Genomic DNA, 119,562 nt, shown 5'->3' with positions numbered 1-119,562 from the left:
TAGCTATCAAAAATAAATTATGTCAATGAATATGAATTGTCATTACAAGAGAAGAATTAAATGTAGACCTTTATAGCAAAAATTAAGAATGGTGTGATAAAGAAGTTGTTAATTTTAAAAGTTTGAAAATATATTGGCTCATTAAAAGTTCTGTTGCATTTGCATGGTCAGGAATATGATGTGCCTTTAGTGATGAAATCCATAATACAGGCATTATCAGCACTTGTTCAGGATTATATATATATATATATATATATATATATATATATATATATATATATATAATCACAATACTTGATGATCGACAATATATATTTAAATGCATTTTATCTGTTAAAGGTATGAGAAAATAGTTGTTTTTTTTTTTTTAAATAAAACAGTAAACAAGCTTTTTATAAGCAGCAGTTGTCTTATTTATGAACAATTATTGCAATGAAATAAAACTTTGAGTAGGGTGTGTGGATTTTGGTGAAGGAAATGATTTTATACTAGAGTTACTCTTGGTTGACAGGTGGCAGTAATCAAGACCAGTATATTGAAATTTAAAGGTAGTGATAGTATGATATACGCAGGTCACATTTTATTTTTATTCCAAGACAACAGTCCAATATTTTCCAGAATTTGAAGGGAAAAAAATAAAATTTAGAATTTTTTTTTTTTTTTTTTTTTTTTTTTTTTTTTTGTTTTTGTTTTTTTGTTTTTGTTTTTGTTTTTTTTTTTTTTTGCTTTGTTTTTTTTTTTTTTTGTTTTGTTTTGTTTTTTGTTTGTTTGATTGTTTGATTGTTTGTTTCTTTGTTTTTTTGTTTTTTTTGGGGGGGGGTCTTTTTGTTTTGTTTTGTTTTTTGTTTGTTTGATTGTTTGTTTGTTTGTTTGTTTGTTTTTTGGGGGTTTTTTTTTGGGGGGGTCTTTTTTTGTGTGTGTTTTTTTTTTTGTTGTTTTTTTTTGTTGTTTTTTTTTGGGGGGGGGGGGTGTTTGTTTTGGGTTTTTTTGTAACTCGCCATAAAAAGTTAACCTTATCTTTTTCATCTTTTGTTATATCCTATAATCATAAAAATGAAAACCTTACTTGTATTTAACACCTTTGGGGGGTCGTTATAAATTCTAATTTTAATGTGTGTCTTTATTTTATTTTTTTTTTATTTATCTATCTACCGACTCCATTTTTAGGTAAAAAGTCTTTAAAAACTAATTTAAAAAGAAAGAAAGGTGGCCCGAGTTAATTGTAGGGCATGTATGCCATATATAAAAAGGTTGCCAAGAAAGTTCTGCGCTTTTCTCAGATCCAGGTTAGTTCAGTCTTGAGATATATCAGTCCTATTAAATTTGGTTCTATTATCAATTATAAATAACATATAGAAGTATAAGTTAAAACGAAAATATAAAAGAAAAATACACAGTGAAAGAGAATGGAAAGAATTATGGGACTTTTCTACATGCACATGCACGTATTTGTTGCAATCTAATTAAAATTAGATGATCTAAATCTGAATTTGCTTAGCCGATTCAGAACATCTAATTTTAATTAGATTGTATATATTGAAGATTAAAATTCATTCTCCCATATACATCTTTATCAAAAGTTTCATGTAATGACGACACCCCCCCCCCTCCCCCTCCCCCGATCTCAAAATTATCAAAATTTGGTATGATTAGATTTAAATAATTATACATTTCAAAATATTTTTTGAATAAAACACATCACAGAAAATGTCGCTTATGAAAAATGAGATGAACTGATTAATTGGGAAAGGGGTGGGGTGGGGGATTATGAACTTAAAAAACCCGATAAATTTATTATATTATTTACATGCTAAAATGTAAGAAATCTGAGGAAACTTCAATATCTAAATCTAATGTAATCAATGAATGAAGGAGTATAATTAAGAAGAAATGCACCTTTTTCAGCACATACAGTCAATTGAAATAAAAATACATTACAAATGTGTCAAAACAGCACAATATATACAGGTTTAATTTATACTTTCAGCGCTGTCCACTCGATTAAGAAATTTTAAATACTTGGGATTTAATTTAAAAAGGTTGTCTCTGTCCAACCCCCCCCCCCCTATAGGCTCCTTTTAATTTTTTAAATAAATAAATGAATCAATCAATAAAAAATAAATCAAATAAATGATTAGATTAATGAATGGATGAATAAATGGATAAACCCTTCTCACGTCTTCTAAACCTAGAGAAATAATCTGAGTAATTATCAGCAATACTCAGTACCAACAGTATATCTCAGCAAATATCAGTTATTATCAGAACCTACAGTTAAAACGACAGTAAATATCAGTAATTATTAGAACCAACAGCAATTATCAGTAACAACAGTAAAAATATCAGCAAATATCAGTTATTATCAGAACCCACAGTTAAAAAGACAGTAAATATCAGTAATTATTAGAGCCAACAGCAATTATCAATAAGAATAGTAAAAATATCAGCAAATATCAGAAAATATCAGCACCAACAGTATAAGTAAATATCAGAATTTATCCGTAAAAAGTGACACTATCTGTAATTTTTTAGGCCAGTAGTTAGGGGACATATCAGAAAGCCTGTGGCAGCGATGTTATGGAGACGTAGCGTAACGTTCTACTGAGCTGTTTGGAGCTTGATGAGCATGGGAGTTGTTCTTAGGAAATAAACAGCAATATTAAAAAAAATCACTGGGAAATGAACTTCGTCGGTCACGTGATCAAATCCTGTGAAGCCCCTTCTTATATTTACATTTGAGACGAAAATATTACGCAAATGGCCCACCGTTTCACTATATTGTGACAGGCCGTGACGTAGAAGTTGTTTGGCCTTGAAAGTTCGCCTAGCTTCAACATTTGAATATTTACATGGATGATTGATTGTTTGTATATTGTTTTACGTCCTATTCGAGAATTGTTCACTCATATAGAGACGTCACCATATACCGCTGAAGGGCTTCAAATTTAGACCTTTACTCGGCACTCAGGGCCATTGCGCAGTGAGGGTTCTTTATCGTGCCAACTTCTACCGTGACACGAGGGCCTCGGTTTTTAAGGTCTCATCCGAAGGACCCGCAACTTTCACTTCAAAGTGCTGAGTGCTTGGCGAAGGAACAGTTGCTACCAATTTTTTATCGACTTAAGTCAGTCAAGGCCGTGATTCGAACACACGACCTTTCGATCATGGAGCAATCGCTCTGCCGACTGAGCTACAGTGACGGCATTTGCATGCTAGTTTAGGAAATCTCTGTTTATAATGATTGAACGATGTTTGGTACTCAGAATAGTTCTACCATTTAATGAGTCCAATTGCCGTTATTATGACCTTATTAGCAAATATAACCTACCACTGGGACGTATTTTGCTGACTTGTTTCATACTTAATGTACGGCCTTTGTTTTTGTAATAAATTTGACCAGGGAATCTTCCGTCAGTGTATAGGGTTAGGGGCAGGTGTGACCGATCAGAAAAGACGCTCACTCCTCCTAAGCACCTGATGCCACCTCTAGAATTTCCGGTGTCCTTTTTTATGCCCTGTAAACACAGTTGTATTGTTTGTAGTTTTATGAGATCGATCGCTGTCCGTTATGTTCACATGTTCTATTCTTCATATATGTGAAGCGGTGGTATCATCTGTTTCAGTTTACCTTCCTTCAAAGAAAATTCGAGTTAAAACGTAAGTGCGATTTTAGGCTTATATTATTATTCAAAGCATTCTTCACACCGAAGGAAGATTGAATTGACATCAGGTGATTGAAAAAAATCTTTATGTTTCAATTATTTTATCTTTTTCATCGCTTTCAAGTTAGAAGTTCCGAAAGCAGTTTCAGTGTGACAGGGTTATCTCAGTCACTTTGTGACTATGACCTCTGACCCCTAATAAGTTCATACAGAATTGAACATAATTTCGCTTCAGTAGGTTCATCTAAGAAACATTGTAAATACAGACTTGGAATGAACCGTATTCTTTCATGCATATAAATAACTTTTCTTACCAAGTTACAAGGAAACCATGTTTTTCTTCATATATACGATTCTTACATGATGTGGGTTGGGATTAGTCCATTTTCATTTTTGTTTACTTGATTATTTTCATTTAAAACTTCAGAAAATATTGTTGGAAAAAAGAGACGGCATCCAACCCCTTTAGTTCTGTTATATATAACAACCATTTCTTAGAGTTTAAAAGTTATATGTATAATTTACATTACGCACTGTGAAGAGTACGATTTCCTCAAACAAATCGAGGAAAGCAATGAATTTAAGATAGACCATATAGCAAATTCAGCTCTTGTCCCTCATCAATTACAAATACTACATATCAATACACTACTGTCATTACAGTTGTATAATCAATTTGTTTATCTCAAAGTAAGAACTGTTAATATACCAAAGGAATGATAGGAATAGAATACAGTTATTATAATCAATTTGTTAACCTCTAAGGAAGATCAGTAAATATACCACAGTATTAATAGGAATATACTGCAGTTAGTATAATCAATTCGCTAACCTCAAAGTAAGATCAGTTAATATTCCACATTAAGGATATCTATATACTGCAGTTATAATAAGCATAATAAAATGTACTAATGTACTATATGTACAATCACAATAATACTATATTTACATATAATAGGCAATAATAACATTCAAGGTACTATAATAATTAGAATCAATCTACATGTGTATTAAAGTGATAATACTCCAATATATTGACGTAATTTTACATAATCATAATTCACAACAGTTATCATTGTTAATCTGCTACATACAACCATTGTTACAAAGAAACTATAGATAATATGCTAGTATATTAATTACAGTCTTTATAAAGGTAAATTCTATGGTCTTCATTTCCAAAATCTGCCGATATCTTTTGTTTTCTGATTTTTTTTTCAGTACTACAAAACATTGAATAGTCGGCACTGTAAGTTCAGATGTTTGGTCTGTAAATTATCATATATCATAAAGATCAGCAGGTTTGTAATTGAAGACTTGTTGAATTTTAGATTTTTTTGTTGCGTGTACGAAAAAAAAGTGCAATATACACATTGTCTACTTTTTTTCAGGCGATAAGCTGATACCATCTTTATCTCCATTACAAACATTCGTAAAAACAGTGTTTGCGCTAAAGTAAGTCAAATAACAATATAATGTTTCAATAAAATGACAACAGACTGCTGTAAGCTAGATGAATAGTCATTTAGTGCATTAATTTATTAAATCATTTTGTATTAATTTACAAAATTAATATCCCTAGAAAAAGAAAGAAAAAAAAATTAAAAATGTAACAAATATTTTTTTTATTGTAATTTCTATACACAAAGGGATTGCACAAAACCTCTGAAAATTAATTACGCCATGTCCTTACATGTAAATTACAAAAATTAAATTAAATAAGGTCACAGTTAAAATGTACATTCAAAATATTCAATATTTACAAAATTTACGAGTCAATGCATTCAATATAATACAATTCTGTAAATACATGCATATTATAGATTTATTGCATGATCGTGAGGGAAATATGAAGAGTTATTCAGCCAAGAAAAATCATATTCCCCGAGGGCTTCGATATTTCTTGGCTGAAGGAATCTTCATGTTTCCCGAACATTCATGCAATAAATTGTTTATTATACCGAAACAAGCAAACACTTCAAAAATAAACATAAACTTTCAAATTTGACACCACTCTTAAATTCACTTTCAGTTTTAACGTAGTGTTACTGAAATCCATCAGCAATTTTATGACGTGAACCAGGCTATTGTGACATCTACTACTCTCGGGAGTTTTCCTTCAAAGAACGATAACTATTGCGGGAAAATGCACTAGGTCTCCGGAGAGGTCGAATTTGATTAAAAGCATGATGACGACAGGGAAATCTTGAATGAAGTTTTATTGCCCTGTCACGTGATTATATAGAACCAATCAGATAACGTGTTGTATAGAATAATTATAATGAGGTATAATAAATAGATAAATATTAATACTAATACTAACATGTGAATGTTTAAAAAATGTTTGAACTATAGAGAAAAGACGTTCATTCTCCACAGCAATCTATGAATCAACAACCCCTTTATAAGACATGTATATCTAAAATGTGAAATATTTCAAACAATAGGAATTTGTCCAAAAAAAATTTTCTGGCTTCTATATACTTTGGACATATAAGAAAAATAATGATACGTATCCTCCCTTTTATCTCATGAGCATAAAAGGGCTTGAGATTAAACTGCATCTGTAAAGGTCATTATTCAATGCACAATTATGTCGAAGGCTGGTATGGAGAACATTCAGTCGCCTGTTACCATATGAAAAATATGATGGTTGGACAATTTTTTAATACTTATTTTTGATTTAAAATGCGACATTTTCAAGTGGTGATGGGTTCCATTCATTAACTACAGTAGGAATAAATGATGATTTATAAGTCTGTAATCTACATTTTAGAAAAGTAGTTGTTAAACCTGTGACAGGTTGTTAAACCTGTGACAATTCTTGCAGCATAGAGTTGCCGTTTTTATAGCTTATCATTATCATTGTGTTGACATCAGCCCCATATCACAGAAGCATATTCAAGTTGTTGTCTTATATATGACGTGTATTTGCGATCGATTTATTTTAAATTTATTCTTTTTTAAGAGAGCCAATTTTTTTGTAGGCACTAGCCAGTAAATTTTAAATATGTGGTGACCAACATGCATCATGTGAAAATAATACTCCAAGGTGTTTGTGCTCAGAGCCAAAGTTCGATTGACATTGTTGAAAAAAAAAAGTTTTGGATATACAATGTTTTTCTTTGTACCGAAAATTATTGCTTTAGTTTTAGAGAGATTGAATTTCATTGACCATTTTTTGAGTTTCAGTGCATTATGATCTCTTTCAATTATTTTCATATTTTGTGATGAATGCTGCAAAGAATTATCATCTGCAAATAGTATACAAGAAGCATTCATATTGTCAGCAACATCATTCACATAGATTAAAACAAAAGTGACCCTAAAACTAATCCCTGATGAACACCAGCATACAAAGGTTTAGTCGATGATAACAAATTACTATATAAAATTCTTTAATACCTACATTCTAAATAGGTTTCCATCCATTTATACAAATTTCCATTTATCCCATATGTTTTAGGTTTAAACAAGATACCTTAATGCCAAGCACGATCAAATGCTTTTGAAAGGCCACAAAATATTGTAAAACAGAATTTTTCACCATCAATAGATTTAACAATACCGTCATATGTTTAAATTAACTGATGTACTGTTGAGTGACCAGGTGATGAAAACCTACCTGGTATTTGTAAAAGAGATTATTATCATGAATATTATAGTAAATGTACTTAAAACAACTCGTTCCATGATTTTCCCTACACAACTCAGCAACAAAACGAATCTATAGTTTGACATCAAAGAAAGCTTTTTTTTAAAGAGGATGTACAACAGCTACATGTAGTTTCCATTCTGAGGGGAAAATACTTTCGTTCAAAGATCGATTAAACAGAAAACAAAGCGGTTTGGCATTAGAAAACTCTGCAGATTTTAACATCTTGTGACTAATATTGTCAGGACCAATGGCCTTGTTTGTTTGAAGAATGGATTTAATATCAATAATTTTTTGTTCACTAAAAAATACATACATTACTAATTTCATTATTAAAAACATAATATATATCCAATAAAGTTTCGATTTGTTTTTACTAGCGTCTGTAAGGTGTAATTCTATATTATTACGGTAGTTTTCAATTGTCTTTTTTTCAACATTGTTGAATTTATTTCTTACAATGTTTAAAATTTGCCCAATCAGAGTCTTTTTCGCTTTTATAAGCTTTTCGTCTGAATCTTACTTTAATACGATGAGTCTAACGTAATGCAGAATCAAACCAGGGTTTATCTTTTGGCCTTATAATAACAGACTTTTCTTGTATGCATTGTCTATGTTCATAAATATCGAAACAAAAAATTCCGTAGCCTGATTAACATTTTGCGCATTAAAAATGAGATCTTCCCAATCAGTATTTTCAATGAGGGAGTTGTAAGTTTATCCATATCAGCAATTTTATACACCCATACTTTTCGTTCCTAAGATTTGTTTTGGGTAACACTTGATTTAAGAAAAATATATGTCCCTTTACGATCACTTATGTGCTGTCTATGTCTAAAACGTTCAAGTGTTCGTGATTCGAGTGGCTTCATGGATAGTATTTGTGATATTGTGTTGTTGGAGAATTTCAATAACATTGTGTGTTCTAGGAACATTAACGAAGTCAACATTGAGGTCTCTAACAAAACTATTTATTGGAAATATCAGAATCCTTCTCTATAGTCAACATAAGGTCATTCAGAAAGGATTTATCACTGTTTGGTGGGCGATATACACAGCACAGTAAAAAGTAACAGGTAAGTTCGCACACTTCTAACCAGACACAATCTATTATAGTCTGTTCAAGGTCAGCGTGTCTAATGGCTGGAAAAAATTTCAGAAATATAAACAAGAATTCCCCCTCCATAAGATTTCCTGTCTCTCCGAAAAATTGTTTTAAAACCCCCGATTGAAATATCGCAATAATTTATACTAGCGTCTAAATGTGTTTCTGAGAAGGCTTCAAGCATAAAATATCAAAGTCGGTAACAAACGTTGTCAAACTTTCAATTTTGTTTCTAACACTCCTAATGTAAAGGTGAAAAATGTCTAAACTATGTAAAGGAACATCACCTGGATTAGTTTCGGTGTCGCAAGACAATAAAAGTAGTATATGAATGACTTGCATGCAGAAATGTACATGACCAAAGCTTTTCATGCCCGTTATAAGTATACATTTAAACATTTTCAAAATGTTTGTGCACAATGTATAAAAACGAAAGTTAATTATGTAGATCAAAAATACAGAAAATCATTGATTTAATTATGCAACTGTTTTTGAAATAATAGATTCCTATTGCGACTCGATATTGCAACACTGTATTACCTGTGATTAGCTTTAAAAATTGTAAGTTTCAGACAATTAAAAGACTAAAATTGAAGGTGCCGCTTGTAATGACAACTTTTGAAATGGTTGAAATGCATGTTAGATAAATTGTGACCAATTGAAAAAATGAGTAATAAAACAGAAACAAAGAACAAACAAAATCTTCATATATGTTAAGATAACAGACTAATAAATTTGAACAATAATGAAGGAAACAAAATGAAAACAACCAGAAGTCTCTGATGAGACTGTAGCTCTACTGGTCTGTACGTATAACAAAGGAAAAGTAGCACTTGGTTTTGAAACTTTGCATCATGCAACAATAAATAGAATTATGTATCTTAATGAAGTCTACTTCTGAGCCAAGTTATATTGAAATCAAACAAAAACTGTAGGAGGGGTAGCATTTTGAAAGTATTTCATAGAAATTTCTATTTTTATGTAACCATGAAAACACCATTCACTGAAATCAAAAACCGAAATACATATCATGTATTGAAGTGTATTCTAATCGTGTCCAAATTTGATTGAAATCAGACCGAAACTGTAGGAGGAGTAATATTTTAAAGGAATTTCACAGAAATTTCTATTTTTAGTAACCATGGCAACACTGTTCATTGAAATCAAAAACTGATGCATTAAATTATGTATCTCAGTATAGTCTTTTTGTCTGCCAAATTATATTAAAAGCAAACTAAAACTGTAGCAGGAGTATTTTTAGTAACCATGACAACACCGTTCATCGAAATCAAAAACCGATGCACTATATTATGTATCTAAGTGCAGTCTATTTGTTTTCCAAGTTATACTTGTGTGCTAAGTTATATTGAAATAAGACCAAAACTGTAGGAGGAGTAGCATTTTGAAAAATTGTTTACAGACAGACGGAAGGACGGACGACGGACACCTTACTATCGCATAAGCTCTTCTGGTCTCTGACCAGTAGAGCTAAAAATTGTGAACAAGTATACAAAAAAGATGACACCTCTGTGTCGCTAGGACAACAAGGCGCATAGTGACAGAAGCGTTGTAAATAAGCAATGTAAAGAAATGTATTATGTACACGATTTTCCAAGAAACATACTGTAATTGTAATAGGAGAGTTTAAAGGAAAATCAAAAGTAGTTTCAATATAAATTATAGTGATATGAAATAATAGTCTGCTAAGAATATAGCTTAGTTTGTTTATTCCTTTATAATTTAAAGTCTGATAATCAATTGAGGAAACTCCATATTGAAATCTTTGTTGGGTTTTCCAATGGGATGTAACTAAAAAATATCCTCCTCTTTGAGCTCTATAGATAGGTATTGATTGTGCCTTGATCAGGAACCGGGCAATTATGAAATCTTAAGGAGGTTCTCCTTCCCTATTGTTCCAAGTCGTCTACTGTATCTTCTAGATTCCAGATTTGATTTTGTAGTTCAGTTTTTTGTTCTTTTTAATTTTTCAACCGCCCTGAGAGATCTTCAGATTGCTTATTTTGTTTAGAAATAATCTCAGCTTGATTCTGAATTGCTTTGGTTAATGAGCTGAATACAAACTGGACTGCTATCTCGATAGAAGGTTTGATAGCTTCTGCTAGCACTGGTATTAACTGCCAGGAAAGCTTGGCTATTCAAAGAATTGAATATCAGCTCAAGAAGACTAAAAGTTTGGCCTTGAGTTTGGATAAAGGAGGTTACTTAGCCGTACCTGAAACCCCATTATTGTTTTCAATTTCAGAATGATCCCTATTAACAGATGAACTTTGAGTAGTATGAGAAAACTGTTCAGGGACAGAGGTGACTGTGTCTTTCACATCCATTTTTACAAGTTCAGTTTGTACTACTGATTGATCGCAAAGTTTATTTAAATCAGGTAATGATGAAGATCTGAATCTTCTACGTGAAGTTTTAGATACACTATCAGAAGAACTATTGTGTGTTTGGCACCCACCGATTTTGATTTTGACTTCCATGACATAAGTAGTTCTCACATATGTTTACATAAGACAGGTACGTAAAGGATTCACATAAAAAAAAACAACAAAAAACAGATCAATGTTTTTCTTCAAAAGTGTGTTTTCAGTTGGAGATGCATCTAATATTTCCATCGCTTATCGATTAAAATAAATGAAAATTCTTCAACTAGCCAAAATACAGTTAGTTACATCAAACCTAAATATATTATACTGCTTTTAAAGAAATTCGAATTTATATTCATAGCGGGTAAAACAAAACAATACGATGTCAGATTTCATCGGATACTGAATACCCAGTCTGTCTCATTGGAATCGCGGCTACAATAAATCGCATAGTCATCATGAGGATATCCCTTCCTTCAAGTCTTTTCTCTAAAAATGTTCGCTGTAATCAAGCTTATTTTTTATCAAATTCCTATATCCAGTCAGTTATATTTCACTTATTCTTCTCTTCAAAACGCCAGCACTAAGTCTGAGTATGGCCTGAAAATTAAAAAAATAGTTTGTATATATACCGAAAATATTACATTAATTTCGTTTACATAGAATGTAATAAAGAAAATATATTCATCAAACATAAAGATACATTGTACAATCCGATTTTTTTTCTTGATATTTCTATTGTATAAGATGTCTCTCAGGTATTTTTAAAGAGATACATTACTTGTTTTTAAAATTTCAATGTATTGCTAGATACGACTTTGAACTTCTTTTTGTGTTCCTACCTTTCTCAATATTACTCTAGAAAAAAAAAGTTAACGACCGAGAAATGAATACATCACTTAATCGATCCCCAGTGGTACTCTATAAAAAGTTGGGGGTTTTTTTTAATTACAGCTGTAAATTGGCTGCAAACTACACCACCTGGGCATGCTTTTTTTTAATATGACTAGTCTTTTTTTTTGTTTTTTTGTTTGTTTTTTTTTTTTTTTTTTTTTTTTTTTTTTTTTTTTTGTTTTTGAGAAATATTTCTAAAAGATTTTTCCTATTTATTCTCCCGTGTATGTTCAACTTTGATCCCCTAGTGTGGCCCCACTCCACCCTGAAGGGGGGCATCAACTGAACAAAGTTTAACGTACAATGCCAGGGCCAATCATGGTTTTGTTGTTCTCGAGAAGTAGATTTTTAAAAGATTTATTGATATAAATTCCTATGTACATCTTTGATCCCATGTTGTGGCCGAACCCTATCCTCGGGGTCATCATTTGAACAAACTTCAATCTACATTACCTGAGGATGCTTCTTCATTAATACATGTATGACTAATTATGGCTCTGATGTTCTTTGAAAGATTTTTCCGATACATTCCTATGTTAAATTTTGATCCCCTCTTGTGAATTCGCCCTATCCCCAGGGTTAATGATCTGATCAAAGTTGAATCTACTGTATGTAATGAAGCTTTAAAAACTTGTAGTTTCACTTTTCCTTGTCCATTGCAAATTGTGTCATTAAACTTTTTCCCACAAGTGGAAAGCAAAATTATCTTCAACTTGTATATTGCTTAAACTTACCTTAGAAAGGTCCACCCAGATTATGTTGAAAACATCATCATTTATTACGAGATTACTTCCAGGGTGGAAGTATTTATTTCTATACAAACGGATTCTTTCCAAGTCATCACTCTCTGCGATGTGAACTATTTTGGGTTCCTTTCCCCATCCACTCCCAGGAGGAGAAATGTCAGAGTAATTCCTCAATAATTTATACATGATGGTTATGTCCATAGATAGAGATGATACACAAGTGTTGGATCCACCTTCAAAAAATGTTTTGAACATTAATAAAGCTTCATATTCTTAAAAAAAGTTAAATATTAATAATCATCCAAAAGTAATGTTACTCTGTAAATTTTGTGAAGCATGAAAGCCCTAGCACCAACTGTTCAATGGTTATGACCATGGTTAAAATTAGGTAACTTTTTGCAAAAGGGGGTCAAGCTCCAAGGTCAAATATGTTGGTACCCAAAGAAATGTCTTGTCAGGAGTATACATGTGAAGTATGAAAGCCATAGCTCTAACCACTCAAAAATTATGGACAGGGTGAAAGTTTAAAAACAGAAAACGGATAGAGCATAAACTTTCTATCATGTTCAAATTTCTATCTTTCTGCAACCATCCTTATTAGTCTATACAACTTTAAGCCACTTTAAATCCTATTTTTGTGAAACCTTTAGTGAACAATGAAAATCTATGCGGTTAAAGTTATTCATTTTACTCCTTTGAACATGACTTAAGTAGTTATTTTCAAGATTTTTTTGACAAAAGTTTGTATCATCTGTCCTCAAGTTTTACTACCTACAAGTAAGAATGCTTGCAAATTAATGTTCCTCTATACACTTCAGAAATAAATTGCGCCACCATAGCATGATACATGTACGTCCGTCAAATATTGTTTAATTATCATAAACAGTTTAGAAAGCAAGAAAATCATGTCAACTTAAATACAAAGATTATAATGATTACTAGTATTCGATTCCTTATAATGATCGATAAACTTACATCTCCTGTGGTGTAGATATTAATCATAAAAATAATACATCGTTTATTTCTCAACTGTTTGTGTAAGAGCTAAACAAATACCCGTCTGCAACCTATCTTTATAAATTGTATATTAACTATATTGATGAACAATGTTATAATTACAGCCTAATAAAACATCAAAATAATGTTTATTTTAAGACTACAAAAAAAGTTCATCTTAGTGAGGCAAGACATATGGCACGCCGATTGCTTCAAAATTATTTTCTGCACGACCTTAAACAAAAATTACACGAGTAAGTAAAAACTTACACAAAGTGAGGAAAATATACACGAAGTTATTGAAATTTACACAAACTAAAGAAAAACTGCACAATCAACAAAATATTTACACGATATAGTGAGAAAATTACACAAACGTAAAAACGAAAACTGCACGAGTGAGAATACAACATCTATATAGCAATTTCTTTTGAAAGTTTAAAACAATGAAATATAGGCCTAAATTAAAATAAATAAAAACAACATGTACGTGATATAATACAGGAGAGTTAACAACAAATCAAACTCTTCTCCTCCACCACCCACTGAGTGTACTTTTGGTAATAATCAAGGATATGCATGCGTGACCTTTTCATACAGAGATCCCTCCCTGCTGATTCTGGAACGAAAGACACCTGTACGCTAATCGATTTATAGCTATTTCACACACCAATAATACCTTTTGATTAAAGATTACTGGCAATTCATACAAAGATTTTGAAGCAATGTTGCGATCACCTGGGTTGTGGAATTTGACCGAAAACTTTTTGGAAGTCAACAGTAAAGAAAATCGAGCAAATAATTGCGCAACTGAAATTTTAATATTGAAACGCATATCTCACTTTCTGATATATGTATGTAACAAAGTAGTACATGTAGTCTTAACTTTTCAGCAACGTGTGGTGATTTCATAAAACTCCATGAAACTGTAGAAAAATTATACAGTCGTTTTACTTCTGTGAAATAAAGCTTAATTTTATGTTGTTTTTAATGTACCGGCGGTAGTCTATTTTGAATAGTTAAAATGCATATAAAGGAGTGAAGAAAATTTAAAATTATAAAATACAGGCACGTAGTATCGTTTTTGAAAGGGGGGGGGGCAGCCAGATTTTTTTTTTTGTACAACCTACCTGAAAAAAACCTTGACAAGCAACAAAAAAGGTAAAGTGTCCAAACTGGAAAATCCTATTTCGGGGGGGGGGGGGGGGGGTTCCACCTTCCACTTTCTTTTCGAAACACATTATAATACCAAATTACTTTGATTTAAACTATCCTACAACAAAGGGGGGGGGGGGGCAACCTGCTTTTCAGTGGACATTTACAATAGAAGTAGGTTATGTTTGGGAAAAAGGGAGGCAGGTCCCTACTGATGCTACGTGCCTGAAATATTTTCTAAGAATTTAAGGGTACATATAATAGTCTATATATCGAAATCAGGATTGCAGTTTAACTGATTTGTAACGATATTGTAAGACCAAATTCAAGAAGATGTACAAGATGAACTTAATTAGCTGGGACTTGGCTACACATGCATATTTATTTTCAATGCAGATTTTGATAATAATAAATTTGCACACGGTAATAAAACAAAACTTTCTTGAAGTTTATATTCATCATATGTTTTCTTATATTTATTCGTCGTCATGCTCGAAGTAAAAACAAAACATGGTTGATGCCATTGATACACTTGTACAATATTGCTATAAAGCAAACGTTTTAATTACTTGTACATATGTACGTCCAAAATTCATATTGCATAGATTAGGCTTTTTAACTCATAATCTGAATTTTCAAAAATGTTAGATATGCACATGAATAATCTTTTAAAAAGTGGAGCTTGTATGAAAAATGTTCCTTGATTGTTATTGAAGATTATTTTCATTTTATAATTATACAGTCATGTTCTTTTTATAATGACTATATCTTTGGGTAAAAAAAGTGTTATTACAAAAAAACAAGTGTTCGGATAATAATTAAAATTTTTTACGCATACAAATTCGAAATGAAAAGAAAATTTGTTTTCTTGGAAAATCTTTGTCAAACCTCGAGCTCCATAAAGAACATGATTTATTTGCATTTTTCAAGAGCGATAAAACGCGTTCTATGTTCTTTCTATTTATTATAATATCCATTCCCATTTTCTTATTTGTAACATTGTACGTAGATGTATTTAGTAATTCACTATGTTTTAAAATTTCTGTCGTGTCATTATGGTCCAACGATTTGAAACTTTAATAAATACATAGATTCAGATGTTGCGACTCAATCAATCCACGAACCAGATCCGCCACTAATGTCATTAGTTTAACCGGTGCCAGGATCATTTGAGTAGAGTTTTGTTATTTCATTTGGACAAATTTTAAGTAACAAAACACAAAACCGCATGTATATAAAGCACATAGAGTATATATTTCTCCTTTATCTGGTCCTTTTTATTAAAATGAAAACATTTATCAAGTAATCACCATTACGAATGAGGGTAACGCTTTCCCTTAGGAATGTCTTGTTTTTTTTATTGAGCAGTTTTTGAAGGAATTCATAACAGTGTAGGCTACAGATATCTAACCAAAATTGATATCCTCATATTTTATAAGTAAAGATACATGTATAATTAGAAATATTTTTTTTATGTTTGACTTTAAAAACATACTGTGTATATCTAAGGTCAGGTAATCCCCACTTTTTAATCTTTTTGAAAATAAAAAAAAATATATCCAGCTAACTCCCAAATGAAAAAAAAATCTGCTCAGATGAAATCATAATTAGTACAAATGAGAAGTACCGAAATAAATTCTTTATTAATCGTTTTATTATGCATGTGTTAATTTATTTTATACAAGTAATTTCCGTTAAAGTTGTATCTATAAGTTAGATAATTTTAAAAGGGTATAGAGCGTATATTTAAAAAAATAAATTAATAATTCTATCATTTTTTAAAGCAAGATCTGTTTATCGTTAGGAATTTAGAGTCTGCTGTGTTACTTTTAGTTCAGAGTCGTGTGCATCATATGCAATGGTACTTTTTCCCCCGCATTATAACACAAACATGCGATTTCTTTCTTGTCACAATTTATGTCCGGCATCATATAATACCTCCATATTTTGGCTAGGATCTCGGTCAATATAAGAAAAATATAATATCTCCGAACAACTTTTAATTTTTTTCACACAGTTCACAAAAAACACTTCATTCGTGTGATTGGCATTAGCTAGAAATCGGATCGAGTTTTAGCAAAGAAATAAAGAAGCAAACAAACATGCATATCATCGTCAACGCCATTTTCTCTCGATTACATCCAGCATTCAAGAAGAGATAAAGAGTACAGAAAACCAAGAACACAATGAATATTCTATGTGCATAATAATGATATGCGCAGCTGTATGCGCAGTAAAATTGTTTGTGTAATTTTTAGTTTTCTCTGCTCGTGCAGTTTTTGATTTTACGTTTGTGCATTTTATACCCATTAATCGTGTAAAAAATTTCGGATTCGTGTATTTTTCGTTATGTTTGTGTTAAAATCTTTCAAACTATGTGCAATTTTTACCGATACGTGCATTTTTATTTTACTTGTGTATATTTTTCATCAAGCTCGTGTATAAAATCGCGATCGTTGTGCAGAAAATAATTTTGAAGCAATTGGCGTGCCATAAAGACACTCTGCTATTTGTTGTAAAGATATAACAATTAAAATTAAAAAAAATAAAATACAATATCAAATTATTTTATATTATATTATACAATATCAAACTAGTTTTAACTATTTTACACCAAATTTATTTTGAAAGATAGGCTAGTCAACAAAAACTATTTAATCCAACACAATCAATTTCCTTTGCCCAATTGCCAAGGGATATAGATAACATCTGCTTGATCAGAGATGCTCTACCAGTTATCTCCATCACACTAAACTCATTAATTTATCTCAAATTTGACATGCAATTTTCTGTAATAAAAAAATTCTCCTTGACCAGTGCTTGATATTTACACCTATAGGAGACATGAAATTTCTCGTATTACATTTGTTATAGATTGCTTTAATGTATATAATGAAAAAAGTTTTTTTTTTTTAATTTTATCTGTTTTTATAAGGATTTACAATACATTTAAATCGTTTGGAATAGTGCAATTTAGAAGTAAAAACATTTGTTTTTAATTCACTTAAATGAAAAGTCACAGTGACCTCTAAGTAGGGTGCGACTCACATTCTACCTAAGATGCATTAATTGGCGAAGCTTAATGATTCTAGGTCTAATAGTTCCCAAGTTAGTTCTCAAGTTATGAAGCAAACAGGATATTTGGCCACAGCATCTTAATTAAAGGTCACAGCGACCTACTTTTACATGTAATGTGCGACACACTTTCTACCCAAAATGTTTCAGCTGACAAAGTTTGATATTTCTGAGCTAATAACATTAAAGTTATGAGCTGGACACAATAAAGCAGACAGACAGACGGACGGACATGAATGCCATACATGTAACCTAATAAGTCCCGTCTTAAGACGGGCAAATAAAAACGGTTTTTTTTTCGATAATGAGAAAATTATAGTGTGTTAAGATGTAGATATCAAACTTTTATATTACGTTTTCATCATAGAGTACCTTGCAATTACCCAACCCCTTCAGAAAAATGATCAAAGACAACAAAGTACTTTTGCACAGAAATCACTGTTCTTTACTTAAGTGGGTAAAATCCCTGCAAATGAAGTGTTCAATATATCCGTCTTGCCATAATAAAATGTCATGAATGCTAGATTTAATCACAAATTTAGAAATAAACTTTACATTTCACTTTACTTTATTTAAGATGAAGGGGTAGATTACTCTATATGCGTTTGTATAAAAATAACACAGAATCAGAACTCTTTAGTATGCAGGATATAGAGGGCTCTTTTTAAAACTAATAAATGTCCTACTGTTCTTGAAAAAAATCTCTAAATTTTCATGTAAAATCAAACCCAGAAATTTGCTCCACCAGACAAGAGGGTTGCCATATTGTCGAATTTGAACTTCTTTTTTACATATTAAATTTAAATCAAATGTTTCCTGGCCCCTTGGCTCTTATAAATAAAAATTAAAATGAAATAATCCTTTATTATTGCCTTCTTTTGATATTTACCCTTGTCCCCTTAAATGAACAAACATAATTCTCCTTCTGCCAAAAATACCTTGTGCTAACTTGAATTAAAACTAACCCAGTAGTTCTCCGGAAGAAATGTGAAAAATGTACGACAACAACTACAGTATTGTGCCGTATGACAACGGTGAAACTTCAATGGGTAAAAAAAAGCACCTGGATCCGGTTGCACGAACGTTAGTTAAATTAACGTCCAATTAGTGTCGTAACTAGCTGTTAAAATTTTAACGACGTTACGTAACTGTCAGTTAAAAAAATGTTGTTCGAAAGTCTATTAAAAATGAATTAGCTAACTCACATTTAATTGATGTCTTATAGTTAACTCTCTGTCAAAATCGTTCTACACGCGCATTTCCCTTACCTATGGTGAAATATTTCTGACGTCATAATCAAAATGCCGTCAATTCATAAATGTTTTGCTAAGGTTATTTACTATAAATATGAATTTTAAATTGGTCAAATATATTAAATGTATTACTAAAGATAGTTACTTCAAATATGAATGTTTACATTGAAAGATAATCATTTTACATGCAGTATAAACAATGCAATTACAAAGTATGTATTCAGTATCAAAAGTTCTAACACGAGGCGTTGATTTTTGGGAGGGGAAATTGAAAATAATAAAAATAACAACAACAACCCCCAACCCCCCGCCCTGTTTTACGTGCCTTAAGTTTGAATTGAACGATTAACCTACTTTTCGATTAATTGTCTGACGTTAAAATATTTTTAAAATGATGATCATTTCCATAAAATATAATGACATTTATTGCATGCATAATCGGATAAAAAAAAAGTACCCATATCTCCACTCATATGGAATGATTTCGTTTTGTTGTTCTTTGCAGAGAATATCGCAACATATATCCGCAGTATATACATGTATAATACAATCTTGCCTAAATCGAAATCGGGATTAAATTTGCATGTTGCTCAAATCAGACATTTCTAATATCTCTGTATAAGTTCTTCCTTCCATTTTAACAAGTTTTGAAATGATAACAAGCCTGCGATTTTGATTTTTATTTTTTAATTAAATATTTAATGTACCTAGGTAGCCTCAGTTAAATCTTTCAGTTAAATCAGAAAATTAATTTAGCTTTAACTTGTAGTTAACTTTTGTGCAACTGGTTTAACGCGCCGTTAAATTTAACGTCGAGTTAACGCAAAGTTAACGGCCAGTTAAATTTAACTAAAGTTCGTGCAACCGGATCCTGAACTTATAGTTTTACAAAAGTTATATATCAAGCACAAATAACTGTGAATAATAGATAAAAGAAGGTAACATTCATCATCAAAGGAAAAATATCCATTAAGTACCTCGAGGAGGGAAAAGAATCTCTAATTGAGGTGGCTTGAATAGGTACTGTCCTCTTCTCATGTCTGTTTCATTATCTTTCAGAGTCTTTTCTAGATTCTCTTTGGGGAAGAATTTATCAAAGCAGATTCTAACTGCATCAGTTCCAACTTGCAATAACTTCAGAATCTTTGCAAAATTATCTAAATCAGAAAAAAAGTGTTTGAAGATATGGAATGTATTGTTAGAGATACATATACTTAAAGGGCTTTTATCACGTATTTAAATTTCTTAAAAATGAAACACTATTTTATTCTTGAAACATATAATTATCGTTTAATTATGAAATAATGTTGAAAACAGCCGTAATTAAACGATAAAACGCCCGTAAGATAGGGTCCTCGAAGTAAAAATCTCCACTAATTAGATAGGGGTCACGTGGTACTGAAACGTCATAGGTGTCAATGGTCAATAGAACTAGTAAAGCTTATCGTAAGAAAAAATATATGGAATAGATTTTTACGCTAAATAAATAGAATACACAGTATGGCCGGTTGAAATTTTGACATAGACTATATTCTTTTGGTTATCTACGGTCAATCTTTTAGGTATGAACGTCTAGCAGAGAGAAATAACCCGAAAATATGCCGAAGCCGTTGACAACTCGGAACTTCAACTAAATAGAACGAATTACTAAAGTTTAACTTCGTAAACATTTATAAATATGGGAATTTTAAATTCTCCTTCATTATTATTTAAATTAATTATAGATAGATAAAACCTGTATATCTTCTATCTGTTCTAGCAGTGAATATCATGTACTAGAAATGACACTTCTTCAATGGCGCCGTACGCCATTACGAAGCTCACAACATTCCTACTAGATTCTGTGCGACTCTTAAAAAATGCGTGTTTGTCATTTATTATTTTTTATAAAAGTGTCTTTCCTTAAAATATTTTATAGGACAGAAAAAAAAAATCGTGATCGATCGGGCATAAACGACTGTTCTGAATGGATATAACCGCCATCGCATTTGCAGAGAAAACCCCCCCCCCTTTTCATCTCTCGACCAAGTCCAGAAAATGTGGGGAAAAATTCTTCCTAAAACCTTTCTTGTGCATATTTGTGCACCATAAAGCCATAAATTATACCTTACAAGTTGTCAATTATTCAATTATCACTTAATTATTTTCTAACAGGTTTAATAGACACAACAGATGAGCCCTTTTTATACAAAATAAGTACTTCGCTAGACCAGGATTGACATCTATGACGTCAGAGCAATGGCGCGTAACATCGGCGATCAAAATATGCATATTGAGAAATTCAAACTTTGAATCGCTGAAACATCAAAAATATTAATTTTCTAACAATGATTTTTAAATATATGATTTTAATAGCATGTAAACTTTGTCAAATCAAAAAAAAAAATTGAAACGTGATAAAAACCCTTTAAACGACAATTTAAGAAATCATTAAATTATTCTTTTTTCAAATATATCCAATGAAAAGATGTAAAAGTGTAAGCAGAGGAGATTCACTTCTGTATAGATACATAAGAAATCGGCACTGTTCAATGCACTGCAAGTAAATAGAGAGGTTTAGATACACATAATGCAACAAACTTGTATTGATGGACTCATCAATTACTTTTTTTTTTCTTTGACACGTGATGTCAAATTTCAATATGAATAAAGACGCATAGGACGCTTAATACTTTGTCTACAATTACAGCATAAAAGAGTAAGGTTATTGATTAAAATTCTTTATTTTTTGTTTTATATCATCAATTTTATTTAATGATACAACAAGATTATCGTAACAACTTGCCAGAAAATGAAATTGCAATAGTCTAATTACATATTGCAAGTAAAATTATACCAAGAGCATTTTTATTTCACCGAGGGGACTCCCTTAAAGGGTTTTTATCACGTCTCAAAATTTTTTGATATGACAAAGTTTACATGCTATTAAAGTCATATATTTAAAAATCTTTGCTAGAAAATTGATATTTTTGATGTTTCAGCGATTCAAAGTTTGAATTTCTCAATATGCATATTTTGATCGCCGATGTTACGCGCCATTGCTCTGACGTCATAGGTGTCAATCCTGGTCAAGCGTAGTACTTATTGTGTATACAAAAGGGCTCATTTGTTGTGTCTATTAAACCTGTTAAAAATAATTAAGTAATAATTGGATAATTGACAGCTAGTAAAGTATAATTTATGGCTTTAGGATCCACAAATGTGCACAAGAAAGGTTTTAGGAAGATATTTTTTCCACATTTCCTGGACTTGCTCGAGAGATGAAAGGGGGGTCTTTTTCTGCAAATGCGATGGCGTTTATCTCCATTCAAAACAATCGTTTTTGCCCGATCGATCACGATTTTTTTTTCTGTCCTATAAAATATTTTAAGGAAAGATACCTTTAAAAAAAAATAATAAATGACAAACACTCATTTTTTGAAAGTCGCACAGAATTTAGTAGGAATGTTGTGAACTTCGTAATGGCGTACGGCGGCATTGAAGAAGTGTCATTTCTAGTACATGATATTCACTGCTAGAACAGATAGAAGATATACAGGATTCATTTATATATAATTAATCAAAATAATAATGAAGGAGAATTTAAAATTCCCATATTTATAAATGTTTACGAAGTAAACTTCGGTAATTCGATCTATTTAGTAGAGGTCCAGAGTTGTCAACGGCTTCGTCTTCGGTGACCTCTCTCCAATTGTCGACATTTTTTCTGGTTATTTCTCTCTGCTAGACGTTCATACCTAAAAGATTGACCGTCCATAACCAAAAGAATATAGTCGATGTCAAAATTTCAACTGGCCATATTGTGTATTCTATAAATTTAGCGTAAAAATCTATTCAATATATTTTTTCTTACGATAAGCTTTACGAGTTCTATTGACCATTTACACCTATGACGTTTCAGTACCACGTGACCCCTATCTAATTAGTGGAGATTTTTACTTCGAGGACCCTATCTTACGGGCGTTTTATCGTCTAATTACGGCCTTTTTCAACATTATTTCATAATTAAACGATAATTATATGTTTCAAGAATATGATAGTGTTTCATTTTAAAGAAATTTAGATACGTGATAAAAACCCTTTAAAGGAATATTCAACCATGCCACCTATTGATGATCGAACATACTCTATATTAGAAGAAAGCATACTGGAAATAATTTTCCCAGAAAAATGACTTGGTTATGTTATAGACTCTACCCACCTTTACACCTCTGCTTTCTATATATTTATATTTTTGCAAATGAATACATCCTGTTAAAATAAGTCCATCCAAGAAGCAAAACTTCATACACAGTAGATCAAGTATGAATTCATCGTATATTTTTTAAGATATTTTTTTCTTTTTATATTCTTGAAACATTAAAGATCATTATCACAGATTTCTAAGGATTAAACATTTTATTTTCTTTATTATAATCTTATTAATCATATCTTTAACCAACCTAGAGGGCAAAATATATTTCGTTTTATCAATTTCCTTACATATTTAGTTCAGCAAAGGTCCTTTTAGACACAATTTACGTCTCTACATTTCCAGACGAGAAAAAAAAACAATTCTTCCTCCACGCTTACATACTTCTGATCATAAAGCAGTAATAAATCCTTCCATAAAGTTGACAATTTCATCAATTGCCTGAAGTTGATTTTTTTTTCATTTTTAACTTTTGAGGAGGATATTTTGCTTTATCGTTGTGTGGATTTTTCATTTTAACCCTTCCTCCCCTTTTTGACCCATTCATCTCAGACAGTATACCATAAATGCTTTCTTCCGGGATTAACATACCTCTACCCCTACTCCATCGAACCCAACCGATTTGATGAAATTGAAATGCTTTAATTTCTACTTTGTTGTGATTGTAAAATATTTTTGGGGCATTTTTATGGCCAACCCTCCTTTAAAAAGTGGTGTTACAAGCCTGAAAAACTTTGTACTTTGGAGATACGAAATGCTGTGCGAGTTTAAAAAATTGAAATAGTAGATTATTTATTATACATAATATCTCTAGTTTTCGGTATTAATTTATAGTCTCTACTTTTCATTTGAAATTACACATAAAACGTTTTACTATGAATCTGCCACTTCTAAATAAAGTTTGCATGTGTCTGTGCATTTGACTAAAATACAATATTTACGAGGACGTCAAATATTATTTGCACAAAAAAGTTTTGCATACAAGACTTGTAAATAAAGCTCTCTTATTTGTGTAAAGTCAAGCATAATACGTGAAATAAACAGAGAATTTGACCAGAAAATTTGGTTAATACCTTTGGGATGTGACTCACTGTCTCCAACACTCTCTGATGATGAACCTTTTATTATGGTACCTTTAGCTTCAGACGACTCAATTTCATTGTCATGTACCTTCAACATGTAAATTTTGAAACTAAACTAAAACTCTGTGAGTCTGTTTATCATGAACAGTATTTCTTTTAAAAAAAATAACATAATTATACATAAATATTACAACTACATAACAGTAAAACAATATAGAACAGGTGCCTAATTACCAAGTCACATATCTATATCTTACAATACAAATAAATGTTTCAGTGAACTTGGTGAAATGGTCAATTGCTGCTCAAGACTTGAAGTCTTCTTAGTGAGAAAGTACATACACAAAAAATTATTGCCATGATATGACCCGTGCTGCTTTAAAAAAAAAAAAAACTAGGTCATCCCCATTGTCTCTCCCAACTTATATTGGCGTCTTCGTGATAAAATAGTTTTTTTTTTCAAGTCATTCCTTTATACACCTATGGAAATTATTCATCATACTTTTCCAAATCCCTATATCTTAGGGCATAACTCTTTTCTATATTTTTCTGTGTACAACTTTATCCTCTTTTCCCCTCAAATTTATGGACCATGATTTGAAACATTCCTTCTAAAATCATTCGGAAGGATGCACTTTTTGAGTTCATGAGGTTAGATTGAAATGGGGCTAGTAAAATTCAATCAGCATACATCTAGCCAAACCAAACAACAGATAAGATTTCATCCACAATCAGCATCTTTAACAGAACAATATATTCCTGTAAAATTTACTTTTTTTCTCTTCTAAAGAGAACCATTACAATAAATACCTGTATCCAATATTTCGTGACATCCTTTGAGTTGATGATGTGCTTTCTTTCTATTGGACAGGAAGGACACTGAAATGTTGGTTTTGAAAATTCTGATTCGTTGATCACAGAACTTTCTTGGTTATCACAAAATCCTGTAGCTTTGCATTTGAAGCCAAGCGTAAATTTAAAGTCAGTTTGGAACGTTCTTGAAAGAACATTTAGTATACTGTCAATTTTTTCCTTTACTTCGTGGCATTTTGATATCTCAACTTCGCCTTCAATAACAAACACCTGTAGCTGAATTTCTCTCGGAGTCATTCCAAGTAATATGTTATGATCCTTAAACAAAAAAACAGCTGCTGTCTGGAATATACATAGTCTGTCTCTCTCTGTAACAATTTCCCAAGGATTTTGCATGCATTTAGCTACAAGGCGCTGGAAAATTCCAGCAGGAAGAACATCAAACACGTAGCAAAGGATGGATGAGGCAGGGTATGAAGTAAAGAGATTTGCAGGAAATGGCATTTTGTTCATACAGGGAACATACCATTTTTTGTCATCCAATTTCGCTAATAATCCTAGCTTCTCCATGTATAGCATGACCTCTGTTTTGTGTTCAATGTAAGCATTTCTCTTCATTTCCCAAATAGCTAATAGCAAAGTGTCATTCAATTCTCCAGTTTTATCAAATTTTTTCCATTCTGATGCAAACCTACACAAATCCTTCTCTGCATGGTTTTTATCTGTTATTACATTTTTAAATGAATCTGCAAACCACTGCACATCAAGAATGATTACTTCATTGAGGAGATTTTGGTTGAAGTATAAAATTTCTCTGATGTCATGAAAAAACTGCAGCATAACATTAATATCATCAACTGTTTGGAGCTTTATTCCCTGTGGCAATGCATCATTGAAAGCCAGAAACATTTCTTTCTTCATTATCCTCTGGGATTTCTTTTCCTGGAAAAAATTTTCAAACATAACCCATGAGCGTGGAAGTTGTTCTCCCCAGTGATTTAGATTTTGCACAACATCAACTATTGACAGCTTAATTTGCTCAATGCTTTCATTGTCATGGAACCCAACTGCAAACTGTCTATCCTCATGAAGATTTTTGTGCAAAGACTTGTCCTTCATTTCAAGAGCGTCCCATATTTCATGGAAAAAAGTCATTTTCTCCTAGAAATAAAATTTTGATTATAATTTATTCTTTTCAGCATGTACATGTATATTAAGAAATTAAACAATGAATGATAAAAATGCTATGGAATGAATCATTACTTTATTTCTTAAAGACAGCATGCACACGTTTAATTTATTCAAACTAACATACTCCAAATTTATAATCATCAAAATACATCAACTGTGTACAACTGTAGAATCGGAAAATTATGATAATAAATATCAGATGCCTAGAGACCACAGCTCACCAGATTCACATAGCTAGGTCCAATTCAGACAATGCATAATGCAACAAGGCCTATATTCCATTACCCCAACCTAAGCTCAATGCCACATATATATTCTATATCAACAAATGCAAACATTAATCAAATAGGAAGATATTTACGAGCAGTTACCATTCTCAAAAGTCCAAGTTTACCAAACATACTGCAAAGTTAACATTCTTTTTTTAAGTGTGGTCATAATTCCACGAAATCACAATTTCTGTTCAGTCTGCGGGTAAAAAAATTATGCGTATTCCTGGGATTTCCCTATTTTTGGTCTTAAATGCACTTAAGTACATTGTGACAAATTTCCGCAGAAAATTTCTGATCGCGCATTATTGCAATTTATATACTAAACAGATAGAGATCATGAAATTTACAATGTTCCTTTCCCTTCACCTACAGGTTTTATTTACCATATTGGTTGAAATTGTTTCAATATCTGGAGAATTTAAGCTGCAAATGTTCAAAGATTTAAGGACTACGCATGAGGACAAATAAATACATATAAAACTAAGTCAAACAAGAAGTCTGTGAGCCAATGCTCACTAGTAATAACCCTGCTCTGATGTGAATATACGCTCTCATGAATCCCACCATATGGCATGCCTAAACAAATAGTGTGCTAAAATTTCAAGCATCAGGAATGAGTAGTTGCTGAGAAAACTGTGACAGAAATTTAGTACGGACAGATGCACGGATAAACAGGAAGTTAACATTGGATTTGATAAAAAAAAAAAATCCCTTCATAGAGCATGTCTTAACAAAGAGTGTGCTAAAAATTTCATGAACTGCAATGACGAGTTGCTGAGAAAACTGTGACGAAAATTTGGTACGGACAGACGAACGGCAAAACAGGAAGTTGACATCAGATCTGAACAAAAATGAATTCCACCATATGGCATGAAAAACAGAAGAATGTGCGAAAATTTCAAGCACATGCAACGAATAGTTGCTGTGAAAACTCCGACGAAAATTTGGTACGGACAGACGCATGGAAAAACAGGAAGTTGACATCAGATTTGTATAAAAATAAATCCCACCATATGGCATGCCTAGACAAAGAGTGTGCTAAAATTTCAAGCATCAGCAATGAGTAGTTGCTGAGAAAACTGCAATAAAAAATTGGGTATGGACAGACACACAGATAAACAGAAAGTTGACATCGGATTTGTACAAAAATGAATCCCACCATATGGCATGCCTAGATAAGGGGTGTGTTAAAATTCCAAGCATCTGCAATGAGTAGCTGCTAAGAAAACTGCGACGAAAATTTGTTATGGACAGACACACGAATACATAGACACACGGAAGCACAGACAGCTAGACACACAAGGGTAAAACAGTTTACCCCCTCTACTTCGGAGCGGGGGTATAATGATCTATTTATAAAAAAAGTCATAACGAAAACAAGATTCTATGTCGTAATTCATAAGAACATTTCGTCGCCCGCGTGGCGCAGTGGTTAGAGCGTCTGCTCTAGAGTCGCGAAGTAAGGAGGTGATCCTTACGTCGCGGGTTCGAATCCCACTTTGGGACGTGGAGGCCGGTCCTTCGGATGAGACCGTATAAACCGAGGTCCTGTGTCGCAGTAGGTGCTGGCACGAAAAAGATCCCTCACTGCTCAATGGCCGTAAGTGCCGAGTATAGGACAACATTTGCAGCTCTCCATCGGCAAATGGTGACGTCTCCATATGAGTGAAAAATTCTCGAGAGGGACGTTAAACAACATACAAACAAACAAAAATAAAAACATTTCAAGACAATTATGTATAAGAACATGGATTTACTGTTATATTTTTCTAATTATCAATAATCTATTAAGCATTGGCTTTTTTGGTACTTTGAGTATTTTCAGTAACAGCACCTTAACTATGCATCAGTTGATATTGTTTGAAATCCACTCGCAGCTTTTAGTGTAAAATGGCCACCATTTTTTTTTCTTTTATGCAATTAACATTGTATCAGTGTTTTGTAACTTAATTAACTGTATACATATAACTTATTCAATTTTTTAAAAGTTATTATTCATTTGGATGCATTTTCAAGAGAAATTCGTAAGTACTCCTCTTCTCTTTTGGGGATGCATCAAATGACATCTTTGGTTACATTAAATTCTTTTAATTTCTGGTAGGATGATCCCTATATAGCTTTTGAGTTTTGTTTGATGCCATTAATAAAGAAAGTTTTGTTTTAGATAAAATAGAGTGTAAGTATCAGATATATAAAAGCATAGATTTTCACATCATCTGGAATCTATTAGTTACAGGGTTCGACACTAACATTTTTAGGCTTTAGTCCGGCCGGACTAGTGCTTCTTTACTTTTACTAGTCCGCACGCGATTTTACGAGTCTTTTTAAAAAAAAAAATCAATGTTTTGTAAGGGTTATTTTAAAAATAAACATTACAATGTACTTTTTATACTTCTTTTAATAAACAAAGCATTAAATACGTGAAATGTTTTATTCCAAGATTCGTTGAAATCTCGCGATCAGGAACTACGATCTTATTCCCAATCTCGTTCGTGTTTTTGCTATACATTACATCTAAACGTCCGACATCTTTCTCTATGTGTCATACTAAATTATGATCGCTAATATGCTTAATTTCATACCAATCAGTCCTAAAATTAAGCACCGAATTGACTCGGAATTACCTAACTTCCCACCAAGAAGCTAGAATTAAGAAAGCTGAAAATACATGCGGGGCTTCCCAGTGAAAGTTGCCGAGAATCGAACATCGGTAATTTATTGATTTTTTTTTCCAGAAATTTTTATTAGTCTGACTAATTAGCCACAGATTTTATTTGTCCGAATGAAAATGTATTAGTCTGAGACTAACTGACTAACGATAATGTCGAATGGGTTAACAAGAGGCCCATGGGCCTTAACGGTCACCTGAGTACAGCAATTTAGAGGATCTATAAACTGAACAAGAGGCCCAAGGGCCTTAACGGTCACCTGAGTACAATACAACAATTAAGAGGATCCATAAACTGATAAATGAGGCTTTGTTGCCCAAAAGCAAGAAATATAGTATGATTAGCATCAACAAAATAATTGGTCTAGTATCTATCTGTCCCCCATTTATCACTATTACCATGCAGACTATTTAATGAAATGTCTATTTTTAACCCCATATTATTACTTCTCACATTGGCCTCTCTTGGCCTTTGAAGAACATTTAAAAAGATAAGTTATTTTTTTTCTCAATTTTATTCATCTATTATTTCCAAGTCTACCTGATCATTAAAACTGTGAAAGTACTTTTTGTATTTTACAATAAATATTGTTGCATAATTCTCGTATTCTATTAATCTTTCAAGTACATTGTTTACAGTGATTAATTATCAAAGTTGAATGGCAAAGTGGAATAACTTTGCTCAGCAGAATACAAGTTAATAGAGCACTGGCCAGGACCAGAACACTTGACTAAATGGTCCAGGTGTTCAAAATTCTGGTAAAAATACTTTTGCTTATTAAAACTTCTACTCTGTTTGCCTCGAATATGCACAGAAGCATAGAAGATTTTCAAAGAAATGCATTTTCACTATATTATTAAATAAAGCCCCACCCTTACACCAGAACATCTGACCCAGGGGACATGAAATCACAATTCTGGAAGAAGCACCCTGGCTTTATAACCAGTAGTAGAAAAATAATATTTTGAAAGAAATTATGCATTTTCAATATATAATCAATAGAGTCCCCCCCCCCTTCACCTAACCCCTGCCCCAGGGGCCATGAATTTGGAAGAGGCATTCCTCTTCATCATTACCATGCACTTTCTTTGTTTGAATAATATCAAGGAGTAGAGAAGAAGATTATGAAAGAATTTATGCATTTTCCCTATATAATCAATAGAGCCCCGCCTTAACACCAGAACCCTTGACCCAGGGGTCATGAAGTTCATAATTTTGGAAGAGGCAACCATGCTCATCATAACTCATCGTCACTATGCACTTAGTTTATTTAATACCCAGAAACATAGAAGAAGATTTTCAAAGAATTAATGCAATTTTACTATATATTCAATAGAGCCCCATCCTAACACTTAAACCCCTGACCCAGGAGCCATAAAATTAACAATTTCTGAAAAGGCCGCCATGCTTATCATAACTATTTTCTTATTTAGTTTATTTAATACCCAGGAGCAGAGAAGATTTTCAAGGAATTAATGCATTTTACTATATAATCAATAGAGCTCTGCCCTAACACCAGAACCCCTGAACCTGGGACCATGAATTTCACAATTTTGGAAGAGGCACTCTTGGTCAATATAACTACGTACTTAGTTACTTTATTTAATACCCAAGAGCAAAGAAGAAGATTTTCAAGGAATTAATGCAATATTACTATATAATCAATAGAGCCCAGCCCTTACACCTGAACCCCTGACCCAGGAGCCATAAAATTCACAATTTTGGAAGAGGCACTCTTACTCATCATAACTATATTCTTAGTTATTTTATTTAATATCCAGGAGCCGAGAAGAAGATTTTCAAAGAATTAATGCATTTTTACTATATAATCAATAGAGCCCCATCCTAACACCAGAACCGCTGACCCAGGGGCCATGAAATTCACAATTTTGGAAGAAGCACTCTTGCTCATCATAACTATGTGCTTAGTTACTTTATTTAATACCCAGGAGCAGAGAAGAAGATTTTCAAGGAATTGATGCATTTTCACTATATAATCAATAGAGCCCCACCCTAACACCAGAACACCTGACCCTGGGGCCATGAATTTCACAATTTTGGAAGAGGAAATATCTTGCTCATTATAACTATGTACTAAGTTATTTAATTTAATACCCAGGAGCATAGAAGAAGATTTTCAAAGAATTAATCCATTTTCACTATATAGTCAATAGAGCCCTGCCCTAACACCAGAGCCCTTGACCCTGTGGCCATGAAATTCACAATTTTGGAAGATGCACTCTTGCACATCATTACTTTATACTTAGTTACTTTATTTAATACCTAGGAGCAGAGAAGAAGATTTTCAAAGAAATAATGCACTTTCACTATATAATCTATATAGTCCCACCCTAACACCAGAACCCCTGACCCCGGGGCCATGAATTTCACAATTTTCATAGAGAACTCAATGCTTATTACATTCATGCTAATAATTTGACTTCTTGATGTTCATAAGTAAAGAAGAAGATTTTTAAAGATTGCATTAATTTTGATGGTTTTAGCCCCACCCCTCAGGCCCCAGGTGGGCAGAGACCATGAATTTCAAAATTTTTGTTCCCCCTCACCCATAGATGCTATATGCCAAATTTGGATGAAATTGGTTCAGTGGTTCCAGAGAAGAAGCTAAAATGGTTCAAAAATTTACGACCGATGGACGACGAACGAAGACAAGACAAAAACGGATAGCAATAGGTTACCCGAGTGACTCAGGTGACCTAACAAGAAATGTATAGCTAAGTTAAACAATTATTTAAGTGATAACTACTTTTTCCTCCAGGTAAATCAATTTCTATCATAGAGTCCTAAAAATTTTACCATTATTCTGATTAACCTCAGTATCACGAATCTGCATCAGTTGAGAAATTCCAGACTTCTGTAAAATACTATAAAAATCCAACATGTCTATATCCAATTCATTCATACATCTTTCAAATAAAGCAGAGTCCAGTTACTCAATCAAAACATCTGTATCCGATTTTCTTTTGGCGAACAAACCACTAACATAATCCTCCAAGTCAAGATATGTTCATGAGAATCATAAACATATGCATAAACTTTGAATTATACAAATCATTTTCTAAAGCATCAGAAAGTCAGTGCCTGACTTAAAAATGGTTATCAACTGTACAAATCTTGATATACAAGTAATTCCAGAAACTGGGACATGGTTCAACAGTGAAGTGAATTCAGAAGAATTCATTCCATCGAACTATAAGGTACACAGTCGGGATTGTAAAGAAGACACGCACGGGGGCATACTCATTGCAATCAAGCAATCCATAGTTACCAGGTTGTTCTATTGCTTTAGTTGGAAAATCCTGCGAGTAAACCAGTGCAAAGGTGAAACTCAACAGCAGGAAGTCAGCCTTAATATCAGCTGCCTGCAGACCTCCAAACAGGACCCATCAGGATTATACCTAAGCCATTATCAATGTCATCTCATCCATACGTTCAAATAATAAATCTTTCTATTTCCTCTTTGGTGCAGATTTCAGTCTCTTGGACATTGATTGGAAAACAGGAACTACTATCAGCCTTAATGTTCTGAGACAGGTGAAGGAAGTATACCTGAACAAACAATATGAAGTAGACATAGAACAGGTGATCTGCTTCCTTGCTAGAGGTTCCGGGACACTAAACCTCTTCTTTTCATCCGATCCTTCAATCATTGACAAATGTAAAGTTCTCTATATGTTAGAAAAAGTCACCATGAAAAAGTAATGATAGATCATTCTCTTGAAACATTCTATGAACACACACATAAATATTATCATTGGTAAATACCTATATAAACACACTATGTAAACACGTAGATATGGCTGTTGGTAACATCATGGACAAAACCTAATCTGAGACAGTGAATGACATCTAGTCTTAATTTAAAGGCTTAATTACTACCACCGTGGACGTTAGACAATCACATTCCATCCAAGTTTAGCAGAAACCATCATTCCAATCCCTGGACAACCACAAAAGTGAGACGCCTACTGCAGATGCACCAGAAAGCCTTGTACATGACACACAACAGTTCTAAGGAGCAAGCCAGATACCGTCACATGAAGGCAACAGCCCAGTGCGAAATAATTAGAGCCCATGATGAATAGATAGACGAAAGGATGTTTGAGGAACTACAGAAAAACAGCAAGCATTTCCGACCATACCTAAAGAGAAAAGAAACCGACAGAACGCTCAAGGAGTTTCCCATCCAAAATCCTGATACTGAATCAACAAGTCCACTTAGTGTATACAAGATAAAACAAATATGCCAGACAAAAGCCCAAGCCCTTTCCCTGACATGCTTCCGATTCGTGTTAGCATCAATGAGGCCAGAAGCTTTTGAGGAACATATCAACCCCTCTACAGTTATGGGTTCAGATGTTTTTAAACATATATTTTAACTGTACTTGTCACCTGTGAGGTTTTATCCCAACAATAAACTTAGCATTTAAAAAAAATTCAAAATGAAGAAAAAAAATACCTCTTCTATTTTTCCCTCACTATGTGTACCAATGAGGAGAACAGGGGCCTTATCACTGCTGTATTGGTGAATGGATTTCATCCAGAATTCCAGATAATCTGAATTAAAAAAGTGCAATTTGCTTATTACTATATGTATTAGTCTTATATACTTCTTTATAGTGTTGTCAACGAGTACCCGGTTAACCGGATAAGCATCGAATGATGCAAGTATCGATTAGTAAAACTGTTACTCGGTTACTCGGATATGTAAAATTTTACATGTTAACATGTTTAAATCAGCAGGAAAAATGTAACTTTGTTTTAAAATTTCTTTAGTTTATTAACACTTATTTAACGATAGACTCTACCTAGTGTTTTACAAATACGATCAATTTGTTTTGATAAGTATTTCACAGTTTATCTAATTGGTGGCTTTCATTGCCATGTGGTATAAGTTTTGAAGGCTTGTGTTAATTATAATTACTTCAAACAAATCTGCGCTAGCCTGTAGTACAAGATTAAAGAGGACGCCGCCATATGCATCAAAATAATTTTAAATAAAATGAATGAATTTAAATCCGTTTCTTTGTTTGTTTATTCCTTTAGCCATATAGCTTATCAGATTACATACTCATTAGACAATTACAAAATACAAAATGGACATACATAAAATATTTACATACACTTGTTTTAACATAATATTATTTGTGTACAATATTTCCAACCAAATATTTAAAAAAAAATCCTTAGTTTACAGATGTGAATCTCTAAGTGCTTCTGCTTTCTGTAGAAATTTCCCTATATTATTTAGTTCACTAAGTAAGGTGTTTTAAAATATTCGAAATGGATTTAACATATACGGATGGGACACCAAATATGCTAAAATACCTAATATTAAAATTTAACTCTGAAACAAGCGATATATTAAAAACGACATCCTGCAAAACAGCAGACTATTATGGGATGTTCGAGAAGAAATATTAAGAAGATATTTAATACTGTGAATTTGTAATTAAGAATAAAGTTCATAAGCAGTTCATTTGTGTTTTATATATACCGGTATACAAAAGATAGATTTACATAGAAATGGCAACTACGTTGCATATTATACAAAAAGTATTTTAGATATAACACTGAATATATACCACGAAAAAGGATGATTTGAGATCTAAAGAAAAACCACCCGAGTAACTGGTTACTTGATTGGAAAAATAAGCGAGTAACCAGTTACTAACTAAACATCGTCCGATTTGACAACACAACTTCTTTAAGATCGTTTAGATTGATTGATTGTATGTTGTTTTACATTCCATTAGATAATTTTTCTTTCATATAGAGTCGTCACCATATAGTGGTGAAGGGCTTCAAATTTAGACCTATATGCAAGGAACTCAGGGTCATTTAGCAGTGAGGAAACTCTATCGTGCCTGATGGTTATAACAAAATGACCCCCTTCCCTGCACAATATTAATGTAATAAAATCAAACCATGTAACAAATTAATCTAAATTATAAACAATGAAATGTACAACAAGCTACGATAAAAAAAAACACCATCTTTCTCCAGATCTTGGATTCATGTAATATATCCTATGACTTTAATTTAATTATGTAGGACAAAGTTTCAAAACAAAAAAAAAATACTGTCACTATCAAAGTAAATTTCAACTCAATCGTCTAGTAACGAAGACAACATCAATCAACAAAATCCCATACATAAAATTATTGCCTTTGAACTTAGTTCAAGAGTATTCTAAGCTTTATTCAAATCAAAATTTTCAGAATAGTAGTATTTTGAAAGAAATGTTTCCTGACACATAGACGAACAAACATGGAGATGGATACTTTTCCATCACATAAGCCCATCTTAGTAGTCTTTTAATCATTAAATATTAATTCACACAATGAAAAGGCAACTATATTTTAAACTACAGTTTCATAAATATTTATATTTGAGTCCTTTATTCTCTTGTTTTGAATGTCTATATGAATTAAGTAGATGATTTCAAAATCACATACTGCATTTAATATGCTTTTGAAACTAGGCAACCAAACCCAAATCATGTAAGAGTAACAAACCTCTGTGTGTCCATCTTTCATAAATAGAGCCTTTTTGGCAACATACTTCTTCTCCGACCAGATCATCAAACTTTTTCTCCATATTGAGCACCAGAATGAAGAATGCCCGTGGACTCAGAAAAATCTGGTGTGAGGCATAATAAGCACATTGTCCCGCAAAGTCGACCATTGTGATTTTTTTCCCTGGATCATCTGAAATATCTTTGGAAACTCGTAATATTCCTGAAACGTCTGAGTTCTTCAGAACATTTTGACTTTCTTCAACCATTTCCTTTTCTTTTTCCACAAAAGCAGCAGCTTCATTTCCTTTAAGTGAGTCTGTTTCTGTATTCAAGTTCTCGTGTGACACAGCTCCATCACTAACGGATTCTTTATCAACGGCTTTACTGGTAGTATCTCTCTGATCCCTTAGTGGCTGTTTAATAGACAGTTTTTCCAGGTCACCAGATAAGATGGGATTTTCTGGAATATTCTTAACATGTAGACTTGTGTCATCAATTTTAACCTTAAAGCGTTGTTTTTGGTTTGATGAGTATACTGCAAAAGAAACAAGCTTAACAATAAATAATTTTTACAAGTAAAATCATGAAGTTTATTTTTGTGGTTTGAAACATGCCGTTTCAATTCCTCAGCTTAATTTTATTTTAGCAAGTGTAACGTTATTCCTCAGAATAAGAACTTCTGTAATCTTTCTTTCAAACATGGAAAGAGGGTATGCTTTTTAAATACCTAAATTTACTTAGCATTGCTAAATTGTCCCCACTCAAATTCACATATCTAGAGAAGTAGTGGGAGAAGTGTGTAAATTGCAGAGTTTTTAACTTTACATATTAAAGTAACAAATAATAGACCTTGGAATCCCCTAGAAAATGCAGATCCATACATACATACATATGAAGTTTAAGAAGTGAAGAAATCAGATCATCCCACCCACCCACCCCCACCCCACCATCCAAATGTGTTTTTCAAATTTGGCAGAGCACTTCTTTTTCGCTTGTAAACAAATTTCTAAGTTGGATTTTTTTCTTGAGTGGGGTGCATTCCTATGGAAAAACTAGGATCCCTGCGTGCCTGGCAACACAAAATGTGACAATAAAAAATGGTGGACTTAAAATACTTTTTGATTGATTGGTTGAGTATATTTGTTGCATTACGTCCCTTGCGAGAATTTTTCACTCACATGAGACGTCACCATATACTGTTGAACGGCAACACATTTAGACCTTTTCTCGGCACTCAGGGTCATTCAGCAGTGAGGGTTCTTTAGCGTGCTAACGCCTACAGTGACACCGTACCTCAGTTTTTAAGCCAAAAGACCTTTGACTTTCATTTCTAGTTCCAGGTGCTTGACAAAGGAACATTCTCTCCCTTTGTTAATGTCTTAGGTTTGACGTCGAGCCAGGAACGAGAATTGAAACCCCGGTACCTTTTAATCATGAAGGGAAAACCCTACACATAGGCTACCGTCAATGGTTATACTTTTTCAACAAAACTGGTGAACTATTCTAGCTCTATCATAAGTTCAAGTGCCCTAACAAGAGGCCCAAGGGCCTTGAATCGCTCTTCTGATAAACTGTACAACCTATCACTCCTTTTTGAAGCCTCTAAGTATACTGCATATTTAGATAAAGCCTTGAAATTCCAAAGGTAGGTCATCATGAGCTACATTTCAGAAGAAACACTCTGAGAACTCAAGATGATTCTAAGCCAATTAGTACCTGAGAGTAGGTCATGGTGACCTACTTATTACTTGTCATTCTCTGAGGACCCGAAATGCATCAACTAAATTTGATGATTCTAAGCCAATTAATACCTAAAATATTTTTTTTAAATTATAACCATAAAATTTCAAAAAGGAGATCACAGTGACCTACTTTTCAGATGACATACTTTGAGGACCCAAGATGCATCAACTGAAACGTTTGATGATTCTATGCCAAATAGTGCCCGAAAATATTATACAGCCATAAAATTCAAAAGTAGTTGAAGGTGACCTACTTTTCAGTTGTCATTTTTCAAGGACCCAAAATGCATCAATTTACAAAGTTTTACGATCATAGATGTCAAAATGTCCAAATTATGCCTCTAAAACGCTTTGAAATCGATTGCCCACAAAGTTCAAAAAGTAGGTCACTGTGACCTACATTTTAATATATATGTTTTATGGCCCAAAGATGCGTCATCTTACAAGATTTAATGATTCTTAACTTCTCAGTATTCGAATTAATGACCTTAATTGTTTTGAAAATGATTAGCCATAAAATTCAAAAGTAGGTGAAGGTGACTTACTTTTTAGTTGACGTGCTTCGAAAACCCAAGATACATCAACTGACAAAATTTGATGATCGTAGACCTTAAATTGTTCAAAATATGCCTCTTAATTATTTTGAAAAAGAATGGCCGCAAAATTTTTAAAAAGGTCATCGTGACCTACTTTTGAGTCAACATGATATGAGGTCCTTAGCTGCATCAACTGATAAGATTTCATGACTCTAGTCCTTATAGTAAGCATAATATCAATATTTTAATAAAATGTAATTTTGGTCAACTTTGAAGTGACCTTGAGACCACGCCTTTTGCCCGAGGGAGATGCCTTGAACAATTTTTAATTTTCAACATATTCTCATCCGTTTGTGTAAGTTTGGTGATAATCTGCCCACTGGCTCTTGAGAAGAAGATTTATTAGCAACCAGTACTTTTGTTTCTATTTTCCTAATTATCTCCCCTTGTTTAAGGGTCACAACCCTAGTTTCAGTATAAAAGCGAGCCCTAGGCCAATGATACCCTGTGACAAATTTGACAATAATTGGCCAAGGGGTTCTTGAGTTATGCCCCATATTCTAAAAAGTTTACGCATACCGCACAAATGGTCATAGCATTAGCTCTTTGAGCCTTTGGCTCAGAAGAGCTAAAAATCATTAACACACGATACCTCTGATTGTGTTGTCGGTTACATCAAAAATGTCAGACTGCACGTCAACGCCTCTGGTCGATGTTACATTCTTCAGAATTTCTTTCAGGTTGGTGCCTTTCAGTCTTTCTAATAAAGTTGACTTTCCACTACCCGCACACCCTATAATCATACCAGAGGCATGGTACATCGTAGTTTCCCCTTTCTTCAGATTTTCAATGAAATTCTTTGCTGACTCCTCTCCTCTCATTAAAATCTGCATTGGTACACCAACTATAATAAAATAATAAACTCTCACAAGATTGTACCGATACTAGTTTGAACTTCAAATTTAAAGGCAAAAAGGTGCATCTGCACACCTGTAATATTTTTTCCAATCATTTCTCTTTATTGAACAAGATGTGTTTGTGAAAAACTGATGCCCCCGTATGGCAGCTTATGGCGAAGGTTAAAGTTTCTCAAATGCAAGTCAAAATCCAGGCAAAAAGATAAAAAAAAATGTTTGTACCCAGAGAAAGGTCATGTCTTGAGGAATATACCTGTGAAATTTGAAAGCCCTAGCTGCAATTGTTCAAAAGTTATGGCGAAGGTTAGTTTTTTAAAAGTAAGTAAAACGTAAAGGTCAAGGTCAAAATTGTTGGTATCGTAAGGAAGGTCATGTCACAAGGATTACATATATGAAGTATGAAAGCCCTAGCACCAACCATTCAAAAGTTATGGCAAAGGTTAAAGTTTTTGCGAAAGTAGGTCAAACTCCTGGGTCAAGGTCAAAGTGGTTGGTATCCAAAGGAAGGTCTTGTCACAAGGATTACATATGTGAAGTCTGAAAGCCCTGGCACCAACCATTTTAAAAGTTATGGCCAAGGTTAAAGTTTTTCAAAATTAGGTCAAACTCCTATGTCAGGTCAAAGGGTCAATGTGGTTGATATCCAAAGGAAGGTGATGTCACAAGGATTACATATGTGAAGTATGAAAGCCCTAGCATCAACCATTCAAAAGTTATAGCCAAGGTTAAAGTTTTTCAAAAGTAGGTCAAACTCCTAGGTCAAGGTCAAAGGGTGAAAGAAGTTGATATCCAAAGGAAGGTCTCGTCACAAGGAATACACATGTGAAGTTTGAAACCCCAAGCACCAACTGTTCAAAAGTTATGGCCAAGGTTAAAGTTTTTCAAAAGTGGGTCAAATTCCAAGGTCAAAGTCAAAAGCTCAAATATGATGGTACCCAAAGAAAGGTCTTGTCACAAGGAATACACATTTGAAATATGAAAGTCATAGCTCCAACCAATCAAAAGTTATGGGCAAGGTAAAAGTTGACAACAGAGAAACAGACATACATGACAAAAACAATATACCCCCGGGATCTTTTGATCCAGGGGCATAAAAATAATGAAACAGAGACTAGCAATGTGTTTCAGTAATTTTAAGAAAATTAAGGATTTTCAATATTCAATTATTCAGCATTTTTTTTTCTTACTATAATATGGAGAATTGTAGCATGTATAGAATTCATTTAATATGTATCTTGGTAGAGTCTATGTATTTACTAAATAAGAATATATATATATATATATATATATATATATATATATATATATATATATATATATATATATATATATATATATATATATATATATATATATACATATATATATAGAAATAAACTGATGGACATGATGGAATAGCAGTATCCTGGAATAATTGTTACTACATGTATTTATTTGCTATCGTGCTTTATAAAATACGCCTAATTCTACCACTGTGACATTTACTGCCGATATCAAAGAAATGCTGCAGACATTATTCTCCAATAAATCACGAACGTCATCAAAAAATTATCAGATCAGAAACACACATCAAACATGTACAGTTGATATGAATATTTGACTTTAGATTCTAATACTTATTTAGACCATTCGTTGTGTCATCTTCCGCAGTGTAAACAGTGTATTGCTGAAAGCAGCTGATAAATGTCGGTTTTTATAGCTAAAGGGGCTGTTCCAAGGAGCTCCTCACAACATTACACTCCTTGATTTTACCGATGATGCATATAAAATAGACAACTGATTTTGTCATTTCCTTTTCATAAAAATTAATCAATAAATGTTATTTACAAATTTATGAACAATTCAAGGATATTTTTTAATCCAACTATAGCTAAAATTATCTGCATTCCATTTCATTCGATACACAGGTTAACAAACAAATTGGCCCTCTGCTATTAAATGGAACAGCCTAATCGCGACATGGTGATCTAATTCATTTCTCTATAGAAGAAACATCCTCATATTTTAAAGCTGTTAATAGACTAGAAATAAAGTTCTTGTTGTCGTGAATGATGCAGGATAACCTCCTTTGTCTCGAAATATTGTTTGAAATATAAAAGCCACAGCTAACGCCTCAGCTATTTCAAACAATATTTCTCGACCTCGGAGGTTATCCGGCAACATTCACGAAAACACAAACTTTATTTCTTAAGTAAGAATTCTGTGTGATTTACACACCAATAACTCACATCAAACTTAAAAACATTCCTTAAATAGAAGTTTGGATAAAAATATTCCAATCCATGATTACCCCAATCATTTGATGAGGATGTTTGAGCAAAATTTTGAGTGTGCTAATTTACATACATTTACAGTTTCTACCCAATCTTTACTTAGGGTAAGTTAATAAAAGAGACACATACGGTTATTAAATACAGCCTCATGTATTGATGTATCCTGCCATGTTGGGTGTTTGAAAATTTCCTCTCCAAGCTTTTCAATCAATAGTTTTGTTTGTTGTGGAGATAACCAGCAAAAGACTTCATTTTCTTTCTTTGGATAAACCCATGACCTGCAGTACTGGAATATGTTTTCTTTTTCTGCCCAGTTTAGAAAAAAATCCACAAATTTCGGATCTTTTGCAAATTGAACAAAATTTGTGTTTTTGAAAAATTGGCAAGAAAATGCGACTTCAGAGCCATCCTGTTTGAGCATTGGTTTGTACTTCTTTAAGTTGCCAAGATTGGATGACTTCTTGATCTTCTTGAATTTGAAAACTTCAGCAACAGCATTATACTTCTTTATCCAGTGTTCTTCTTCCAGATTTATTTTGTATGAAGGGCAAAGAAGAAGGCACATCAAAACTGCATCTCCATCTACAAATATAGAGATACATATAAAAGCTAACTTTTTCAATATTAAGTATTCTGAGACTACAGCTGAAGCAATACATGCCCAAACAAATACTCTGATGTACATGTACATACTGTTCTGAAGAAGATGGGCGAATAAGCCGAAGAAAGTGCTCATGGTTCCAGAAACAAGAAAGTGAAAAATTAACTTTTAATTTTAACATTTTACCTAATTTGTTCAGTTAACCTTAATGTATATTTTGATACCTCTGTGATATACCATGAAATACACCAAAGAAAGAAAAAAAAGTGATCACTTCTTCACACTATAAAACACATATTCCATGGATTTTAGTGTGTCTTCACTACTTTTCTTAAATACTTTCGTTATCTCCATTATTTCGTTTCAAAGTAGGTGTACATGTAAGTATATCCCTTTTTTGGTTAACAAAATCATGGAGCAATGACCCACTTTACACAAAAAATCACTTTATTGACACAATATTTGATGTAAACTTTTCCAAGAAATAATTAAAGATTAAATTGTTCAAAGGTGTTATCACAAGATTTAAATGCCACTAGCTGTTATGAATTGTGTTGTGTAGTGGTAAAGTATCAGTCTCTGATTAAAAAAAAATAAATAAATAAATAAAAAAAATAAAAAAATAAAAAATAAATAAATAAATAAATAAGAGGCCCAAGGGCTTTAAAGGTCACCTGAGTACAACTGATAAATGAAGCTTTGTGGCCCAAAAGCAAGAAAAATAGTATGATTAGGATCAACAAAATAATTGATCTAAGTATCTATCTGTCCCCCATTTATCACTATTACCACGCAGACTAGTAGCAAAATATCTATTTTTAACCCCATATCATTACCTCTCACATTGCCTTCTCTTTGCCTTTGAAGAACATTTAAAAAGATAAGTTAACTTTCTCTCATTTTTATTCATCTATTTTTTCCAAGTCTACCTGATCATTAAAACTATGAAAGTACTTTTTGTATTATACAATACATGTAATTCTCTTATTCTATTAACCTTTCAAATATTTTATTTACAGTGATTAATTATCAAAGGTGGATTGCAAAGGGGAATAGCTTCGCTCAGTAGAATACAAATTAATAGAGCCCTTGGCAGGATCAGAACACTTGATCAAAATTCTGGTAAAAATATCCTTGCTTATTGAAACTTTTACTCTGTTTGCCTCCAATATGCCCAGGAGCAGAGAGGAATTTCAAAGAAATTATGCATTTTTAACACAGCCCTACATTAACACCAGAACCCATGACCCAGGCTCATGAAATTTACAGATTTGGAAGAGGTACCCTCATCATCATAACTATGCAATAAGTTGAATATTTTCAAATAAATCACATATTTTCACTATATTATCAATACAGCCCCCTTCCCCCGAGAAACACCAGAACCACTGGGGCCACAAGTTTTAAAGAAAATTGTAAGAAGCACCTTTGCACATCTTAACTATGCACTTTGTTTCTCTGCTCAAAACTCAGGAGATGAGAAGAAGATTTTCAAAGAATTAATACATTTTCATTATATTCAATAAAACCCCACCCTTACACCAGAACATCTGACCCAGGGGCCATAAAACTCACAATTCTCGAAGTAGCTTTGCTCATCATAACTTTACACTTGTTTCTTTGCTTTAATTTATACTCAGCAGTAGAAAAAATATTTTGAAAGAAATTATGCATTTTCACTATATAATCAAAAGTCCCCCTCAACCAGAACCCCGACCCTGGGGCCATGAATTTTAAAATTTTGGAAGAGGCATCCTTGCCTTATCATAATCATGCACTTCCTTTGTCTAAATAATACCCAGGAGCAGAGAGGAAGATTTTCAAAGAATGAATGCATTTTAACTATATAAATCAATAAAACCTCGGCCTAACACCAGAACCCTTGACCCTGGGGCCATGAAATTTACAATTTCTCAGGAGGCAGCCTTGCTCAATAAAACTATGTACTTAGTTAGTTTGTTTAATACCCAGGAGCAGAGAAGATTTTCAAAGAAATAATGCACTTTCACTATATGATCTATATAGCCCCGTCCTAGCACGAGAATCCATGATCCTGGGGCAATGAATTTCACAGTTTTGGTAGAGGGCTCAAGTCTTATTACAATCATGCCAACAGTTTGACTGCTTGATGTCCAAGAATAAAAAGAAGATTTTTAAAGATTGCATTAATAATGGTAGTTTCAAACTCAACCCTCGAGCCCCAGGAGGGGGGGCAGGGACCATGAAATTCACAATTTTTGTTCCCCTTCACCCATAGAGGCTATATGCAAAAATTGGTTGAAATTGGTGCAGTGGTTTCAGAGAAGAAGCTGAAAATGTTCAAATATTTATGTATGAAGTCAGTAAAAAAAAAATGGATAGCAAAAGGTCACCTGAGTGACTCAGGTGACATAAGCAAGAGGCCAATTGGCCAAGTCGCTCACCTGAGCACATTGGCTGGAAAAAGCAGAAATCAGTTTAGTATTGAAAAGATTAAATATCTGAGTGATCACAAATAAACCCTTCTCCCCAGGAAAGGGGGGCATGATTTATTCACACTTGAATCTACACTAACTGATGATTCTTTCATATTTCTTTGACAAATCATGGCTTAAGAAGTTTTTTTTCTATAGGTTTAATCTTCTATTGTGGCCCCGCCCTACCCCCATGGGGACATTTAAACAAACTTGAATTTACACCACCTGAGGATGCTTCCATATAAATATGACAAATCATGGCTTTGCTGTTCTTGAGAAGGAGATTTTAAAAAAAATTCCTATATATATATCTAATTTATGTAAAAATTTGTAAAAATTTGTTCACTTAGTGTGACCCCACCTAGTCTTGGGGTCATGATTTGAATAAACTTGAATCTACACTACCTGAGGATGCTTCCAATAAATATCATCAATAATGGCTCTGCTGTTCTTGAGGAGAAGATTTTTAAAGATTTTTACTACATATTTCTATGCAAAACTTTGTTCATTGTGACCCCACACTAGCCCTGGGGTCACGATTTGAACAAACTTGATTCTACACTACCTAAGCATGCCTCTATATAAATATCACTAATCATGGCTTTACAGTTGGTGAGAAGAGGATTTTTTAAAGATTTTACCTATGCTTTCCAATGTAAAACTTTGATTGCCCATCCCAAACCCCAATGGTCATGATTTGAACAAAATAGAATCTACATTATGTCTGGAAGCTTTCATATATGTTTCATCTTCTCCGGCCCTGTGGTTCTTGAGAAGGAGATTTTTAAATACTCCCACCCAATTTTCACTATTTCTTAGTTATCTCCCCTTGGAAGAGGGTGTTGCCCTTCATTTAAAGAAACTTAAATCCCCTTTACCTAAGATTACTCTGTGCCAAGTTTGGTTGAAATTGACCCAGTGATTCTGGAGAAGAAGATGAAAATGTGGAAAGTTTACGACAATGACAACAACGATGACAATGACAGACAACGGACAAATTTTATTTTGAAAAGCTCACTTGAGTCTTCGGCTCAGGTGAGCTAAAAATTAATACTCAGTATTTTTATTTCTTGTGTTCAAACCCCAAGGGAATGTTTGATTTAGTCAGAAACTGAACAAAATCTCTATATAGTATACTTAACAGGGATAAATGTTTTCCTTTTACATACTGAATGGTAAAGGTCATACTTACTAAAACTTATCTAGTTTTAATTATTGTGATTTAAGTAAATAGCTCATCCTCAGCAAAAATTGAATATTTTTCATAAACTTATCTTATAATTTTTATATCCTTTTTCCAAAAACGTGCCGGTAAATTAATCAGTAAGAAGTAATATCAAAACCTTTTATCATTGAGAGAGATAGATGCAAAATGGGACTACTGAAAGCACTGTATACGCCAAAGGTCAATGAAAGGTCATGAGATCTGTAAATCTTGCACTTTATGAAAGGTTTATTTACATGCTGTATCTCATATTTCTAAAGTAAGGGGTAGCTTTTGTCAACTTTTTTCAAAAGTAGAATTCTGCATTGTTACAAACCTTTTCTCTTTTGAATTTCTCTAAACATTTTCTCTACATCTCTAACATCATGTTTTTTATGATCACTAGATGTCGTGGTACATTTCTCACACAAGGTAACCTCACAAGGGATACAGAACTGGGATAATGGAACTCTGGGATGTTTCTTACACTCCAGGTTCTCCAGAGGGAGACCTATTGAAAAGAAAACATAAAATACATAACATACATGATATACATATAAAGATATCTGTTTAACCTTCTATCTCTCTTATTAACTTCATATTAGAAAAACATAGGTAATTAAAGATAACGAAGCTCACCTCGACGAATAAATAAGGCAAATTTTACATCATTTTTTTTAGTTAGTGTACATCCCATGATCAATATCCATGCAAGTTTGGTTTAAGTAGGACTTACAGTTACTTGGAAATAGACCTATAGTTATAGAATTAGACTTATAGTTACTTGGAAAGAAAATTTTGATCAGTTCCAACATCCAAAGCAGGTCTGAAAGTCTTCATCCTTAGATGCACCATCTATGCAATTTTAATCACAACAGGCCATAATATAATATAGCTACTCCAAAAAAATTACCCTGGTCACTCATCTGGAAAATGTAGGTCAGATTCAGAATCCAAAGCAAGTCTGGAAATTTCCATCACTAGATACATCATCCATGCTAATTTGGTTAAAATATGTCTAAAATTCACTACAGTGGAAAATCTAGGTCGGATCCAGCATCCGAAGCAAGTGTGGTAGTGTCCATCCCTAGATGCATCATCAATGAAAGTTTGGTCAAGGTAGGGCTTATAGTTACTTAGGAAGGAACCTGCTCCAAAATCTTAACCTGGTCGCTCATGTGGAAAATCTAGCTCAAATCCAGCATCCAAAGCAAGTGTGGTAGTGTCCATCCCTTGATACATCATCGATTCAATTTCGGTCAAGGTAGGGCTTATAATTACCTGGGAACGGACCTTTTCCAAAAACTTTAACCTAATCACTCATTTGGGAAATCTAAGTCAGATCCATCATCCGAAGCAAGTGTGGTAGTGTCCATCCCTAGATGCATCATCAATCAAATCTGGTGCAGGTAAAGCTTATAGTTATTAGGAATGGATCTGCTACAAAAACTTTAACCTGATCACTCATCTGGAAAATCTAGGTCAGATCCAGCATCCGACGCTTACTTTAGTTGTAACCCACTGTAACCCCCAGCTCCTACTACGTATCTTAGTTGTAACCCACTGTAACCCCCAGCTCCTACTACGTATTTTAGTTGTAACCCACTGTAACCCCAAGCTTCTATTTCTTACTTCAGTTGTTACCTGGATAAAGTTAACCGACTGTAACCCCTAGCTTCTATTTCTTACTTTAGTTGTAACCCACTGTGACTACCAGCTTCTATTTCTTACTTTAGTTGTAACCCACTGTAACCCCCAGCTTCTATAACTTACTTTAGTTGTAACCCACTGTAACCCCCAGCTTCTATTACTTACTTAAGTTGTAACCTCTATAAAGTTAACCCACTGTGATTTAATGTCAATTCACACCAAAGAGAAGACAACAAACCGAGTAATAATCATAAAGCAGTCATAGTGCATGTAGGACTCTATAAATCGTACACAAAGCACAGAATCTGTATGTGTCATGTAAAGTTTGATCTAACTGCCACATTGTGTCAGAAACAAAGCATTCCTAAACCAAATATCCATTGAAATAAATTACTTATTAATCACAAGACTAGGTATTTTATTTACACAAAGGTTTATTATTTCAATTTAAACATTATCATCTTAGAACAGATTTATCCAACAAAAGATATTATATATCCAGTCAGAGTAGCACTTTACATACATATATTAAAATATACAGAATCTGTATCAAGTGTGATTTATATTTTACTGGTAGACTTGTATCAAATACACAGTCTCTCAAAGTGTTTCTAAACCAAGTTGAACATGATGGATACAAAACAAGCCTAATTAATTTATAGCGTCTTCTCAAAACAATCACGAAGCATTTAAAATTCATGTATGCTAGGACTAATCTTAATCTTTTAAAGTTATTCTTATATGTCATACTAGAAATTGTAACTATAAGTAAATGTAATATGTTTATACTTAAAAAAAAACAATGACTATACCTATTCAGTAATAAATTGCATAAACTTAAAAATTGACTGCAATTATTCACTAACAGCTTTTAATTGCAGTTAAAATAATTCACTATGTTAAATATTCAACAAAGACTACCCCAATAATTAATTAACAACTTTTTAATCATATTGTAGACATGTGATATTGTAAAACAAAGCACAAAACATACTATAATAATATATATTTACCGGTCAGAGAGTTTCCATCTACCACTCTGTATATGTTTACTATGTTGTTGTACTGTGCCCCTACCCACAGTAGGTGTGTGTTATCCTCATAACTCAGGCTCCCTGGTACGTCTATCCCGTGTGGTGGTGTCTGTATCTCTGACAGGAAGTTACCATCCCTGTCTATCATCTGTACTGTGTCGGTGTTATAATCACACACCAGGATGTTTGACAGCGCGTCGGTACAGATTCCTAGTGGTACTAGTCGTGATCCTGATGGAGGTCCTCTGTAGGAGAAGCGATGACTTCCTCCACGATCTATCACAACTACAGCATGACGGCCCCAGTCAGACACAATAACATCTCCATTGCGGTTCTCTGTGATGTAGCGAGGTTCTCCATACAGTCCCTGACCTGTGTTGTGGTCGTGCTGTAAGGTCTGGATGTGTTCTCCTGTGGAGTTATACCGCACTACCTTGCCTGTAACTGTATCATCATTGAACATCGCAACCAGCAGGTCTCCAGTGGAGGGAGAGCTGTAGACACACTGTGGTCTCCATGGTGCTGTGTTGTACTTTATTAATGTAGTCTTTACTTTGTTCTCTGTAGACAGTTTGTTGATGTTAGACTCCCTGTCTATATAAATTAAATCACCGTCACAATTCACAGTGTGTACACCCCATAGACTACCTATATCTGTCAGATGATGTAGTTTATCACCTGCTGTGTTTGTCAAGATGAGATTGTTATAATAATCACTGATCCAGACCCGGTCTGATGATACACAGGCAATGTGATAACCACGCCTAACACCTCTCACTCTGACAGATTTCTGCAACACAAATCTAGACATCATTGACAGCAGACATTTATTTCATCTTTATCCTGTGGTTTCTCTCCATAACAGAATCCCGTTTTGATTTCCTCAGTCAGGGAGATTTCTCTGTAAATTACAACATTGTACTAGAATTATCTACATCAGGAACAAGTCTCTCTTCATAATGTACGCATATACCAATGTCTTGGTTTTAATAACATAGAGAATTAAATTGAATTAAGACACAGATAAACATAAATACCTTTACACTGAGTACTGGATCCTTTATAAATTTCTGTCTAGCAGGGTCCAAGTGTTCACCATACAGTAGTCTGACAAAAATAATCAATATTAATAGATTAAAATATTGTTGAAAAATTATGGTTTTGAATTGTTATAGGTTTCATGTATAATATGAATTCATTTGAAATATCAAATGTCAACTATTTCCAGTACAATGTATCATTCAACTTTATAATTTACACAGCATATTTAAACATGATAAACCATGTTTTCTTTATAAAGTTACAAGACAGTGTTGTATATTAATGTAGATTTTTGTCTTGATATGCCACATTCTATTTAAGGAATGTTTTTTTTTAGGTTTTGTGTGATTTATTGGTGTGTAAATCACACAGACTTGTCACGTAGGCATATTTCATGAAGCGCGCTAGCGCTTCATGAAAACATGAAGTGAAAAGTGAAGTGAAGACAAACATGAAGTGAAAAATAAAATATCAATTATATCAAAATTTTCTTTGATATTCCATTTAACATTAAAGTATTCTTTATGTAAAATCTCTACAATTTACAAAAAATCTCACAAAGACTGGAATTATTTGCCTATGAAATAGCATACACACACTAAAGAGGACAAAAATGATCGTTTTCTCACATTTTAAAAAAAATTTCGATATGAGTGGGTTTTTGCTCCATTTTTTTGAAAGTTAATCCTAAAAGTGTGCATAGAAATATACATTCTTTGGTTTACAAAAACATGGAGCAAAGACCCATTATACTTTAAAAGTACACTTTCATGACAAAGCATTCGCATCTTTCCGAGAAATACTAGAAGTCCAATAAGTCAACGGTCATATCACAAACATGATTTAAATGCCAATATTCATCAGGAGCTGTGTAGCGTAGTGGTTAGCATGTTAGTCTCAAAGCAATTTATTATGATACTCCGGATTTTTATTGTCAGGGGTTGGAATACCACGAATACCTTTTTTTTTTTTTTTTTTTTTTTGATAAAAGAATAATTTTTTCCGAGATCTTTTTTTCTCAGAAAAGTTTTGTTGATCATCATTATTTCATATATATATTTGAATATGTTTTTTTTAATCTCTGAAGCTTTAGGTATTCTGCACGCCTTGTTCACCCACCTTCTTTATTATTTTTGTTAGAAAAGGGTTTAATGTAATATCAAAATGGAAATACAAATACTTATATATTTTGTTTAAGTTATCACTATGTAAAACTTTTTTAAACTAGGAAATGAAGACACATAAAAAGAAAAAACTAAACGCAATAGTTTGCTAATAAAAAAAAATAGAAATACATACCGGTATATAATATTCACATATTAAGTGTATACATGTATAACATTCACGTAGTAGCCTCTAGAATTACATGTATAGACTTGATTACAATATATTAACTGAAATAAATTGTAGAAGCAATTATTAAAGGGTTGATCAGTTTTAAAAATTGATTTACTCTGTTTGTCCATACTCACCTCTAAGAAAACAGTTTTGTGATTATTTCATCCTAATACTCAACCCAAGATAAATAAATACTAGAAACCATGGCTATTTAATTGTCAAATGTTATGAAAATATCTTTATTTGATATCGCCAAACGAACTGATGATCTATGGAAATATATTTAGTTTAGATACGTCGCGTTACAATACTGAAGATATGTCCACAATATGAACTCCTTTTAAACTGTTAAAGTAGGTGAGACAGAGTTGAAAAAAAAAACTACAAGAACTATTTGATGCTTTATTTTTTAATTAAAAAAATCATTGATTATGAATCAAACGATTCGTATATTAATGTACTCCATGTATCACAGGCCATTAGATCGCTTTAAAAAAAACTTGAGGTGTAAAAATAATATCTTTTTTATACATCCCATTTTTTTAAGTCGGATTTAAGCGATCCAAAGGACTGTACCATGTATATATCTCTGTGAAAAGTCCTTTATTTTCAAATTTGCACCAATTTTGATAAAAATTGAAGCAACATTAAGAAAAAAAGACAATCACAAGCAAAGACCTATTTAATTATTGATGCAGTTACCGCACAAAATAATTCACTTTTTAAGCTCAGTCAATTTTCAAACGATATTAGAACAAAACAATCTAGAGTATTTGTGAAATAAATAAATATTTTTACTTTATTTAACTCCAGTCGGGATCAGTTTGATTTTGATCGGGAAATATTTAAAATTTAAAACATAGCAAGTTTCCTTAAATTTTGCAATTTTATGTCTTTTTCTATTTAAAATATAACTGCTTAATGTTCCTTTCCAAAATGGATAATCAATAACAATGGATTCTCGGTCTTGATAATGAATTAAAACAATTGAAAATTCACAAATAAATATATGCTCACAGCATGTATACATGTACAATTTATTGCCGTCGTATAATGTGTCATAAATCTGATATACAACAACTTAAAATTAGCATTTTTTACATATTATTGATAAAAGCAATAAAAAGTAGATAAAGCAAAGAGAACAAAGATTATATATCGAGTACTGTTCTATTTTTTTTTTAATCGATATTTTTAAGTCTACAAAAATAAATAAATAGATAAAGCAAAGAGAACAAAGATTATATATCGAGTACTGTTCTATTTTTTTTTTATAATCGATATTTTTTAGTCTACAAAAATAAATAAATAAATAAAACATAAGTAGACTTTGAATTCTATAAAATGTATACTTATAAACTAATAAATTTTGCAGATAAACTCCGAAACGCCTGCAACAGATTTCATACTAATTCATTTTCATGAAACTAACAACAAACAATCGTTTAAATATTTGTTAAAACGTCATTAATGAATTATTCGATCAAAAAGTTTTGATTGCTGATTACAAATTAAAATGTGCAAATCCTTTTCAAGAATATCTGATCGGAGTTTTGATAGTAGTGCTAGGTGCATATTCGCCATTAAGAGCATAATGGCAACGAATACGAAGTACATTTTAAATATAGTAATAAACTTGCTAAAGAGAAAATTGATGAATAAATTATTGTTAACATAAAGAAGAAAAAGTGTTATATTCTAGGTTTTCACATTTTTACTAAAGCTATTAAAAAGTATGCTTTTATCAATACAATTCAGTGGTTTTCTACATACCATCTTTTGAAATATTAAATACTGTGGGAGGAGGGATGAAAATTTTTTTTACCCCCCCCCCCAAATATGTGCATATCCAATTCTTTAACCTCTTATGGAAATGAAAACAGAGTTCCCAAAGTATGACAGTATTGGTATCAAAATAAAGTTGCACGTAAAAAGAAAACATTAAATGAAATTGATAGTTTTTAAGTTAGTTCCTAAACTAACTGCGGGATTTTATACAACGTATTTCTTCCTGCTATACGCCTGTAATTAATTGTCAGAAGAAACTTAAGAGATATATTATTTGAAATGATCAGTCAGCGGTTATGAAATTAAATTCCCCGGGCTTGCGCGGGATTTCATCTAGTTACTTTTTAAAAAAAAACGTATTACTGCGTTCACATTTTATTTGATAAATCATTAAACAAGAATAAATAAATAAATAAATAAATAAATAAGAATTAATTAACCCACAAATGTTTACAGATTTTAATACTCATTCAAATAATAATTGTATTAGTATAACGTGGGCTAGTATGAGAATACTAATACATGTAGTTTAATAATACAAATAAAATTTAAAATTGGAAATAAATAAATTACTTTTAAAAATCATTTCCATAGATAAACCGATAACTTTTATGTTAGGAGTGAAATAACCTAGGTTCTGGAGTGAAATGACCCGGGTAAGAGAAGGAAATGACCTAGGAGAGAAATAACCTGGGTGGAAATGACCTAGGCGGAACAGACACTGGAGGGAAATGACACGGATTCGTAACAGCTGTACAGTTATATAAAGTAACAGAGAAATGTATACCACACTGATTTCTTGTATCTGGTGACTTATCTACAGTGTGTTGTGACACAGTTATATAAAGTAACAGAAATGTATACCACACTGATTTCTTGTATCTGGTAACAACTGTACAGTTATATAAAGTAACAGAGAAATGTATACCACAATCATTTCTTGTATCTGGTGACTTATCTACAGTGTGTTGTGACACAGTTATATAAAGTAACAGAGAAATGTATACCACACTGATTTCTTGTATCTGGTGACTTATCTACAGTGTGTTGTGACACAGTTATATAAAGTAACAGAGAAATGTATACCACACTGATTTCTTTCATCTGGTGACTTATCTACAGTGTGTTGTGACACAGTTATATAGTGTAACAGAGAAATGTATACCACACTGATTTCTTGTATCTGGTGACTTATCTACAGTGTGTTGTGACACAGTTATATAAAGTAACAGAGAAATGTATACCACACTGATTTCTTGTATCTGATAACAACTGTTCAGCTTCTATTCATCTTGTTTCTGTGATCTGTGGAAAGAAAACACTCTTACAAAACATACATCTCCTAAGCTTATTTTATTTAAATAAAAGAAAACTGCATGTGTCTTCATTTTGAAATCACAAAATTTGATTAATAGCTTTTATCTTGATTGTTTGGTTTTTGCCATTTTTGAAAAACAATGTCAATTATGTACCGCAAATGTGCATCTACAGATGTAGTAGACGTATTTATTACATTTTCAACAGTGAAAAACTGTAATTTACTTGCTGAATACATATTGATATTTGTCACAGTTTGAAAGAGTATCAGAAGTGTGGCAAAAGTCTCGATTTTCCTTCCATTAAAATTCACAAAGAACGTAAAATATACTCCCTGTTCTGTTATAAGATAGAGAGAGTAAAGAAACCATCCTGACAGAGACTAAAACTGCCAAAGTTTCTGGAAATGTTTGTTGAAATCCATTTTTACAATATTTTTCAATTTCAAGTTGGCTAAGCTATGACGTCTTAACTGCTCAGCTATGACACCACAGCATATGACACTTTGTAACGAAAAGATAGAGGTAAAGGGAAAATCAAAGACAAAAGTCAATGAGCCACATCGCTCAACTGAGCACTTCGGCTAGGAAAAAGCAGAAATCATTTTCAGTATTGACAAGTTTAAATATGTAAGTGGCCCCAACCTTTCTGGGGGAGGGGATTAATTTTAACGAACATAAATCTACACCTAACTGATGGGATGGTTCTTTCATATTTCTTTGACTAATCATAGATTTAGAAGATTTTAAAAGATTTTTATCCATAAACTTGATCTTCTATTATGGCCCTACCCTACCCCCAGGGATCATGTTTTGAACTAACTTAAATCTACACTACCTGAGGATGTTTCTATATAAGTATGATCAATCATGGCTTTGCTGTTCTTGGGAAGAAGATTTCAAATGGTTTTTCCTATATATTCCTATGTATAATTTTGATCCCCTGTTGTGCCTCTCCCTACCCCAAGGAATCATTAATTGAACACATCTGAATCTACATTACCTGAGGATGCTTCCTTAAGATATGACCAATCATGGCGTCGCTGTTCTTGAGTAGGAACTTTTTTTTGAAGATTTTTTCCTATGTATTCCTATGTATAACTTTGATCCCCAGTTGGGGCCACTTCCTACCTCAGGGGTTCATGATGTGAACAAATTTGAGTCACACAACATGGAGATGCTTCTATATGGATATGGCTATTCTTGGCTTTGCTGTTCTTGAATAAAAGATTTTTTTTTAAAAATTCCTATGTAAAACTTTATCACCCATTGTGACCCAACCCTACCCCCGGGGTCATGATTTGAACAAACTTAATTAACACTACCTGAGGATGCTCCCATAAAAAATGACAAATCAAAGATTTACTGTTCTCGAGAAGAATATTTTTAAAGATTTTTTCTATGTATTCCTAAATGAAATGTTGATCCTCAATTGTGGCCCCTCCCTATCCCCCGGGGGTCATGATTTGAACAAAATTGAATCTACACTAACTGAGGATGTTTCCATATAAATATGATCAAGCATGACCTTGCTGTTTAGGAGAAAAAGATTTTTAAAGATATTTTCCTGTTTATTCCTATGTAAAACGTAGATCCCCTATCTTACCTCTGGGGGTCATGATTTAATAAAATTTGAATCTACACTACTTAAGGATGCTTTCAAATAAGTTTCATATTTTCTGGCCCTGTGGTTCTTGAGAGGAAGATTTTTTGAAAAATGCCAATACGCAGGTATGTTAAGGCAGTACCCAGATCATATTTCGGCGAATTTAAGACTTTTTTCGTAAAATGTAACATTGATAAATCGGAAAAGCCATATATAAAACATTTACTATTATTATCCATTGTATAGACGTCATTGAGTCTTAGGCTAAAAGAAGCACTCCACTACGACGTTATCACGTGACGTCTATAAATAGAAAAATTGCCTTAATGAAAAAGTGAAAAGTTCAACACTACCCCGGGGATAATTCATTTCTTTTTTGAAAATAATTATGTAAAAACATCACTGGGTCATGAAAAGTGCTGCTAGAATCCTACTCTCCCGATACAGAAAAAATTATTCCAAAGTTTCACATGAAACCTTACCAAAATTATTACATTTTGTTCAAACGATCAAGGAATTGTCATCAATTCATGTTAATCACACGATTCTAGCAGCACTTTCCAAGTTTTATAGAATACAAGCTTTCGATACAACCAAAAATTATGTCTCAAAGTATGCGGCGTAGTGTTGAACTTTTGCAACTTTGTTGTTAAAGAACGACAGAGGAAAGGCTGATCGGGATTTCAATGCACTGCCTGTGTTCATTATAAGAAAACATAATAAGAAAATAGCAGCGTACCTGATTCTAAATCTTTAATTCCTTATGAATCACACATATCATTCACGGTATATGCTTTAAAACTCCCATTTTATATACTTGTTTACATGAATTCTCGTCACGGTTAATTTTCACTCGGCAAATATTTGATCAATAGTTATGACGTCATGGGTTTGGTATTTAACCCCCATGAGAAATACTTAGCTATTTATACCACCCCAAAACGACAAGATTTTGTTTGTATTATGTTTTTGAATGACTTCTTTCATTTCTTGGACCTGAAATTAAACTTTAAATATAGATATTAAGAAATCATTATTTCTATACTTCACGTCATACAGCTTACTATGACGTCATATTGAAGAGGCAAGTAGGATATCTCTGGGTGTAGCCTTAACATACCCGCGTAAATTTTCACTAGTTCTTAATTATCTCCCCCTGGTAAAGGTGTGGTCCTTCATATTAAAAAAAATGAATTCCCTTTACCCAAGGATACGTAGTGGCAAGATTGATTGAAATTGGCCCAGTGGTACTTCAGAAGAAGTCGAAAATGTGTAAAGTTTACAATCAGCTAGACAGACGGAAGCCGAAAAAAATGTGATCAGAAAAGCTTGAGCCCAGGTGAGCCAACAAGAGGCCCATGGGACTTAACGGTCACCTGAGTATAATACGACAATTTAGAAGATCAATAGAGTATAAAATAAACTGATAGATGAAGCTTTGTTGCCCAAAAGCAAGAGAAATGGGATGATCAGGATCAATGAAATAATTAGTCTAGTATTCAGTAACAACTCATAAATTAAGTTCTAATTTGTCCCCAATTTATTGCTATCACCATGCAGACTATTAACAAGCTAATATTGCTTGTGTATTAATTTTAACCCAATATTGTAATTTCTCACATTGGCTTCTCTTGGTGTTTGAAGAACATTTAATAAGATATTTTTGTCTCATTTTTGTTTATCTATTACAGTCAAACCTGTTTTAAGAGGCCACCTTTGGGAAGTTTGGAAACTGGCCATTTAAGACAGGTGGCCTCTTATTCCAGTTCCCCTCGAAATAGTCAGTCAGTCAATACTGTAGATTCCTAAATATACGCGAGGAATTAATTATCGCGTAATTACGCGAGAAGCACCACTCGCGAAATAAAATTACTCGCTTTAATTTTTATGGTGCTAAAATCAGTGTAAAATCTCTTGATCAACAGTCCACTCGCGAATTATTGTTCTCGCGATTTGACGTTTAAGAGCCATTTCGCGAAAATAAGTACTCGCGAAAAATAAGGAATCTACAGTAAATGAACAAGTTTTAATACTACAGTTAAATTAATAAATTATCAGAAAATAAAACTAATCAATTTTACAAAAGCTTTTAAGTGTATATATACACATGTATTAATTAATGTACATTTAAAAAAAATCTTAAAGAATTTCTAAAAAGGTTTTGTTCATATTTCTGTTCATATTGTCAGTTAAAAGTCACACACATTCATCAGAGTGCTGTTGTTACAGTGAAATTAAAGTTTTTGTCATATGAAGAAATATGTGTGCCTCACTATAATTTTTTAAATTATATTTTAGCCACCCCTCCCTAAACACACACAATAGACGGTAGGGTGGTAAAAAAAAAAGCCTACTAAAAATATTTCAGCAAGAATTTGTCATTAAATTCCCCTAAAAAATTCTCTTTCATATGTTCAGGCAATGATCAGCAGTGTATTTAACCCCCCACCCCCCACCCCCATCTTTCCCCCTTCAACACACTTGTTTAATTGGCAGGTAACGTACTTGCTGAGCTTTTTAAAGTCTGGTAAATTTTAACTTTTTTAATAAAGCTGTCATAATTTCTCTGTTATACACAGAAACACAAATAAAGTTGACCAGTTGACCAGAGAGGTGTATTTTATTATGCAGTTTGAAATCATTTCACAGCACAGGTGTCATGTGCAGTAGAGCGTAACTAATCCATATCGATTGTCTCTTGATAGTGAAATTCACTAGATAAGCAAGCCAAATACATTCGTTGTTTTTTCAAGAGTAGCATTAGGATTTCTACATGGAATCAAAATTTAAAAGGTGCGAAAATATCCTTTAGCCTTTAACATGTATTAGGTAATGTATGTCTCCCAGAGAACAAAGTAATGATGAATGAATATCCTAAAGTTCAAAATCTAGCTTTAAGAATTAAATTATTTTCATTTTTCAATCGGCGGTCTTGAAAAATAATTACCTGTAATTTTAAAAATCTTTAAAAAGTGACCAATTGGTCTACCGCGGAAGAATATAATTTTTTCATTAACACAAACTCAGATCAGCATATCTTATTTTTTTAAATTGCTTTAATAGGTTAAAGATTTCCAACGTGCATATAATTATCCAAGCAATGGACGAAATGGCTGCCTATCACTAGTAAAGTGTAAATAAGGTTGTGGGTGAGGATTTGAGTGGCCGCTGGCTGCGTTGCACAGGTGGCCGTTTATTCCAGTTAAAATATATAGGAAATACCTTCGGGGGAACTGAAAGTGGCCGATGACCGCGAGTGGCCGCTGATTTCGAGTGGCCGTTAAGACAGTTTTGACTGTATTTACAAGTCTGCCTGATCATTAAAACTATGAAAGTACCTTTTGTATTATACCAAAAAAATATTTGCATATTTCTCTTATTATTGACTTTTCAAATACATTATTTACAGTGATTGATTATCAAAAGTGATTGGCAAAGGGGAATAACTTCTCAGTAGAACACAAATTAATACAAGAGGCCCAAGGGCCTTAACGGTCACCTGAGTATAATACAACAATTTAGAGGATCCATAGAGTATAAAATGAACTGAAAGGTGAAGCTTTGTTGCCCAAAAGCAAGAAAAATAGGGTGATCAGGATCAACAAAATAATTAGTCTAGTGTTCATTAACAGTACATAAATTAGATTCTAATCTGTTCCCCACTTATCACTCTCACAAGACAAACTTATAATCAGTGTTTCTGTACTCTTTCAATTCCTTGTTGAAATCTCTTACATTGGCCTCTCCTGGTCTTTGATGAACATTTAATAAGACAAGTTATTTTTGTCTCATTTTTATTTATCTGTTACTTACAAATTACCTGATCATTAAAACTATGAAAGTACTTTTTGTATTAAACAATAAAAATTCTTGCATAATTCTCTTATTCTATTAACCTTTCAAGTACATTATTTACAGTGATTAATTAACACAAGTAATTGGCAAAGGGGGAATAACTCCTCTCAATAGAATACAAATTAATAGAGCCCTGGCCTGGACCAGAACACTTGATCAAATGGTTCTGATGTTCAAAAATCTGGTAAAAATACCCTTCCTTATTAAAACTTTTACTCTTTTTGCCTCTGATATGCCCAGGTGCAGATAAGATTTTTAAAGTATTAATGCATTTTCACTATATAATAAATAGAGCTCCGCCCTAATATCAGAACCTCTGATCCAGGGGTCATGAAATTCACAATTTTGGAAGAGGCATCCTTGCTTATCATAACCATGTATTTGTTTAAATAATACCCAGGAGAAGAGAAGAAGATTTTCAAAGAAATAATGCACTTTCATTATATGATCTATATAGCCCAACCCTAGCACCAGAACCCCTGACCCTGGGGCTATGAGTTTCACAATTTTGGTAGAGTCACCCTTGCTTATCATAGCTATGTTTTTAATTTGTTTAAATAATACCCAGGAGTAGAGAAGAAGATTTTCAAAGAAATAATGCACTTTCATTATATGATCTATATAGCCCAACCCTAGCACCAGAACCCCTGACCCTGGGGCCATGAATTTTACAATTTTGGTAGAGTCACCCTTGCTTATCATAACTATGTATTCAATTTGTTTCAATAATACCAAGGAGAAGAGAAGAAGATATTCAAAGAAATAATACACTTTCACTATATGATCTATATAGCCCCCCCCCCCCCCCGCAACAGAACCCCTGACCTTGGGGCTATGAATTTCACAATTTTGGTAGAGTCACTCTTGCTTATAATAACTATGTATTCATTTTGTTTCAATAATACCCAGGAGTAGAGAAGAAGATTTTCAAAGAAATAATGCACTTTCATTATATGATCTATATAGCCCAATCCTAGCACCAGAACCCCTGACCCTGGGGCCATGAATTTTACAATTTTGGTAGAGTCACTCTTGCTTATCATAACCATGTATTCAATTTGTTTCAATAATACCCAGGAGTAGAGAAGATTTTCAAAGAAATAATGCACTTTCACTATATGATCTATATAGCCCAACCCTAGCACCAGAACCCCTGACCCTGGGGCCATGAATTTCACAATTTTGGTAGAGTCATCCTTGCTCATCATAACTATGCAATCAATTTGTTTCAATAATACCCAGGAGTAGAGAAGAAGATTTTCAAAGAAATAATGCACTTTCACTATATGATCTATATAGCCCCGCCCTAGCACCAGAACCCCTGACCCTGGGGCCATGAATTTCACAATTTTGGTAGAGGGCTCAATGCTTATAACAATCATGCCAACAGTTTGACTGCTTGATGTCCAGGAGTAAAGAAGAAGATTTTTAAAGATTGCATTAATTTTTAAGGTTTTGGCCCCACCCCTCAGGTCCCAGGGGGGCAGGGGCCACGAATTTCACAATTTTTGTTCCCCTTTACCCATATATGCTATATGCCAAAATTGGTTGAAATTGGTTTGCTGGTTCCAGAGAAGAAGCTGAAAATGTTCAAAAGTTCACGACCGACGGACGACGGACGACGACGGACGAAAAGAGATAGCAATAGGTCACCTGAGTGACTCAGGTGACCTAAAAACTCTGGCCAGGACCAGAACACTTGAACAAATTGTCCAGATGTTAAAAAATTTGGTAAAAATATCCTTGCTTATTAAAGGGGCTGGGACACAGAATTTAAGCTCATATTTTCTAAAATTTGCTAAATAATATCATGACATTGCTAGAGCATGTCACACTGAAATATATGAAATATATGAAATGCGTGTTTAGAAGGAAGTTATTAAAACTATGAATTTCGGGACGCGTCTGATTGACACATATTCTTCACAAAGTAAAATTTATCCACAATACTTATGAAAAGAAGAAATTTTGTTGTGTATTAATGAAAAATATGAAAACTATAATCCAGAAAGTTCAGAGTAGAAATGAGAGAAAGCAAAACTAAGTCACCAGTATTGTCAGTCCGTGCTCAGTGATGTGTGCAGACTAAACAAATTGAACACACCAGGTAAAACGTAAATATTAACAATAACAGAGCCCGTGCCCCGTTTACAAACAGGTGTTTGATGTGATGTCGTTGTCACTGAATTTTTAGAATATTCATGCATGTTCAAATCATTAAACTGAAGTTATTTTTGAATGAAAATACACAATTAAAATTGTAAACAAATCAACTGTGTCCAGACCCCTTTAAAACTTTTACTCTGTTAGCCTTCGATATGCCAAGGAGCAGAGAAGATTTTCAAAGAAATAATGCATTTTCACTAAAGATTCCCCTACCCTAACACCAAAACCCATGACCCAGGGTCATGAAATTCACAAATGTGGAAGATTGGGACATTTTCATCATTATAACTATGCACTTAAATGGAGATTTCCAAAGAATTAACACATTTCAACTATATTATCAATAGAGCTCCCCCTCCTTCCGGCGGATACACCAAAACCCCTGGCCCTGGGACCGCAAGTTTTAAAAATTTTGTAAGAAGCACCCCTGTTAATCGTAACTATACAATTTGTTTATCTTCTCAACACTAAGGAGGAGACAGGATTATTTAACAGAATTAATGCATTTTCACAACATTATCAATAGAGCCCCACCCTTACAACAGAGCATCTGACCCAGGGGCCATGAAACTCACAATTCTGGAAGAAGCACTCTTGCTCATCATATCATAACTATACATTTAGTTGTTTTTTTTTTGTTTTTGTTTTGTTTTGTTTTGGTTTTTTTTCTGTTTGTTTTTTTTGTTTTTTTTTTTTTTTTTTTGTTTTGTTTTTTTTTTTTTTTTGTTTTTTTTTTGTTTTTTTTTTTGCTTTATTACCAGGAGCAGAAAAGAATATTTTCAAAAAAATTATGCTTTTTCACTATATAATCAATAGAACCCCCCTTCGTTTCACCAGAATCCCCAACCTTGGGGCCATGGATTTCACAATTTTCGAAGAGGCATCCTTGCTCATCATAACTATGTACTTAATTAGTTTGTTTAATACCAAGGAGAGAGAAGATTTTCAAAGAATCAATGCATTTCACTATATAATCAATAGAGCCCCGTCTAACACCAGAGCCCCTGACCCAGGGGCCATGAAATTCACAATTTGGAAAAAGCACCCTTGCTCATCATAACTATGTATTTAGTTAGTTTGTTTAATACCCAGGAAAATGAAGACGATTTTTAAAGAAATAATGCACTTTCACTATATGATTTATACAGCCCCACCCTAGCACCAGAACCCCTGACCCTGGGGCCCTGAATTTCACAATCTTGGTAGAGGGTTCAATGCTTATTACAATCATGTCAACAGTTTCACTGCTTTATGTCCAAGAGTAAAAAAAAAATTTAAAGACTGCATTAATTTTGGTGGTTTTAGCCCCACCCCTAAAGGCCCCAGGAGTTCAGGGACCACAAAATTCACAATTTTTGTTCCTCTTCATCCATAGATGCTATGTACCAAAATTTGAAATTGGTTTAGCAGTTCCAGAGAAAAAGTTGAAAATGTTCAAATGTTATCTCACGACGGACGACAAAAACGGATAGCAATAGGATTCCTGAGTGACTCAGGTGACCTAAAAATGTAATAAACAGAAAATTCACTATTTTGTAGTTGCATATGGAGTTTATTTCATTCGTGGGACAGGATTTTTTAAAAATATTTTCCCTCATATTTCACACTTACGAAAATATAAAAAAAAATTGCTCAACTAGTGAAATATCTTCCATATCCAACTACAAAACATTGAATATCCTCTATTTACTTAAATTTTTATAGTTTTTAGACTTTTGCATGTAAAAGAGATATGAAAACCTGTAAGGGGATTATTCTTTCCTCTTCTTGACAATTGGATAGCACATCCTCAGAAATCTGTCAAAATAAATTAAGATTAATAACCTTATATATACATATATATAAATAATGGGCCCTTGAGCTTGTAAACACCATAGGTGTAAAGGTACAAATAATGCTATGTTAGATTATTATACTTTCATGTTAATTACTTGAATATGATTTATCGAGAAACATTTGTTAAAAATCACTGTACCCTCTGAATGATGAAACCACTCCCTCCAGCGCAATAGAACTTAACTAAGCAACAGTCAACATTGCATGACGACGGGTGAAATTCCAAAAAATAATGACTGCGCGGAATCTATGCACGCTCGCTTCACCTTTCTTTGTATTTGTATAAAACATTTAGTATTATATAATAAATACTGCATGTAGTTGAGGGTAACTGAAAATTTTCATCCCAAGAAATCCATTGTCAACCGAGGCGCAGCCTCTTTTTCTTTTCTTTGGGTGAAAATTTTCAATGTTACCCACAACTACATGCAGTATTTATATAGTATGTTCTGATACACACACACACACCCACCCACCCACCCACCCACCCACCCACACACACACACACACACACACACACACACACATATATATATATATATATATATATATATATATATATATATATATATATATATATATATATATATATATATATATATATATATATATATATATATATATATATATATATATATATATATATATATATATATATATATATATATATATATATATATATATATATATATATATATATATATATATATATATATATATATATATATATATATATATATATATATATATACAAGTACAGTGTATATTAATGCTTACATAAGGGTCAAGCAATATATATGTACCAATGTGAGTCTCAGCAAGGACCTAGTTTCATAAACTTTCATAGCTGAACAAAAATATGCCCAAAGAGCAGGAATGCCCCACACAATGATACATGATTGTGTAATGAAAAGGGAAACAAGAGGCCTATGATCCACCATGCTCACCTGAGCCATATTTGCTCTGCTGTTCCTCTGGGGCCAAAATTGAAAAAAAAATTGAATCTGCGCTATCTGACAATGCTAATAATAGAATAATTCAGATGTTAAATTTTAAGCACCTATTGTGGCCCTGTCCTACCCCCAGGGGTCATGATTTGTACAAACTTCAAACTACACTACCTGAGGATGCTTCAATTTTAATTATGTCCAGTCAACGCTATGCTGTGAAAGTTATGGGTCTTTTGGGTGAGACCTTAAAAACCAAGCCCACGGCAGTGTTGGCACGATGAAGATCCCTTACTGCTTAATGGTCTTGAGTGCGTAGTGAAGTTTTAAATTTGAAGCCCTTCACCAGTATGTGCTGACGTCTCAATATGAGTGAAAAATTCTCATAGGGACATAAAACAACATACAATCTATCAAATGATCCTATATAAAACATGAATCTTACACTATGGCCCTATCCCCCCCCCCCCATCACCCCGACCATTATCTATACAAAATTGATTCTGCACTTCCTGGAAATGTTTGCATATCAATACATCATAACCAAAACTGATCTGGTGAAGAAGATCTTTATAAAGATTTTTTCCTATATATTCCCATCCAAAACTTTGATCTCCTATTGTGACCCCACCCTAGCCCTGGTGGCTATGATATGAATAACCTTGAAACTGAAAGTTTTTAAAGATTTTTCTTACGTAAAACTTTGTTATTTCAATGTGAAACTTTGAACTCCTATTATGACCACATCCTACTCACGGGGCCATAATTTGAATAAAGTGAACAAATGTCAGAAAGCTATCATATAAATTTCATCTTCTATGTTCTTACGTAGTAACAAATTCTGACACAGCTCTCACAAATAAGTACATGTATGTGTTTTTATTATTTGAAAAGTTAAGATGATGATCATAGGAAGGTCAAGGTAAGAAAAAAATGGCACAGCTAAGGCCAAAAAAAATTAATCAATAGTTTTTCAGGCACCGCCGCATCAGGTAAAAAAATTGCCGCATTGATCAATTTTATTGACATATTGAAAAGGGAAATAACCCAATTTTCTATTTTTCCAAGTGGTAAAAGTAAATTGAGTTATTTCCCTTTTCATTAATGCTAATGGATAGACGTTTTTATTAAACAGGTCTGGACGATTTCCAAATATTGAAGTCAAGAACAATAACTGAAAGTTGCTATAAATATGCATCATATACAAGTAAATATTTTTCTGCCCAATCAGACAATAGCATTTTCATACATCCCAAAACATATTTCAAAGGAACAAAAAGAGAAAATGTGCTTTTGTTTTTATCCTCAAAAAGATTTTTTGACAAAAAATCTTTAGAAGTAAGATGAAAAGTTTGGAAGAATAAGGTATTCCCCATATATTTACCGTGAACAAACCTGACATTTTAATCTCGGAAAAGAAAAAAATTCATTCATGTAAATATGCGATCGTTTACGGAAGAATAGATCACACCGACAAGCTATTATGAAGTACAGCTATAACAATTAGCAGAACATGCTCTTATGTTGGGAATATAATTTTGCTTAGCCGCCCGATTTTCATCGATAACGCGTAAATTTCATGTGTATATAGCTCTACTGCACACAAGTATTCATCGTTTAAACTAAATGTACTTTTAAAATAACACGGGTTTCATGAGCGCCGAATACCAAGTTATATAAACTTTAAATGGACATAAGGAAAGGTGGAAAACATGGAGAAAAGGGAATGTTCATGAATGTTTTTATCACTATATCTTACATGTACCTCGCATATCAGAAAATGCATTTTGTAATAAACACTCAGGAAATAATTAAGACTGTTACATTCCCATACGAAAACTTAGTCAAGTCAGGCTCTACAAACTGAGAATCTGCCTTATTTATATCAAATTTCTTAACACAAGTTAAACTTTTGGGATTGCTACCTCGTAGTGACAGTTTTTTAATCCCACTTAGAATTTAAATTAAGCTTTCAAGTCGTGTTTGTTCACGGTAGAATTGTCAAATATACTATATTTTTCCTGAATGTGCATAAAGTTCACAAAAAGTTTGTTCTAAAAAAATCTTTTGAGCAAAAAACTTTAAAACCACGTGTTTTATTTATTTTTTCATGAGTTTGTCTGAATGCCGTTATCTGATTGACCAGAAGGATTAGCACCTTGTTTATTTTGTGTATTTTAGCAATTCACGGTTATTGTTCTTGACTTCCATATTTGGAAATCGTCCAGACCTGTTAAATGAACAATATATTTCTTGTTAATACGGTATTTTATCAATCATTGTTGAATTTGGAATTTTTGTCCTGAGAAACTATTCATTAATTCTTTTAAGCCTAAATTGTCACCAATTTGTAGCATATAAAGTTTGATGAAATATTTGTTTCTCTGAAAGTGGGCTGAACACAAAAAGAGGAAAGAGATCAGAGGGAAAATCAAGGTCAGAAAGATATCCCTGAGTTCAATGTGTATTGACCAGTTTATGAATTTTGATAAAAATATCTTGAACATTCTTTGTAACCAAGCTGAATGCAAATTGTGGCAGATGAATTAACAGAAGGACAAAAGACAGACATTACAAACAGTATTTGCCCCGGCCATATTCATGACGGATCATAAAGTTTGACTAAATTAGATCTTAACTCACATAAAGAAATTATATAAACCTGTGCAATGTTGATACCCTCTTCGTTTCCAAAGATGTACTTTACATCATGTGGAATCTGTCAAAAATAATTTAGTGACATAATTTATTTAATAAACTTTGAACTTAGTACACAAACAGATGCAATGTTTACATAAAGGGGTTTTTTTCCCTAAGATACATAATGTTTTCCTTTTTTTTTCTTATCTACTCCTTCAAAGAGCCCTTGTATTACATCTCTATTTCATCAAAAGAATAATGATTTAGACAAATTTGAATTGAAAATGTACACAAGGAAATTTTTATAATTATTTGACAACATGAAGTCTCATTTTAGGAAGATTTTTATATATTTTATTAGTTCCCCTTTACATGCTACAAACATAAAGAATTGACACCCCCTCCCTTTCCTCTTTTTTTCTGGTATGATTCTTCATCGTACAGTGATGTCCACATATGAATTGAGCAATTATAGTATTGCACTCTTGAGTATGTTGAGAAAGAGATTTTTTTAAATATTTCATTGAGAATGTAAAACATTTCTGATCAAACAAAAAGCCTATCTCTAGATCTGGCCTCATTCCTGTCTCTTGGCAGATTTCAGTGTGAAACTTTGTATCCCTTTTGTGGTTCCATTTTTGCCCTAAGACTCATAAGAAAATTACAAAACAACACACTATTTTTCACAAATTCTTAATTACCTCCTCTTAGAAACAAATCTGATCCTTCATTTGCACAAGTTCAAATCCAATTTACCCAGAGATGCTCTGTGGCAACATTCCTTTAATATGTTTCTCTAGAGAGAAAAAGAGAACATTGGATGAAAACATATAGCTGTAACAAATTTTTACATTATAATATTACTGTATACTCAAAAGGAAAGTCGGAAACCTGTAGATTAGCAATTTCTTCATTTTCTTCAGTTATACAGCACACCCTGGGAAATCTGTCAATTGAAATAAACACAGTACATTTATAACTATTTCTGTAGAGTTTCAGTTACACTTTGGTGTAAGGTACAAATGATTATTGAATGGTATGTTTGGAATTATTCATGTATACGTACAGTTTCATAAAATATGTCTGACATATAATTATTTTAACGAGCTCTTCAAACTAAAATACATTTCTTAATCAATTTTTAATCAATCCAAATATAAGAAAAACTATAACCTGTTATGATGAAAGTCTTCTTTAACATATTGTACATCACATCCTTAGAAGCTGTCAAAATTAACAAAACAAATTAACAAATAAAACAATTTTTTTCTTTATGAACGTCAGGTACAATAAAACTGGGAAATTGGTTTTTCCATTCTATAACTTCTTTATATCCATATAAGAAACATAGTAAAATGTCCTCTACAAGATTTGTAAACAAGAGGCCCAATATGGGCCACATTGCTAACCTGAGCACTTTAGCCTGGGAAATACAGAAAACAGTTCATTATCAACTAGAACTGTCCAAAATAGACATGTACACCCGCTGGGTTTTTCAGAAAGGTGCCAAGTCACTAAACATGTTTTATGTATCTAAGAGGTGTTCACAATTAAACATTTAAAGTGAAAATTTAATCGCTCATTATATTTCTTAATGAATGATGAACTAAAGTGCAGCCTAATAAAACATCAATACTAATAATCATACTGCTTTTTTATTAGATTTAAAAAATAGATTGCAACTATCTGTCATCTTTGTGAGACATGACACTCTGCAATTTGTTTGTTGGGAAAAAAAATGTCATATTATACAAGCTCTAATTAATCTTCATTTAACCAAATTTTTTTTAAAAAATAAAAGGCTGCTCATCCAGTAATTAACTATGTATTTTAATATGAAGAACATAAATTGCAATTATGAGAGTTAGAGAATACTTTTTATTAATTGAACAAATCGACTTAAACGTTCCTCAGCCCCCTCCCATCTTGTTAGGAATAGAGTACAAACCCTGCATGTTAGGGTATATCCGGTATTTTCACTAGTCGAAATTTTATCCAATAACTAGTGGCACTCCATGGCTCCATTTTACTCCGTAAATTACCCTAATCCCCACTTGTATAAACCTGTTATAAGATTTTTAACTTCATTCTCCACTATATTGGCTTTATTCGTATAAGATATGAAGAGAAATGCTGTCAAGACAGATTGCAACTGCTCAGTCATGCGCAGAGCACCCTACATTGATATCTTTGTATCAAAAAGCTTGCAAAATCACATCAATTGCTACTTTCTGAGGCTTCTTCTGTGAGACGGGGATAGGAAGGGGGTCAATTTATTCACCATCTCAGCCTTGCGTTACTTTGGTATCAGGGTCATCTACAATATCTTTAGAGGGAAAAGCAACAATAGCGTATATAACTGGTGACTAAACAAGTCATTCTAAAAATCAAACTGTTCCAGTGATATATCAAGTGTGCATCGGGCTAATGAAAACAGTTATAAACCTTCTATAAAAAATAGATCTTCTCAGGGGCTTCAAACAGAAATATAAAGAAACAGAATCTGATGCTTAACAACATGATGATGTCAGAGAAACATGTGCAATACGTACAAGTGCACACTAAGCTAGATTCTGTGTAATAATTAAACACTAATTATAATATATATTTAACAGAGGTATCAATTAACAATATTGCATTGCAATGTTCAAACCTTTTATTATACAGAGAACCTTTTAATCCTGATATTTTCCAAACGTCATTTCCGAAACAACATAAAAAGTTTCTGCAGCTCAAATGTCTAAATGATATTTACTGTCCACAGCAGGCACACTTGAAGATCTTTTCAAAATATAATCGATTATAGACGACAATAATTTCCCTTATATTTACATTTCCATTTTTTTCTTCCTTAAGACTCTTTGCAAATGAGAGAAAGTTTATGTTCTCATAAACTACCGTGGGATGAGTAAGAATATTTTCATTGTGATGTGGTTAAAGTCCAAAAATAGTGCAAACTTTTAAAAAAGTGATCGTTGAATGACAAAAATACGTGGCAAGTCATTAGAAAAATAATGTAAATATGAGATATGTATTTTATTTTCAGAATTCACGAGGTACATGAAAAAGAACGCTTCACGTCTGAATTTATCATGAATCGCTAATGCGCTTCATGAAATTTGCATTAAGATTGAATTATTTTGTATATGGAAAATTAACAGTCTTTGTTTTAAAATATACTTTACCAACTTACAAAATGTCTATGGACAGATGAGGCTGATATAGGCCACTTACTGCTCCACATACTGAGCTCAACACATGAAGTTTAATACCTACTAAGTACAGATTACTGTAAGCTAAAAATTCAGCCTTACCTGATTCGTGTATTAAGTACCCAGAGTTTCTAAATATATCCAGACAGGTAAAAACTTTAAGATCTGAGATAAATCTTCTTATCCCCTCTGGAATTACATTAAACAAACCATTAAGTTATCTCCATTCACAATCTTTGTCATCTGACACAATCTAGAATCACACCTAGAGTTCACACACCAGAGTAACAACAGGTATTTGTAGCTCTCACCTGAGATTTTCACTTGTTTAAAGAGTAACTTATTGCCCAGAGACTCTCAACATGTACAGATGTACATGTATATTGAGTAATTCCCGCGACTCTTTGGATAACCTTTCCTCTAAAAAATTCCACTGTCCACAAAGAAAATCCACATTAAAACATCTCTGTATAAGAAATAAATTGTATTTCCTCTCTACGTACAACTTGACGGATCGATTTCATATCACAAATGGTTTAAAAACAGTAATTTTGTCTCTGGGTGTACAATTTGGAAATTCTTCAATGAGAACAAAAAATGTCTGACAAAGAGATAAACATCTACGCCGAATTGAGGCCGGGTTAAATATCCACGTTATTGAAATAGTGTTCAGAATATCACAGTACCTCATGTATTTTAAATGTCTAAACTGATATGTCATTCCTAATATAATTACACAAAAAGCTTCAAAGTCATTTTATCTAGATCTGACTAAATTGGATCTTTAAATCGATTGCAGTCAGTTTGAAAACAATCACTTTTGGCATTTATTTATGAAACAGTAAATAGCAACTTTTATACATATTAAGGTACCATTTTATTTAATTACTTAATACTTGATGACCTCTTATGTTCTGTCAACAATAAAGTATAAATCAAGTGCATGAATCTGCAAAAATTAATCATAAACCTACATGTAACATTATATTGAACTCAGTACATAACCTCCTAAAAGCACGTTATACCAAGTACAAATATTAGTCATAATTGATGGAAATATTACTACTTTTAAGTACAAATATTGGTCATAAATGGGTCAAAGAGGAATATTTTAATGCCTCAACCTAAAACATTTAAAGACACCACAGGAATTAAATTTACTCTCTTGGTTATGACTGGTCATAACCGATGAAAAACTTTTATGTACCTAGAGCTTAATAAAAAAAACCCATCTTCCTTACGTAAAGCTTTGTTACGACGCAAAATATATCCAAAATTGTATTACATTTCGCATTATAATATCTCTGTCTATCTCAACGTAATATGTAATAAGGTAAAATGTAATAATCTCAGCTTATATTTTATTATGCGTCGTTTTTACATGTACATTTTGAGTTGTAACACAGCTTGTATGTTGAAGCGTTTCTGTAGTCTACTTTATATTTCAAATTCTGGTAAATGGTTTCTCATTGAATCTGAAGGAATAAGTTCTTTCATCTAGTACTTATAATTTTTGTTTCAATTGGTATTAACTTAATTTGTGTAAATTTCTTCACAGAATGTTAATAAGGAACGCAATGTTTTTTTTCTATATTTTTAAATACTATATTGTGTATTGATGGATTTCTGAAAGATTTGGATATACGAGTTAAGGTTAAATCAGTAAACAATGATATCTCAATTTTGATATTAAATTCACAGAGTGTGTTATTTTATTTAGGCGTGGAATTCTTATTTTTTGAAAGATATAGTCTCGCATCTATAAAGATGTGTGCTAAAAAACTGAGTAAAACGCGTTATGAAAATTTGTTTGCAAACACCGTTACAGTTATGAAACTTTATCGTTCAAAAAGTGGCTATTCAATGCTTATATTTACCTGTTTAACTCCTTCCCATGACTGCAGATGTGATTTACATTTTAAAATTCCTGTATTATCCTTCCAGTAAGTAACAATTAATGGAAGAGCCGTTGCAACTGCTTGTGTTCAATGTGTGCGTGAATTTTGATTTTCGCTGATGACGTTGCACTTCCACGGCGTTTAAGGTTTGTGACCTCAAAATAAAACGCATATTTTAACCTTTTGACCTTCTGTCTGTGTTATGGTGTTTTGAATACCGTAGCTTTCCTCTCACTTTATAAGCAAAATACATATGGAATGTAAATATTTAACTTTAACATCGATGATTACTACTGATCAGAACGCAAATAATATCCAAAAAGTGTGTTGTTACGTTTTGTGTTATAGCATTTTGCGTCGTTATTACATTTTGTATTATAAAAAAAACTTAAATCAAATTAAATGCTATTCGATTTATATTAAAATAATTTGAAATATAAGAACAATGATTCAAACTGTAAAACTTTCAAAAGCTAAAAAATACGACTATGTATGAAATATTTGAAGATAACGAACAGTATTCAAGCTCAAAAGTCCATTAAACAATACAAAATAGGAGCAGAGCAAACACGGACCTCCAAACATCAGAGGTGGGATCAGGTGCCATGGAGGAGTGAGCATCACTATGTATGGCTATCATTGTTAAGACAACTTACAAGGATTATGAAATTTAATTGTAAAACTTTGCGTTGCGATCAGTGCAAAACGTATACCGACAGGAAATTTGAGACTATTTTGGGTGAGGCAGTCAAACTTGCAAGATTTAAACTTTATTGATTTCAATATATTCCCACTTTCTATATAAACAAGTATTTATTTGTGGAGATAAAGAGTGGTCATCACATTCTGTGATATAATATTCTGCGTTAAATTCGACGCAAACGGTAATAATGTAAAATGTAATTATATATAAAGTTTGTTTTGTAATAACGCTAAATGTAATCTTCCAAAAAGTATGTTTTTATATTTTGGGTACAATCTGTTTTTATATTTTGCGTACAATCTGCGTTGGCCTTGACACAAAATAATAGCGCAAAATATACTTATCTCAGTTCAGTACATTTTGAGTTGCAACAATGTTTCAACAAATATTATTCGAACCACATTGATCATTGATACACTTTAATGATAAAAAGACTGCTCAGCGAAGCGGTTTACTGGTTTATTTCTTAACTCAAGATATAGAGTAGTGTTAAATGAGAATAATATTTAAAGGGGTTTTTTTCACCTTAAAAGAAAAACAAGAGGGCCATGGGCCACATCGCTCACCTGAGTAACTTTGGCCATGCTGTTCTTTACCAAATTTCCACCCTTGTAATACCTATTGTGGCCCCGTCCTACCCCCGGGGGTCATGATTTGAACAATTTACAATCTACACTACCCCAGGATGCTTCTGGTCCAGTGGTTCATGAAAAGAAGATTTTTAAAGATTTTCTTATATTTCAATGTAAAAGTTGGATTCCCTATTGTGTTCCGCCCTACCCTCGGGGGTCATGATTTCAACAATGGATGCTTTCACTTAAGTTTCAGTTTTTCTTACCCAGTGGTTCTTGAGAAGAAGATTTTTAAAGATTTTTCCTATATATTTCAATGTAAAACTTGGATTCCCTATTGTGGCTCTGCCCTATCCCCAGGGGTCATGATTTGAACAATTTAGAATCTACACTACACCAGGATGCTTCCACATAAGTTTCAGTTTTTCTGGCCCAGTTGTTCTTGAGAAGAAGATTTTTAAAATTTTTTCTTATATATTTCAATGTAAAACTTTGATTCCCTATTGTGGCCCCGCCCTACCTTCGGGGGTCATGATTTTAATAATTTAGAATCTACACTACCCCAGGATGCTTCCACATAAGTTTCAGCTTTTCTGGCCCAGTGGTTCTTGAGAAGAAGATTTTTTAATGACCCCACCATATTTTTGTCTTTTCTTGATTATTTCCCCTTGTAAGGGGACATGGCCCTTTATTTCAACAATTTACACTCCCCTTTACCCAAGGATACTTTGTACCAAGTTTGGTTAAAATTGGCCCTGTGGTTCTTGAGAAGAAGTTGAAAATGTGAAAAGTTTACAGACGGACGGACAGACGGACAACGGGTGATCAGAAAAGCTCACTTGAGCTTTCAGCTCAGGTGAGCTATAAAAAAAAAACATAACTACATGTAAAAATAAGTGTTCAATATTTACATTTGCATATATTTTCCATTAAATATTAATATAAATGCACCTAAAAGAAAGGTAGCATTATGTTTAACAGGAACAAATGTAATTATAGGGTACATTTTGTACTTAAAAGGTCAGGACATCTGCAACTTTGTGTAGTCGGTAATATAATTCGTTTTATAATGAGCTTAGCTTACTGGATTTTTAAGCAGGGATTTCGATTGCTCTTGCTGGATATTCTCAAAATGAATGAGAGTTGCAGATGCAAAGCTACAGCATTTCAAGTCTGAACATGCTCAGAAGTCTTATTAGCTTGAATGACAGTCCGTGGACCGGAGGTTCAAGCGTTACTTAGCTGCGCCAGGTTCAAGGAAATTCGACTTCAACATCTTAAAATCAGGCACTTTAAACGGGGTGAAGAATTTTTTTTTTTTTTTCGCTGAAAAAAATGAAGAGACTGATGAAGGTGTTAAAAGTTATCTCTTAATTTTGTAAGTAAAAAGAATACATTGACGTTTTTATAAATATATGTTGTTTTTAAATAAAGTTTTTAAAGCCCCACCCTAACACTAAATCCCTGATCCAGGGGCCATGAAACTCACAAATTGGAAAGAAGCACCATTGCTCGTCATAACTATGCACTTAGTTCCTTTGCTTTATAATTCGGAGCAGAAAATAATATTTTCAAAGAAATTATACCTTTTCACTATATAATCAATAGAGCTCCCCTCTCCCTAAAGAACCTTTGACCCTGTGGCCATGATTTCTACAGTTTTGGAAGAGGCATCCTTGCTTACCTTAACCAGCTTCACCCTACATTAAACACGTGTACCCCTGACCCTGGAGCTATGAAATTCACAATTTTGGATGAGCCAACCTTAATCATCATAACTTTGCGCTTACATGTACTTTGTTTTTTAATACCCTGGAGTAAAGAAGACTTTCGAAAAAAAATAATGCACTTTTACTCCATGATCTATATAGGCCGTCCCTAGCACCAAAATATCTGACCCTGGGGCCATGAATTTCACAATTTTCGTAGAGGGCTTAATGCTCCATACAGTTTGACTGTTTGGTGTCCGGGAGTAAAGAAGATTTTTAATGATTGCATAATTTTGATAGATTTAGCCCCATCCCCAGACCCCCGGGTACAGGGACCGCGAAATTAACAATTTTTGTTTCCCTTCACCTACCGTATATACTCGCCTATAGGTCGCTTTTTTGTCCAAAAAACCCTTCTCCGACTTATAGGCGAGCTATAAAAATATTGGTATTATAGCGTGTCAATCCATTTAATGTAAGCTAACAAAATACAACCGACTTATAGGAGGACCGACTTATAGGCGAATATATACGTATATATACTATCAGCCAAAATTGGTTGAAAATGTTAGTGCACACCGAACGATAAACGATGACACACAAAAGCAGATAGCAATACGTCACCTGAGTGACTCAGTTGACCTAAATATATATGTGCGATATGTCGCGTAAGAGTTACCCAATAATTAACTGATCGTTTCATTTTTGAGTATAAAAATTAACCTATCTATTTTACTAGAAAAAGATATTAACAGTAACAAAACAACAATTCTTTATGATAAACGTGATGACTTCAACTTTTCAATCGTCAGCTTCCTTTACTTATGTAGCCTTATCACCTGCAAATAGGGTTTATGTCTCTCAGTTGATTCCATTAGAGCATACTCTATGTATGAACAATTTCTAAAACGAGGTAAACTATTGGCAAACAAGTTGATGAAACAAGGATATCAACAGTCTTGTTTGAAGTCATCATTTCGCAAGTTTTAAGGTCGATACAATGACCTTATCAACACATACAACCTTTCATTAAGTCAAATACTGACTAATGTTTTTCATACTAATTGTTAGCCATTAATTATACACTGAACTGTCTACGGGTTTTTCGGCCTTTTTCCCGATCATTTCAAGAAGCACACGGCGGGTGTGGCCGGTCGGCAGGGGATGCTCACTCCTCCATGGCACCTGATCTCACTTCTAAATTTTGAAGTCCGTTTTTGCTCTGCACCAAATTTGTATCTTTTCATTGGACTTTCGAGATTAAATACTGTTTGTTATCTTCATATTTCATAATTACAAGTGTTAACCCTGAAACAAGTTGTACATAACTCAACTGATCAGGAACAAAGCATACTACCTAAATATGAATTAATACTCTGCAAAATTACATTCTTACTGTTCCTTTAATCTTTTTCAAACTTGTTTGAAAATAAAAATCTAAAAACAGAATATGTGAATATATTGACTAATAAAAATTCACTGCTAAAAAATCATCGAATAAGAACCATAACTGACAAGACCGACTCAAGAATTTAAAAGAAAATCGCCTGTTTCTATTTATCGATATACCTTTTCAATTCAAGATCAACCTATATAATATCATTTTTGAAAGAATGTTATAATTTAACAAGGAGCTATGTCACATAACAATAATTTTACATGTTCATGACAAAAGGCTTAGAAAATTAATAAAAATTAAACAAAAGCTATGAATTTGCAAAATTTAGTGAAATTGTGTTTTCCCGAGAAACTTTCAAAGTTTATCTTGTATATTACATGTACAACTTTTTGAAAAAAATGATTATACATGTAAATTAACATTACAAAGAAAACGTAGAAAAGAGACATAAAATATAAAAAAAGACATAAATATTAAATGTTAGGCTCGCATTTGAAATCACAACATTTACATTCCATTAGTTATACCACTGCGCCACGCGATCATTTATGTCAAAAAAAATAAATTTAAACACATTGCCAAATCTTAAAATATAAGTATATGAACATGTCATACGAAAAGGAAAATTGAATACATATACAGTAACTATTAACATCAATTCTCTGTAAGGACCAAAATTTTACTGTAGGGTTGTGGCACACACCATGAGCGATTTTCATGAAACTTTCTCAGGTGATTAATGCCCATACATTATGACATAATCAACATTCAAAATTAAGGTTACTACCTTGGTTGCCATGGTAATGGGCTAATATAGATTTTTGCCCCATTTACTCTCAATTCAAGCATAAAAATGCTATATACTTCATTTCATGTGGTTTAATCATCTTTATTATTTTGAGATAATTCATACATTATATGAATAGAACAAATGAAGCACTATATAACAAAATAAAAAAAAATTCTACAAGTCACTGCAAATTCTTCTACTGATGGCTCAAAGATGACCAAATTCTTACATTTTGAAAATGGTGGTTTTTACCCTATATTTCAATAAGTCTTTCAAGAAATGCAGGCAATTCAAGAAAAAATCACCTGAAATTTTAGAAACACCATAATTATATTAGTTAACTTTTATGAAAAATAGAGTGGGGATTTTTTTTGTTTTTTGGTATTTTTAACTTCGAAATTTGGCATTTTGCCAAATAATATTTTGTTCAAAATGTTACTAGACACTGGTTGTTTTATAAAATTTCTTTTCCAAACATAGATTAGACAAACGGAATGATTGGTAAATATCATTAAAGATAATAAATAAGATAAAACAAAATTAAATGAATTATTTTTGTTTCTCTATGATCCTTTACAAAGGGCAGATAACTCAAAATCTAAAGAAAATTAGCTTTTCAACTTTTCACTGGAACTTATTTCAGTAAACAACATTTTCAAATACTAGATAAAAAATGGAAAAAGATAATAAATAAATAATAAATTATTACTCTTTCATGCATAGGTAGGTAGATATTAATTTAGCAGGTTTGAAATTTGATAAGCTAATGTTAATTTTCTCCATTTAAATCTTGATTGTTCCCAGATGCAAATCTTTAGATATCAATTTTATTTGGTTAAAGAAATTTAGAATTATTTAGACTGACCATAAATTAACACCCCATTAAAAATTAAACATTAATGTATAGTCTTACAATCAGAAAACATACACATATTCATGTGTATATGTATAATTTTATTGTTACTTTTAAAAAGTTTTTTTTTTTCAAATTATTAATCAAGCAAGAATGTACATCTAAACATTATCCAAAATATTTATTTAGAGATAAACAAAATGTACAAAATAGCTGCTATATAGCAATTTTGTAGACAATTAATAGAAACAGCTAGGCTTGATGTTTCTATGATATCTCTTTACATCAGAGGTTGACCATTATATGGTGTTGTGTCTGACCAGTCAAGAAGAATTTTAAATGGGTTTGAAAAGCGATACTTGAAATAATCATCTTCATCTTTTCCCCTGGAATAAAAAACATACATGTATACATTAATTAAAAAAAACAATTGGTTAATATTACTACATTTTTCATGTGATAACAAATACAAGTATATAAGCATATCTATTTTTATTAAAATGTTTATAATACTAAGCTAGTACTTAGTATTTACACCTTGAAATAAATTGCCTCAAAATTCCTGCATGTGTACTTAAAAAAGCAAGCTTCCTATCAAAGGTGCTTGAGGACGGGACCCCCCCCCCTCCCCTTTGTTCCATACCCCAAGGGTTCTCCCCGACTTTTTTTATATAAAATATTTTTCTATGACACATTCACAAAGAGAACTTTTAGTATCAGAAAGTATGAATTTTTATAAAAGGTTAGTTTTGGATTATATTTTTGATTTTTCAATTGTAATACTTTGTGAATGTGTCATAGAAATATATTTTATTAAAAAAAGTCGGGGAGAACCCTTGGGGTACGGAACGCGGGGGAGGGGGTCCCATCCCCAAGCACCTGTTCTTCATATTTTATCGCCTTTAACGCAGACAACAATTTGCTAATTAATGAATACCGTAAATAAACGATTAATAAATACAATACACGGCGCAGACGTATGTAGTGCTAATTCATGATTACGCCAACCACTCCATACCCAGTGATTGTGCTAAATTTTGAATATGCCAATTTATGTACATATACAGTATTTTCATTGTAGCCAATTGCAGGATAAAAGTAACTGAAACAATTTACCATCATCTACTCCAAAAGCTGTCCCCATGCTCTAACAGAATCTTCTCCAAAAGAATATTGTTCAGTTAAGATACTGTCCATGTTCAGTTCTCACGGTCAATTGCTGGGTTTCTGTCTCCATTAGTTAATTTTGTAACTGCCTCCTGCTTCTGGTATATAGCCTTTGTGTTGAAAAAAAGATGATAAAAACACAAGAATAAAGGTTCTCTTTAATCAGTTTTTCCCAAGCATTTGCAACTATATTGATCATTACTGTATACTGGATATTTCTATTTGTAGTTAATGTATACATGTAGGCCTATGCAATTTTACTTGTATAAATCACATGCATTAGGGATATTCATACAAGTCATCAACACCATTTCATATATATATATATATATATATATATATATATATATATATATATATATATATATATATATATATATATATATATATATATATATATATGTAATTGCATATTAAATAAATTTTGTACATATTCAGTGTATGAACTTGTACTCACAAGGGAAACTTTCCTAAACAAGTTTTGAATGAATATTTATAAATTATACCCACTATAAATTTGCTTGTGAATTAAGATTATCTTAAGAGTTTAATAAAACATACATCATGTGAAAAAAGAAATTGAATTAAGTACTTACAGTTGCTCATATATCATTCATCGATGTACTATGTGAGTGCAACCTTTCATAAGTGATGTTCCTGTGTCACAATCCTAAAATGTAACAGAACATAGAAGTATAATCAACAACCAATTTGTATTTCTTTTCATAATTACTACACCCCAGAATCTGTCAAAATCATGATTTTCATATAAAAGATTTGATAAATTCATTGTGGTAGTTGTCATTAAAAAAATGAAAATTCCATACCCAGACAATTGTAATATCAAAAAAAAAAAAAAAAAAAAAAAAAAAAAAAAAAAAAAAAAAATTCACCTGCTTTTTACTGAAAATTATTCCTCTATGTATCTTTTCATCTTTTTGAAGCACCAGTACTTTTAAAATATGTTTAAAATATTTTTTTCAAATTAAAGAAATTCATTCTTATTGTCAATCATGAATACATACATTTACATGGGTATATTATATTTATATCTTATTAGTGTGTATTTATAGCTGCAGTTAAATATGTTTTGTTCTTTTACAATGAATCTGAATTATATGACTTTTTTTTAGGCTAAAATTTTTTTAAATGTTTCCGTTAAGTCGACTATCTCTAATTTTTACCACCTACCACTACTACTTTTTTGGCCAAATCAGATTTTAAACTGTACCACTGGCGGATTTAGAGGGGGCCCAGCCCCCCCCCCCCCCCCCCTTTGTGTCCAAAATATACATCAGATTTAATAAATCAATTTTTGGGTGTGGCCTTGAGACCCTACCCCGACACCCAACTGGTCCCCCCCCCCTTTCCAAGATTCCTGGATTCGCCACTGTGTACAACATTACCACAAATATATATGGGTTTTTTTTTATATTGCCTTGTGTATATTTTTGATTACATACTTCTATAACATTCTCCTCCTTTTGATAAACTTTGTAGTTATGATTTGCCAAAGTAAGTTGCTTTCTGAAGCAAGCACAAATTCCTATAATGCAAATATATTAATAAGACATATATCTGGAATGTCCTGCTAACATGGTGATCTTTGAATGTAGACCAATTAAGTCTATTATATAAAAAAATTATGTCAATTTAATTGAAAAAGCTTCTTACATGTAGTTTTTATACAAAATGAATATTTGAAAATATTCAAATTTATACCTGTGCCTAGGGTTGTTCTAACCATTCCCACTGACTGCCGTATCTTCTGCTTGTTGTTTTCCTCCAATTGCATCTTGCATTTTTCTCATGGGTTTTAGAGTACATGGAATCCCACATGATGGGAATGCACGTCGGACTTCATAAAATTTGTTTCAATATTTCGCAAAGTGAATTTGACTTTAAAATTCTATTATTAATAAAGACCTGTACATCATTATCAAGTTGAATGCTGAGAAAACAGTGTCTCCTTCATTTGATGACTTACTTTATCATTCACACATGAATTCCATTTTAAAAAGTTGAATAACACATCATTTTTCTGTTATTGTTTCATGTTTATTTTTCTGGCGTCTGTTGTTTGCCACATGTTGCTATAAACTTCTTTAGACTTCAATACAGGAGAGTCAACAAAGGGAAATAACACCAGTTTAATTTTTTGTCTTCAGTGCAAAAGAGTCAGCAAAGGGAAATAAGTCTAGGTTAATTTTTAGGAAAAGTTATAATTTGAGGGGATTGGAATATGACTTTAAACTGATTTCCCCATCTCAAATCTTTTTGCATCTTTTAGATCTAAGCTCGATCTTACTAAAAAGATCTTTTTTCTAAGTTTTAATTGCCTGCAAAAATTAATATGCATGTCAAGAAATAGGCACATTTGTATTCATTTTTATGACAAATTTATGTAAATTGATCTGTATCATATTAAAAACCTTGGGTTAAATTGAATAAAGGTTAGATGCAAAGAAACTTTAATTACTTAGCTATAAAATGAAACCCATGTTATGTTGATAACTTTCCTACGTTAAGGAAGCACGGAATTATTTTACATGGTGATGACAATCAGGTCAGATTTGCCATAACAAAATATTTCAAAGTCGTTGCTATGGAAACCAAGGAGGTACTGTCCAAAATTTACCTACCAATAGTCTTTATATAGGGCACTCTCTAGTATTATAGTGATAAAATAAAATTCCACGATAGTGCGTGGCCAAGCATTTTTGGTCCTTACAGAGAATTGATGTTAAGATTTACATGTACATATCATTATTTCTAAATCTTAAAATACATGTTTAGACGGTAACTATTATCATTTACATGGTGTTATTTGAGTTTACAAATATAAAAACTAATATTGTATGACAAATTTTGTTAAAATTATGTTTAACGAAATCACTTCCTGAGTAGGCGAAAAAAACATATCAAATGCGCTATATTTCAAGTGCTTGTAAAATTATTAAATATAATTGAATCAGATTTATTTTATATGTCATTTACTGATTATTATTCGAAAATTAAAATAAGTGCACGACTATACCTCTTAATTTCTCGAATGTACCCCTGTCAAGTGTATAGAAAACCTTCAGGCAGTTATCATGAATTACACTTTGTTTTGGAGCACCTTTTTTCCTTGAAAAAAAAAACTATAAAGCATAATGTCTTCTTGATACTTGCTAATTAGAAAGAACAAAATAATTCTACAACATTTAGGCCATTTTTGTACCACTCAAGAGTTTCCTAGGAGCGGAATGAATGAAATTAAATAGTTTCAACAATAGATGTTCCACACTAGTATTGTTAGAGATGGTATTGTTAAACAGTTAAAAGACAAGCAATTCAGATGGTGATGTCTATGAATGGACAGTATAGCAATGAGTGGAGACCGACTCTGGTGACTAATATAACAATAAAATGAAGAGAAAAAATCTCAAAAATTGAACCCTATGCCTACAATTATAACCAAAAAAAAAAAACGTGTCGTAGCAAAAGACAAAAATTATGATTTAATTTAAAGAAGGGAAATCGAAAATAAAACATTCATCATTGAAAGAAATATCAAGAAATGTTGATAATAAATATGAACAGGTATTTATATTTAATAATAATCTTTCCCCAATGTTTGGAATGTTTGCCTCGTTCTATATATTTGTGAAAGGATTGGATTTTACTGAGTAAGAAAATAACGATAACTTACATTGGTTAAGATCGTTTATTATACATTCGGAAACTTTCTAGCTTTATACAGTGATTTTGGAAACGTCCTTGTCTGGGTTATACATAGAGAACGTAGATTTTGATTGGATAAGAGAGACACACCTCCAGTCCGCGGTGTATTTAAAGTCCAGTATTTCACGTGTAGATCAGTTGGTTTGGAACCTTCTCAAAGGTTCGTGCCAGCTCACTTTCTGATAATCGGGGTGGATCCCGGTCTCTGTCTCTGTTTCATTCAATTCGATCTATGTCTCGTTCAAGTTGCCCTTTTTGTTTCCTTCATTTACACGTCCATTTTTGTTAATTTCCAATTCCTTATTTCTATTTTTGGTAAACCGGTTAAGTTAGGCATAGTAGATTTTTCGTGCAGGGGTGGGTCACTTCTCTTCGGACTTAGCATTGGGTAGGACAGGTTCTGGATATTTTACATCTGTTAGGTAGGCACTATTTTTTTTATTGAGGCCCATTTAATAATAAGATAGGTCGTTAGTACATCTGTTTTCGTTGTAAATATATGAATGGAAATATTTTGTGCTGTTAATAAAATATAATTGTTGCCAGAATAAATACTTGTTAATTTGCAAACTCTTTTAATTAAAATTCTTGGTTTGGTAAGTCACTTACGTGACTAACTGAAATACACAGGTTTATTGCATGGATAGTAAGAACTTGGAATAAAACGCGAAGTACTATTATTGATAAAGAAAATATGTGTTATTTAATGAGTTAATTTTGAGAAATAAAGAAGTACTTTCATACGACCAAATCCGGTTACATATTTATGCAGAGGAACAAAATAAGTGTATTCTTTTATGACATTTCTTGATAATACTGTGAGCTCTAAGCATGACTTGTTTTGTGTATGACTTAGTAGAAAACATAGGAATGAACTACAGGGAACAAATGGACAATACATAGAATTTGAAGTTATTCTAATCAGGAGTTAAAACGATGTAGACTTATTATTTCAATATTTGACATTCCAACATTATTTGTTTGAACTACATGTACACAAAATACATGTTTAAAATTCATTCAAAATTTGCAGGTCTATTTAATAAATCCAATAAAAAAATCATTGGTATTTGATTGTGAGTTGACAATAGTTTAACTTTATACAAAAACCGATTCATGTTGTCCACACGCAGCGTTGTACAAGTAATACTCTTAATCCTTCTCTTTCTTTCAGGATTCGATAATATTTCTTTAATTTCTTGCGTTTTATGACTTATACTCGTAATTCGAAGCATGCTTGCTTTCAGGCCTCAACCTGCTGTTTTAATTTCTGATGATTGTCACCACCATTTCATGATGACTTTCCATTTTGATCTTTCCTATAATAGCATCTTCATCGTCCTCTCTCAAGGACATATTCTAGAATTCATTGAAGTTATCCAAGTACCTCTTTCCAGTGAAGGTTTCTTTGGCAAGTATCTAAAATCGTCATCCAAGTTGTCATCGAATTCTGTCTGAGGGGTTGACGCTGAACTCATGTGCAGTCAAACTGTTTATGATTAACCTAATTCTCTCGATATCATTTCCCACAGTCACATCTCCTGCTGCAGACATACTGTTTCCTCCCCATTTTCCTTTTGTTGGTTTAGGAATCTTTGAACACATGTTTCTGATCACTGTGCATGTTAATGAAATGTCGAAATTCTTACATCCAGAATTTATACCTGTTTTCAGAACATCTTCTTGATCTTCACGTATTGATTTATAGATTGATGATGCTTTTACTTTGCTATAAACAATGGAAGGGTGATTCTCAATCTCTAGCACATCTCTGCATGCCTGATTTAACACATCGTTTGTAACCATTCCAAGTTTTGCAAATCTGGATCAGTCCTCCAATTCTTGTCTAGAAGCTACTGGATTGCTTAAAGCGTTCGCCTTCCCCTGAAACAAAATTCCACTTCATTTATTTAATTTGAGCAAGCTATATGAACAGAAACTTATGAAAGTACTAAGAATAAAAATCACAAAACAAAATGATATCAGATTTTGTATTGGTGCAAATTTAGATAAAAAAGTGGATTGAATTTGGAACAGCATAGTTATACTATATTAAATCCTGATCCAAAGAGAATCTCAAAGTATTCAATTAAATTCAGATGAAAGAAAACTGATCAAAATTCAGTGAACTAGTTTGTAGTTGTTCTGTATGGGATCAGCAAATTAGAGGCGAATTTTGTAAAAGAAAAAGAAAAAAAAACGCGCAAGTCTAACAGGAAGATAATGATTCTTAATGAATTTGACAGTCCTAATTGATTTGTAACATTTGATTGTTTAGCAATGTTATTTTTCATTCCTGTTTCTTTGTATAGTCTTGACAGGTCCAAAAAAGTATATAAAGTATTCACATCTGATTAATAAAAAGAAACTGTTTACTATTTACCTGTAAATCACGGATATCACCATGTATAAAGCTTTGAATTACATGTATTCAACAAAGACTTTTATGTATAGAGACTGGTGCCTTTCAGAGATAACAGGAAATAAAAGATCATTTCATAGGTCATTCCGTTTTATAGATATGTCAATCTTGTGAGTTGCACTGGGTTACTAACATGAAAAATATCACAGAACGAAGTTTTGAGTGCATGAAAGTACAAGATGAATGTCTAAGTATACATGTCACAAGCTGTCATGATGTTTATTACAACTACATTGAATAAGAGTTACTATAACAAACGTGAAGTTATTTGTTATAGCTAATAGGCGCTGAGAAATTCCCACAGGAAAAGTATCAAACGTGTAGCAGGGGATGGATGAAGCAGGGTGTAAAGTCCATTATTTAAAAGCATTTATTGTAATCACCTGCACGTTTATAATAGTTTTCGTGTATTCCAATATCCACTCAGTTATATTTCACTTATTCCTCTCTTCAAAACATCACCACCGAGTCTTAGTATAGCCTGAAAAGAAATTAAAGAAACAATTCCTATAGAAAATACATTAATGTCGTTTACAAAAAATATAGCATACAGACTATATTTATTACATAAACAGACACACTGTACAACCCAATTAATAACAGAATTTTCTCTTAGTGTGAGAAGAACTACTTTTTGAAGAAAATGGTTATTACAAGAAAAAATAAGAGGCCCTTGTGCCAAACGCTCACCAGAGCACTTTGGTTGGGAAAATGCAGAAATCAATTCAATGAGGAAATATTAAAAATATATAATGATCCGGGGATGGGGGGGTGAGATGAGAACATTTGCGGACATAAATATACTAGAGAAAAAAATAAAAAAAAAATAAAGTCAAAACAATATCTTACTAATCTTCGTTTAAGGATCACATGAATACATATTCAGCATAGCTATTTCTATCTAAGAAATTAATTTTTTTTTATAACTTTCAAAGTTATAATGAAGAAAAAAGGAAGATAAAAATATCAAAAAAAAATTTACAATTTCAATTTGAGTTAAAGAATGAAAAATATGGAGATAACGAACAGTATTCAAGCTCAAAAGTCCATTAAACAATACAAAATAGGAGCAGAGCAAACACGGACCTCTAAACATCAGAGGTGGGATCAGGTGCCATGGAGGAGTGAGCATCCCCTGCCGACCGGTCACACCCGCCGCGTGCTCCTTGTCATGATCGGGAGATAACGGAAAAATCCGTCGACAATTCAGTGTGTAAATAATGGCCTAACAATTAGTATGAAAAACGTCAGTCAGCATTTGACTCAATGATAAATTGTATTTGCTGACAAGGTCATTGTATCGACCATAGAACTTCCGAAATGATGACTTTAAACGAGACAGCTGATATTCTTGTTTCATCAACTTGTTTGTCAATAATTTACCTCGTTTTAGAAATTGTTCATACGTAGAGCATGTTCTTGCGTATCGAATCAACTGAGAGATGTGAAATAACGAATAGTAATCTTTTTGCTCTACTGAGAAATACAGATGAAAACGGTTTCACTTGTTTCTTTTCTTACCTGCCTGTCGTTCTCGATTTTTTTGTTTTTTGGACAACACAAAGTCTCACTAATAAACATAGCATTAGACTTAATGTAATTCTACCCCATTTTATTATGTCAATATAGCCATTTTTTGTGGATATAAATGTGTCGATCTTTCTGAAGAGTTATCTGATTAGTAGTTCAGTAAATCCAGTATGAACGATTCGCGATCGGTAATAAGGCATGGCAACTGAAAACTTCAGCTTTTCTTTGGAGGATGATCCTGATGAATATCTTCACACAATTACGCTTCTATCCTTCAACTAAGATTACCTACTCTAAATCAAACTAAAACAAAAAAAAAATTCCCATGCTTGATACTTATTTGATAGATACTAAGAGAATTTCATCCTTTTAGAAAAAAATTATCTAATGTAGTTTTTATTCCAAGAAAAATCGCATAATGAAGCAAAATGAAAAAAAAAATGATAGTGATATATACATATTAACTTTTGAATAGGCCTCTAAAATTTTGTAAAAGAAAGATATAACGCGTATGAAGGGAATATCCTTCACGTGTATCCCCAAAATAAACACAGAAGCTAGTGGTATTGAAGTCCATGTTAAGCATGGACCACTGAAAATGTCAGCATCTTTGAAGTTTCACTTTCTCCGATCTCAAACACACATATTGCTGTAAAAACGATACAGCAATAGAATCCTTGAGTTTATGACAACATGAATGTATTCTCCTATATAAAAAAAAAATATAAGGTAGAAATTTTGAGCCCAAAGCTGATGGGATTGTTACGATACCTATACATGCAGTCACAGTTTGACTTGTCAATATCGATATTGAAATATTTAGTGAAGTAAAGTCTGTGATCAGTTTAAAAATCCACCATCATTTGCGAAACTACAATTTTTAACATTTATATTCTTTAGACTTTTTAACAGGTAATAAATCTTTCTAAATTATATCCTTTACGGAAAAAAGGACCTTTGATATAATACACTGGAAAAATATATAGGTTTGTATACGATGATACGAACTTGTCTTTAATAAGTAAACAAAATATATGACGGAAAAGATACTTACAGATGTATTTTATGTATCAAATTTTACTAAATGGAATAATATTGATTTCTTATTAATTTTCCTCTTGCTAGAGTACTTATTCTCCTGAAATTTTAGAAACATAGTTTCTCTTTTCAATTGATAAAAATATTGTTCTTTAATCTTTTTGATTCATGCATTTAAATGCTTAAATGTCGTTTGTACGAACATGCATATATAAAGGTTACATATACATGTAATACTTCAGAGTTGTTATTAAACCATCTTCAAGTGCGTTTTAAAACTAAAATGAAGCGATAACTTTCAATTTAAAAAAAAACGCAAGGGAGAAGGGGACGACAGAATGACAATGGGTATTGTTGTACATGGGTAGGTGAATAGACTTAGACAATGTCAAATACTTTAAATTAAAATTGAATAAATACAACCTATCATAGAGTCAAATGCTGACTGACTTTTTTCATACTAATTGTTAGGCCATTATTTATATTCTGAATTGTCTACGGATTTTTCCGTTTTTTTTCCCGATCATGACAAGAAATACACGGCGGTTGTGACCGGTCGGCAGGGGATGCTCACTTCTCCATGTCACCTGATCCTACCTATTAATTTTGAGGTCCGTGTTTGCTCTGCTGCAAATTTGTATCGTTTCATTGGATTTTCCAGATTGAAAACTGTTCGTTATCTTCATATTTCATTACATAAAACACCAGTGCAAGAACGTTTAATATTTGATTTCTCATTTGTGTTTAAAAGCCATATGATACTATACAGCACGTACGCGGCACTTTTACATGTTTAATTGTCAAAGAAAATTCTATTATTGACAGCGATGGACTCTCCTTTGACCTTTAACAGTTTAACTCACCTACATGTTAGAGAGACCATCCCAGATACACGTAAAAAAAATGTCTCACCTGGGAGAGGTCAGTCCAGATAACTTTGAAAACATCATCCTTTATGACAAGATTACTTCCGGAATCATGGGAGTACTTGTTCCTATATAAACGAATCCTCTCTATGTCGTCACTCTCTGTAATGTGCTCTACTTTAGGGTCCTTCGCCCATCCATTTCCAGGAGGAGCAACGTCAGAGTAATTCCTCAACAATTTATACATGACGGTAATGTCCATAGATAAAGATGATACACCAGTGGTTGATCCACCTTCAAAATATTAATTGAACATTACTAAAACTACACATTCTGCAATAAATAAAGAAACAATTGTATGATTTTATAACTTTTGTTTAAATCCAACTTACCAGTGAATAAAGGGTTATCAAAAGGGCTAGGTTCACTTTATGCATAAAATGGCCCTGTAGATATACCACTTTATTGACTAATACTTTATGCCCCATGTCAAACATCTTTATAAAGTAGAGATTAATGCTTTCATTTCCTAAATAAAAGTTTTCTCAGAAAGTCCAGGTATTGGAAAAAAAGCGTTGTAAAATTGCAATGTTCTTGAATTTTGAAGAAAATTGGTTAATTTGAGTGCTTTCAGTGAAGAAACAAACTATGAGCGCACCCTTCGATCCAAAAAATAAAATATGTTTTGTAATTTTAAGAAACAGGTCTATCATATTATAATCGCACATTTTAGATCAGAGGTTGAGCTCAATACTATATATTGAAAAGTAGCTTAAAGGTTTGGCCGTTTTAGAAGAAATTCTCAGAATATGGGGAAAAATGACGCACTTCATGACGTCATAATGCATTGACTAGCCAGAAAATTGCGTCATTTTTGACAGATACACAGTCACCAAGGATCTGATATTATACGCATTGCCAACTAAAACGAAGAGATTTCATTTTTTCAGAAATTTACAGGGCAAAAAAGACTCTAATTGAACCTTGTTCTTTGCTTTAAATCTCTGTTAGGCACTAACCTAAAATATCTTTAATTCTATATCAAATGTCAAATGTTAAAAGATTATTTATTTATAATCTATTATCCTGCCTCTGATAAAAATCTTGAAATTTCATTTTTCGAAAAGAATACTGTATAAAACCATATCATGCTGTCTGCCGACATTATATTGCTAATATGTCACCTCCACGTGACCTACTGACCACATATCAAATAAATATACCCCTTCAACGTGTCATGATACTGTCCCGATCATATTCAATATGTTGTTTTCATTTGAACCTATAACTGATGTCACAATTTAAACAATTGTTACGGAACGGTTTGCTAACTCATGAAAACATAAACTCTGTAAAAAAAAAAAAAATCTTCGACAGGATAAATTTGTTATGTAGACTAACGCCTCGCCCAATATGCATTTTTTGAAGGACCCTATAAGGACTCCATATATGTCCGCATTACCCTTCTTAGTGTCTCCATAGCTAATAATATTAAGCCATGTCTACAGTTTAAAGGTAGATAAAGGATTTTTGTTAGCCACAGGTTGTTGAAGCCTGCTCAGACTCTTCCAGAAAGTCACATTTACCTTACCATTTATCGGCCACGATTTTATTCATTCTTTATAGTGGCCAAGTCTTATCTTCAAGGGCCACTTTGAACAAATGTGAATCTACATTACCTGAAGATGCTTGCATATTAAAAAGACTAGTTATTCTTAAAAGATTTTTAAGGACTTAAAAGGGGTCATGATCTCACTGAACTTGAAGTTTTACGTAAAGAATGGGTGGACTTAACTGGCCAGAAAAAAATGCAGTAAATTAAAGTTTCATAGAAATGTTTATTTCTTTCCATCATATATATCCCCGACATCATAACTGTTTATTCATGGTACAGATGTGAATTTAAAACGCTCTTTTCGAGGTAAACTAATTCAATATCGAAGACATGGTGCCTGAAGATTTCTTGAACATCAATAGATAATCAGGGTCACGCGCTTTTCATCATCTGAATACATAGTCAGCGAATGTTTGTCGGCTGCTCTTAAGAAAATTGTAGTTGTATATTGAACAAAATAATGTCATATTAAAAGGAGAAGAGCCGACAAACGTGCGCTCACACTTAATTTAACAAAAGAACATGTTCAAAACAAACTTCTAGTTTCAATTGTTATGACTGAGTTAACCTTGATTTGACTTCCATTGACCTCTTAAATACAATTCATCACGTGATGTCCACCTGCGAGTGTACTCGTGAAAAAAGTTACATTGTATTCTTCAACCTGCCCTCGATCTGACCTCGATCTTTGAGCTTGTTTGGTTGCCGTTTTCAGAACTTAGCAAATTAAATGTTGTTTTAATTTTGCGTGTCCACACATTCTTTTAATTTCATATTGACATCACTGTAATATGCCATACACATATTCGAATTTCTAGAGAGAGAGGTAGAGAGAGAGATGTCAACGATGGATAGCCCCGCCTCCTATTAATATTGATTACGTGACCTAAAAACCACTCCGGGCACATGCCAAATTCCGGAACACGACACCAATGTATCATTGCTTCAATTTTGATTCATGGCAACAGGGCATTGCTTTTGTACAAATGTTCTACCTAATATAACCATGTATACATAACTCTTTCTACTGCTTGTAATATATTTTGGATTCACTTCATTTACAGTTTGGTAGAGTTGTCGCAAAAAGATCCAATATAGGGCGTTTTGAGTCCACCCATTCTGTAATCCCTTCCAGCCCATTGGCTCTTGAGAAGAAAATTTTGAATGAAATCCTTTATTTTTTTCCTTTTCTTGATAATTTATCCTTGGAAGAAAATATGTCCCCTTAATTGTACAAACATTATTCTCCCTTATCAAGAAAACTTTGTGCCAACTTTAATATTGACCTAGCAGTTCTCATGGTAAAATGTGAAAAAAATATAATACACACCCCGAAGAAAACAGTCAAATTTCAATGAGAAAACAATTATTCAGCTCATTGTTATGCAAAAGATATATCTATCCTTCACAAATAACTGTAGACAACAGTAACATTCATCATCAAAAGAATAAAACAATTAAGTACCTTGAGGAGGGAAAAGAATCTATAGTTGAGGTGGTTGGAATCGGTACCGTCCTTTTCTCATGTCTGTTTCATTATCTTTTAGAGTCTTTTCTAATACCTCTTTGGGGAAGAATTTATCGAAGCAGATTCTTACTGCATCAGTTCCAATTTGTAATAACTTTAGAATTTTGGCATTATTATCTATATAAGAGAGATGTACCCGCAGTGTTTTTATCAATGGCTAAATTATGAATAAATTACTGTAAACGAAAAATAAAGAAATCATAAAAAATCTTTCTCAAACATGTCAAATGAAAAATACACAAAGTGTATGACAAAGTAAATTTATTCATATTTCAGGACAAGAAAACAGGACAAGAAAAAAGTAATACCTGCTCCTCACTTAAATACTTCTGATTGGTATTCAGTTAGAGATTGTTCCTTAAAGCTTACCTTTTTATATAATTGTTTAAGGTGGAATTTCTTTTATACATGTATTTTAATTTGTAAAGAGGATACACGAAAAACAAAGGAAAGGGGAGGGGGTCTGACAAGTAATTTAATTTTAATGGATTTATCCATAGGCCACTTCAATGCAGTGTGAATTTTTGAATGGAAAAAATAATGCTTCATTGTATATCATATCTCTAGAATTTGGTATTGATTTACAGAACTTCTTGTTCTTTTTCTTATTACAAATTAAACATAACATATACCGTGAATATCTGCCACTGGGTTATGACTAAAGATTTTCGTTGATGGGATAGTATGTGTACATCAATGTTTTGGGTACAGGATGTTACGTCACTAGCAACTTAAACTTACTTATATAACCCTTTCTCTGTAAAATCAAATAAACAAAGATCTAGATCTGAAAATTTAGTTGAGATACCTTTGGCATGTGACTCACTGGTTCCAGAACTCCCTGACGGTGAACCTTTATCTGTACCTTTATCTTCAGAAGGCTCAGCTTCATTGTCATGTACCTTAAGTATGTAAATATTGAAACTAAAACAAAACTCTGTGTGTTCATCATAAAAATCGTTCAAGATTAAAAGATATTACAGATTAAAATTATGAATGCTAACAGTGGAACGGTATGAAACAAGAGGCTAATTACCGCAACGTCATGTAACTCTCAATTAATATATCTTACAACACAAATGGAAGTTTCAGCAAAATGAACAATTGTTGCATTGCTGCTCAAAATTTGTAGTCCTCTGAGTGAGAAAATACAGACACATTTATATCAAATGCCAAGTAGTCGTCCCACTTCTTTGTTAAGTATTTAAAACGCTGATTTTAACAAAGTTGAATCCTAACTGCAACGAATTCTTTGCCTCCGCAACCTAATATTGGAAGCATTAAGTGAACAAATATAAATATATCTTGCACGGAAATGTTGTATATTACTCTAACGAATTGTCGTCAAATTTTTCGTGATGAAAACAGCTTTTTCAAGTAATTTCATGATACACCTATGTGATTTATTTGTCTTATTTTGCCCAATCCCTATACCAAAGGTAATTATTTGAATAACTTGAATTTACTTTTTACGAAGATGCATTTTCATCTTTGGGTTTTTTTTTAAGGTTATAGTAATTTTAGTTCTTTTTTTTAGTTTTTAATCCTTTTTTTTTCTTTTTTGTGATAAACTTTATCCTCCTCCCCCCCCCCCCCCCCAAATGTGTATTTTCATCCTAACCTTAAAGACCATGAATCAAGACACTCAAACTCAAACATTGATCATTTGGAATACTACACTTCTTTAAGAAGTTCAAGAGGTTCGACTGAAACATGAACATAATAAAATAAGGCCTGTTGGGCTAGTAAAATTCAAACAAGTATACATCTAGCGAAGACATACAGCAGCCAAGCTTTGGTCCAGAATCAGCGTCCTTAACAGAAACAATATATTCCTGTAAAATTTACTTTTGTCTTTCTGAAGAGAACAATCATTACAAATAAATACCTGTATCCAATATTTCATGATATCCTTCGAGTTGATGATGTGCTTTTTCTCTATTGGACATAAAGGACACTGAAAGGTTGGTTTTGAAAATTTTGATTCGTTCATCACAGAACTTCCTTGGTTATCACAAAATCCCGTATCTTTGCATTTAAAGCCAAGCGTAAATTTAAAGTCAGTTTGGAACGTTCTTGAAAGAACATATAGTAAAAAGTCAATTTTTTTCTTTACTTCTTGGCATTTTGATATCTCAACTTTGCCTTCAATAACAAACACCTGTAGCTGAATTTCTCTTGGAGTCATTCCAAGCAATATGTTATGATCCTTAAACAAGAATACAGCTGCTGTCTGGTATATACATAGTCTGTCTCTCTCTGTTACAATTTCCCAAGGAATTTGCATGCATGTAGCTATAAGGCGATGGAAAATTCCAGCAGGAAGAACATCAAACTCGTAGCAGAGGATAGAAGAGGCAGGGTATGAAGTAAAGAGATTTGCAGGAAATGGCATTTTGTTCATACAGGGAACATACCATTTTTTGTCATCCAATTTCGCTAATAATCCTAGCTTCTCCATGTATAGCATGACATCTGCTTTGTGTTCAATGTCGGCATTTCTCTTCATTTCCCAAATAGCTGATAGTAAAGTGTCATTCAATACTCCAGTTTTATCAAATTTTTTCCAGTCTGATGCAAACCTACATAAATCCTTCTCTGCATGGTTTTTATCTGTTATTACATTTTTAAATAAATTTGCAAACCACTGCACATCAAGAATAATTACTTCATTGAGTAGTTCTTGGTTGAAGTATAAAATTTCTCTGATGTCATGGAAAAACTGCAGCATAAAATTGATGTCAACTGTTTGGAGCTTTATTCCCTGTGGTAATGCATCATTGAAAGCTAGCAGCATTTCTTTTTTCATTATCCTCTGGGATTTCTTTTCCTGGAAGAATTTTTCAAACATAACCCATGATCGTGGAAGTTTTTCTCCCCAGTGATGTAGATTTTGCACAACATCAACTACTGACAGCTTAATATTCTCAATGCTTTCATTGTCATGGAATCCAACTGCAAACTGTCTATCCTCATGTAGATGTTTGTGCAAAGTCTTGTCTTTCATTTCAAGAGTTTCCCATATTTCATGGAAAAAAGTCATTATCTCCTGGAAATAAAATTTTAATAATAAATCATTCTGTTTAGCATGTACATTTATACTAAGAAATCACAACAATGAATGATAAGAATCTATGGAATTAATCATTTTTTAACGACAACATGCACCTATCATTCAAACTAATATACAACACGTACTATTTAACAAATTTATAATTATCCAAATATTTTAACTGTGTACAACTGGTTTTGTAACCTGATGGTGATAATAAGCCTAGAGAGCACAAGTCTCACTTGATTCACATAACTAGGTCCAAATCAGACAATGCATAAGCAAACAAGTCCTATATTCTATTACGCCAACCTAATCCCAATGCCATAAGTATCAACAAATGCAAAGATTTATCAAACGGCAAGATAATGAGCTAATTAATATATAGATATGTTATGCAATATTTAAGTGATACTCCCTTTTTCCTTCAAGCAAATCAGTTTCTATGAAAATATAACCATTATTTTATAAACATCAGTCTTATGAATCTGCACTAGTTGAGAAATTCCTGATTTCTCTACACCACCATGTCTATATTTAATTCATTCATACATCTTTCAAATGATGCAGAGTCCAATAACTCAGTCAGCTTATCTGTATCCGATTTTCTTTTGGCGAACTACCACTAACATAATCTCCCAAGTCAGAAGACATAAAATAGGCGATCTGCTTCCTTACTAGAGGTTCCAAGATACTAAACCTCTTCTTTACATCCCATCCTTCAATCACTGACAAATGTAAAGTTATCCATATCTTAGAAAAAGTGACGATAGATCATTCTCTTGACACATTCTGTCAACACACACATAAATATTATTACATGTATTGAATAAAACTGATAAAAACACAATTTGTAAACACGAAGTAGATGATGCAACATTGGTAACATTATGGACAAGACATTAGTTTGAGACAGTGGATGACACTTAGACCGAATTTAAGGACTAAACTACTACCACTGTGGACATAGAAGAAAATACTCAATCCAACTTTAGCAGAAACCATCATTCAAATCCCTTGATGACCACAAAATTGAGACGGCTACTGCGGAGGCACCAGAAAGAAGAGTCAATCAGGTTGTGTCACTAACATGTTTAGCTGGTTTAGCTGCGAACAACTATCAGTCATGAAAGCCAAGATCCGCCTTCTACCACTATTTAAAATCTGGCTACTACCTGAACCACACAGACAGCAGAATTAGAGGTCAACATATCGTCCATATTGTTTGCTAGGAAGGATGTGTGCCAGTTCTCCTTTTTCCTACAAACCAACTAGGATTGGAACAGATTGCCACCTGTAGTAACACGAACCAGTTTAAAGGGGCCTGGACACAGTTGCACTGTTTACATTTTAAATTTCTATGCTTATTAAAAAATAAAACCAGTTAAATGAATTGAACTTACATGAATATTCTTAGAATTCAATGACAACGACATTCTTCTTTACTTCATGTCAAACACCTGTTTTTTTTAAACAGTGCAAGAATGTGTCAATCAAATGTGTCCCAAAATGTGTAGTTTCAATAATTTCCAGATAAAAGAAGTGTCTGAACATGCTTTTATTACATTTTCTTATGAAATGCTATAGCGACATGTAAGTCATGATATTATGCAGAAAATTTGAGAAAATATTAACTTCAAATCAGTGTCCAGCCCCCTATAATAGATTAGTTCAGAATAACACTGTGTGTTGGTCAGTAACAAATTTTCGTCACAGTTTTCTCAGCAACTGCTCAATGCTGTTGCTTGAAATCTTAGCACACTCTTTGCCTAGGCATCCATATGATGGGATTCATTTTTGTACAAATCCGATGTCCACTTACTGTTTTTCCATGCGTCTGTCCGTACCAAATTTTTGTCACAGTTTTCTCAGCAACTATTCATTGCAGGTGCTTAAAATTTTAGCACACCCTTTGTTTAGGCATGTCGTATGGTGGAATTCATTTTTAAGAATCCGATGTCAACTTCCTGTTTATCCATTCATTTGTCTGTACAAAATTACCGTCACAGTTTTCTCAGCAACTATTCAAGGCAGATGCTGAGAAAACTGTGCATACGGATATTTTGTATGGACAGACGAATGGATAAACAGAAAGCAACCATTCAAAGCAGATGCTTGAAATTTTAGCACGCTCTTTGTTTAGGCATGCCATATGGTAGAATTCATAGGAGCGTATATTCACATCAGAGCGGGGTATTACTAGTGAGCATTGGCTCATAGACTTCTTGTATCTTAACTGTATATGTCACCTGTGAGGTTTTATCCCAACAATACACTTAGTATAAAACCGAAAGTCTTTGACGGGACTGTAGCTCTACTGGTTTGCACTTTTCACAAAGGAAGAGAAAAGCAGCACTTAGACTTGAAACTTTGAACAGCAATAAATGGAATAATGATTCTTGGTTTAGTCTCTTTTTGTGGTAAGATTTATTGCAATCAGCATGATCAGACTAAAATCGTAGGAATAGCTTTTTTAATAAATTTTACAGAAATTTCTATTTTTAGTAACCATGGCATTTTCACTTATCAAAATAAAGAAAAATGATCAAATAGAATTATGTATCTTAGTGCAGTCCACCTGTGTGCCAAGTAATATTAAAATCAGATCAAACCTGTAGGAGGAGGAGGAGTGTTTTGAAGGTATTTAACAAAATTTTCTATTTTTAGTGACTATGGCAACACCCTTCATCGAAATTAACAACCGATAAACAGAATTATGTATCTTAGTGTAGTCTACTTGTGTGCTAAGTTATATTGAAATCAGATCAAAACTGTAGGAGGACTAGCATTGTGAAAAAATGTTTACAGACGGACGACGAGACATCTTACTATCACATTAGATCATCTGGTATCTGACCAGTAAAGCTAGTTTTTTTAGAAATGAAGAAAAAATACCTCTTCTGTTTTTCCCTCACTATGTGTACCAATGAGGAGAACTGGGGCCTTATTGGTGCTGTACTGGTGAATGGATTTCATCCAGAATTCAAGATAATCTGAATAAAATAAAGACAAAACAGAGCAATTTGCTTATTACTTTGTGTATGTCTTAATACTTCTGTAAGATTGTATTGATTGATTGATTGTATGTTGTTTTACATTCCATTCGAGAATTTTTCAATCATATGGAGACGTCACCATATACTGGTGAAGGGCTTAAAATTAAGACATATACTAGGAACTGGGCCATTTAGCAGTGAGGATTCTTTATCGTGCCTGATGGTTGTGATAAAATGATCCCCCCACCCCATCCCCCCGCACAATATAAATGTACTAAAATTAAACCATGCAACAAACTACTCTAATCTATAAACAATGAAATGAACAAGAAGCTACGATAAAAAACCCATTTTGCTCCAGATTTTGGATACATGTAATATGTATATGTATATCCTGTACTTTAATTTAATCATGTAGGACAAAGTGTCTAAAAAAAATCACATACACAAAATTATTGTCCTTGAATTTAGTTGAAGTGTATACTAAGTATTATTCAAATTAAAATTTTCAAAATAGTAGCATTTTGAAAGAAATGATTCCAGACATATGAACAAACAAACATGGAGATATTTTTCCATCAAATAAGCCCATCTAGTAATCTTTTAACCATTAAATATTAATTCACTCAATAAAAAGGCAACTATATTTTAAACTACAGTTTTATAAAAATATATTTTAAGAGTCCTTTAATCTTTTTTTTTAAATACGTATTTGAATTAAGTAGATTTCTAAATCACATATTGCATTGAATATGCTTTTGATACTAGGCAATCAAACCCAAATCATGTAAGAGTAACAAACCTCTGTGTGTCCATCGTTCATAAATAGAGCCTTTTTGGCAACATACTTCTTCTCCGACCTGATCATCAAACTCTTTCTCCATATTGAGAACAAGAATAAAGAATGCCCTTGGACTCAGAAAAATCTGGTGTGGGGCATAATATGCACACTGCCCTGCAAAGTCGACCATGGTGATTCTTTTTTCTGGCTCATCTGAAACATCTTTGGAAAATCGTAAAAATCCTAAAACGTCTGAGTTCTTCAGAACATTTTGACTTTCTTCAACCATTCCCTCTTCTTTTTCTACAAACGCAGCAGCTTCATTTCCTTTAAGTGAGTCAGTTTCTATATTCAAGTTCTCGTGTGAAACTGCTCTATAACTAACCGATTCTTTATCAACGGCTTTACCGGTAGTATCTCTCTGATCCCCTAGTGGCTGTTTAATAGACAGTTTTTCCAGGTCACCAGATAAGATGGGATTTTCTGGAATGTTCTTAGCATATAGACTTGTATCATCAATTTTAACCTTAAAGCGTTGTTTTTGGTTATATGAGCTTACTGCAAGAGAAACAAAAGCATAACAATAAATATAATTTTTAAGAGTAAAATCATGAAATTTATTTTTTTTTTTTTTTTGGGGGGGGGGTTGAAACATGCTGTTTCAATTCCTCAGCTTTAGCTGGTGTATCTATTAGTATAAGAACTTTGTAATCTTTGTTTTGAACATGGAAAGAGGGTATGTTTTATAAATACCTAAATCTACTGTGCATTGCTCAATTGTCCCCACCCAAACACACATATCTAGAGAAGGTGTGGGGGAGGTGTGTAAGTGTGTGTGTGTGTGTGTGTGTGTGTGTGTGGAGGGGGGCTATGGAAACTCCCTTCAGGAATTTTCAGAGTTATCAACTTTACATACTTAAGTAACAAAAAATGGACCTTGGACCCCTTAGAAAATGCAGACCAATACATGCATACTTATGAAGTTTAAGAAGTGAAAACATCAGATCCCCCCCCCCCCCAACACACACACAGACACTCCACCCAAATGCATTCTTCAAATATATTACAGAGGACTTTACTTTTTTTCGCTTGTCAGTATATTTCTAGGTTGGATTTTTTTTTTTGAGTGGGGTGAATCTCTATTGAAAAACTTCTAGGATCCCCATGTGTCTGGCAACACAATATGTGACCCAAAAAACGGTGGACTTTAAAAATACTCTTTGAATGACTGATTGACTATTTGTTGCTTTACGTTTCTTGCAAGAATTTCTCACTCATATGGGACCTCACCATATACTGGTGAACAGAAACACATTTAGACCTATTCTCGGCACTTGGGGCTATTCAGCAGTAAGGGTTCTTTAGTGTGCCAACACCTACAGTGACATGGGACCTCGGTTTTTGAGTTTTCGACCAAAAAAACATTTGACTTTAGCTTCTAGTGCCAGGTGCTTGGCGAAGGAACATTCTATCCCTTTGTTAATGTCTTATGTTCGATGTCGAGCAGGGACCGAGAATTGAAACCTGGTACCTCTCGATCACGAAGCAAATACCATACAACTAGGCTATCGTCATCAGTAATTCTTTTTAAAATCTGGTGAACTATACCAGCTCAGTTATAAGATCAAGTGCAGTAAAAATCAATAACACAACGTACCTCTGATTGTGTTTTCTGTTACATCAAAAATGTCAGAGTGCACGTCAACGCCTCTGGTCGATGTTAAATTTCTCAGAATTTCTTCCAGGTTGGTGCCTTTCAATCTTTCTAGCAGGGTTGTCTTCCCACTACCCGCACACCCAATAATCATCCCAGAGGCATGGTACATAGTCGTCTCCCCTTTTTTAAGATTTTCAATGAAATTCTTGGCTGACTCCTCCCCTCTCATTAAAATCTGCATTGGTACACCAACTAAAATAACATAATTATCTCTCACAAGATTGTGGCTCTATTAGTTTGAACTTTAAATTTCAAAGACAAACAGGTGCATCTGCACACTTGTAATATTTTTTAATTATTTTTCTTAATTGAAATAAAAATGAAACAGAGACTAGCAATGTGTTTAATTAGTTTCTAGGACTTTGCATATTCAATTATTCAACTATCTTTTTTCCTACTGCGATATAATGCATTGAAATATGTATAGAAATCATTTATGTATCTGGGTGAAATTTATTTACCAAGATAGAATGTATATAGAAATAAACTAATGAATACGATGGGATAGCTATATCCTGGAATAATTGACACAATTTATTTGCTAGCGTGCTTCATGAAATATGCCTATGTAGAAAGTCTATGTGATTTACACACGAAAAACTCACGTCAAACCAAAAAAAAGAAATTCCTTAAATAGAAGTTTGGATCAAACTATGCCAATTCATGATTACACCTTTCATTTGATGAGGATGATTGAGCTAAATTTTGAGTGTGCTAATTTACATACATTTACATCATCTACTCAATCTTTGTTTAGGGTAAGGTAATAAAAGAAAGACATACGGTTATTAAATACATCATCATGTATTGATGTGTCCTGCCATGTTGGGTGTTTGAAAATGTCCTCTCCAAGTTTTTCAATCAATTGATTTGTTTGTTGTGGTGATAACCAGCAAAAGACTTCCTCCTCTTTCTTTGGATAAACCCATGACCTGCAGTATTCAGCGATGTTGTCTTTTTGTGCCAAAGTCAGAAAAATATCCACAAAATCTGGATTTTTAGCAAATCTAAGAAAACTGGAGTTTTTGAAAAATTCACAAGAAAATGTGAGTACAGAACCATCCTCTTTGAGTATTGGTTTGTACTTTAAGTTGCCAAGATTGGATGGCTTCTTAATCGTCTTGATATTGAAAACTTCAGCAACAGCATTATACTTCCTTATCCAGTGTTGTTCTTCCAGATTTATTTTGTATGAAGGGCAGAGAAAAAGGCACATCAAAACTGCATCTCCATCTACAAATAGAGAGATACATATAAAAGATAACTTTTTTCAATATTAAGTATTCTGAGACTACAGCTGAAGCAATACATGCCCAAACAAATACTCTAAGACTAAGATGTACATATGCATGCTGCTCTCAAGAAGATGGGTGAATAAGCCAAAGAAAGTGTTTATGGTTCCAGAAATAAGAAAGTGAAAAATTAAGTCTGAATTATTACATTTTATTTGATTTTGTTCAGTTAACCTTAATGTATATTTTAATTCCTCTGTGAAATACCATGAAATACACCAAAGAATTTTAAAAAAAAGTTACCATTTCTTCACACTATATAACCATGGATTTTAGTGTGTCTTCACTACTTTGCTTAAATATCTGTCCCCCATTTATAGATGCTATAGGCCAAAATTGGATTAAATTGGTTCAGCGGTTTCATTAAAGAAAGCGGTTTCAGTTTGGTCAGGTTTGGTTGAAATTGGCCCAGTGGTTCTGGAAAAGAAGATGTAAATGTGAAAAGTTTACGACAATGACAACAACAATGAAAACGACAGACAAGGGACAAATTTTATTCAGAAAAGCTCACTTGAGTCTTCGGCTTAAGTGAGCTAAAAATTGATACTCAGTATCTTTATTGCATGGGTTCAAACTCTAAGGGAATGTTTGATTTAGTCAGAAACCGAACAGAATCTCTATATAGTATACTTAACAGAGATAAATGTTTTTCTTTTACAAACTGAATGGTAATTATATAAAGGTCATACTTAAACATATCTAAGTTTTAGTTCTTGTGATTTTAGTAAATAGTTTATCCTCAGCAAAAATTGAATATTTTTCATGAACTAATCTTACAATGTTAATAATCTTTTTCCGGTAAATTAAGAGGTAATATCAAAACCTTTTATGATTGAGAAAGATAGATGCAAAATGGGACTACTGAAAGCACTGGATAGGTCAAAGGTCAATGAAAGGTCATGAGATCTGTAAATCTGGCACTTTATGAAAGGTGTATTTACATGCTGTATCTCATTTTTCTAAAGTAAGAGGTAGCTTTTTGTCAACTGTTTTCAAAAGTAAAATTCTGCATTGTTACCAACCTTTTCTCTTGTGAATTTCTCTAAACATTTTCTCTACATCTCTAACATCATGTCCTTCATGATCCCTAGAGGTCATGGTACATTTCTCACACAAGGTAACCACACACGGGACACAGAACTGGGATAATGGAACTCTGGGATGCTTTTTACACTCCAGGTTCTCCAGAGGGAGACCTATTGACAAGAAAACATAATATATACAAGATATACATATATAATGTGTTTAAGTTTTTAACTCACTTATTAACATCATACAAGAAAAAAAAATTCATTAATTTATTAACAGTGCAATCTATTGCAAAAAAATTGTAATATAACATTTTCTATAATATAGTGTAAATAAGAGTTCTCTCTCCCACTGTAAGAATAAATCTGAAGCTTGATCAAATCTGTATCTAGCTCACAGAAGGGGCAATACTCTCATGCTAAATTAATAAGAAGCAGAATTGATACATAAGGATTATAGTGTGTCTTAAATGAGCCTTTTTATTATATGATTGAACAATTCCTTGCTCTCTAATTTGCTGATGGAAATGATCAACATACCAGCTAACACTGTAGAAAAAATATTTAAATATTGTTCACTTGCATGTGACCTATCAGGTGAACATAAGAATTTTTTTCTACATTGGACTAAAAATAAATTGATAATTTCTAAACTGATACAATTAGTTACGGAAAGGTACTTCATCTGCACCCGACTTCCACATGTGAACATAGAATTTAGGCATGTAGGGGGCCTCCCAATTTTTTAGAACATAAATATTTATCATAAATTGAATATGAAAATGTTCATTCAACCCTGGCCTCCCAACTTTTTCAAAAAAAGTATAGTTAAATCCCTCCTATGTTCATGAACCATATCAATCTCACCCACACACACATGAAATATGATTTTGGAGTCACGAGAATTATCTTTTTTTTTATTTTGGCTTGTCAAGGAGTTGCCAATTTTTTCCTTACTCCCCCCCCCCCCCCCAATTCCCCTTCAATATAGATGCTACATGACTGATGTTTCTTCTGCACTGCATCAAAAACAGATTTAAAAATTTCAAATTAATATGGAAATAAACTGGGTATGTTTATTTTTTTTAACCCTGCTTTTCTCACTGCATTTGGCTAGGACTTTAATACATGTAAACAATTAAGAAGGATATCATGGTTAAGGTTTACTCAAAGTCATTAGATCATACAACAGTTCTTCAGGCTTGGTGAAAACTGTATTTCTCAGGTGGCTTATAATAACCATCGTGCACTGTCATCAAAAACAGCATTAAAGAATCTCTTTAAAATGCACATTAAATTTTTGATTCACAGTAAATTAATGAAGTAAAATAATGCAAATTAATATAATTCGAATTAAATAGCATTCACATGATAGCTAATGCAACTTAAACTAATGTGCATTAAAATTTTATAACAAATATTTAAGTTAATATAATGTCAATTTCAAATCACATCACCTAGCACATGTATGTCAGAACAGACGTAATACATCTGACATAATGTCACAGTGTCTATATACTCTGTACACATTTTTGGTGATTAACATAAATTTTCTTTATTTTTCACTAGAACATAGCAAAAGTACCTCTATCTGACATGTCTGACCATGACATGTTGCATATGTGACTTAATTTTGCAATAAGAAATGTCAAAATTTACATGGCATTTGAGCGAAGTATTTTAATGTGCAGTTAAAATTGATTCAAATTAAACTAATTGGCATTAAGGGGGCCGACTGGGGATTTCATTGTGCAATACTTCGCACAGCATAGTAAAATAAAGCGTATTTTCCATTTTAAAGCAACTGTTTTTAATTTATAAAAAATTAACAAATTTAGGAAATCCCAGGTTAAAAAATCTAATTAAGTTTTTGTATAACTGATTTTTTTAACGATTTTTCAAATGATGGGTAGATAGACGTCATAATAATATAGTGTGTTTTTGACGTTATGAATAACCGAAGTTCTTTAAGCAGGGTCATTAATTATGCCATAAAATAAAAAGTATAAAATATAGGCTCTTGAAATTTTAAATATAGGAAATTGAGAATCTCACAATCATTTTGATTTTTTTTTTATTTAAATCTGTGGTATTTGTCATGTTTTGTTGTACTCCATAAAAACAGAAAAATATTATGAATTTTGACATTTTGAGATGCCCCCTCTGGAAACCAGACGGTAGAATTTTGTATTTCTTGCATAAAATGTACAACATAGTATTACCCATCAAATAATATAATTTTAGCAAAAAATCTATAGTAGCATTTGTATAATTTGCTCCAAAGTGCGAAAAAATGGTATTTTCCTACATGTATATAATCCTATAGTAAATGCACCTGTATTTTGAGATTGTCCCTTACAAATAACCAGCCGGTAGATTTTCACTAAACTTGGCATGTGTACTGAAGTCAACGTAAGGCACATATGGTATAAAAATAAAGAGTTTCTCTATAGTAGTTTTCACACAATAAAACCCCAGTCGGCTCCCTTAAATTGCCAATTAATGATTCAGATTAAATTCAATTGTCAATTTAATTCAGATTAAATTGTCTGTGTGAACACAGTTCAAATTTAATTCACAGAACTTATTATATTTAATTCAAATTAAACTGTCCATGTGAACAGGGCATTCCAGAAAATAATCATGTATCTTTTTTATTTGTCTTTGATCAATCAAAACATGTTAACTCCTGTATTCAGATTAAGAAATTTTTGGGAATGGCACAGAAACACAATTTCTGAGATTGGGCGAACATAAGTCCGCGATTGCCCATCTTTCACAATGCGAACTTCAAGTTTGCGCAACAGTCCATCATCACTAGGAAAAACACGTTCTACCAGTCCAGTCGGCCAGTGGTTGCACAGTGCTTCATTGTCCTTCAAGAGAATAATGTCTCCAACATGAATGTTCTTTACAGTATGTTTCAATTTTCTGCACACTTGAAGACTCTGCAGATACTCACTCTTCCATCGGCGCCAAAATGTCTCGGCTAGGCACTGAACGAACCACTGGAAAGTATAAATTTCACGAACAATTGTTTGAAATCCTCTGTCGAATCTGTGGGGTTTTTTTGCGTAAGCAAAACAGCTGGAGATAAAATGCAAGGTGTTTCTGGGTCTGTGGATACTGATACCAATGGACGTGCGTTCACTATTGCTGTTGTTTCGGCCATAAATGTGCATAGGACTTCATGAGTAAGTTTGGTGTACTTAGCATCTAGTAGAATGGAATCAATGATCCATCTGATAACACCATTAAGCGCTCCCAAGCGCCTCCCATATGAGAGGAGAAAGGTGTGTTGAACTTCCAAATTGCTTCTTTTTGTTTTAGGAAGGGTTTCATTGAGAGGTCTTCCACGAAAATAGCATCAATTCCAAGTTCTCTAGATCGATCAATCAAATTGGTTCCTATATCTGAATAGAATTCCTTCACTTTGCCTCTGATTGATGTGAAGCGACGCAAGGCGTTGATAAAGGAAGATGTGCTCATTTCTTCGATTACTTCAATATGGACACCACGACATGATAAACATGTAAACAACACAGCTCATCGTTTGGAATTCACAGAACCACCACATGTACGTCGGGTGACAACATTCCAGAGTCCGAAGCAATCAACGCCAACATATAGATAGATAAGCTCTCAAGGTGACCAGACGTGTTTTTCTATGCTTCTTCTTATCAGTAATTACCTATGCTGCTGATCATGGTATATAATGGAGTCAAGTAATCTGAATGAAAATACAAGTCTGTTCAAATCTATTTTGGATACTTTTGGACTTTCATTTTCACAAGGAAATTCCAATGCCGATGATGAAGATTCCTTAATTGATGTACCAGATTTCTTACGAGTGAAATTTAATCAACAGAGCATTACCTTGAACTATGATGAGGATAAGTCTGAAGACATTGTGACCATTCTAAACAATGACCTTTTGTTTACCAAAACTGGTTTTAAAAATGGAAATATCTATAAATCAAGTAATGGCAATGTTACGGCTACACTGTACAAATCAACTCAAACAATCCATGTCCAAGGGAGTGAAAGATCTACTTGGCTTAGAGAATTCATTGGACAAATTCCTCATCTGCCAATAACTGAGGTTAGTAAAATTGAAGGGATGCTTGAGCCACAAAATACCTCCACCCCTAAACCTTGTAAATTACAAGATATGGAAAGCAGACCATGTCAGAACTGCAACAGCTTTCAAATTATTCAAAAACTGACACAGTCTGTTACTGATCTCTCTGAGGAAGTTGCCAGATTGAAAATGGAGTAACATACTCTTCAATTTAAAAACACTCATTCAGTAGATGCAACTACTCAAACAAGGGAACCACTTATGAAAACTAAAGCTGTTGATACACGGGACATAAAGGATACCAAAGTACAAGGCATGTCAAGACATACACAGTGTACTAGCGTGGAGACGAGGGAATCCTCAACCTCCCCAGAAACCATGTCGGCTCAAAGAGAGCAGAAAACTTTCAACAGACAAAAGAACCAACAACTCGTGACTGACGTTCCAACCGGAAAGTCTGTACTTGTAATAGGAAGTTCAATCCTCCAGCGAATCCGAACCCGTGGATTACTGAGAAATGTTGCGGTCCGTACAAACCGAGGGGCTCGACTGTCCGATATCAGACGCATTCTTCAGGGAATTGACCTAACACCCTTCCGGTCAATCATCATCCTTGCTGGTGGAAATGATGCTGCCAGCAATAGAGAAATTGAGAGCAGTGAATGTGATCTTACCGAAATTGTGCTTGACATCCAGAGGAGATCACCATGTACTGAAATTTTTATCTCGGAAATTCCACCACGAAGGGATGCAAATGTTTCCCACATGAATGAAGTAATTAAATTTGTTTGTGAGGAATACAGTGTGAATATTATCTCATTCCGAAATATGTTCCAATCTTCGGATCTGTTCTGGAAGGATGGAATTCATTTATCTGACAAGGGAACATCGACTCTCCTGAAAGCCTACGATAATCACGTTCCGATCATTAAAACGCGTCGTTTAAATGACACACAAAGTATGCCTGGAAATATAAATGTGTGTTTCTACTGTGGTGAGAATGGCCCCTCATCTCAAAATTGTCGACACGGATATAAGATTGTCTGCTGGAACTGCAACTCCCCGGGTCATAAAGTAAAACACTGTTCTTATTAGGAATTCGGCAAAGAGGAAAATGCCGAACGACCTACCCTCTTAAAATCAAACCCTTTTAGTGTTTTAAACAATCTTTGTGGTGAATGTGGTGAAATTTCATGCAAATGTTCATATATCTGTAGTGTATATAGTACCAATGACCCATCAGTAGGATCGGATCTAGCTAATAGTTTTATGTTTCCTACGCAGTCAATCAGTAACTATGATGTTAATTCTGTCAAAAAAGTATTTCATAAGAAACCTTGTACATCCTCGATTACTAGTTCATCAAAACAAAATTCTAATTCAAAAATTTCTGAAAATAATGATCAATCACGAAAGACAACTTCAAATAAATATTTAAATAATTTCGGACTCACCAAGAAAGGTCTTAGATTTGGGAATCTAAATATATGTCTTATCTTGCCTAAAATTGACCAACTTAAGATTCTTTTATCAGGATATCGCTCCATGGATGTATTTGGTATCCGTGAAACATTTTTAAATGAACAAACAGACAACTGTGAATTAGATATTGAAGGATTTAATTTTGAGAGAAAGGATAGATTATTGAAATCAGGGGGAGGATTAATGGTTTATGTTTCCAATAATTTACATTACAAACGTCGAAATGATTTTGAAGTAGGTAACATTGAAACAATATGGCTTGAAATTAATATCCCAAATTCAAAACCAATTTTTTATTGTACCACATATAGGCCCCCATCTGCTACCACCTGCTGGGTAGAAAGTCTAACACAGGAGATAAATTGTGCATCCCGCTGTGACGATGCTGAAATTATTCTAACAGGTGACTTTAATATCGACCTTATCAAAGACCCCCCCCCCCCCCAAGATACTGGACCTCTGCTTTTGAAGAATATGACTTCACACAGCTAATTAATGTACCCACAAGAATAACAAATACCTCATCGACCCTTATTGACCATATATATACTACCCTACCAGAAAACATATGTGAATCTGCAGTACCATCAATTGCAATATCTGACCACTATCCTGTTTGTTTTACAAGAAAATTAAATAATAATGTCAACAAGTTCAAACACACAGAAATAACCTACAGAGACTTCAAACAATGTAATGAAAATAATTTTCTTGCAGACTTAAAAGAGGTAAATTTCCAATCATTAGAATTATTCTCTGACCCAAATGAAGCACTAAGGAAATTTTATTCACTTTTTAATGCTGTATTAGATAAACATGCAAAAGTGAAAACAAAAAGAGTTAAGCACGACACAAGACCTAAATGGTTAACTCAAGAAATTTTGCAAGCACAACACATGCGCGATAACCTTCATAAAAATAAAGACTTCGAAAATTTCAAAATATGGCGCAATAAAGTTACATCACTTATTGAAAACGCCAAGATTAGTTATTACAAAACAACTATAGAACAAAACAAAAATCCAAAACAGATGTGGGATGTATTAAACAATTTAGCTTCTAAATCACATAATTATATTCCAGCCGCACTTGCAAAAAATAATAATATCACAGAGGATACACAAGAAATGGTAGAAATGTTTAATTCTCATTTTTCAAATATTTCTGAAGAACTTCTTGCAGGCGTAAGTAAGGAGGAAAATGACTTTACAGGTCTTTTGGACTTTGTAAAGTCTAAATTGGGTACAGACATGTTTGGTATTCCGCTTATTACTGATGACGAAGTACTATCTTTACTCAATAAACTAGATATTAGTAAATCTTCAGGTGTCGATACCATAGGGCCACGTCTGTTAAAACTTACTTCACAAATAATACATAAACCTGTGACCCATATTATAAATACAAGTATCATATCTGGCATTTTCCCTGAGAGTTTTAAACTTGCAAAAGTTACTCCAGTCTATAAAAAAGGAAACAGATTAGATCCAAATAACTATAGACCCATTTCCATTTTACCAACATTATCCAAGATTATTGAAAAACATGTGGCAAAGTATATACGATCTCTTTTTTCGGACTTTGATCTTATAGTAGAATCTCAATCAGGCTTCAGAGAACTTCATTCTTGCCAAACAGCCCTTACAAAAATTACAGATGAATGGTTAAATGAAATGGACCAAGGAAAACTTGTTGGTACTGTTTTTCTTGACTTCAGTAAAGCTTTTGACCTTTTAAATCATGATATTCTACTTAAAAAACTACAATGTTATAATTTTGATGCAATAACTTTACAATGGTTCCGATCATATTTAAGTGACAGACTTCAAAGTGTCCATCTGTCCAACAAACATTCATCTTATCAGCAAGTCACAGCGGGAGTTCCACAGGGGTCTATACTAGGACCTCTTCTGTTTTTATTTTACATTAATGATCTTCCATTATGCATTACTAAATCCAAAATAGACTTATTTGCAGATGATGCCACTTTACATGCATCCAGCAAAGATTCCCATACTTTTGTAGATGCATTATCAACGGATATAGCTTGTATAGAAAAATGGTGCTCTCAGAATCAAATGGTTCTAAATGCTACAAAAACTAAATGCATGTTAGTCTGTACGCATCAAAAGAGATCAAATTTCTCTGAGCATGAATTTAATCTATGCGTATCAAACCAAAAACTAGACATTGTATCAAATGAAAAAATCCTCGGAGTTTATTTAGATAATTCCTTACAATACAATGTACATATTGACCATGTGTGTAAAGCGCTGTCACGTAAAATTTCTGCCCTCCGTAGAATTAAAAAGTTTCTTCCTATTCAAACGCGCAAACTGTTTTACAATGCTTATATTATGCCTTCAATTGATTATTGTTTAACCGTGTGGGGTAATACATCTCACTCAAATCTTGACCGAGTTCATAAGCTTCAAAAAAGTGCTGCAAGGTATATTTTAGATGCTCCCCCTGATGCGCCCTCACAACCTCTCTTTGAGAAACTTGATTGGTTCACAGTGCATGAGCAACTTACTGTAAATAAATATGTTTTGTTATATAAATCACTGTTTAACTCTAACCCTACTTATTTAAATAGTATGTTTGATTTCCAGTGTAATAATCGATACAATCTTCGATCTGAATCCAACTTAGACCTGTGTGTACCAGCTCATAAATGTAAACTCTTTGAAAATTCCTTCCAATACTCTGGTGCTATGTTGTGGAATGATTTACCTGTATATATAAAAATGTCTCCAACACTCAATGCTTTCAAGCACCAAGTTAAAAAATATGTAAAAGAATGTCGCAATAATTCATGATTATTTATTGATTTTGTGTATTTGTATATGTATGTATATTGACTTTTGTCTACAGAAGGCCCCGGGGAAGAATAGTGCTTGCACTAATCGGGTTACCTTCTTTAAATAAAGTATTATTATTATTATTATTATTATTATTATTAAGTAAATGGTGGGCAAGAAACTAGTCGTTCCTCAGGTAAGTCTGCCATCTTTTGATAAACAAAGTTGCCACAAAGTCTACGGCATTTTACACAACCAGATAAAATGGAATATATCAGTCGTTTGCAGCTCGGTATCCAGTATCCTGCAGCTCTGATAGCTCTAGCAGTCAGATGACGTCCTTGATGAAGAATTATTTCATGATAATGACGCACTAGAAGTTTCGCAATATGGCGTTGATTAGGTATAAGGACTGGATTCTTTTCTCCTAGCGATAATTCTGAACTTCGCTTTAGCCTTCCGCCGACACAGAAAACTCCTGACGAATCAAGGAACGGGTATAGTCTTGACACTTTGCTGTCTCTTGGTATAGGTTTTTCACTCTTTAGATTTTCAATTTCTCTACTGTAAGACTCTTGTTGAACCAGTTGAATGATGAATTTTTCTGTTTCTTTGTGTAATTTTGGTTGTTCTTCAATGGTTTCACAGTTCACTTTTGTTTTACTTCTAATGAAACGTCTCAGAGTTGAAATGGCTTTCGCAAGACTCTTCCAGGTAGAAAATTTACAAAAACGACTCGAGTCCAAAATCTCAGTTGAAATTTGAGTTTTGCCTGAAACAACTTCTTGATTAATTTTTCTGTCACTTTCCGGCTCAATGAGGGGATATACAGTCTTGGTTTCCTCTGGAATATTTCTCAACCATTGGGGTCCAGTTATCCAGTTTTGTAGAGATGTGGTCAATGCTGTATGTGAATATCTTGTCGCTATATCTGCAGGGTTTTTATCTGTTGAGATATAGGACCACTGAGATGAAGATGAAACTTTGTGAATTTTTTCTACAGGGTTCGAAACATACACAAAAAATCTGCGGATGTTATTGCAAATGTATCCTAAGACAGTTCTGCTATCACTGTAGTAATGAAACCGATCTTGTGGAATGTTCAAATAGTCACATACTGCTTCTCCTACCTCTGTGGCCAGGACGGCGGCACATAATTCCAGTCTTGGTATGGTGTGACCTTTAAGAGGTGCCAGCTTTGATTTTCCCATAAGGAATCCAATAGAAACTTCTCCCACTCTGTCAATGACTCGGAGATATGCAACGGCAGAAACGGCATGTTCTGATGCATCAGAGAACACATGGACATCCAAGCAATGTGCCTGAGATATGGAGGTAGATACGATCATTCTAGGAACTCTATAGTCGTTAATAGAGTGTAAAGAATCAGCCAGTTATGCCATTTTTTCACGTGTTCCTCTGAGAGTGGTTCATCCCAGTCACATCCAGGAGGTACAAGTTCACGATGCAGAATTTTTCCACTGATGGTTGCTGGAGAAATAAATCCAACTGGATCAAACACACTGTTCAGTGTAGATAAAAGACCTCTTCGGGTACAAGGTTTCTCTACGTTAGAGATTTTGAACACAAACATATCACTGTTCAAGTCCCACAACATTCCTAAACTATGTTGAGCAGGTAAGTTGCACATGTCTTTACTATGATTCAGTTCTTTAAGGTCACTTCCTAGGTCATCTGCAGGGAATGATTTCATCACATTTACACTGTTTGAGATGATTTTATGAAGACGAATATTTGCGTTTTCTTTCAGTGTTGCTTGTGTTTTCTTCATAAGGGTCACTGCTTCAGCTTCAGTGGGAAGGGAGGTAAGTCCATCATCAACATAAAAATTATTGTAAACAAATTTACGAACATCACAATCACCGACAGCTGATGCTTTATGAAGTCCGTAAGTTGCCGTAGCTGGAGATGGCATATTTCCAAAAACGTGTGCTTTTATACGATATTGTATCAGAGGTTTCTGAAAGTCATTGCGTGGACTCTGAGGTCCACGCAGAAAATATATTAGCGGAGTTAAACCGGATGCCATGGGCTTACGTCAGGCCACACATGCGCAAGAATGCTAGAGAGTTCGCCTCCAAGCCAACTTGCTCTTAGAACAATTCGCCCTTTTCTAATTAGAATATGCCAATCATTACCAAACCTTGCTCTAAAATCTGCACATCGTATTTATGTATTCTTTGGCGTAATCAGGACCTGAATTTCACTTTTAAACATATATCCTTATATACAAACTAAATTCTATGGTACAAGCATTTTAAATAAGTAGGAAGAACTTATATGGATAGCTTAACAGCTTTCAAGAACATGTTGAATTAAAAACTTAATTCAACTACTTGGTTTTAAAAGATAGTCTTTACCATATTTACCGGCATTAGCTTTGTGCATCAAGGTTCGCAAAATAATTTGATGGACAGCAATCCAATTATAGATGGAGAAAGGCCTGTAGCAACGTTTTTCCATGTGGGGGAGAGGGAGAAACATAAAAAAAATTCTGCGTTCTACAGATCTGTGCTACACGTGTACCATCTATCTTTCCAATGATAGAATATCTTCTGTATAAATCTAGTACAGATGTCAAGTCCCAGCCGTTATGGATTTCATGTATCGAAATAGCCCGATTTTTTTAAATGACAAAACTAAAGGCCAATCGGGAATAAAATTTAACAATGTTGCTATGAAAGTACAATCAATCAAAGTAGGCAGATTGTTAACGAAAGGTAAACCTGTGCCACCTTTCAAAGTAACCAATGAACTCGTCCATGGATGCATTGACGGTCGTTGTAACAAGAATAAATATGGGTTCCCCATATCCAAGATATTCGACTTTTAATTTACTCCAATTTTCACCAAAAAAAACTGCACATGTTATGAAACTGGTGATAGTTCTTCATGTCCGTAGCAAATACCGTCACCAGTCTAAGCGTCAGCAAACAGTGCATACACCGGCACCTGTGCTTGCAAGACCAAATAGCCTAGGTCTACATACGTGCGATGGGATTGTCAATCGCATCTTCTCAGACCTTCTGGCGAACTCGGAAAAACACATTGTTTTGCCGAGAAGTTACGATTGCATGTGTTGTATATTAACCATTCCGTTATTTAAAAAGAGACAGAGAAAACACACAAACACACACACCCAAAATAATCTTTTGTGTTTTCAAATTTATCGAGTTTATCGATAACCTAGCATCGTTTTAGGTAACTCGAACCCTCTAGTGCCGAGACCCTCTAGTGTTCCAGTACAGGGTCGGATCTAGCAGTTTTTGAAAGGGGGGCGGTCTAGGTCACACCGCAGGCACTTTCATTCAAACCCGTACGGTTTTCAAAGGGGCAATCTCCAAAAAGAGTTGACAAGCAAAAATGAATAAATAATTTAAAATAACAACCTGTGCACCATACTGTAAAATCCTATTTCGGTGGGAGGGGGCTTCGTTTAACTTTTCGGTATATTTTGATTTTTTTAATTGTGTGATCTTCCGTATTTTGAACCTTCCCGCAACAAAACGTGCGGGGGGGGGGGGGGGGCTTCCAATGCAAATCAAAACTTATATATATTCAAATTATGACAAAAAATTATTTTTTAGGAAAAATTGAGCCCCCTTCCCCTGCAAACTACGGGGACATTTTGAACCTTTCTCTTCACTGATTGAAATATCCCCATAATATATGGAGATAAATATTTTCTTATGGATACTCCCTTTCATGACTTTTTATGCATACTTGTCAAAATTGGTTACTTTAGAAGATGGTCCAAAAATGGAATAGCCGTACGTTCGCCGGAATCTTTCGATGATATCAAAGTAAAATCTTTCATGTTACGTGTGGGTGGTCGAGGCCCGGGGCCGGGGTTGTGAAGGTACACGGAGGAAAGCATTCAGCAAAACTCTATCTAGAGAGCAGAAAGGGCAGAGATTGAAGTACTTATTTTATTGAAAATACTAAACGTAAAAATATTTATATATATTTCAGAAAAAAAAATTCTCTCTTTTCCTCTTTCTGCAAAAATAAAGGGGGTTTCAACACCCGAACCCCCCCCTCCCTGGATCCGCCAATGGAGTAAAAATTCAACCATTACGATACCTGCACGCTAGCTACAGCCTCATTTAATTCTGTTGTTAATTTTAAAGGCTATATTGCAATTATGATAGATACCTAGATCAACATTTCATATTCATATCATTTCAAGGTCATGATTTTTTTTTTATCATTACAGCCTAATTAAGCAGACTTAAATAACGATGAAAATAACAAGATACAAGTAAAAAAAAATTAATTACACCTTTGTAAAGTCACTAAATCTAGAAATTTTCTTTGAATTTCGTTTAGAAACACAATGTCATGCATATCGTCCACGTATTGCAGTCCTTTTTTAAAGGACAGCAACTTGTTATCTTCATACCAGAAGAACCTGAGATAATCACGGTGTTTTTCATGAACACGGAATGCATAAAACATCTGCTGAATGTCACCACTGATCGCTATTGCATCCTCACATGAGGATTCCCACAAGGTTGTTTGTTAAGTCTGGTCCAGACATTAACACACTGTTCAACGAAATGTTCTTGTACACAGCAGATGAATCGAAAACTCCTCGGATTTGATCCGGCTTTTTAGAATTGTACACCCCAAAAAAAAGGTAAGTACCAGCATTCCCCGGGTATGTCAGATGGGGCAACTTCGGCTGCCCCGCTTGCTAAAACTTTTGACATAAATGCAGAAAAGTGTTCTCTTCTGTGAGGATCTCTCTGCAGACATGAGTTGAGGATCAAAGCACGTTTTCAGGCCTGTGAATAATTGTTTGGCATGGCTGGTTTAGAATCTTTAAAAAGGAGCGGTGCAGACCAATAGCCTTCAGCATCCTTATGAAACTCTTCATCCATGAGAGTGAGAAATTTGCGGTCATCAACAGAAAGTCCAATCTTGTTGTCAAATGGAGTTTGTAGGAATATGCTGTTATCACTGTCCTTGACACTGATGTTATTCTGACACAATAAGAAGGTGGTACACCGTCCATCATTGAGAATATGCGTTTTGTTTACATTTACTTCCTTTGGGGGATGAACTTTTCCAATACAAAATTCACCAATAATAACCCATCCTAATGATAGAAGTTGGGCAAAAGGCTGACCTATGCTACCAGTTATTTGGTCATGCACATGATGTACATCAGGTAAGTCACGTCCAATAAGGATTTCAACATTAACTGTACGATCAAAGGATGGTAAGAACGATGCAATGCATTGTAGATGCGGATATGAATCACCGACATCTGAAGTAGGTATTTCAAGGTAATCACTTGGAATTGAATCACATTCAATAACTTCAGGTAAGTTAAATGATGTTCCATCTAAGGATTTCACACACAATCCATTCACAAGGCGTCCATTGAATGTAGATACATCAGAGCATGAGGTAAATGTGTAGGACTTACAGTCTCCCGAAACATCAAGTTGTTTGATCAAGTTAGGGGACACTAAAGTACGGTTGCTTTGGTCATCGATTGTAGCATATGCACGAATTGTTTTCTCTGGGTTTAAAGTAGAAAGCACCTCCACCAGAACTAATTTCCTACATGAACGTCCACCAACAGAATTTCCACACAGCTGAGTACAACACGATTTCACTGTTTCATCATTTTCTGGAGATAGCTCCCCTCCATTGTCCGAAGGAGTTTTGACTGTGGTTACGGCAGTGTGTGACAGAGGTCTTTGATGACAACGATCAATATGCATCGCTGTGACATGACGAGAATTACCACATATATCACATTTTATATCTGCAGTACAGTTTTTAGACATATAATTCTGTGAAGCACAATCCCGGAAACACAAATTCTTCTCACGTAGAATCCTTTGACGTTCTTGTAGTGATTTTCTTTTGAAGCCACGGCATTCATTCAGTGTATGTCCAGCATTGTGTATGGGGCAACGAGTTGGCGGTGTTAGTGACGAAATTTCAGCTTTACGAGAGGTGACATTGCCAGTAGATCTAGGCTTGCTGTATGCTACCTGTGGGTTTGTGGACTGTTGACAAATAAGTCCTGGGTCATTACCCATATCACACATTTCACGGATGAAATTGACAAAGTATGAAAATGGGGGAAATGGAACACAATTCCGTTTCTTATATCCAGCAGCTTGAGTAGTCCACTTATCTTGTAGAGATGTTGGTAGGTTGCTTACTATCGGTAGAACTCCAGTGGAAGAGTTGAAGTAGCTGAGAAGAAGGTTATACTGTGGACTTGCCATAGCAGATTCAATTTCTGTAAGAATGTCCACTAGATCATATAATTTGGCATGATCTCTATTTGTGAGGTTTGGAAACAAGTGTATTTTTCTTTAAAGAGCATGTTCAACCATCTCTGGTCTTCCATATCTATCATGCAGTCTATCCCATCTGCGTTTCAATCCCAGATGTGGATCGTGGGTATTTGCTGAGCGTAGTGTACGTGCAAACTTTGACGATTCTGGGCCCAGCCATTTCACGAGTAAATCCATTTCCTCAAATGGTGTGACTCCAAGTTCTGATACAATGCTGCGGAATGAAGAAGTCCAAGAGTTGAAACTTTCTGGACAATCATCAAAGTTTGTGAATCGTGTGAGGAGAAAATCCTTGCGCAACAGAAACTTAGAAAAGTCGGTTATTGCTGAAGTATTAGACACTACTTGAGGAGCAGGATTAGGAGGTATAAACAATGGCGGCGCTGAATTTGAAGGAATAAACATTTGTGGCACAGAATTTGGAGGCACATACATAGCTAAGTTTGAGAGACAGGAAGTTGATAGGCACTCGCAGGATTATACACACTGGTGGGTGGGTTGTGTATTGTGTTTGATGGGTTTTGTTCAAAGCTTGGTTGATTTTGTTGAACGTTGTCAATACCAGTATTTGCAGAATGATGGTTCATTATATAAGCACTGGTCAATTGTTCTTTTGTAGAAACTGGAAGATCTATTTTATTTTCTTCTGATAAATCTGCTTCCGCTGAGAGAATTTCTTTTTCTTGTCGAACAATGCTTATTTTTGTTTCAATGTCGGTCTTTTGTTTTAAAAGTTCACCCTCTTTTTTAATAAGTTCTAGTTTGGCCTTTTCAGCTTGTGCTTTAGCTATCTGAAGACTGCTCGAACTTGACACATGAGATAATGTTTCCAGTAATTTAAATTTTGTTGTTTCAAGTTCATTACTTGTTTTCTTCACTATTGAAATACACTTGTTCACAAACATATCAAATTCTTTCCACATATTGCGAGCATCTTCAGTGTTTTGAGAATCAAGATATTTCTTGTAATCTTCTGAGACAATACAAAATTCTTTAAATTTCACATTGAGTAATCGTTCTACTTCCCTTATTTTTCTGAAGTCTTTTTCACACGAGCCTGAAGTTACTAAGACATCCTCTACTTCATTCCATGCTCTGTCCACTTTTCCCTTTAGTTTTTTCACTGTTCTTGAAACATGGTTTGGCCTTTCTCTGTTAATGTCCGTACTCGTCTACCAAGGGCGTCAGCCATGTGAAAGTAACGAAACCACTACCTTTTTACTATTCTGCCTGGTGCAGGCAGATAGCTAACCATTGACATTGTACAAGACATGCGAAGTCAAAGTCACACGAAATAAATTTATTCTTCATGTTGTGTTGGTCATGAGTGTACACAGTATGAGTGCGCGAGTTTGTTTGTTAAAAAGATAGTGGTTTTAGGCACTCAAAATATCTGATGCATTAGGATTTCTAATTAAGAAATAGCCGCACCAGGGCTGGTCAAGCAGGTCAACAGGAAGTGAGAAACACTGGAGTTAACTCATACCAAAAATAGATACATAATCATAGTAGTTAAGTTGTACCATGGAAGTTTTCAACAACAACAATAATAATAATAGACAACACAATGATGTTTATATCTAACTGTCAACAACAGTAATAAAATGTCAGATCTGTTCTGTAGAGTATTGAAGTCACTGAATTTTCCATTCATTATACCCCATTTCACAACACTAACCCCAGGTAGTTTCTATAACTTACTTTAGTTGTAACCTACTGTAACCCCCAGCTTCTATTACTTACTTAAGTTGTAACCTATATAAAGTTAACCTGCTGTAATTTAATGGCAATTCAGACCAAAGAGAAGACAACAAACTGAGTAATAATCATGAAGCAGTCATAGTAGAACTCTATATATCATACACAAAGCACAGAATCTGAATGTGTCATGTAAAGTTTGATCTAACTGCCACATTGTGTCAGAAACAAAGCATTCCTAAACCAAATATTCAGTGAAACAAATTACTTATTTATCACAAAACTAAGTATTTATTAACACAAAGGTTTAACATTTCAATTTAAACATCATCATCTTAGAACAGATTTATCCAACAAAAGATATTACCCTGTATATATCCACTCAGAGTAGTGCTTTTAATATACACACATGTATACATACCGGTATACAGAATCTGTGTCAAGTATGATTTTTATATTTTACTGATAGACTTGTATCTAATACATAATCTCTCCAAGATTCAAGAAAAAATGTTCCCAAACCAAGAATGAATACAAAACAAACCTAATTAATTTATAGCATATTACCAAAACAATCAGGAATCATTTAAAATTCATGTATGCGAGGACTAATCTTTTAAAGTCATTTTTA

General features: G+C 33.3%; 6 protein-coding genes across 6 annotated transcripts in view; all 6 read right to left on the bottom strand.

The window, feature by feature from the left end:
• Positions 1-11,034: 11,034 nt before the first annotated feature.
• On the bottom strand, positions 11,035-104,138 carry LOC133201981 (uncharacterized). The gene is made up of 11 exons (XM_061337767.1): positions 104,111-104,138; positions 102,520-102,693; positions 100,989-101,438; positions 100,146-100,397; positions 98,510-99,046; positions 97,607-97,704; positions 93,548-94,708; positions 92,468-92,561; positions 19,903-20,082; positions 12,435-12,679; positions 11,035-11,406 (listed from the first exon to the last, which is right to left on the bottom strand). The coding sequence occupies exons 1-11, from the start codon at positions 104,136-104,138 to the stop codon at positions 11,353-11,355; spliced, it is 3,273 nt and encodes a 1,090-aa protein (XP_061193751.1). The 3' UTR covers positions 11,035-11,352.
• Positions 32,598-41,454, bottom strand: LOC133201922 (uncharacterized). The gene is made up of 5 exons (XM_061337710.1): positions 41,283-41,454; positions 38,616-38,867; positions 35,684-36,220; positions 33,625-33,722; positions 32,598-32,714 (listed from the first exon to the last, which is right to left on the bottom strand). Exons 2-5 carry the CDS (start codon positions 38,854-38,856, stop codon positions 32,598-32,600), a joined length of 993 nt encoding a protein of 330 aa, XP_061193694.1. The 5' UTR covers positions 38,857-38,867; positions 41,283-41,454.
• A 6,909-nt stretch (positions 104,139-111,047) lies between the features above and the next one.
• On the bottom strand, positions 111,048-112,238 carry LOC133201980 (uncharacterized). The gene has a single exon (XM_061337766.1). It carries the CDS (start codon positions 112,236-112,238, stop codon positions 111,048-111,050), a length of 1,191 nt encoding a protein of 396 aa, XP_061193750.1.
• On the bottom strand, positions 112,235-112,825 carry LOC133201979 (uncharacterized). The gene has a single exon (XM_061337765.1). The coding sequence runs from the start codon at positions 112,823-112,825 to the stop codon at positions 112,235-112,237; it is 591 nt and encodes a 196-aa protein (XP_061193749.1).
• A 2,866-nt stretch (positions 112,826-115,691) lies between these two features.
• LOC133201978 (uncharacterized) lies at positions 115,692-117,161 on the bottom strand. The gene has a single exon (XM_061337764.1). It carries the CDS (start codon positions 117,159-117,161, stop codon positions 115,692-115,694), a length of 1,470 nt encoding a protein of 489 aa, XP_061193748.1.
• Positions 117,162-117,670: 509 nt separating this feature from the next.
• LOC133201977 (uncharacterized) overlaps positions 117,671-119,562 on the bottom strand; it is a 2,992-nt gene continuing 1,100 nt past the window's right edge. The window contains exon 2 of the mRNA XM_061337763.1: positions 117,671-118,356. Within this exon, the coding sequence (XP_061193747.1) occupies positions 117,671-118,356 (686 nt within the window). The remainder of the gene's footprint in view (positions 118,357-119,562) is intronic.

Source organism: Saccostrea echinata, unplaced genomic scaffold (assembly GCF_033153115.1).
Source record: "Saccostrea echinata isolate AGI-Se365-2 ecotype Australia unplaced genomic scaffold, CSIRO_AGI_Sech_v1 ptg000046l, whole genome shotgun sequence".
NCBI classification, from domain to species: Eukaryota; Metazoa; Mollusca; class Bivalvia; order Ostreida; family Ostreidae; genus Saccostrea; species Saccostrea echinata.
Note: the sequence above shows the minus strand (reverse complement) of the source record. Positions and strands in the feature narration are given on the sequence as shown.

Coding starts and splice junctions, on each gene's coding strand:
- LOC133201922 (XM_061337710.1), bottom strand. CDS start 38,856: ATGCAGATTTTAATGAGAGGAGAGGAGTCAGCAAAGAATTTCATTGAA. Junction 36,221..38,615: donor AACCGACAACACAATCAGAG/GTATCGTGTGTT, acceptor TTTCTTTTGCAG/TATACTCATCAAACCAAAAA. Junction 33,723..35,683: donor TGAAAGATGGACACACAGAG/GTTTGTTACTCT, acceptor TTTTTAATTCAG/ATTATCTGGAATTCTGGATG.
- LOC133201981 (XM_061337767.1), bottom strand. CDS start 104,138: ATGTCATGGTCAGACATGTCAGATAGAG. Junction 102,694..104,110: donor GTCAGACATGTCAGATAGAG/GTACTTTTGCTA, acceptor TCTTGTCAATAG/GTCTCCCTCTGGAGAACCTG. Junction 12,680..19,902: donor GATTCTTTTCCCTCCTCGAG/GTACTTAATGGA, acceptor CATTTTTTGAAG/GTGGATCCAACACTTGTGTA.
- LOC133201980 (XM_061337766.1), bottom strand. CDS start 112,238: ATGATCGTATCTACCTCCATATCTCAGGCACATTGCTTGGATGTCCAT.
- LOC133201979 (XM_061337765.1), bottom strand. CDS start 112,825: ATGCCATCTCCAGCTACGGCAACTTACGGACTTCATAAAGCATCAGCT.
- LOC133201978 (XM_061337764.1), bottom strand. CDS start 117,161: ATGGCAAGTCCACAGTATAACCTTCTTCTCAGCTACTTCAACTCTTCC.